The following is a 144,179-nucleotide window of genomic DNA, read 5'->3' as shown; positions in this document are numbered from 1 at the left end:
ATATGATGTTCATAATGACCTGTAGGAAAGAAAAATCATAAATGAGATCTGTTTAACGTCTCATTTGTTTCTCCTAGACAGAAATGAGATTAGCAAATTGAGACTTTTAATGGAATAAAGGGATATTTCACCCTATATACTACTTTTTTAAGCAAGGAAGCATTAAACTGATAAAAAGTGACAGTAAAAATTACATTGTTAGAAAAAAATGCTGTTTTTTTTAAGAATCTTGAAAATATTAAGCAGCACCTGTTTTCAACATTTAACCAAACTGTTTTCAACATTCATAATAATAAATGATTTTTGAGCACAAAAATAGTATATTAGAATGATTTCTGAAGGATCATGTGACACTGAAGACTAAAATAATGATGTGGAAAATTCAGCTTTGCTGTCACAGGAATAAATTATATTTAAAAAAATATTAAAATATAAAATAGTTATTTTAAATTATAAAAATATTTCACAATTTTATTGTATTAAAAAAAGTGAGCATTTTAAAAGTATAAAAATCTTACTGACCCTATATTTCTGAACAGTGTATGCTCTCCACATTCATTTTAGCTCTAAACTATTAATTTATGTTGACAATTCACTTAATAATGTTTATTTTTTTAATATCTGAGAGCTGACACAACTGTTTTCAACATTCATAATAATAAAAGATTTTTGACCACAAAAATAGCATATTAGAATGATTTCTGAAGGATCATGTGACACCGAAGACTGAAATAATGATGCTGAAAATTCAGCTTTGCTATCACAGGAATAAATTACATTTTAAAAAATATTAAAATATAAAATAGTTATTTTAAATTGTAAAAATATTTCACAATTTTACTGTATTAAAAAAGTGAGCATTTCTGAAAATAAAAATCTTACTGACCCTAAATTTTCGAACAGTGTATGCTCTCCACATTCAACTCCAAACTATTAATTTATGTTGACAATTGACTCAATAATGTCTATTTTTTAATATCTGAGAGCTGACACTTCAGTGAAACCAAACTGTTTTCAACACTGATAATAATACATGAATTCTGAGCACAAAAATAGCACATTAGAATGATTTCTGAAGGATCATGTGACACTGAAGACTGAAATAATAATGCTGAAAATTCAGCTTTGCTATCACAGGAATAAATTACATTTAAAAAATATTAAAATATAATATAGTTATTTTAAATTGTAAAAATATTTCATAATTTTACTGTATTAAAAAAGTGAGCATTTTTAAAAATAAAAATCTTACTGACCCTACATTTTTGGACAGTGTATGCTCTGCACATTCATTATAGCTATAAACTACTAATTTATGTTGACAATTGACTTAATAATGTCTATTTTTTAATATCTGAGAGCTGATACTTATGTGCAATCAAACTGTTTTTAACATTAATAATATTAAATGATTTTTAAGCACAAAAATAGCATATTAGAATGATTTCTGAAGGATCATGTGACACTGAAGACTAAAATTATGATGCTGAAAATTCAGCTTTGCTGTCACAGGAATAAATTACATTTATAATATAAAAATATTAAATTTAAAAATATTAAAATATGAAATAGTTATTTTAAAAACTGTAAAAATATTTCACAATTTTACTGTATTTAAAAAAGTGAGCCTTTTAAAAAATAAAAATCTTACTGACCCTAAATCTTTGAACAGGGTATGCTAGCTCTATTAATTTATGTCGACAATTGACTCAATAATGTCTATTTTTTCATATCTGAGAGCTGAAACCAAACTGTTTTCAACATTCATAATAATAAATGATTTTTGAGCACAAAAATAGCATATTAGAATGATTTCTGAAGGATCATGTGACACTGAAGGCTGAAATAATGATGCTGAAAATTCAGCTTTGCAGTCACAGAAAAAAATAAAATTTTAAAAGGCATTAAAATATAAAATAGTTATTTTAAACTGTAAAAATATTTCAAAATTTTACTGTATAAAAAAGTCATCATTTAAAAAAAAATCTTACTGACCCTACATTTTTTAACAGTGTATGCTCTCCACAGTCATAATAAATTAATAAATGATTTTTGAGAACAAAAATAGCTTATTAGAATGATTTCTGAAGGATCATGTGACACTGAAGACTGAATTAATGCTGCTGAATATTCAGCCTTGCTGTCACAGGAATAAATTACATTAAAAAAAACTATTTCACAAATTTACTGTATTAAAAAAGTAAGCATTTTTGAAAATAAAAATCTTACTGACCCTAAATTTTGAACATTTCATTATTTCTCTAAACTATTCATTTATGTCAACAATTCTTAATAATGTCTATTTTTTAATATCTGAGAGCTGACACTTCAGTGAAACCAAACTGAGAACTAAAAAGGCAGTGAAATGTTCCTCTGGGAGGAATAAACTTGCTCTCGAAGACACAACTATGAGGAAAAAACAAGGTAAGCGGATGAGCATTTTCCTTATCGTTGCAAACACAGTCTCGAAACTGTAGTCAAATTATTTATGTGGCTCTTTTATTTTCGCCTGATTTCCGTCAGCTCCCTGAGAACTGCTTATTTCCTTTATAATCAGATGCAGGATGTTGATTTGAAGGACAAGAACAGGAATACAAGAATTATCAAATCAAAATATGCCTGATGAATGCCATAATCTATTGCGGAGCGTGCACAAGGCTCTTGTTGCAGCCAAAGCAGCGTTACATTGACGTGTCTCATGTAAACGTATCTTATAATTACAGCGCTGTAGTGAAAACAATGCAAATGCTGTGAAAGGAGAGACGTAGGAATGGCAAATCCGTGATCAGAGCTTTTCACATTAATGAACATGCACTGCTGCTGATGTCACTGCCGTGAGCTTTTAGAGAGTCATTACACATTAACTTTCTCTTTCATTAATCAGACACTTTTCGGTTTTCTTCACCACACTCTCGCTTTCTGTTACTCATTTCTATCTTTCTCTGTCTTTCATTTACATGATTCCCTGTACCCCTGTCCCACCGTCTCTCTCTTTTTCTCTCTCTCTCTCTCTCTGCAGTGTTTAATGTGCCGGCAGTGTTTACACCCCAGACAGCGGGTGCAGCACTTTAATCTTGGTAGTGTCTACATGACATCAGCACTCTCGCTGAAGCATAAACCATAGTGGAAAGAACACACACACACACACACACACACGCGCACTCATATATACATTATATTCACACATACATCACCTGCTTTCTTCCTCTCTTGTCTGTCTTTCCCTTTCTTCCCTCCTCCTTTCCTCCCCAATTTCTTTCTTCCTGTCCATCCATCCCTTTTTCCTTTCTTCTCGTTTTATTCTTCCTTTCTCCAAATTCTTATTTTTTTCTTTCCTTTTCACCTTTTTCAACTCATGTCCTTTTCTTTTCCTCCTTTTTCCTTTTTTCGCTTTCCACCTTTTCCTTCATTCCTAAATTTCCTTTTTTCTTTGTTTTCTTCTTCCTTCCTTCCTTCCTTGTCTTCATTCCATTGTCTATCTTTCTCCTCATTTCCTTTCAGTTTTCTTTCTTTCAACCCTTACCTTTGTTTGTTTCCTTACTTTTTTCTGTCTTTCCATCCATTCTTCCTTCTTTTGCCCTCACTCTAAAAAATGCTGGGTTAAAAACAACCCAGCGCTTTGTAAAATGTAGACCAACCCAGCGATGGAGTTGTTTTGACCCAGCAGTTGAGTTAAATGTTTAATCCAACCTTCTGGATTATTTTTATTTAACTTAACTATTGCTTAAAAATTACTATATGTGACCCTGGACCAAAAAAACTGTTGTAAATAGCATGGGTATATTTGTAGCAATAGCCAAAAAAACATTGTATGGGTAAAAATGATCGATTATTTGGTAAATTTCCTACCGTAAATATATAAAAATTTAATTTTTGATTAGCAATATGCATTGCTAAGAACTTCATTTGGACAACTTTAAAGGCGATTTTCTCAGTATTTTCATTTTTTTGCACCCTCAAATTACAGATTTTCAAATAGTTGTCCTATACACTGAAAAAAAAAATGATTCATTGAATGTACTGAATTTTTTTAAGTTAAGTGGTTGCACTCAATTTATTTTAGCTACATTTAAATAAAAAAAAATTGTTGACTAATTTTCAACTTTTTTTTACTTAAAAGCAGCTAAAATAAATTGATTGCAACCACTTATCGTAAAAAATGTAGTGAATTCAATTAATCATTTTTTTCATTGTACTAACAAAAGTATTGTCAATGGAAAGCTTATAAATCTGTATAAATCTCGATTTAAAAGCCCTTATTGACTGGTTATGTGGTCCAGGTTCACATATTTCTTGCTTAAAATGAACCTAAAATAGTTAATCTTAAAAAAATGTAGGAAATGATTAATTTATGTTCAATTGCTGCACTGTAAAAACCACAACCACAATTTGTTGAGTCAACTTAAAACAATGTGTTACCCTGCTGCCTTAGATATATGAGTTGATTCAACTTAAAATTTGAAGTTGTCACTTTGTGCAACTTAACATTTTAAGTTGAATAAACTTTTTTGAGTTAACTAAACTTAAACTTTTAAGGCAGCCAGGTAACAAATTATTTTAAGTTGACTCAACAAATTGTTTTTACAGTGTGGGTGGTACTTAACCCAGCATTTTTTAGATTGCACCTTTCTTAATTATTTTCTTTTATCTTTCCTGTTTTCTTTTTTACCATCCTTTCTTGCTTTCACCAACTTTTTTACATTTTGTTTTCCTTTCCTAACTTTCCCTTTTCCTTTCCATTTTTTACCTTCTCATTTTTCTTCCAATTTGTCCTCCTTTCCTTCTTACCTTCCTTAGTTTCATTTTTTAGTTTCTTTTCTTTCTACTCTTCTTCCCTTCTTACTTTCCTTTCATCATTTTCCTTCATTTATTAGCCTTCCCCTGTTCCCCAGTATTGTCTTTTTCTTCCCACCTTTCTGATTTTTTCCCTTCTTCCCTATCTTCTCCTTTCCTTTTCCTTTCTCCATCTTCTCACCCTGATCCACACCTCTATTCTGGGGTCCAGTGAATGATGAAGTCCTCTAATCCCCCTCTAACCAACCAGTATCAGTGTGAAAGCGGGCTCAGAAACTTCTTCCCAGAGAGGGATTACCAGCGGCCCCGAGTCTCATTCTACTGCCCTGCAATACTCTGACTCAGGAGAGACTTCTAACAGCACACACTCTCATGTGCGCCAACCACATAAGCCGCATCATCTTTAAAAAATTAACGTATTACACAAAGCAACTTGGTGTATAATTGCCTGCTTGTCAATAAGCAGACGCTTTCATTCAAAGCTTGTTTACAGTACATTAATTACAGGGACGATTCCCTTGGAGCAAGCTCAGGTTAACCGCCCTGCCCAAGGGCACCACCATTCTCAGTAACGCGGGTCACCCCTATCTGGGATCACACCTGTTTGGGTCGCCAGCCCAGAGCTATTATCAACAGGCTACCCATGTATACGAGTGTGAGTGTGTGGGTCTGAATGTGCATAAGTAATTAAACAAACAAGTTTACTGACGTTAGCCCATACGTTTTCAAAGCTAAAGATCTGTTTATGGGGAAAGAGCGATAATAAGGGTAGGCTCATATAGACTTTCACACACACTGACACACCACTTTCTCTTGTCAACAGCCCCTCTGTATGTAGTCATGCATTCCTCTTCAATCCAAATCACAGTCATTATGTTGCCATGCTGATAGCCGCGGAGCATGTTTGTGTCATAATTGAGCCGACTGTGACTGCACAGTACACCTGACCGGAGATCAGCTGCACAAGCTGGACAGAACAAAGCAGACACATACTGCATCCACTTAAGCAGTTCTGTGTTAAATCAATGCATTTTAGAAGGAGGACTCAGTTCAGGTTCAGATTATTGGAATGAGACCCGCATGTTTTGACATGTTGTTCGCTTTGCAGAATTTGACTTGTGGGAGGAGAGAAGCTGAGAATTCGTGTGGTCAAATAAGGCTTTGTTTTTCTGTGCATTCTGGGTAAAAATGGCAAGGCCGGAGTCTAGAAATAGAACAGGGGCTATTATGGGATGCATGGAAGGCTGGCTCCGTGTTCAGGCATGACTGTGTGGTCACGGTGGTCACGGCACTGTCTTCCCCCACAGCTAGCCAACCTCCTGCTGAGTCTGAGAAACGCTAATCAGAACCAGAGAGAGAGACAGACAGAAAGAGAGAGAAAAAACAAGCAAGTTCTTGCCTACAAAAAAAATAAGAATAATAATAAAAATGCAAACAAAAAGATTCAGGAAGACGATTAGGCAGGGATGAAAGTGAGCAAGGAAAACTCAACAAGCAATCAAAGCACGGGCCAAAGACAAAGGCGACGCGTCAACCGGAGTTTTGTTTTAATCAGAGAACATGAAAATATTCAAACATGCGGCTCGAAAGCAACAAGTCCCTCTCGAATTAAAGCCTTCGCTATAACGAGAGAGAGAAGAAGGAGAGGAAAACAGAAAGAGAGAGAGAGAGAAAGAGAGTCCCTCGAGACTGATTAATATTGAATTCCTGATGCTAATCTTTGTTTTGTGCTTTTTTTCCTTTACTGGTGTGGAAGCCGACGTGTCCTTAAAAAGCATGCTTTATGTATATTTAATGAAGGCTCTGCATATATTTGGAGCGCTCGTCTTGCTGTGTGGTATCCCACCCTCGCATGATCACATACTGCCACATACTGCTCAAGATACCCAAATATCGAAATATAGAACGTGCCTTTTGTAAGCTGTAAGATAAAATGTGTTTAATAATGCAAAATAGTGACAAGTGTAGAAAAAGCTGGATCTAGAATGGAAATAGCTTGTTTTTTGTGTGTGCACCTGGTACATACAGGTGTCAGATGCCTTTGCAGCATAAAATCCTTGATGATATTGCCTGATATCATCTAAGTATCTGATGGTGATGAGCTCAGCACAACTGTGAAATTACATGCGCCAAGGCGGGACGATCTGACCTTGTCGAAGACACACAGACTGATCGATTATTTATCACTGTGTGCACAAACACACAGAATTTACACATGCATGATTCAGAACACACGCACAATCCAAAAAAAAAAAAAAAAAACGGGAAGTGGATTTCCCAGTTCCTCCTATAGCGTACACAGTCAGGCCTGTCACTGGTTTCCTCGTTCCAATCACACATCCTCACCACAGAATGGAAGCACTTTCAAGGTTTTGTTTTTGCAGCCTATTTAAAATGTCATTTCTCTCTTACTATCAGACATCAAAGCCAGTATGGAGGGCTTTTATTTTCTAAGCCAAATCCCAAAATTGTTTCTCATTTACAAAAGCTGGCTGCAGGCCGAGTCAAAGTTTGGACTTAATAATGACAGCGGTGCAAGAGACAGTGCGAGGGGAAGAGTGCGGGAGGAGAGAGAGAGAGATTCCCCACATGGTTATAATATGCTGTGGTGGTTGAGTCCATCAGTCGAGGTGTCACAATGAAAAGTAGCTCACAGGATGTAGCGAGCAGCGTGCAAGCGCACACACGTACACATGAAAGGAAGAACGTATTCTGCTCAAACCCCAGACAAAACTGGTGAGTTTACAGGGCTCAAGAAAAAAGATAGTCGCTGGCCTGGGTCAGTGTGTGAAATATCTGAATTTTTTTTTAAATACTTGAATAAAATAACCTAATACATTTTAAAAATAGTATATAAAAATATTAGTGCTTTCAAACGATTAATTACAAATTAATTGCATCAAGAATAAAAGCTTTGTGTATACTAAATGTATATTTATTTTGCATATATAAATGTACACACATATAGTATATATTTTAAATAACTGATATTATATTATATATAAATATATGCATGTGTGTGTGTTTATAAATACATAAAAAAACAAAAACGTTTTTGGATGCGATTAATTATTTGACAGCGCTAAAAAAATATATAAAAATGATCTTGAAAAATATATTAATAAAAAAGAAAAAATAAATATAATAAGGCCTTGATTTAGATCAGTTTGAAGATCTCTATCATTTCCAACTATTCACACAAATGTAAAACACTTAAGCATGGCTGTTTTAAAGCACAATTAGCAAGAACGTAGTGTATTTTAATCTGCAGTAAAAACTAATTTCCAACGCGCTAAAGAAAGCCCTGACAAATTTCATAGAGGAAACGTGTAGCACCCTGAAGGAAATGTGTCAAAATGAGTGAGATAGCTGAAAGAATCACATATACATGCTAAACAAAACAATAATGAAATGAAAAAAAGAAAAAAAGAAATTTCCTGGGTGTTAAACTGATGAAATCCAAACAGCAATGTTGACGAGTCAGGAGGGCTGTTTTCTTGTGAAAATGCGAGCCAGTAGGAAACAGAGAAGGAAGAGGGGGAGGAGGAGATTGAGAAAGGGAGGGAGAGAGAGAGCGAGAGAAAGAGAAAGGAAGAAAGAAAGAAAGAAAGAGGGAGTCTGACAGCTGTATAAATGAGCTCTGTAGCTCATGGCGCCCCAGAGTACTGCCTCATTGTTGTGCTGATCCAATGCACAGCAGATGAACCCAGGGTTTAAAAGTTGAACTGTGTGTATGTGTGTGTGCGGCAGTGTCTATTGACCCTCATTTGCTTGCATCCGTTATTAAGTTTAGCTTATGTGTGTTTGTGTGCGATTGTGTCTGTGTGCATATTACAAGCCCTCCCATTGAGCTTTTTTTTTTTTTTAACCCAGTCAGTTCTCAAGTATCAGTTGCACAAATCCAAGTCGGAAGGGTGACAATTTTCAGATTTGGTGTGAAAACACTATATCATATGTCAGGTGTGTGATAGGGGAATATGCATGTATGGGTTGCCATGCATGCACTCACACTTCCACATTTAAACCCTCCTGCTTTGCATTAAACCTATTGCAAACAGTAATAAAAAATCATTTAAGTAGGCCTACACCAAAACAAAATTTTAAATAATATATCCAGTGCTTTAAGATTATAATTCTATCATCAATTCTTCACTTGGGTGTCTTCTAAATCTGTATGACTTTCTTCTTCTGTAAAAGACAAAAGATTTAAAAACTGCTTCTGAATGCAGAATTGATGCTTTACATTTCCGTTCTCTGGTGTTTCCAGTCAAATTAATATATTTTCCGAGGATAATATTACGTTCAACATGCGCACATTTTGATATTTAGTCATACTTAAAAAGTTAAATTCGGTAGATCTTTTTTACCCCGTTTTAACATGGATTTCTATGGAGACCTGAACACAAAAGCACCCAAATGGAAGTTAGAATATCGCTGCTCATCGGTTAGGAAAAAGGTGAATATGTGAACAAAAAAAGTCATAAATGGAATAACATAAAGGTGATTAAATTATCACGACCGAACTATTTCTAGATGCATGCAGGTGAGCCGCTTCAGCGTCTTTTGGAAAGCACCATGCGGGCCTGATCTCATGACTTTAACGGCACAGCTGTGCTTTGGGAGACGCGGCCCTGATCAATAGTCACAGGCATCGAAAGTGATGATATTCCGGGCGCTGAAGCAGGTAATACATATTTTATAGGTGCACATAAGAAGGTGTACGTATCAAATATTAATAAATGATTTTCTGCCGGCATTGATGACGTGCAGATGCATTGTTTGAGGGGGCAGCGGTGATGGGTGCAGTCGGGCCAGGGCGTTGGGACTCTCTCAGCCTACTGAGGCACATCAAACAGTGAAAGAAGAGACCGTTGGGTGGAGGGGAGGGGGAACGATGTCGCTTCTGCCAACGAGGCTCTGCTGAATCACACACACACATACACAGAGCGTCGTACACTTGCGCACAGCACTCAGCTGGCAGGCATAGTGAGTGGCGATGGAACACGCCAGGCTCTGTGCTACCAAGCAGAGGTAATTGGGCCAGATTACCAACCAGGTGGAAACATTCAGCCGCTCTTTTTCCTCTTCTCCCTCTCTCTCTTTTAGTCACTTTCACTCTTTAACTCTATTTTGGAGCAGCGAAGGAATCGCATGCCATTTCGGAAGTTTTCGGACCGAGGTGGAATCAAACACAAACGTTCGAGCCAAATCAAAATCACGTCCAAAGACGCTGTAATTAATTCAGCATTTATGTATTACAACTGATCCGTTACAAGTCAGCGATGGTGCACAGGTGAAAACAGAGAGAGATACTAACTAGACTCATGCGAACGCACTAATTTAAACTACAAGCCCTATCAAAGGCGAATGGCCTGGGGGCAGCAGTACCTCAGTGCGGAGCAGGGCTGCGCCGCAGAGGAACGAGTGGACGGGGAGGGTGAGACAGGTTAGGATCAACAGCAGCGCAGACACAGCATTGTTAAATCAGGACTCAAGGCACACAGAAGCGAGAGAGGAAGAAGTGATATGAAAGAAGGCCGACCAAAGCTTGACAGGGCAGACCACTGCTTTTGCAGAAACATGACTGCTATGGCACAAAGCTACAAAATCACTCTGTAACGCCGAGGGTGAGGGCAAACGACCACGTGGATGACTGTGACAGACGGGGTGCCACCTAATTGAACTTCGGGTTACTGTGGTTGTATTCGAGAAAATCTCAAATCATTCTGTGTCTCTATCTGTCTTCCAATCTATTTGTATTTTTGTGACTGGACATGCATTTACGCATTTTCAAAAACTTTAAATAACTTTTTCATATCCCTCTCATCCTTGTCTGCATAGGGATACGGTTTATATGTAAGTGCGAGTGTCTGAAATAATACAAATTAATTAAGATGAACATATATGTGACCCTGGACCACAAAACAGTCTTAGGTAGCACAGGTATATTTGTAGCAATAGCCAACAATACATTGTATGGGTCAAAATGATCGATTCTTCTTTTATGCCAAAAATCATTAGGATATTAAGATATTTTGTACATTTCGCTAAATATATCAAAACTTACATTTTGATTAATAATATGCATTGCTAAGAGCTTAAGTTGGACAACTTTAAAGGCCTTTTTTCTCAATATTTAGATTTTTTTTGCACCCTCATTCCAGATTTTCAAATAGTTGTATCTTGGCCAAATCATCCAATTGAAAGCTTATTTATTCAGCTTTCAGATGATGTATAAATCTCAATTTAAAAAAAAAATATTGGTTTGTGGTCCAGGGTCACATGTTAAATACTTAATAAACTAAGCATAAATAAAGAGCAAAGTTATACACAGAAAAAGAGAGAAATATATACTAAACATGCTTATATAAATGCATATCTCCCATGCAAACAAAAAAGGGGAAGATCTAAAACTTAGATATAAATTACTTTTGTCCCAGTATATGATGTAAAATAATACACACGGTATCACCTTAAACTACCTATTCTGTTTGAGCAGAAAAGACACCTGTGTTGATTAAAAAAGCCACAGCGGAAGAACAAGAAATTGATACGCGCACACACATACACACACAGAAGTAATGATGCACCTGTATGGCATGAGCTGGCGTCCGCCTTGAGGCAGACGTTACAGACATCTGCTGAGGATATGGAGGAAAGAAAAGAAAGAGAGAGGGGGGGGTGAAAAAGAAAGAAGAAAAGGAGATCCTACTGTACACATTATCCGAGCGCACTGCCAGAGCAGCATTTGATGTGCACACGAGACCTGAGCAGCACAACAAAATCCATCAATCCACCGGCGGTGCGGCTTTTAAAATGTATTCAGCTCGACGACAGTCGTCGAAGAAAGAGACAATGAAGCAATTCAATACATTAGAGATGAAAAATAACGACAGGAAGATGTACATTCACTCGAGAGCAGCTATCGTAAAAAAGCACGCAAGGCTGTATGTTTTATAGAGTTATTTTTCGGACCTTCGTAGTTTGTCTCCGTGTGAGGTATCGGGACGGAGTTATTTGTGTAAGGAACAAATAAAAATTACTTTAAGAAGCCAGTGGGTGAGGTTATAGCAGCGGGAGGCCGGAGAGAAAGACAGCCGCTAACGACCCCATCAGTACCCGCGCGTATTCACCGTGCGCCGGGGACCATCAGGGTCAGCGAGCGCTATGATAGATCTCGCTTCTGAAATTTCAGTTGAGTCTACGACACAGCAAACGTTATGCAACAAATACGAATTCGACTGAAAATACTTAAGCTGAATCTAAAGCACAGGGAATGTAATGTCTCAAATTCGAATTAAAATTGAAATAATTAATTATGCCTAAATTCGAAACACTTTACGTTTTAAATGAAGATGAATATGTATGTACGTACACACACACACACATGCATATATATATATATATATATATATATATATATACACACACACACACACACACACACACACACACACACACACACACACGCAGAGCTACTGACCCTAATCTTGGAGACTTCTCGAACCACAGCTCAGACACACACACACACACACACACACACACACACACACACACACACACACACCAAAGCTTGTGTTATTAACTTAAAGCAGCTGTGGCAGCAAACCGCTCAAATATGCACCCTAATAATTAACAGAAAATCATGGGGCTTTACTAGAATGGATACTACCAAACAATTTATTTTGTCAAAGAAGACTAGATGTCTGAATGAGCGCGAAACAAAGAGGGCAATCCGGCTATGAAGTAACTGTTAATTATTAACAAAACAGTATATTCATTTAATCATCAGAAACAAATTAAAAGACTAAATATAAATTACGGTGCCCAACTGTAATATTCCCAGTTAAGGTTGAAGGTATAGCTTATATTTCATTCCGCTCTCTTGTGATACGCACTGCTCCTAAACTAGAAACGACCAGCCTTTCGCAGCACATGTCAGATATTATTCAAGTAAACCGTTCGATAAAACGCTATAATTCAGTCAGATTAATCTAGACTATATGGAGTGCGAAGCAACTGCTTTATTTCCCAATAAAAAGTATGTATATGTAAGTACACGTCAAAGCGCTATTGTGAAGTTAAGCAATTTTAATTTGCTGATCGTACGTTTTAAAGACATTCACTTATCGACAGGGGAAAATAAACACAACCTTTACCTGAGTGTGGAGGCATCGGTATGTGTGAGGGGTAATATTTCCCAGGCTGAAAGTGACCGGGATGCTGCACAGCCGTGTGCCCGGCAGGAGTGATCCTCGAGGCGCCTCTGGGAACCAGCGCGCCTCGCTCTGCCAGAAGGTGCGGCGGAGGAGCGAAATCCCGACCTTCCATCCCGATAAAAAAACGATAAATCCGAAATCCACAAGAACCGAACCGAACGCCGCCCAGATGTTATAATCCCGTTAAGAGTTTCGCTTAGGTCTTGCATTCAGCACAGTTTTGGCTCTGACGGCCAAAAAAGTATGTCCCAGTCATGTTTTCTGCAACACAAAAATCATAAAATGTAGTTTAAATTACAAACCAGTTACACGAGTGAGTGATGCAAATCCACAAGATCGTATCATGTTAGTATCCTTCAGATGTGTAATGGTAATCCTTCATTGAAAACACCAAGAGTGTACGTCCATTGCTGCGACTGCTGCCTAAACACAAATTCTCCGCTCGTCTCTCTCATCTCACCACAATTGAGCGAGCTTGCAGCACACCTCCACTTTTACACAGAAGACTCACTGCAGGCTATACACCATTCACAGAGAGATGCCAGGATCAATACATTTTTACAGTATCCTTAAGCCTATATGGAAAACCAAGGACATTTTAAGCAAAAAACGAGGGAAAATCAGTCTTTCTGACGAGATGAAAAACATTAAGAAAATCTATCATCGCTGGCGTTTGGCATGACTGCTTTTATTACAAACACTAATTTATTTAACGCATCCAACTATAGCCTAAATGTAATTTCTTCGGTGCATTTTGTTAGTCATTTCTGTTAATTAAACTGCTTTGTTCATCTGAACTAGGTTTTCCATAACATAGTATCCGGGGTAACAGCACACGGATGATGTCGTCTATATTTCACCTTTGGCCTCTAGTCCTTAAGTTTCCCAAATCACGGGTACAAGCAATATAGTATGATCTTACGCTGTTGCAGATGGAGTTTTGTCATGGCAAAATGGTGCATTGAGAGAACTGTCATGCGGTGTTACTAATGGACGACATTTGTTTCAAAACATGCTTGCAAAAACGTACTTTTGCCAGACAATTGAAATACAAAATACAAAGCTCATGCGAATGGTCGCAAGTGTTCTCCTTATCACACCGAATCAAAGATAAGGAAACAAAGACATTTTGATCAAGTTTGAATATCCAGCTGTGCTGTCCATTTATTACAAATTACAAACTATAAAAGAAAGACATAGGTCTTGTCTCCGGATATTTGACGTTCAGAACGCTGAACGTTGGTTGGATGATTTAACGTATTGCTGATCGAGGCCTTAAAATGTTGGAAGTTCCCAGTTTGGACTGTAAGGATGGTTGCAGTGCCAAATTGTCCTACTGCCTTCATTAAAAACGAAAACTGAAAAGAGAGACAGGTTATAGAATAATAAGTAAACTGACGTGCACAAAATGACATTTTTTCTAAATGAACTGAAAATTCCTGAAGAATGAGCTCTCTGAAGCACAGAATTAAATGTAGTGCACCATTTTTGCGCTGACAAAGGACATTTCCAGCAAACATGTATATTCTGTGTGACATCATTAAAAGAAATTGGGCACAAATTTTAAAACATGGGGTATTTGAACGTAGTAACCTCCCACTATTAACCAAAGCCGAACTTTTATTGGGATCTGAGATCTATTAGATTTGGCTCGGAGGACGGATGGGAGGTGAGGAGGCGCGCATGAAAGAACAGGTTTCCTAAAGAAGGATTTGAGTGGTAGGAAATGTCCTTTCAAGCTCTGATAAAAGCCAGACAATTTTATGAATCATGGTATGTCAATGTAAAACATGTATGTATAATAAAAGCCTAAAAAACTAAAAATGTAGTTAAAAAGCTTATGGTCAGTTAAATTTCATAAACAACTGCTTAATATTCATTCTACATGTAAACTGTAGAAAGGTAAAAGCGCTTATTTCTGCCATTACGTCCATTGCACATAGCAATTTGCGAATGAATGTCTTTCAAAGAATGTCATTATTTACACTTGTATTTTATCCATTATTAGTCAGTAAGACACTAAGGTCCTCGCTCTAAATTAAATTCCCTTTTTATTCAAAAACAATGCAGGAAGCAATTCAGTATTGCGCAAATCTCTTATTATTATACTGATTGTGAGTAGGTTATTAATATTACAATATTTATTGTTTTTGTTGTTGATGTCATTACTATTGTTGTGATTATTATTGCTCAAAGAAAGCAAATATAGTCGGATGAAAATTAATGGACAGCTATGTTTCTTTCACCCCCCTGCAACACGAACGCCATAATTTTGTATAACGCCAGATGTTCTTAAAAAAAAGTAAGAGCAGCTCTTGAAGGCAAATGTTTATTATTGCACGCATATAAATGTATACAATATAAACGAATTACTTACTGGTAAGTTATTCCTTGCAAAACAATAAATGGGTTTAAAAAAACATGATACAAAAAAATACGTAAAAGAGCAGAAGCAGAATAAAAACATATGGAAATGGTTACATCCTAGAGTCTGCTGATTGCAGTGCGTGTGCAGTGCAGAAGTTCGGAGATGCACCGTAGTAGTAAGAGCTTCTGCTGAATCGAGCCCCGTACAAGCAGTCAGAGGCTCTTTCCTGAATCTGCTAGTGCCACTCAAGAAGAAGAGGGGGAGGTGACTGGCGGAGCAGTCGCGCCCATTGGTCTAATACCTACATGTCAATAAGCTCGTGCAGCGCGCCCCAGGATAAACAGTGGCTCCGATTGGATGGCGCTCTGAGCCAATGGCGTGTCAGCTGGATCAACTAAACAAAACGGCGGGCGCTTTATTTGAGCTTTCCTGTCTCGCGTCGAGTTCAGTGTGAGGCACAGCCACATGGTTACTTATGCAGTCTAGAGTGCCATTATTTAAATGACTCGAAACAAAGGAAGAAACGCATTTCACAACATTTGTGTTTTCAACCCTGCTTTAAGATGAGGAAAAGTAAGCCTTCATGCAGACATGACAGAGCCATCGTATATTTATTATTTTTAAATCAGCCGTCTTCTAGAGTATAAAAAGTGAACAAACCTAAAACAAGCAATTGCGCATCTCACGGCCAAACGTAAAAAAAAAAAAAAAAACTATCTATTTCTTCTTTTAACTAATTTGTGAATTATACAATATCACTGAACTTTAAGCACGTTAAGTGTAAGGAGTTAAGAATTAGATCACCAAATCAGATCGGCAAAGGTAGGGTTAAAAGCCTGGGCCTCGTTCTGAAAATTGTTTGATTGGTTGGCGTGTTGCCAGAGCGCTGTCAATCATAGAATGTAAACAAGGCTCTGATTGGCTGCTGTCCAGTCCGCACTGGGCTGCCTGAAAAAAGCAATTACTGGCCTTGCGGTTTCAAGGCGGCCCAGAGCTGGATGATGAAAGGAGATAAGGAGGGGCGGTTTCAAGGCCTCCCCTAGGCGAACCTCGTTGGCCCCAAAGCTAAAGGAGAGTCAAGAGTGACTTAATCAAAGGGAATGCGTTAAAAAGGGGGAAATTACATGTTGTATTAAATTTAAAGTATAGATTCTCGGATTAATATCGCTTAATTCAACAGCAACGTGATAATTCTAATACATGGAATCTAATAGACTAAAACAGGAGCAGGCTGGAAATTAAGGCAAAAGCGACCCAAAACGAGCGTGCGTATTGAGGATTGTTTTTTTTACGACGAAATGTAAAAACTTCACACTGACTGCGACTTCTAACTTTGACTGGATATTTAATAACAGTAAGTAGTAAGTGGTCGTAAAATATAAACTAACAATTACACGCTAATACGGAAAGTGTTTTACGCCGTTCTTTTTTCCCGGTAGTTTACAAACCTTGGTGAGTGAAAAACTGGACGATGATTATTAACAGAATGTATTTAATTATTCAATTAGCCGTTTATATAATAATGTTTGTATCAAATGCATTGTTGTTAAATTATAAAATATACAAAGTAGTTTGTCTGTCAAACGATTTTAAGCCTATTGTTTTTTCTCCCTTTTAATCATTAAACATGAAAAATATACTGCAATGTTTTGGCTTTGTTCTTCTGTGGGTTTCTATACTCTGTTAATTTCCTTTCTTTATTATCCCTTTAACTTCAACCCATGAAACCTCATCCAGGAAAACGTTCTGCGCACCACCATCATGCAAACATTAAGGCAACTTCAGCAAGGCCACTGGAAGAACTGTAATTTCATGAAAATGTACTATACGAGTTTTTTGTTATCACCGTCCCATTGTAGGCTAACAACAAGGAATTAACTAAAAAATAATAATAAATAAAAAAATAAAAAAATATCTTTATAGTGGATATTTAGGATACTAACTCAGTAATATTAGCTCATGCTTGAAGAAAACACATGTAGAATGACTAACTATAATACAGAGAACAGATGTGCTGCTATATAAGATACAATAAACTGAAGAAGGCTTCTCTTTATGAATATTTTACATTTAGATCTATATAGTTTAATCTACATATGCATATACCTTTTAGATAAAAATTGGGCTGAACTTTTTTTTTTTTTAACTACAGAATTGCAAAGACTTTTTCAATGAAGTGATAAGACATTCCACAAGGTGGAATCAATTAATAATCAACAGTTCAATAAATCATTCCATTAATGTATAAATTGTTTATGATCCTATAGGCGTGGGGCTTGTTGTAAAGAAAATAAAAAGACAGATAAAGAGAGAAATAAGGCCAGTTCTAAAGAAAAAAAAATGCCACTGTTAATCAGTCTCAACCAAAATTTTTGGCCTCATAAGTGTGAAATGAGAGCAGAAGCTCTTAATATGACAAAGTACCAAGTCATTGTGTTAACCAACTTTACAGTAATTGTTACAGAGAGTGTGCTATGCCCTACCACCGACCCTCCTATCAAAAAAAAAGCTGAAAAAAAAAGCAATAACACTAGGGCAATAAAGAATTCTGTTCTGCAATATACAAAGAGGTGCAGCGCTTTAAGCAGATATCGGCACTTAATTTATTTAGTGACAAGAAAGACCCTTTTATTGTTGGGTTTTTATTGGCTCCTTTTCGCAACTTGAAAGGTGGGGGTGGGGTGCATTTTTAGTGGTGTACGGATAACACACACACACAAGAAGCCCATGCAAACACACATTTACACACAAGCAAAGGCACTCTCTTGCATACAGACTCGTCTAAATGTACATATACACATTTACCTGAACACAAACTTAGCGACTTTTTCTTTCTGTCATACACACACACACACACACACACACACACACACACACACACACACACAATCTCTCTCCACGCGCGCACTTACACACATTCTTTCTTTTTTTCTTTCACTCACGCACACACAAACAGACACACACTGTCCATGTGCCAGCGCGAGCTGCCCTACTGTGGGACGCGGGGATAATTAATGCGGAGTGACTGATTGCTCTCGAAACAGACCAGTCCCGCGAACGGCATTGTCCATGATCAATGAAGCGTCTCTGATTGACACTTTCCCTCCATCTTCCAGCCACATTCAAACTACCGGAACGGGGCGTTTGTCACCAGCGTATAGGCCAAGGGTGCGCAGAGACCCAGTTATTGTCAGGCCTAAGTTGCACACCAGTTTTAGATAGTGCGAGATCGCCCTGGTCTGCCATTGGCAGCAGAATAATCCAGACAGGACGCCTGAATTTAGAGCCCACTCTGATGCGAATGTATAAACGGTGCTTACATGCGCCTACACGTCCATGTAGGTTAGGGGATTTTAAGTACGCGTCCATTGGATGAATCATTGTGACAATGCACTCCATAGCTGGTGATGAGGATGAAGCATGTTCAGTCAAGACGTTCATTTCGCTCACGGCCCAGTAAAACGGCCAGAGGTGTCTGCTCGAAAAACAATTTTAAAATACAATCAACTGTATTTTATTGAAAACCTACTGAAAACCACAATTTATGAATTATTGTGGTAGTTATTAATAATATTGTATAATTTAGCATGAACGCGAAGTGTAAAACTGCACTGTTAAATGAAACAATAACATTAAATTATTTTATTATTCAGCAGGACTTGACTGAAAGCATAACTTACACAACGCGTTTTAAACCCACTACATGATGAAATCAGGAAATCAGGTTGATTGACCAGTATTTGGTGACCTCTCCTCTCTTTTTGATTATTAAGTTAGGCTACTGCATTTGATATCCAAGTGAAATCTTTGGATCTACATTTGAACATTTTGCAACTATTAGAATTGCAAAATTCTTGTGAAATGACTTGGCCTCTGGTAAGTGTCAGGCAATTGGGACGCGTACACACACGGCTTGGACAAACGGTTTAGAAGACCCGATGTTTGCAGCACTGGTGTATGTATCTGAAATATGGACTTGTGTGTAAAACACTGACATTATAAATAAGCATACAAATATTTAAATTGATTTTATGTGTATTTGGGTCAGTTGTCGCTGACCGAAGCTTATGCTTGTATCGACGACCAGAACTTTATAAGCAAAAGTAGCGAGATCCAATGAAATCCTAACGCTGCAGAAATATATTGCACAGATCCTTTTTGGGGAGATATAATAGACACACAGCTGACACCTAAGTCAAAATTTTACCTGAAACGATGAAAATACGGTAAATGTAGTCAGAGGTTAAAACCCCCAACCTTAGCCTTATAAACCGAAGTATACTTTAGGTTTAGGGTGGTACAGGCCTAGGGGTAGATTGTGAATGATAGAAAAACAACTCCCAATAAGGGTGGATACCGACTAGCTGCCCTTTATAAATTCCAGGGAATGGTGTTATCGATAGAAAAAGTCCATCTGTGTCCAATTAAGGGAAGTACTGGTTCACCCCCATAAATGGCACAAACCTACCTCATTACGACCTGTTTTATTGTAAAAGCTAGAAGTCAAACTATAGAGAGGTAAATAGGCTACATGTAACAAAATACAAAAATAAAAATAAAAACACTGCATTAAACCAAAAACCACTCAAAAAACTTTCTGCTATAACCGTCTTAGGACAACAGAAGCGCAAAACATCGCTGATGAACATGAAATGAATATGTGCCATTGTTATGCACCAATTCTTGACTGACCCATTTATAATGAACAAGAAACTGACGACTGCCCCCCCATAGTGCTTCGTTAATAAGACTGTCTTATAAATATCTCAGTTTAAATTCTGTGGCAATTCGTAAAATATCTCCTTAAAGCTTATCTCCCAAATTTAACGTGACTAAAGAAATTGAATAATAATCGGATGAGTGGTCTAATTAGTAGGAAATTAGTGAATAATATTATTAATACCCATTTCAAGTAATCTTCTTCGCACTGTACCGTTGTTCAACACACAAGTTAGAAAACTGTAATAGGCATCCACATGCAGGGGAATGACTGTGAGCTGGTATATTGTTCACTGCTGCCATAAATCTAAAGTAGCACAACCGTAATTAAATACATTATATGAAATCTTGTGAGAGCTGTAGTCACATGGCGCAGTGTTATATATCTACACTGCTTGCATTATCCTTAGATAATGAGTCTATATGTAAAGATTCAAATAAATCCTTAGAGGGATGGCTCAGCCACATGCTTTTAAAAGATTGTCAGTGGCCCACTCGGTTTGACATGGGACACGGTCCTGTCTTGATCCGAGTGTAGCCTACCGTGTATGTAGAGTATATGCTTGTACCACAGCCTGGTCGGTGTCAGATCTTCACAGTTCCTCTCACAGGTATGTATTCAATGTGTTACACGTTGTTATCAATCAGCGACACAAGCACATCGACGTCTCAGTGTCCCTCCGTGAAAGCCCAGACCCTTGATACATGCTGATTTATTATGAGAACAAAAATAAGTCATTCCGAGTTTAATTTGGTTGTGTAATATTACATTTTACGAATGGTTCAATCCAAACAGACTGAAATAATATAAAACCATCCAGCATCATTACATGTTTCGTTCAGCAGCAACAATGTTTTGACCTTGTGACCCAGTAACATTGGTGAGTAAAGCAATAATACAAATGACTAAATTCGAGTGAATGATTGAATTACTTAGGCCTAATGAATGACTGAACAATCATTTCGTATACGAAGTATACGTTGCTTTTAAAAGTATACATTATTTGGCATACATACGAAAACAACAAGGGGAAAAGTTAAAATAAAACATATTTAATTGAATATAATTTCTATCTGTTAGAAAAATCTATATATTTTATTAAGTAAAGGATTTGAGCGTGCAGCACAAACAATGAAAAAGTCAGAACAATCAAATATCCGGTCAAAAGGCCCTCTCCCACATTACACAGAACGGCGTGTCTTTTGTATCCCAAAAAACAGTGATAAACTCTTCCGAGATATAACACATTGGTATCTTTGTAAAATTCGTATATTAAATGTACATGTAAAAATATTGTTCAAGCTTTTAATCCTTAAATTCAAAGACAGTGTAAAACGGGTTTTAGAAATAGGCTTCACTTCTCAAAAATGCTATAAAAGTCACTTTTTACTGACCGCTAAATAGTTCTTGTTCGAACGGTGCATCTGACATGAAAAGTGTATTTTTTTATGTCAGGAAAAACCTTGTATAAAGCCGTTATTCATTTTGACAACCAATATACCTTCTGCATAATGGACACAAACAAACATGTATAACACGATCTTCTAAATACTTCTGCAAAAGTCCTGATGCCTGCGATTAATCACAATCAGAGTAGAAATCACCTACCTATTAAACATGGAGGTCCATCCAAACAGAAAATATTTTGGAACAAGGGTTGACTATTGATTTAGCAAAAATTGGGAAAATGCGCCAGTGATCTGGATTCAAATCTTTGATTAAAAAGCCGTCTGAAGTGTCCCTTCCCCGTGCAGAGCCTCCTAACAAATCTTAACAGCCTTTGAAAAACAAATAGAGACTATTTAATTTATCATGACTACTTAATCATAGTCTAGTCCGGTAAAACTCTTTAAAGCTTAAATGGTATATAAAAGAGCACTTGAATGGTTTCTGGTTGTTGAAGATCTATCTGAAGGTACGGAGCAAATCCGTCCGAATAGAGCCAACTGCCTCCTCGAGCCTCTATAATCACAAATTTATGGCTGGATGACGCGTCCTCTTCTCCCACAATGGAGCTCAGTGACATTAAACAGAAAATTGATGGAGAGGCGAACGAAATTTAATCTGCTGTCATATCCAGACCATTGCATTTTGCCTCATTTAATTAGGGGAGAGGGCACGTGTCTCTTGAGCATAGCCCAACTCCTTAACACACCTTGAACTATTCTACTTTTTTGTATGTTTGCACTGAACGGGACCTTGAAAAAGATTGGGGGAAAGCGACCCGTTTCCTCCGCTTCGTATAGACCTTGGATACACTTAATCAGATCTTCTCCACCATTTTGGACTTTCCACATGGTCTGCAAAAAGAACCTACGTTAACCGAAATAAAGTAGCCGATTTCGTGTGCTAAACTTAAGGAGATTTAAAGATATCGCACGCGAACCACGACGAGCCGATCGCGACCGTGCGAAATTCTAAGACGAAAGCACAACTGCACAAAACATTGTTATTTCAAACCATTGTTTCTCAAAGTACATTTGTGATTTGTAAAATGACACGCTGTGCGTCGATACAACGCATTCGATAAATCCAATGTCTCTGCGAACAGAAGATATGTAGAGGTGGTAAGATCAGTACTAGAAACACCACAAACACACACATTCGCTTCAATATGTCGTTTACTTAAAGAACTACAGATTTACCTTAAGGAAACACAGGCAATCCATTACAAAATACATATGTTGTCCTGAAAGAAAAGCAATGCCCGACTCTTACAAACAAGTTATGTTTTTACATCCAAAACAGGCTATTTGCCTTGAAAGCGAGGCGTATTTCCCACTCATCCCCGGAGCAAAAATTTGCCCCCACCCCTACCTTTAAGGTCACCGCCCCGGGAATGATGACGTCAGAAAATTAACGCTTTCCGTTCCGAGCATTAATGGAGTGAGACCTTTGTAGCGATGCAGCCAAAGCTTTAGCTTTTCACATGTATTTTGACATGATGAACTTACACCTTAAGAGACAAACTTTTAGACCTATGGTTTAAAGGTGCATTTAAAACGAAGTTTTACACAAACACTTTTGAGAATATCTTTAAGTGCTGAATAAAATTAAAGCTAATAAAATGTATTAGAAGTTAATTTAACAGCAAAAGTGATAAAGATAACTTTATCCATAACAAGCATATACAAAATATTTTCATCCTTGCAATAATATTAAAGAAGGCTGCTAGAATAAAGATGAATCGGAAAAGGCACAAGAGAGGTTAAATGAAATTTGTGATTGGAGAGATTATAATCTGTCAGACTAATATCAAGCCTATTTTTAACATTCAAAGAGTAGATCAAATGTATAGGAGAGCAACTGTCAGCACATATGAAATAAATAAACACCTTGATGCAATCTTTAATTGGTTTAAATATCAGCTAAACGCCACCGTTTATAAATAGCCAAGGCGTTTTAAAAAATGATAGACACCCAAACAAACTTGCTCATGAACTTATTAAATTTGTGGAAGAGCAGAAAGGTGCTGAACATAATATTTTTACTCATTACAGTTGTCATATCATATTTATCAGACATTGACATTCAGTGAGCAGGCCTACCCCAAATGACAAACAAATCAGAGACTATCTGCTAGCATGCTTACGTGTGCACACCCATAATTAGCAGTCAAAGTGTATTTAAACAGTTATGCATCTAGGCTGTGCACAACAGCAAGCTGACAGAACAGACACCACAGCACATCTACATATACTGCATATACAATAGATGCGTGTATGCATTTATAAATACAATTTCAAAAGGGATCAATCAAGGGAAGACAAGAAAAGTCAGTTGCCCAGTGCTTTTTCAAAGACACAAACTCATTACCCCCAAATGACCCTGACTGTGCCATAAAAAACAATGTCATTGGTATGACTGCAGTGGCAGAAATTATAACCATCATTTGCTTGTGTGTTGAATATTCTTAATAACTGTGTGTTTTGGGCACGTTCTTGTTTGTTGCATAAACATATGTGAATGCTAAGTGTTTGAAGGAGAGAAGCATGGAATAATTAACACTATTGTCTGTGCTAAGCAAGCTTCGGGGCAGCTAACGGAAGATTAAAGTGGTGGAGCTCAACCTCTCCATATTCATGAAAGCATGAATGATAGTATCCTGCTACAAACTCCTAACCTTTCTGTTTCTTGTATGTACGCGTTAATTAAAATTACAGTGTGACAAAACTTAAGATCCATGCTCCCTATTTGTTCCACAGTGCTACAAGAAGAGAAGTGTCAGAAGATGCAAATATGTGACTGATACCGGAATGCTTTAATGCACAGGTTCCATTTATTTCAATTGGAATGTAATCTAATCAGTCCCTCTGTACAAAGATTTCTCTTCCCTCCCCTCATATATTACACATTTGAAACAAAATGTATAAATCTATTTAAAAATGTCATTTAATATAGTAATTTTTTCATAGAAGAACAAATCCTCATTGGTCTTTCAATCATCATTCAGCCCCTCCAGACCAGTTTTGAGATGATGAGATTAACAGATTAATCAGAATGTTGGATTAAGGAAAACACAGGCAAATATCATGGGATGACATAATATTGTTTTGGACCTTTAAAAAACAGTTACATGGATTTATGCAAATTCAATTTTAGGTAAGGGTTCAGTAGCCTTAATACGTAAAAATGGTCCTGGTTTTAAGAGGTAAAAAAAATCTACAGGTTATAAATTCATATACAGAAATACTTTCCTTCCTTAGGCCCACAATTTTGCCTTTAGACAGACTTTATCACATGTTGAGGGCGTTGTATCTCTTTCCCCACTGGAGAAATCACAGCAAACCTGTCTGTGCTTAGTCCAGTGTGATCACAGCTGTCATATGTTAGAAAAATAAGACTCTAAATTCCTCCCTGTTTTCAATCTAAAGCTGTGGATTTTCCAATAAATGGAAAACTTTTTAAAGGAGCCACGAATTTCAAAACATTTTAGATTTTCTTGATAGTAGGCTATAGGTGCGATTCCATTCCATGCTTCAGTGGACAAAGGAGCAGGAACTTCCATGAAATCAACAATTGAAAGCAACTCACGGGCCACGTATAGACTGCTCTTAAAGTTACAGTCATATTTAAACATAAGTGAATCGTCCCGTCTGTGTACGGAATAGATGATTGACACAGGCCTAGTGATAACCATAGCAACATTTCGACTTCTCACAGCCAAACTGAAAACACAGATGACACCAATTTAATCCATATGGTGGAGTTGTTTATGAGCGAATATAAGAATATTAATAGAAGAAGCATTGTCATATGCAAAACCGTCAAAAGAGGCCACGTGTTTTATGTTTGTTAGTTCTTAATCTGTTTTTCAAAAGACATACAGGCCTCCCTGAGACTGTGTGGTAGTGGAGAAAAACAAAATCAAAATTTGTGATGAGTAAAGACAAGTACCATGTTTTGGGGTTTCCATGCACCACAAACCCAGACAAGCTATCAGCTATCAACTAGAGTGATGTGACTGTGATGGTTGCCAGATAGGACGTGACCAGGGGATTCTGGGGGTTTCGCAGCCATTTGTAAATTTTATGGGTCTGGCTTCCAATCTTATCCGCATCCAACTATTTTTAGCTGTACAAAACAGCTCGTTTTCCTGCTAGATATTGAAAATTGGGTTGACAGATTTGACGTGACTGGGGGTTTCTGGGATGCGCGGAACAATTTGCAGGCAATTCAGTACGCTATGCGAATTTTCTATCCACCTTATTTTTCATGTAAGAGCAGGCATAAACATTTGTAAATTTTATGGGTCTAGCGTCCGGTCTCATCTGCTTCCAGATATTTTTAGCTGTATAAAACATCTAGTTTTGCTGCTTGATATTAAAAATTTGGTTGCCAGATTTTACGCAACTGGAGGTTTCTGGGATTCGCGGTTAAGTCAGTATGCTATGCTGATTTTATGTCCACCTTATTTTTCTCGTAAGAGCAGGCGCATCCATTTGTAAATTTTATGGGTCTGGCTTCCAGTCTCATATTTTTAGCTGTAAAAAAACAGCTTAATATTGAAAATCAGGTTGACAGATTTGACGCAACCGGGGGTTTCTGGGATGCGCAGAACTATTTGCGCATCCCAGAATTTGTAAATTTTATGGGTCTAGTTTCCGGTCTCATCCGTGTCCAGCTATTTTTAGCTGTATAAAACAGCTTGTTTTGTTGTTTGATATTGAAAATTGGGTTGCCAGATTTGACATAACCAGGGGTTTCTGGGATGCGCAGAACTATTTGCAGGCAATTCAGTGCGCTATGCAGATTTTCTATCCACCTTATTTTTCCGGTAAGAGCGGGCACAGACATTTGTAAATTTTATGTGTCTGGCTTTCAGTCTCATCCAGGTCTAGCTATTTTTAGCTGTACAAAACATCATGTTTTGCTGCTTGAAATTGCAAATTTGTGTCGCTTACCATATTATTTCAACATATTATCTTAATTATGAACACACTGGTTTGTAGTGCAAACTGTTTTATGTTTACTGTACATTGTTACTCTTCTCTTTGTTTCTCTATGGCAGCTAATAAACCAGAAGTCTTTCCTATAGGCTTACCCCAATTGGCAAATAATGTAAAAAAAAATTTTTTAAAACAAATTACAGTAAAAACACTGAGGGAGTAACTCAAGTTTTGGAAAAGTTTAGCTAACATAAATAAAAGAATAACGAGAAATATTTAGTGCCAAATTCACACCACCAAACCAGTTCCAAATTCACAGCAGTATGACTTGGGCAAAGGTTGATAGATGTGAACAGGGTTGAGCAGTGCTCATTCTTTTATCTTCAGATCAGAGCTAGAGTTCTGATTTAAAGACTAGCATACATATGCATGAGGCATTAGATGTTGTAGTACAGAGAGAACGACAAACAGAGCCATCCCTTAAAAAGTCTGAGGCATTCAATTTCTTCTTTTTCAGGTTTTTCAAATAAGCTCTTTATTGCAGCTGTTAAATACAGCAGCTGGGAGAGAGATACAAGGACAGTATTGTGACCCTCGCTTTGTGTCTGACGCATTTGCTTTTTGCCCTGGCTGTTAAAGAAGTTCCCTCACCACATCTGTAGCGCCATCACGTGGCAGGGCAGGCATCTTCCGTGACCCCCCGAAGCCATGGTTGTTGTTGGGAAGAAGAAAGACAGTTTGTAAGGGCATCAGAACCCAGCTGCAGGGTTGAGGAGTGCCACAGTCATCAAGTGATGGGACTGCCCACCTAACAATGAACCATCTCTTTTCCTCCCTCTCCCCACTATCCCTCGTTCCTTTCTTTCTCACATTCTGCTGCCTTTTATCAGTCTCTATCTTCAGGCCTTGGGCATCGCTTTCTTTTTAAAGATGAGCAAAGAGAACGAGACGACCCTGTGTTCACCCTCTGATACACACCAAGGTCCCAAGACCACTGCTGATTTGATTTTATGAGAAGAATGAACAACCGTCTCCATCAGCCGGAAAATGGATGGGAACAGAGTTAAGGAAGAGAATGAGAGAAGCAGAAAGAGAGAGAAAAAATAAGCGAGGGGGCGAAGGAAAGGATGAAACAAGTTTGTGGGCCTGCAGACCTCCTGATCTGTTTGTTATTTTTCACATCACATTTGCACGTTTAATTATCTATTACTTATTTAATTATCTTGAAAACAGTACTAAAAGTTTTAGGATTTTCCTATAAAGGTCACTCAGAAGGAACAGCTCACCAAAGGAAGAAAAAAGTCTTACAGGTTTGGAACGACATGAGGGTGAATAAATAATGTTAACATGCATTAAGGAGTATGGCTTAATAACAAAAAGAGGACTTACGCAATGTATAATATTATCTACTGTTGTATCTCTCTTGTCCTCTGCAACAGGTGGCCTCTTCTGTAGATCAATTCCAAATCCTGTTGGCTCTTTTATCACTGGACAGCAAGAACACGAGTGATATTTCATAGGGAAGGCTTAAAGGGTGCCCAGACATTGAGTTTTACAAGCTACATGAGCAAACGCCCCCCTTGGCAAAAAGCAATAGTGCTGTTATACACATATTCTCTCACACACTCAAGCACACACACTCTGTATCCTGACAATGTTAGCTGGAAATAAAATTTTAGTACCCCTGGTAATAATGTGCAAGTCGTGCTGAAGACCAGGGCACAACTGAACACACATACTTACACACTGATATGTATTGCACACACATTCTCTTTCTAGACCTTTCTATTTTTTACTTTATTATCAATAAATGCTCAACCCTGGTGATTCAAGTTTCAACATGTATGCAATCAAAAGCATTACAGAAAATACAAAACACACACAAAGAAAATTAACAAAGTGAATTATTCTATTTGTTAAATTGTGCCAATAAAAGTCGAACGATAATTGACAAATAAGGTTTCAGCATTTTTAAAGCAGGTTTAGAAGTCTCTAAAAAACCCACTGCAGTCAAAAACAGATCTACTGTCTGATCCTAAAACTTCAAATCAAATCCAAAATGCCTCCCCATTCCCCTCTCTGCACGCGCTGCTGTGTTCTTTATAGCTTTTAAATGGGGCTCCTTACAGACCACCACAGGGGGTCTGCAGCTAGCTCAGGGGTAAATGACAGCCATGTTATGTTTATCAGAGTTAAAGTTGGAGATTGCATCCAAAATTCCAAATATTATTGGCTACTTATTGCACCATAATGCTGACATGCAGAACTCTTTAAAAAAACACCAGCAAAATAAATGTAAATGAAAATATAGAATGGCTTTGGGAAAAGAACTGTAACACAGTATCTCCATTTAGTTTATTTATTCATTCATTCATTTTATCTATCCATCCATCCATCCATCCATCCAAGCATTAACAGTGGACATGTTTTGTTTACAACAAAAATAAAATTAGATATTCAAAGTGGTCCAGCTGATTAATAAACCAGTGCAAGAGGGACACTGTCAATTCAACTCGACCGTCTAGAGTGGTAGTAATTCGCACATTTAGGGGGTTCACCAAATGTGCGTCAAATGATCAATTGTCATGTAGCTGGTGACAGACGGACTACGAGAAAGGCAGATCAACCCGAAAGTCGAGTAATCACCCCTCTACGGAGTTATCCATTAATTCAGGGTTAAAGTCTATTTGCATTTAGACAAAGAAAGATCGTCCATCCATCACCGAGTCGAGGGTAAGAAGGAGGGGTAAAATAGTTCTCTTGCAAATAAATCTGTTGCCCTCCGGGGTGCGTTTACATAGGTGTGAACTGCGACTGTTGGAAAGCCGAGAGTAATTCATTTGAAATGCGAAACCCCAACTCACAATACGTTCCAAATAGCCATGCATCGACTTTTTTGGTAACGCTGTACGAAAATTCTCATTTATAGCATTAACAAGTGTTTTTACATTAACTGATGTTTAACGGATCACTGCACAGATGTGTTGAAAATCTTTTTTTAGCCTACTCATATATTCACACACACACACACACACACACACACACACACACACGCAGATCATATAAATAGTACCAATAGATTGCAAGTGATCTGTTAAGGACTTAATCACTTAATTCGTAATAAAGTAATTTTCCAAAATCACATTGCCTTCGTTTATCGTTTTTTTTTTTTTTTTACAAATCTATAAGCTAGTAAACGGTCTTAGCTTTCCAAAAAGTGGCCAAGCAGAATATCTGACCAGGGCATTAACCACCATCATGAGCTCTCTCCATTTGAAACTGTGTGTGCACATGTTTTAAGGTGGACACGATGTTATTCAACATAGCGTCAGTTTTCTTTAAAACACAAAAATATGCTCCAGTCGTATTTAAATTCTGCTATTTCACTCGGTTCTCCCTGGGAATGCAACGTATGATCGCCCTGATCTATTTGTGGACAGATTGCATTCATTTACAAATTGTATCTGTAAACGTCCCACACACCTTTCCCTGTAATTTAGAACAACCTCTCCAACGCTGTTTTATGAGGTCTAAATAAAATTGTGGCACGACCGGAATGCACGTATAACATGGCAGTTGTTTGTGTCTATCGAGTCTACGGATCCCCCTTAAATCTGGGCTACGTTTGGTGGGAATTCCTTTTTGCGCGGCTGGCCAAGGGCTCCCTCCCGTAGATCCAGCGGGTTTCCCCTCCCCCTCTCCACCTCAGCGGCTGGGTTGGGGAGGGGAGATCCCCTTGCACGACTCCTCTCCAACCCTGCTACCTAAAGACGCCTGTGAATTTGCGTTAAGAAGAATGGCGCGCCTCCGGTGCTTCAAACAATGCTGTGGAAATGGACGACGGTGCACCTACAGCGGAAGATATGCAACACGCTAAATGTCTTGCGTTTTTCGATACGTCTAGATCGTTGCTGTGGAATACAACAGTGAGGAAGATTGCAGAGCGGACTGTATCGTCTGGAGCAGGGGGAGGGCTAGATAGCTTATTTCACAGTTTTGTCCGAGAGCCCTTTTTTACATGTAGTCTTTAAGAAAGGCAATAAATGGCACTTGGCAAAGCGAGCATGAACGTTCTTCTCCGCGTAGCGCTCTCACGGTGTAATGCGACATGGTCATGGATGTCGACTATTTATGTTTCCAAATAGCACTACTAGACCAGCAAGCGCTGCAGCATTGGTGCGTCATAATGACCAACAAGAGCTGGAGAATTTGGCGCGAGTTTCGAATGTCGCGCTGGCTTGTTTTCTTCTGCTTGAGTTCGGATATTAGTCGCACGCTAATATAATAGTCAAGGTAATCACATCAGTCAACAAGATTCGAAAAAATTATATTTTGTGCGGTCAAACTTATTCGTCGTTTTCACAAAAAGGATGTTTTATATGCAGGAGATGTCTCGGAGGTCGCATTGCATTCAGGTGGGATACAGTGATTTATTTATTTAGCCTATATTTAAATAATATTACAGACTGTTGTCAAAATGACACATATAAATAATTCATTGGATATACACAGATTTATTTAGAGGACAGTTGTTTCAATCATTGGTCATTACACAAGCTTTTGGTTTTATTAATTCAAACAAGCCGATCTACAGCAATCGGGATCTGTTGGTTTTCATAGTCGTCCTATAAAGACTACAGATAAATTAGCTTAGCCAATGTAAAAATGTATTTGAATAATGTAATGAATTATCTGAATTATTTATATTCTGAAATACCGAATACACTCTACATTGTGCTATTTTAGTTTTAAATCCACGCATAGACAATTGCGGTTCGGATTCAGGAATTGAAATTTAATTGCTTAAATGGTTACTGATTATGTTCAGCGTTCTTTTTTTACATCGCGCTTGATTTACATTGTATTGTATTTTATTTATTAATTTATTTAACCATTGCAAAGCATGTTTTCTGGTACAAAATAATGTAATCAGATGAATGGTTTTCCTTCGTGTGAAAAATAAAAGCCATTTCCCTGATCCGTTTGTTACATTATTTCGTCGACGTATTTAAGGTATTTGTATGTATTTATGTAGTGCCTTTCTATCCATATATATATATATATATATATATATATATATATATATATATATATATACACACACACAACACACACACACACACACACACACAGTTTTTTGTTTCTTATTTAAAGGTAAGTTCTTTAAAATCTGACTTCTCATTTTTATGTCGTTATGGATAATAAAATTAAGTAGTTGATTAAGAGTTTGTTAGTGAAATTCAGAACCCCTTTACAGAGTTCAAAAAATAATATTTGCATAGTGGCGAAATGTAGCTACATTTTGTGGGTGACAGAATTGCCTAAAACTAAAAAAGCTTTCTGTGTGTGTGTGTGTGTGTGTGTGTGTGTGTGCCATAATTGAACACTTTTGTATGTGTGTGTGTGTTTGTGTGTTTTATCAACATGCACAAAAGCAAATCCAATTCAACATTGCAGAATAGGCCCCAGATAATTCAGGAAACATATCTTGCCTCGAATTTAAAGGAATCTACAAGCCTTTATTTTTTCCCCGACCTTATCTACTATTTTATTTTGTAGACATATTTATATGTAATTATTTTACCACAGTCCATATTATATATTTAATTATACATGTATTATCTTTTTACATTTGTGAAGATATATATTATGCAGTGTGGATTTTTTTTTTTTATGTGAGGTGGGGTTGTTAATAGTTTGATAACATTTTTACATTAAGCTAATATACTTGTATTTATGTTTTGTAATTTTGAGATAAATCGTTCTTTAGATAATTAATAAACTGGGTATTCCTATGAAGGATATAGATAAACAACATAACCAGTTTACCTCGAGCACTTTACAAAACAAGAATACAGGAACACATAAGGAATATTTAATTTGCCTCGTTTTCTTCTTTCTGTATAACAATAGACTGAGCCTTGCAGCAAGCTAGTGACGAGTTTCTGAAGTTAATTCAAACTGACTTGAGCAGAAGGGTTTTTTATGAATACGATGACGGAGATAGTAGCGGTATATTCTTAGAGGAATAGACTAAATTTATAATAAATCAAGACAGTCAATTTGCGCATTTTTGTGGTATTATGTTTAATGGAACATTGTGTTTTACAATTACTCAATCTTTCTAAAAGATTTTTCACGCCAGACCAACAGCCTGCCTATGACCCAAAGCCTCAACTCCGAAGACGGCCAGTAGAGTATGAAGGCCAAATAACCAGTTTTTCCTCGATTATTTTCAAAAGACCAAAGACACATCTGTGTTTGGTAGATTTTCCAGATTGACGTGGGTACTTGATGTATAAAACATTCATTAATTTATGCAGGCTGCTGGCCAGTATAGGGCCTCTCATATAGTTCGTGTTATCAGTCTTTTCACTTCATTGACAATACATCGCGCTGCCAAATGTATTTGGGATATTTATAGCGTAGACCCTTTAGAAAACCCTCCGAAAAGCTTTTGCTTAATCTTTCTAATAATCTAATCAGCAATGTTTAAAATAAATTCAAATTAGGTGATTTTATAGGCTACGTAAACATGAAGCATAGACTTAGGCCATTTTACAATTAGGCCCACCAACATTTATTTGTTTGGTTGTTTGTATGCTTGTGGACTGCTAACACGCGTAGAAGATAGCAGATGAGTTAATGTGTGACATTTTATATGCTCATATAATAGCTTTGTGTGTTATTATGTAAGCGTGATTTAATGCAGTTTACCAACTATTCAATGCTTAAGGCAAATAAATACGATAAGGAAAAATAATATATACTAAATAATTAATATCTACTCATGCATTTATTTATTTAACTTTTTTTTTTTCTTTAATGAAGTCCGTTTTAAGATTCAGTAGACTGAAAAATATGGCCAGGAATTAGTTCACGAACTTCTTAAAATACCATACATAAATTGGATATGCAGAATTATAGAGCCTGTATGAAGTCGCGAACATTATGATCAGCTGAAATGTTCAAGGCAGTTCGGTTGTACTTTAGAGTTGAAAAACAGCACTGGTAACGCTTTATAATAAACTATACTGTTTTTAATAGCATTAATAGATATTATTGAATACATTATGTAAAGCTCATATAGTTTGTTGATGTACATTCAAATAGCCTAAATACACGTCATAAATCATTGATTTACATATGAAAAGTTCAGATGCAAAAGCCTCTTAAGTGCCGTCTGAAATTTTCTTTTAAAATGATCATTTTTCTCAGCCTCCAATGTTTATGTTGTCATTTCACTTTAATGGCAATGAAAAGAACCTATTTATTGCAATTAAAGTGAAATTACTGAACCTACACATAGGAGTCTGATAAAAATGCTAATTTTAGAAAAAAATTTCGAACTGCAAGTTAAAGGTTTTGCATCTGAACTCTTCATATATTTTTAAATATTGTAAATTTAACGTACACGAAGTACTAATTTGTGTTTGTTGATATACTATAAATACAAGTGGTCTTACCGTGTTACCCATATATTTACAAGTATTTCAGTGGGCCGACCGACCCGTATGAAGACAGAACATCCATAATCGTAAGTGCTCTATGGAAAAACTCTAAACTCCCAGGCAGGAGACTCTCTCGCCCCCCTGAGGCAGCCTCATACCTTTCCCTTTGTGTCTGAGGTGCCCAGCTGAGAACTGAAATATCACTTCAAAATGCCTTCTAAAATTCATTATGGATTTATAAGAAATATTGGAGGCCAGCGGAAGACAAAAAGCTTGCAGCTATTTAAGGTGGAGTCATGACGGAAAATCATCTGAAACTCAAAACGTAATTAAGCAAATGCTTATTTGAAAAGTTCAAAAACAGTCGATGTGTTGATGGAACATTCTAAGCTGTTAAAAAAGAATTCCTTAAATCGTTTGTAAAAACATTCAGCAAGTTTTCAAGGAATACCACCAGTGTAGATCATAATAAGTAGGTCTATTATTATTAACAACAACAATCCAAGTAATTTGTTTAATAATAAAACCATAACATGGTTATATAATTATATATTTAATCCTATGTTAATAATTACTTAATAACAGCTACTGTCATCGCATGTATAACATCAGATTTTTGTATGAGGCCTACTTTAGTATAAATTAGTTGTTTTTTAATTGATAAACGTGTTCTTAAAGCTTACAGACTCGATGTTTTAAATACGTTACCTGAACACTACTGAAAGTTTAGAAAATACAACTGCTATCAGTCGACGGAATCGTGCGTTGTAAAACACAGGAGAGCCCGTTCAACACAAGTCTAAAGCCGGCGTGCTCATTTAACCGGCTATTAAAGTAAATCCAAATACCTTTCTGATCCTTTCTGGAAACGTGCGTCTTTCCTTTGATTATTTTGGCTATGAATTTTAAACAACGTTTTGAAGTAACGTGATTTAAAATCTTAAAAAATAGAATCGCGTTTGCATTCTTTTCTTTTTCTTTCTTTCTTTTTCTTTTTATGACAAATAGAGTGTGATTCCAGATTAAACTGTTAATACATAAAATGGCAAACACATGTTACAAACATTACAAAATGAACCCAAGCATATTCTTTAGGTAATGAAATAAGTCAAACCAGAAGCATTTGTGTTTTTACCCAGTGTTTTTCTCACAACTATTTAATATGTGGTTTTGAATGACCCTGGCTATTCACTGCAAGTTTCTGTTTATTTATTTTTTTTACTTTTTATTGTCTGAGCTCTGCATGTAATGACCAATGAGGATGTGAACAGACTAACTGCAGATTCTAATGGTGCAGTGGCCATGATGAATGTCTATTCACTAGCCTTTTACATTCTTCCACTGTATTGATATATTGACTGATGATCAGAGACTGACCTGGGGAATATTTCATGCAATGTTATATTCTTTCTTTTCTGTTTTTCATTCTGTTTGTCTTTAAAAAAAAACACACTTTTAAGCCCTTTACAAATGTTTTGACAGCAATAAAAATATACACAAAAGATAAACACAAACTCTTCCTTCTTGAAATGCTGGTCGGAAAAAAATATATTCAGGCTATCCAAGAACATTTCATTTCAAGACTTTAAAAATAAAAATTATCTTCTGCTCCTGCCATGCTTATCATATCATAAAAAAGTGCTGGGGTCAATCAGTTTCTCCAGCCTTGCAGGTGTTCTGACCAATGACTAGGCCTTTTTTTTTTTTTTAGCTGAATCTTCCCTGTGCTGAAACCCCACCGAAAACAGCCCACAGGCTTGTAAGGTACCGAACATATCCAAGGACTCAATGGCCTTTCTCTGCTCTTTGGTCTATCTGCTTTACCTCCAAGGCCCATGGCTATGACTGACAGACAGTGATGACAATAGAGATCTCTCTTTCTCTCTGTCTCTCACTCCCTTAGTCTCTCGCTCTCGCTTTTTCTCTGTCTGCCTCTCTGAGTGAGGAATGAGTGTTGAATAGGAGGTGCAGGGGGTCTTGGAGCGAAGGGTGGGTGGGGGTAGGGTGGAGCTGGATTGGTGCTTATTTAATTGGCTGTCAGACCTCCTGGAGTTTCAGCATTTCCACAAAATGGGATGAGCCTCCCTCTCCACCCCTACCACCCCCCCCCCCACCCCCCCCCCCAACACACACATGCACACCCCTGACATCTTTTCAAACTAATGTAATTATGATTCCGGGGGATGTATTACGATACACTGACTCAACATGCATGTACAGAACAGAGAGCAGCACAACAGAGAATAAAAGCAAACCAGAGTTTGAACCTCTCCATTTAAACTGATATGACTTTTATGGTAAATGACAATACAATTTTTACCCAAAGAATCCCCATGTAGTCTCACTGGATGATTCCTGAGGGAAGACAGACATCAACTGTGTGTCAAAGAATGCTAACATGAAATCCATTTCTTTCTGACTCCCTAAAACGTCCTAATATATGGATTGATTTCTCATTTAAATCTTTCATTTATTTATTCATTTCTTTTATAACACAGTATCTAATTTCCTTAAGTCTTAGATCACTTTCGAAAATGTTTACCTTACATTGTTTACCTTACAGGTGTCATATCATGAGAAATCAAAGTTTTACTTTATTTATTCAAATAGTTAATTGTATCAAAACATACTGTAACTGTAGGAACCAATAACTAACAAGACCAAAAAATTACTGGTTCTTAAAATTTCTGATATCATAAGCACAAATTCATTAATAGAAACTCCACCCACATGTCCACGTCGATAACCCTTGTTCTGTGTTCAGAAACTTGGCTTGACAAGTCTTTATGGCCGTGTTCATACAACAGCAGAATACGGTTGTCAGTCTTGTATTAGAGTGATTAATACTTAATGTGGCTACCTTCATACACTGCTGGTTATTTATGAGTGACAACAGCATTCTATAACTGAATTCACAGGCTTCACAATGGCATTCTGTAATCGAATTTACAGGAATCATAACCGCATTTTTTTAGTTAACAGGTTTATGCTGTGTGAACGAAACAGTGCTGGACAAATACCTGTCTATTAAGTCATACAGAACTTCCCACCAAACACACGTGTATTTTACGGTGTGGTTTCAGTAACTTACAAAGACGGAGATAAGTCTGTAAAAATCCGTGTTTCTTCTACAAGAGTTTTCTTCTACGGTTTTGTGGTTTTCGCGCGCAACTCTCCACTCGGGTATAAAACTGCTGACCGTTAGGCTAATTTAAATTTGACTGACGAACGCGCGGTTCTTTCGGACTCATTTGAGGTCAGTTGTGATAAAACAGTGTTCAGTAACTTACAATGACGGAGACAGGTCAGTAAAATGTGTTTCTTCTACCGGAGTTCTCCTCTCTGGTTTTGTGGTTTTCGCGCTCAACTCTCCCTCAGGTATAAAAACTGCTTACCCTTAGGCTAATTTAAATTTGACTGACCAACGCGCGCTTCTTTTAAAGGAAACACACACACACATACATACTATCAAAGATGACTACGATACTAAAAGGGCCAGAATTTATATTTATTTATTTATTTATTGGAGTGAAACAAAAACTTGACCAACACTATGAACCAAAGGCAAGAAAATAAATACATAATTTACATCTTATGTAAGTGAGGATAGCAAAATAAAGTAAACTGTCACATATTATACCCAAAAAGTCGTCTTCATACAGTGGACTAGTAAAACTTATAAAAATCTGGGAACAAAAATTATTCAGCTATTTTTGACCTGACCATGTTTTGCTTAAGTGTTTTTTCTCTAATTGCTAATGCAACCTTTTTACACCACAGAATGAAAAAAAACATTGTTTGGTAATTGGTCAACAAAGCATAGATAGAATTATTGTCATACTAACAGCTGTCTGAATCGTTGGTTGGTTGATTGTATTCCATTACATACCTTTCTATTAAAGTTATCTGACATTTTCAAGATGAATTTGTTTGAGTCTATACACACACACACACACACACACACACACACATATATGGACTATTGTGTTGTATTGCATTAGTGGTGCATCAGCTTCAGCTTCATCTCAACTTCCATTCAGTGATTGTGTACTGTTCTTAATTATTTCTGTGAGGTTCAAAGGACAGAATTACGGTTCAGTGAGATGATCATTGTTCTATGGCAAAAGCTGTGGCAGCGCGTGGTGTGTTTAGGCTGAGAAATAACAGTTTGATTGCTGACGACAAGATGGCTGAAAATGAACCCCACATTGTCTTTCGAGACAACAGTTAGTTGATGTTTTTATTATTCACAATGACAGCGCAATGCTCTCATTCCGCCGAATCATTACAATCCACTGCACTACTGAAAAAAAATCTAATGACAAAATGCATCATCTTGAGACTTTTTTTCCTACCGTGCAACAAAAGCAGTGTAGCGTTTATCATAATGGGCCTCAAATTCTCAAAAATTAACTGCATTTACTGTAAGACGCTGTTTTCGGAAGGCGGTAATGGCCTTCCGCAGGTCTCTAACAAGCTTCGGCTCAGATGCTTCCAATAAAAAGCTGAAAAACTCTTGCCTGTAAACCGTTGTGACATATAAGAAGGACAGGTGTGTCTTGCCTATTGGGAGAAAAGGTTTTCTGGGAGAAGAGTGGGGTCCTTCGAAGGGGGAGAGAGCGGCACAGCGGGGTCCGGCTGAGGTTGAGGTTCTGCTCGACTGTCGTTTCCGTAGCAGAGCAGCTCATACATCATTTTCACGTCTTGGGTTTACTTTACCAATCACAGCGAAAGCAGAGGGCATGATGTGGCTGATACGATTAATGGACGGAGGGCAAGAGGTGTTGTGCATGTGTGTGCATGTGTGTTTTGTTGAGGTGTGTGTGTATGAGCGGGATCACCGGCAGGGATAGGGATAACCAAACCAGATGTTGAGGCAGAGGGAAAAAGGGGTTGGGGAAGGTCATGTGCGCTGTCTTCCTTACGTCCTTTGAGCCTTAAGTCCCATCTCAGCCTCTCAGAACTGCACAGACCTGGCGTGTGGAGGACCTCAAAGGACACCGGTGTATGTGTGTGGTGTGTCCAGGTTTGCTTGCCTGCGAATGCCTTACAGGGGAGAAGGAATAAGGCAGTGTATGTGTGTTTAAAGATGTGTGCGTCAATCTCAAGGCGGACCTGTCAGCGGGGGTAACCTATGACTGATGAGATCTGAAAGGCTAAGTTTCAGTAAGAGAGATGTTCTAGAGGAGGCCACAGGGGAATTGTATAATGAGTCGAACGGTGAGGCCTGCAACATTCAGTCCCTCTTCTTAAAATTCGCAGTCACATTACTATTAAGCCTCCGCAAGAACGAAATAATTGCACTTTCAGCTTACATTACTCTATAATGCAATAACGTTAAGTGTTCATGTTATGCAAGGTAATGTGCAAATGCTCACAAAAAAGCATGTTCATGTCTACAGTTCTATCATTTGTAATATTTACCTCAGTCAAAAAGTCGAATTGATTTTACCCATCAATATCCATCATTAGATATTTGAATGTGGACGTTGCTAGCGGGTGAAAAATACGAGACCTGGAATGTCTCAAACATTGTTTGATTCCATGTTGATTTGGAAAGTCTTAAATCTAAAACCATTTTGTAAAACATTATTTCCAAAAATCATACCAAAAATCATTTAAAAGTAAGAAAGACAGAAAGCCACAGTGACCACTCCACCTATTGGTGTACAAGTATACTGCAGGCTGAAACATCACATCCACCATAAAATGGATTGGCTTGTGTGCTATTTACCTGTTTAAATATGCAAGTGAATAAATAAGGAGTTAATAAAAAGGAGCAATAATAGTGTATAACGTGAAATACAATGTGATTTCTTAGTTAGAATTCTTGAGGCCATTATTGTGATTTTGTTTAGTAAACTTCAGCAGATCTAGTTGTTTTTTTCGATTTTGGAGGGGGGAGGTTTTGGGGGTGGGTCAGACTGTAAATGTATTTTCGTCCGTGCCTGAACTGAGATGATATTGCCACGCCTGTGATGTATAACCCAGGCTCAAGGCTTAGTGGTAAACAGTAACACCTGCTGTATGTATAATTCATACAAGACCCTCTCTCTCTAACGCACACACGTACACATACACATACACAAGCCTATGTATGTGGAAGAGGATTGCAGTGACAAAAACATCTGCAAGGGATTTGTAGAGTGAATTGATACCTAATCATAAATAACATGAACATTTGAAACTCATTTGGTAGGCCGGCTGTGACCTCAGACGAGTTGAAGGGAACAGGAGGGTTTGTGTATGGTGCAGAGAAGTTTTAGGCATGGAGTTAAATGACTCTAAATGAGATGGGAGATGAGCGCTATATGGCTGCTGATTGGTGCGGGATGCCCCACCTTACATTGATGAGAGAATCACAGAGATCAGTCGTGCACGCAGCCAGACCCGGATGCAATGCAAGCTTCCCTTGTGCCCCCCAATTAAGTTGAGTTTAAGATTACACAAATTGTAGACAGAAAAAAATGCAGAAACTACTCCAGTTTTAATATGGTTAAATGAGACACTCTGTGATTGCACAAAGTGATTGTAGAGATCAGATTACATTCTTGGTTTTGCTTGTTTCCACACAGTAAAACAAATATAATCTACAATTGTGAAATATATTCACATTTTGAGATATAAAGTCACAATTAAAAGAACTGAATTTACACTGTAAAGCATAAATGTACAAATTTGAAATATAAAGTGAGCTAAAGTTATTGTGCACTGTATGTAAATTACAGTCACAATTACTGTTAAGCTGCAGTTATGAGAAATAATTTCACAATAAGTAACGTTTTGAGATATAAAGTCACAATTGCAAGAAACAAATTTACAATTTGAATGTATAACGTTACAATTGTAAGATCATTCTATGTGGTAAAGTTTAATAAAGTCGCAACTGTGAGGTGTAACGTCACATTTTAAAGTATAGTTGCAATTACAGTTTTGAAAAATCACAATTGAAATTTCACAACTGTGAAATATAACAGCATCTTGAGATGTAAAGTCATAACTGCGAGAAACAAATGTATAATTTTAAAGTAAAAAGTTAGAATTTGATACATAAAATCATATTGGGAGTTATAGTAAAATAAAGTCGCAAATGTGAGATGTAAGGTCTAATATATAGCCACAGAGTTACAATAAAGTTGCAGTTATGAGATATTACTATGAGAAATAAACTCACACTTTAAAATATAGTCACAATTACAATTAAGCTGCTGTTGTGAGAAGTCACAATTTCACAACTGTGAAATATAGTAACATTTAGAGATATAAAGTCATTACTGCGAGAAACGTATAATTAAAAAAATTATAATTTTGATATATAAAATCATATTAGGAGTCAAAAGTATAATAAAGTTGCAACTGTGAGATGTAAGGTCTAAAATGTAGCCACAATTACAATTAAGCTGCAATTATGAGAAATAATTTCACAATTAGTAACATTTTGAGATATAAAGTCACAATTACAAGAAACAAATTTAAAATTTTAAAGTATAAAGTTACAATTTTGAGATATAAAACCATTCAATAAGGTCAAATTAAATATAGTCGCAGATGTAAGTTCTAAGGTTGCAATTAAAAGTATAATCGCAATCACAATTAAGTTGCAGTTATGAGATGTACATCTCAAAATGTTACTATATTTCACAGTTGAGAAATTAAATGTATCATTTTAAAGTAAAAAGTTACAATTTTGATATATACAATCACACTGTGAGTTAAAGTATAATAAAGTGGAAACTGAGATGTAAGGTCTAATATATAGCCACATTTACAATGAAGTTGCAGTTATGAGATATAAAGTTAAAAAAGGAGATGTAAACTTACATTTTACAATATAGTCACAATTACAGTAGTTACAGTCATGAGAAATAGAGTTAAAATTCTAGTAACTGTGAGATATAGAGTAAAAAATATATGAAATAGAGGTGTAATTGTGAGAAATTAAGTCACTATTACAATTAAGCTGCAGTTATGAGAAATAATTTCATACTAAGTAACATTTTGACTTTAAAAAAGTCACAATTACAAGAAACAAATTTACAAATGTAAAGTATAAAGATACAATTATAAGATCATTCTATGTGGTAAAGTTTAATAAAGTCGCAACTGTGTAACATAGACGTCACATTTTAAAGTGTAATAGTTTATAGTTGCAATTACAGTCTTGAGAAATCACAATTTTAAACTGTGAAATACAACATCTTGAGATATAAAGTCATAAACAGCAAGAAACAAATGTTAAAATTTTAAAGTAAAAAGTTATCATTTTGATATATTAAAATCATATTGAGAGTTAAAGTATAATAAAGTCATAAGTGTGAGATTTAAGGTCTAAAATATAGCCACAATTACAATAAAGTTGCAATTGTAAGAGGATGAAAAGTCATGAGTGCAGTTATGAGAAATAATTTCACAATTAGTAACATTTTGAGATATAAAGTCAATTACAAGAAACAAAGCTACAATTTTAAAGTATAACGTTATAATTATAAGATATAAAATCCTTTTATGAGGTAAAGTTTAATAAAGTTGCAACTGTGAGGTGTAACAAAACATTTGAATCTATAGTCGCAATTACAATTAATTTGCAGTTAGGAGAAATCACAATCATACACAAATCATAACTGCGAGAAACAAATGTATAATTTTTAAGTAAAAAGTTAGAATTTTGATATATAAAATTATATTGGGAGTTAAAATAAAATAAAGTCGCAATTGTGACAATTACAATGAAGCTGCAGGTATGAAGAATGAAGTTGCAATTGTAAGATGTAAAGTCACATTCTAAAATAGTCACAATTATAATTAAGCTGCAGTTATGAGAAATAATTTCACAATTAGTAACATTTTCAGATATAAAGTCACAATTACAAGAAACTAATTTACAATTATAAGATATAAAAATGAGGTCAAATTTAATAAAGTCGCAACTGTGAGATGTAAGGTCACATTTTAAAGTATAGCTACAATTACAATTAGGTTGCTGTTATGAGAAATCACAATTTCACAACTGTGATATGTAGTAGTCATATCTGTCAGAAACAAATGTATCATTTTAAACTAAACAGCTACCATTTTGATATAGAAAATCATATTGGGAGATGCAACTGTGGGATGTAAGGTCTAATATATAGCCACAATTACAATAAAGTTGCAACAGTGATAAATAAACTCACATTTTAAAATATAGTCACAATTACAGCAGTTACAGTCATGAGAAATAGAGCTGAAATTGTAATATCTGAGATATAAAGTAAAAATGATGTGAAATAAAGGTGCAACTGTGAGAAATAAAGTCACAATTACTGTACTCTGTCACAGTGGTAAAATAACAGGCATAGCAAACACAGTTTACAAGCCTGTCTCGGAAAGATACATTAAAAATTGTATTTGTAGCACTTAAGCATGTTGTATGTCAGTGTGCGGAATACACTTTATGTGACAGACTTGGAAAAAGTATGCGCATTCCAATTTCCAAAAAGCTTCCAAGAACTTTTCAAATCTGTGGCTTGTAAAAGGTTGCTTGTTCATACAGATAGTCAAAGCCAGCATGAATGAAACTTGTCAGCAAACACACATTTTTCCTGCAGACACTATTTTTAGTAGTAAAAACACTTCAACCTCACACATGATAGCTGTCTGCCTCTATAAGCAGTAACACAAGACAAGATGTCCCTCGTATGAAAAAAGCATGCATTATGCGTGGAGAGTCGAAATGCCGGTGACCTTTAAACAGCAAAGGTTCAAAGTGTAAAGTATGAAATGCAGGTATCATTCTCTATACCTGTCTACATGAAATGCAGTGCATAGTTTGAACTGCACATCAAGGTCATTCGAACACATTTCTGATAGCTGATGGAAATCTGTCATTTTTTCTCACTCTTTGTAATCACTTCTCTGTTTTATCTCACCGTAAAACAGTTTTCATCACTTGCTTCTGTTGGCAGATCAAAGAGTCTTTTTTTGTCGAGCATCTACGCCGGTATCTCAGAAGGCAGCGGCCTTGTTTCTGTTGAAATCGGTTGAGCCCAGGTTGGGTGGGTTTAAATATTTTGACACTGGCTTCTTTAATTTGAATCGGCTTAAATATTTTGACACCGGCTTCTTTAATTTGAATCGGCTTGTTTATGTTCTCACCTCAGCAGAGGGAATCATACAAGAGGAGTCTCTTTGTCCGAATTGCATGTGTTTCTTATCAAGGCAGCCAGGCATAGGCATATTTCCAAACTGCACACAAGGATCCTGTGTGGCCAGACCCTACAGCGCCCCCTACCTGCAGCAACCTGTCGGCTTGCACTTCATTAGTCTTGAAGCCTTAATTGTTCTCCTTCACCTTTTAAAGATTATTTGCCTTTCGGATCCATCATTAATTATTCACTGCACGCCCTCTATCAACTCGCTATCATTTTTTTCTCTCTCTCTTTCAGTGCCTCCCTTCCTCTTGTCAGTGTGATTTGCTGTGTTTCTGTCAGTAGCTGACTCAAGGCAGGTGGAGGGGTTTCCATGTGCTTTCCATTTGCCCTGGACTGAAACGGCCGCAATTAAAACCAAATGTGCAACCTGTGGCTCACGCATGCAGCGCCGCTCTGACACACAGACGTGTACTCGCTAGCAAATAGTAGGCCGAACAATAACAATTCAGATTTATTGCCTTGATACAAAACGATTGGCTGAACTCTGGAAGTCTGCGTTGTACTGGAGTCTCTGAGCAAGAGAGAACTTAACGTTGTTTTGGTCGGGCGCTAGACGTGCGGAGGCCGGGTGAGCGAGAGGCCAGGCCGGGGTCACCGGCGAGATTCAGTTAAAAAAGGAGAAAATTATGCGGGCAGCTGAAGTTTCTCTACTGCAGCCAGAATGTCTGCTGACCACATCGTGTAGCTTGAGGACATGGAGACTATGATTAGAGCCCTGGTAGGCAGGGCTGGGGTGACTCTGGTAAGGTCACATATAAGTACACCCACATGTTGTAGGAGTGCAGGTCCATATACCTTGTGGGCATATGCGCCCCACCTCTGACACCTCAAGGCCTCTTTTTTTCTGTTGCATGACCTCAGCAAGCTGATAATCATAGTTATTGACAGAACAGGCTCCAACTGCGCTAAACAGTCCCCGTGGACAAACCAAAGTCTGATTTTCCTTTTGTCCAGATATAAGCTATGGTAGTAGTTATGTATAACATTGCTTTAGGGTGCGGTTGAATCAATTTTGGAATGTTTAGGGCACCAATGTTCACTACATACTGCTGGTTTTTATAAAAACCCTTTGATCGATTTGCATTTTACATTTATTAGTAGTGCTAGCGCTCATAGTAAACCTCTAACCTCGAATATTAAACTTCGGCATGATTAATTAATTGCTGTGTGTTTCAAATGGTAAAGCTTCTCAAAATAGAGATTCAAGTAAAGACTTAACAGTTTGTGTTATAGACAAGAGTGGTAGCTCAATTTATGTGGCTTGTTGAGAAGAGTGTTATTGTTTTTAAAAAATAATTAGACTTGCGATTTCTATCTGACAGATGATTACATGGATGGAACATTCCCATAGCCTTTAGAAATACCCTAGCAAAATTCTAGAACAGGGATCTACAACAAATTCCGTGAGAGTTACCATCCTGCAGACCTCGGTTCCAACCCTGCATGTGATTATCAAGTAACCCTGAAGACCTTGATTATCTGATTCAAGGTAAGTTTGATTGGAGTTGGAGCTGAAATCTGAAAGATAATACCTCTCCAGGGTTGGAGACCCCTGATCTAGAACATCCTAGCAACCAAATGGAAATGCTCTTGCAACCACTGAGAACCCTTTAGAAACCACCTAAAAATGACCTAGTAACCATCCAGAACAGACAGGAATTTATGAATGAACCTCCACAGCAGACACCTGACATCAATATGACAATGACTTAACATTGCAACCGAAATTTAACCAAATATCAAAGTCTGGCACTTCACTGGCTAATTACTCCTCAACAGCGATGCTTTATATAGAAATATAAAGATCTATCAAAAAATGGAGATTCAAACACAAATTATAAAGATGTCTCAAAACTTGTTCCTCTGACAAGGTCTACAGCAACAAATGTTTATTTTGATAATTTATTAATACGATTATTGTAATGATTAATCAACTAATCAGCAGTTATTTCACTGATTAATCAGTAGGCTTTGATTGATTGTTCAGCTTTTGCAATTTGTTCAAATAATGAGTGACACATATTTTATACACATTCCTATACATATAGAGCTGCTTTATAGCAGAAAATCAAGTTTTAGTTCTAACTAAAAGTAACACTAGGTGCGTTTCCATTTCCGATTTGTACAAAACTTTTGCGATATTTTATAAAATGTCGACAAAAAAACTGTTGCAAAATGACGGTGTTTCCATTAACCGATGTTATGTGACTAAAACTTAATTTTTTCCTCTCGTGATAAGTCATGAAGATAGATGTTGGTAGGTTTATGTATATCGCAGCTACTGCATTAGCTATTAATTTTAATTGTAGGAGATGTAGGCGTTTATTGTGAAAAACCATCTCATATGAGCGTAACTGTTTTGCAATATATGGCAGTTTCTGCAAAATTAATGTGTTTCCATTAGGCGTATTTTCAAATCGCAATTTCAATTTGCACAATTTGAAGAGTAATGGAAACGCAGATACTCACACTGTTGTTTTTTTTTGCAAACATATCCTCATCCGTATGATCAAATGCTTTCTTAACTGCTGTTTTCTCACCACTGTCATTTTTGCTGTGTGTTTAATCTGTTATTGAGAGGAAAGTGCACAGATTACATTAACACATTCATCTGAATGCCACTCTCAGCAGTGTCGGGGTGTTCATTAACAAATTACCACAGCTTGTATATACTTTACTTTTCATTACCCCAACCAAAGAACGGAAGATAACTTTGCCGCAACTATATCACGGCCTTTGCGCATGACAGCTTTTTTACACTCTACACTTTTCTTTTATTAGATTGCAGCTGAGAGGGATGAATGCAGTCTTGTGCTACAGCGCCACATTGGTCAAACCAAGGCAGGCCCTTACTTACATTAGTTCATGAGATTAAATGACTATTCGAAAGTAAAATATTTGTCGACTAATCATTTCAGCCCTTCCAACAATCATGTAGATATGCCTTATCACTCTAGCAACCACATAGAAATGCCCTAGCAGCCACCCAGAACACTGAAGTGTTGGCGAGTTGTGCAAATGTAAAAATCTAGTTTCATTCTGCCTGACCAGAGCACCTGTTTGTAGCATCTTCAAATACAGACAATAGACTTGATCAGCATATTGAGTCACCGCAATGAGACCCAGAGCGCTAGTTATTCCCCTTTCGGTCTATCTGCGGGCTTCATCTAATTTCATAAGAGCTAATTAAGCAGCGAAGGAGAGCTGGGTAAAGGGTTAGTTCCTGTGCTGGAGCACAGAGGGGAACGGTTTTATCTCTGTGTGTCCAAGGGCAATGCCACTCCTCTCTCGTGAACACAAAGTGCCACCCACTATGTGTTCCGTGCCCAAATATTTACACTCACTGCAGGAATGACCCCCACCCCACCCCTCCTTTGATGCGGTTTACAGCTCAAAACTCGCTGGAAAATGTGGCTTTGGCACAAAGTCAATGACTCACAGCAAATAAGCAGCACCATTACAGAAAATAAAGAGGCGCGCTGTTGTTTCAGGACACTTGAAAAAGAAAACAAATGGGGAGGAGGATGTAATGACAAAGGGAAGACACGGCTTTATCCCTCAACCACTTTCCTCTGTCCACACCGCCACGTTCCCCTACAACCGCCAAACACATCAATCGCGTGGCCCTCTTTTTTCATTTACCTGGAAAAAGGCAAGAATTACGGAGCTAAATTTCAGAGAGAGAAGAAAGCAAAGGAGTAGACGTGGAAGAGAAATATCCCCTTGAAAGTGCACGCAGACAGGGCACAGGGAGCTCACAAAGACTGCCCTTGATCAGACCCGTGTAAGAACAAAGGCGAGATTGTGGGGACAGTGAAGGCTTTCATGTGGATAGCCACTGTCTGTGTGCAGGCCGCTCACTCATGGGCAGGCAAACACAAAACCAGGGCCATTTACAACTCATAAGCGGCAAACGAAAAATACACAAGCTACGCTTAAAATTGCATGAAAAATGTCTTTTGACAAAACCAAGTGGCATTTATTTTAAGTCAGCATGAAATCAAAATTTACCCTATCTATTTTAAAAATGTTGCAGATCTTATTGTGAACGATTCATCCATTTTTATTTTTGACTTTGCAATGTTTAAACAAAATGTCAGAACTGGATCTTCTGATTTTTTTTTTTTTTTTTTTTTTGATAAATCAATTACACTCGTATTTACAACATAATGCCTAAAGATCACTGTTGCTACTAGTTAAAAAAGTATTAGCATAAATTAAAAAAATTATTTGTGAGGATCTACGTAAGTATACTGTCTGGTAAAATATTACATTATAATATAACATATTATTATTATTTAAAAATATTCTATACATTTATATTGGTATTATATACAGTTGAGGTCAAAAGTTTACATACACCTGCAGAATCTGCAAAATGTTTTTTTACCAAAATAATAGGAATCATACAAAATGCATGCTTTGGTTTTTCAGCATTTTTGTCTATTTGAACCCTTCCAACAATGACTGTATGATTTCAAGATCCATCTTTTCACACTGAGGTCAACTGAGGGACTTATATGCAACTATTACAAATGTTCAAACACTCACTGATGCTTCAGAAGGAAAAACAATGCATTAAGAGCGGGGGGCGAAAACTTTTGAACAGAATGAAGATGTGCACATTTTTCTTTTTTTGCCTAAATATATATATATATTTCCATTTAGTACTGCCCTTCAGAAGCTGCAAAAGATACTTACATCTTTTCCAGAAGACAAAATAAGTTAAATGTACCCTGGTCTTCAAATTCAAAAGGTTTTCTTAAAGGCTCTTAATGCATTATGTTTCCTCCCCTCAGTTGTTTTCTGAAGAACAGCGGGCTATATAACTGTTCAGGACAAACAAGGAACTCATGAACAACTATCACTAAACAAAAAACCATTCAGGTAACAACACAGTATTAGAATCAAGTGTATGTAAACTTTTGAACGGGGTCATTTTTATAAATTCAACTATTATTTTCTCTTGTAAACTGCATGTAAACCTCTTTCATCTAAACTTTCTTAGTCAAGTCAGTACTAAATAAAAAATAACATGCATTTTGTATAATCCCACTTATTTTGGTAAAATAATTAACATTGTATGTAAACCTTTGACTTCAATTATTTTATTTGTTTTATATTTATAATTAAAGTTAAGTTAAAAAATGACATGTCATACATTTCAAAAGTTTAAAGGTGTCCAAATATTTTTAGGGACCACTGTATATATACATAATGCATCAATATAGATATCTTTCACAGCATTTCCAGGTCACAAATGTTCTCTGTGCTATGAGGACATATAAAAGGCAGACTGTGAACTAATAACTGTTTAGATTTATGTGTGATTATGTTTACATATGCCGGCTTTTGACATGAAATAAAAAATAGTGTGTTTCCAGGGCCCAACTGTGCAGTGAAGCCTTTACTTATGGCTATTTAAGAAGACATTTCCTGTTTAGAACAGGATAATGTGTTTCTCTTTGGCCTGAACCTGCAGCTCTTGCCAGCAGCTGCTCTGTGGCAATCCTCACACATTTCTGCGCCACGGAACGAGGGAGGAGGAGGAGGAAACGGGGCAATAAAAAGTGAGAGCGCGAGAGAGTGAGGAGGGGGCCTGAGATTCCAGAGGACCCGGAGCAAGTGTGAAACACTTTCTCTAGATAAGTGTGTACCTGTCTGTATTTGCTTGGGTTTGAGTGTATGTACTCGTGCGTGTTGAGTGTGTGTGTGTGTGTGTGTGTGTGTGTGTGTGTGTGTGTGTGTGTGTGTGTGTGTTCCCGAGCATGTGTTCGTGAAGGCTGAGTTAGAAGCAGATGCAGAGATAATGGATGGATGTTGATTCTACACTGTCACCACTGTATGGCCATTTGGAGCCATTAAAAATCCCCAATGTCTCTTTGATTCCTGCTCACTTCAGCTGCTGTGCTCCTTCTGAATTGTATGTGTGTGCGTGTGTTAGTGCATGTGCCTATTAGATCTGACAAAACAATCAAAAATGAAAACCATGCTGAAAAGCAGAGAAACACTGAATGCACGAAATCCATACAGATGCTTCTGGATAAAAAGAGAATGTGATAAGCTGAAAAAACTAGCTATAGGAAGCACTAGGACTTTTTACATGGGGCTAAAGGAATTATTTTATGAATCTAATTTAATTACACAAACATTTTATATAAGGGAGAAAAAAATAAATCCTCATATAGAGTTATATAGAGGTCAATTACCCGGATGCGGGCCATATAGGAGATACTCAGATGTAAACAACAGCATGGATTGCATGGTAAATGTACTACTGAATATGTTGTTCTGCTAATTTATGTGGTATAAACCACAGAAAAAGCATCTGTAAGCTGCTTAATAATATAGAGAAGGACTTAACAAACAGAAAAGGGCACAATATTTTGACAAGCTAAAGTTAATAGTTGATAAAGATACATACAAACAGTATTAAGATATTAGCCTAATATTTCACCTACCTGACTGGAAATGATAAGAACAAACATGAATGTTATCAAGATTCTTACCCTGGAAATCCTGGTTCATTTTGGCCCAGCACAAACACCTTCTTTTCCTCAGTTTATCCACCTCATTTTTTTACGCGGAAGTAAGCAGGTTTTTGTGAATGTGCGAGACTTCCGGTATATTAGCCGCTGTAAGGAAATAACGAGAAGAGTTACAAAGTGCAGTAAACGGTAAAACTGTTTGCACTACAAACCAGTGTGTTCATAATTAAGATATTACATTAAAATGATATGGTTAAACACAAGGGTTAGCAATATCAAGCAGCAAAGTCAGTTGTTTTGTACAGCTAAAAATAGCTGGAGGCAGAAGAGACCGGAAGCCAGACATTACATTTAACGTACAAATATCCACGCTGGCTCTTACGAAAAAATAAGGTGAATATTATAGGTTACTTCCAAATGTTTTTCCCGGTTCGACCGATTAGTATGGCCAAAACATGACAATAACTGACCATTTTTAGCAATTAATCAGCAAAATATGCAAGTTTCGTTTGGTTCAGTGGCATTGTTTACATGAAAACACTATATTTAGTCCATTTCTGAGAAAGAGCCTATAAGCAGCAAGATTGTGTGGTATTGCTTTTATACAACAGTTAAATAAACATGAAGTTAGTATTGAGTAACTTACTGTTCAGGCACAATATTTCCAGATACTTTGTCTTTAAAATCCACCGAAGAGCAACACAGCGTTGTTTCCTTCCTGAATGGTTCAGTGTTTGCGAATCAATTTGAATGAATGATTCAATGAATCACTCGTGAAGACCGTTGATTCTTGAACCGCATTTTACCACACTATTTTTACTACTATCTGCCATAGAAAGATATGGTCAAAAATTGTAATAGTAATTTGCTAGTATGCGGTTCCGAATTCATCACATCATTTGTGCCGTTTTTGAAACAATCAGTGTTTTTAAAGGAATCGTTTAAATAATGGTTTAAAAACTCAATCATAAAGACACCTGCTGCCACCTAAAGGCGTATCGATGTAACCTAGCGTTATGATAAACATGTTAAAGACATGTAAAGAAGACAAATTACATAATAAATGTCCCTATTCATTCTACCAGACCAGTTTTACAATGTATTGTGCTGTGTGTAATATTTCAATATGTATTGTGTAATCTAAAACATGCTGAACAATACAGTGAATAATATGATATCATGACTGAAAATCTTCTCTGAATGACAGCATGAAACAAAGCTCTCCAGTATCGATCAGACTATTTTAATTTTGCTATGACGTCAACAAAGACTTTCCTTCGATTTGCAAAAAGATTCTTTATATTATACAGCACACACTCACTTCTCTAACAGAGGAGCCTAATAAAGATGCACTGTTGATGGAGAAGAGAGAGATTAGGGGTCATAGTCCATAAAAAAGGGGGGTAGGGGGTTATATGGTTATTTGATGGAGGGATAGAAAGACTGAAAAACGGGCGAGGAAAGGGGGGTATTCCTGTACCCCATCTGTTCCCCTCAGTCACTACTAAGAAGATACGTGGCCAGGGATGGGGTCAATCAGAGGGCAGGGGCTGGGTAGCTCACTTGCTGCATGTGAAGCCATGAAAGTCACCTAAAAGAGATTCATTAGTAATGTTAGGGGAGCACTGGCTGTACCCCACTAATTCCTCAGCAGCTGTGAGCCACGCATCTGGTCTGAGCAATGTCTCTGTGATTGGCCGGGTTTCAGTGGGTGGGGCTGAAGTGGGATGGGCCACTGAAATGATCTGTGATCTATGCTTTTCTCTTTTAAGGCACTGAGCTCCCACTGTCTCCTCTCTTTTTACAGCGAGGGTTATAATTAGTGAGAAACGGCTGACGCAAATTTCTCAAAGAATTATTGAGAGGCCCGAAAGCGACACAGAAAGATTTCCAGAAGCATGCGGTGACTGTTGCTTGTGTAAACTGAGGGCAAATCAAAGCATTTATGGCGTAATATATTATATTTAGAATACACTTTCATCAAGCAAGCCCTAAATGATCCGTTAGTTTTACAGAAACCCAAAACCGCCCCAATCACTCCCCACTGCCACACAGGAATGAGGTGCCTTCTTTCTCCACACAGTCCCCCCTACTAAGACTGTATATCAAAAAATCAGTCAAGTGTCGGCATTCGCACATAACCATGTCTCAAAAAAGGATTTTAATTGAAGGAACTCGGCGGGAGCCGACACAGGAGCCTTTTCTGTGCGGGTCGCATGTAACAGGCCCCGCCATTGACCGGACCCTCCAGCCCCCGTGGCTGATATACGGCAGGCTTGTGTGAGGATGGCTGTGCGTAACTTTGAGAGGAGAGGCTGCATAGATCAGCCCATCAGCGCAACTCTTGTCACCCTCCTTTTTTTACAAGTCTGAGGTTTTTTTTTCCTGTGTAAAGATTTATGACGAGTTTTTTCTCTGCTATTTCATGGGTGTTTGAGTGGGGTTAGTTAAGCCCAATTCAACATGAAGACCTGATTGAGATGTACTAACAGACGCTACTGTAGTTGGCAGTCAAGGGGGGAGGGATAGGTCGGGTACAGCAAAAGACGTAAGGAAAGAGGCAGGAATGTTTTAGGCCTGTAAAATAGCTGCCTGTCAAGCCGAGATGCTTGCCATGTTTGGGTGGAGAGCAGCTTTTAATGGGCAAAGACAATTTGGCGCTCTTTCTGAAAGACTGACTTTCAGTGAGTGCTTCGCAGGCATCCAGCGTCTGTACACATGTGGTCGGACAACTGATAAATGGACAGGACAACTAATCTGAAAGGAAAACATTCTCACTTTAATTACCCCCTATCTTTAAGCTGTGTGAAAACTGAAATTATAGCTGTCAGGCCAAGTAAATACTGAATGCACAGCTTTTCCCTTCACAATTGGCATCTTGTGTGTTTGAGTGTGTGTGTGTGTGTGTGTGTGTGTGTGTGTGTGTGTGTGTGAGAGAGAGAGAGAGAGAGAGATTCGTCTGAAGCGTAATAGCAGTATCTGTAACATAGAGAGATTTAGTCGTTCTAATGGTGTAAATGTCATTCTGACACTTTTACTGTCCACATGCACATGCCAAGGAGCTGCGCTATGCCTGTGCATGTGTTACTGCGGGAAAAATTCCTAACAATGTTGCTGACCCCCACGCAGTGACGTGTCGATGTGTCTGAGGCCGTGTTCTGCTTATTTAACAAGAAATATCCATGAAACAATGAACACTGTTTTCAAGCACCAGTTAATATTATGTGTCATCTCCCAAATGTTCTCCCTATAGAGCTGTAACCACCATATACATTGGGAGGGACACATTTTCTCTGATATTTTATACTTCAATCTTTGCCATTTGTTTAATATATGGGGCATTCTACAGAACTGGTGAAAACTGCTGTCCCACAAAACACACACACGCACATTTAAAAAGCATTTAGGTATTCAAATCTTATTTGTTTACTAAAATCCTTCTATTATTTATTAAAACCCACATCAATTTTCAAAATATTAGTAAGCTAAATATGTTTAAAATCATAATTTATCAGGTACTTTTAATTGGGAGGTGGCTCAAACCTTAACCCCTAAATTTCAATTTATGAAAATGACATTGAAATATTTTTTTGTATTGTTTCCATTATTGTTTTTTAAGGTATGTTTTTGATTCTCTTAAAAAGTGCTGTCAAAAAATATTTATTTATATTTTCTTTGCAGAAAAAAATGTGTCCCACCTTTTCATGTCATTACTGAAACAGTGTCTGAAAAATCTGTGTGTAACATTAAGGAACATCACTACCAAACTTCTTTTTTCTGCAATTAAGCACACTTTTTTGGGAGTTATTCCATAACCTTTAGTTTTTATATGTGTGAAACTGTTCAGAACTGTGCTAGCTAACCATGTGCTGAGGTTCAAAAGTATCTAAAATTGAGTTTCGATAGTGACATCTTTGTTTTCTATGTACTTTTACTACAGTAATGCATTTTTTTTTTGTATTTTAGTATGTTTTAGCCATGTTTTAGTATACAAAATCTATAATGTAATGTGGTCGCTAACAAAGCATTACTGTCACTAACGAAAATGTGCTGTCACTACCGAAACATGGGTATACTGAATTATAAACTAAGATGTTATGATTTTTTTTGTTTCAATGTATATTCAAAACAATTTTACAAAGACAAATTGGATTAAAAACACAACAAAACATTATTAATTGCAAAATTTAACAGTTACTGATTTACTTATGAAAAAAGCAAAGACAAATATTTACAATGTAAATGTAAGCAAAATCTTATTAGGTAATATAATCCTTCTAATTAAATTATTATTGCTGTGTATTGGTAGTGACACATTTGGAAAGAGGGCAAATATTTAAAAAAATGTCAGAAAATACAAAATGAGATCTATCTACCTATATCTATCTATCTGTCTATCTATCTATCTATCTATCTATCTATCTATCTATCTATCTATCTATCTATCTATCTATCTATCTATCAGCAATTTAATTTGAAAAACATTCTTAATTCAATTCTCAGTCACACACAAACTTGCATATTCAGAACAGTCTATAGGTTTTTCTTCTAAATTGATTTTCTTATCTTTATCACTGAGCCTGTTGTATATAAAACACACCACCATGAATTTGCAATAGATTTGATCATCCAAAGATTTGATTTAGTAAATCACATTAAAACAGGTGACACTGGAATGAACAAATACCAAAAGAACTGTTCAGAATACTTAAGTAATCGATTAGCGACTGAGCGTTGACATATTAGTGGCACAGGATCAGGTATTTGTTTCTTTCATTGAATTCGGCCGTCAGTTTCAACCAGGCTCCTGTTATAAATAGGCCGACCTTTGGTTGAACGGTTGATTGAGGCGTTGCACAAAAAAACATCTATTGTTCCTTTTATTCACAATTATCAACATAATAGCTGTTATCTGCGGTCTTTAGCGATGCTGATGGTTAATAGAGAGGGCTTTAATAGATTTTAGGAGGACAAAGGTAGGCAATGTTTAGCTGCACATGTCAGTCTTTTTGTGTGTAGGGAGAGTCTGCATTAAAAACCTCATTCACAAGCCTGGTTGATGTGTAATTAAATGTGATTACTGCCGCAGTCTGTGTGTGTCCTTTCTGAGGTCACTCGCGCACGCACACACACAAGCGCCGCAACTCTCCGTCGCCAGGTTTCATCCCCCTTCCTTGGCTTCCTGAGGAGCCTGTGACTTTGGTGGCTGATGGGAAATTTTGTGCATGCCTGAGCTCACAAAGGCTCTCTTTGAGCCGCATGCATGCTTGACCTCTCGCAGTTCATCGCCCCGCTTTGTGCTCCCGTGACCTCGCGCTGACCAGGGGTTTCCCCTGGAGGTCAGCGGTTCAATCGGGTGCCTGTGTCTAATTTCTTCCTGGCTACAGAATCTCTCCCCCCCGCCACCAAATCTGCCTAGCAATCTGCCCACCGTCTCCCCTTCTGCTGCTCGGGCCTAATTCCAATCTTCAGGGATTAGGTGTGGAGTGACAAGACCCTCCGGCCAATGGGCTGACTTGTCAGTTAGGTTCGAAGGCCAGTGGTACACAATAGCCAGACTTTTCCTGTCTCCTACCTAAAACCAGCCCCCCTAAAACAACACACTAAAATCCCCTCCCGGGAGAGCGCATGCCTGACTGGGGCACGCTGGTCCCAACCTCTCTCCTCCAAACACACCAGTAACAGAACAGAAGCCTCTGTTGCCTTGATTCCGCGAGGCTCCTGTTGCAGATCAACATCCCATGTTCCTGTTTCCCTTTCCTGCTTAAATCTCTTTCCAAATGAAACTACACCGTGTTTGGTCTGTGTAGGTGCTGTTGACAGACCAAGCTATTGATATGATCTCTGCATGCATAAATTCTCCACCGTGTGTCAAAGTAAAGCATCGCGGGACTCAAAAGATATTGCAGGTGTTAGTTACTTAGAAAACAAAACGAACAAACCGTCAACTTCCAAATTCAGCTATATTTGTCAAACGAAAGTGAACTTGACTAAGCGTGACAGGCTGAGGCAGCTCGTAATTCCACTCCTGGCCACTGGAGGCAGCAAGGCGCACTAGTGTCTTCGGTAACGCCACACTGGCAGCGCTGCGCATACTTCCTGGTTGCAGATTGAGGGATACAAGGAAATTTCTGCGTAATTCGGGAAATTTCTTTCTAAATATTTGTTGAATCTCATGTAACTTTATACAGACTGCACAAATATAACAGGAAGTTTATTTATGAGCGTTTTAGAACAGTCATGAACCGATGGTCACTTAGAAATGAATGACTGATGGGAAAAAGTGTGGACGTGGTATGTAAACAAACTTTTTTATAACCTCCTCAGTCGTGATATAGGAAACTTAAGTAACGGACAGTGTTTACTTATGAAAAATATTAATTGCTGTATTAAATAGACTGTTACATTTGCAAATGTAAAATTATTACACAATAATTATTTGTTCTGGTGTGTATAAACTGTACAATATACACGGAGTCATGTATGCGGTCACTGATATTACTCTGATAAATATATTTTGTTTGTTTTCAACAGTGTTTCAAAAAAACAAAAACAAAAAAGCAAACACAGCATGCTGTCTGTGTCTGCTGCTTGTAAACACATGCTGCCATTTCTGATTTTATTTTAACTGAGCCCTTCAAAAAAACATCTTCCCACAAATGACCAATCAATTTGTTCTATGAGTTGTGTGAAAGTACTCAAAAGTGCTCCTGACAACACAACTGTTGCCATATGGCAGGAAAACCTGAAACACATTTGACAACTACACTGAATGTTTGTAATCAGTGCGGCAATTACATACATGTCGTTTTTATGTTTTAAGGAAATCTAGTTGAACATGTATGTAGACCAACAATAGATAAATGTGACGAATTAGTTCCAGATGTCATGTAATGATTTGCTTTTCTTTAGCATGAAAGGACATCTTCTATATCACTCTAGCATCTTTTGTTTATTTCAGAGTCTGTTTGGTATAGAGTTTACTAGTATAAATGTTTGTTTTGATTGTATGATTTTTATATGCTTTGATTGCTTTCCAGAAGCTGTATGCATATTATTTAGATAGTAGCATACAAAATAAATAAGATATTTAATTTTTTGTTAATAGTTTATATGTTGCTGTTTTGTATTAGGCTGTATATTCCTCTTCATATACAGTTAAAGTCAGAAGTTTAAACACACCTTGCAGAATCTGTTAAATGTGAATTATTTTACCAAAAATAAGAGGGATCATACAAAATTCTTGTTATTTTTTTTATTTAGTACTGACCTAAATAAGATATTTCACATAGAAGACATTTACATATAGTCCACGGGAGAAAATAATAGTTGAATTTATAAAAATGACCCTGTTCAAAAGTTTACATCCCCTTGATTTTTAATACTGTGTTGTTACCTGAATGATCCACAGCTGTTTTTTGTTTAGTGATAGTTGTTCATGAGTTCATGAGTTGTTCATGTTCATGAGAACTTTTCATGAGTGAAAAGTTAAACTGCCCGCTGTTCTTCAGGTTCCACAGATTCTTTAGTTTTTCAGCATTTTTGTGTATTCAAACCCTTTTTAACAATGACTGTATGATTTTAAGATTTATTTTTTCACACAGAGGACTCATGTGCAACTATTACATAAGGTTAAAACGCTCGCTGATGCACTAGAAGGAAACACAATGCATTAAAACTTTTTGAATTTGAAGATTAGGGTAAATTTAACTTATTTTGTCTTTGGGAAACAGTAAGCATCTTTTATAGCTTCTGAAGGGCAGTACTAAAATTTATTTTGATATTTTTGCAAAATTAGAAAAAAATCTTCATTCTGTTCAAAAGTTTACAACCCTGGCTCTTAACGCATTGTTTTTTTCCGTCTGAAGCAACAGTGAGGGTCTGAACTTTCTGTGATAGTTGCATATGAGTCCCTCAGTTATCCTCAGTGTAAAAAGATGGATCTCAAAATCATACAGTCATTGTTGGAAAGGGTTTAAATACACAAAAATACTGAAAAACCAAATAATCTGTGGGACCTGAAGGATTTTTTTCTGAAGAACAGTGGGCAGTTTAACTGTCCAGGACAAACAAGGCACTCATGAACAACTATCACTAAAAAAACAAAACAAAAAAAAAACACAGGTGCGGATCATTCAGGTAACAACACTGTATTAAGAATCAAGTGTATGTAAACTTTTGAACAGCATCGTTTGTATAAATTCAACTATTACTTTTTCTTGTGGACTATATATGTAAATGTCTTTAGTGAAATATCTTATTCAAGTCAATACTAAATAAAAATTGCATGCATTTTGTATGATCCCTCCTTTTTTAGTAAAATAATTTAAATTTGGCAGATTCTGCAAAGTGTATGTAAACAATAGCAAATGAGTACATTTAAAAAAAAACTAAAATCGCTCAGTAGGGTTGAATGTGATGCTAGCATTTTCACTTTCTTCTGCGTCTCCACAGCATCATAGCGACCAGTTGAAGCACAGCTGCATCAACCCACTTATCTCAATTAAACTGTAGGCCATTGTGGAAGCACCACACATACCCGTCTGGACATTAGAGATCTCAGCTGTCAGAGAGCCAAAATGACTGCGTCAAACTGGGGTCTGATCATGAATGTTGTAAACAGCATCGTGGGTGTGAGTGTCTTGACGATGCCCTTCTGCTTCAAACAGGTAAACACTGGATAGAGCTTATGGGAATGTGTGCTGTGTTGGTTTGTATGTGTATAGGAGGATTCCACATGTTGAAATCTGCCATATGAACTTGGAGTTGTTTACACATTGCTTTTCTGGTTAACAATCTGTTAACTAAGTGAACAAAGTGAATCAGAAATTGATAAGCTACCATTTTACTTGTCCACTCAATTTAAATGATAGGACATCTGTATTTGTCTTTTCATTCTTTCGGCAGTGTGGAATTGTGTTGGGCACATTGTTGTTGTTCTTCTGTTCGTGGATGACCCACCAGTCCTGCATGTTTCTAGTCCACTCGGCTAGTAACACCAAACGCAGGACTTACGCTGGACTAGGTGAGAGTGATTGAAACAAAACACACACACACTCAGAAATTTCATTAATTTGCATCATTGTGATAATGTTTAAAGCATCCTCAGTGTGGATTACAGTGGAAAAAATTATTATATTGTTAATTAAATTATATGACCAGATTGCAACATCTGTATTTTTCTCATTACAAGTAAGCCAATAACCTACAACATACTGAAGCTGGTAAAAAGACAAATATGCAAGAAGCTTCCTTTTTTGGTTTAGGTGTTGAAATTTATCAGCCTTTTTTCCTCTCTCTCTCCTTTCCAGCTTTTCATGCTTATGGAAAACCAGGCAAGGCACTCGTGGAATTAAGGTAAGATGACTTGTGGAGATTCAGTACAACCTCATGAGTAAGTTCTTATTGCTTATGTTATCTACTTATAGTCAAAGACACCTTCAGAAATTCTCAATTATCTTGGTTTATTCGATATAGTTTAGAAAATGGTAATGAAATATGACAATAACTCAAGTTAAATTGTATCAGAACAAATTCATCTTGATAATGGCAGATAACTTTGATAGAAAGGTATGTAACAAATCATGGTCAGGTCAAAGTGTCAAATAAAAATTTTGGTCCCAAGTTTTTATAAATTTTACTGGTAGTCCACTGTATGAAGTATTTTATTCTAGTATAAGAATTAATAATTTTTGGTTTGACTGTGTATTATCTCTCTGTTTTCAGCATGATCGGCCTCATGTTGGGGACCTGTATTGCTTTCTATGTTGTCATCGCAGATCTGGGGTCCAACTTCTTTGCTCAGCTGCTTGGGTTGGAGGTAAGAAATAAGCTTTTAGGTTGTCCCGTGACTAAAATTATGTTGTTAACTCCTGTTGTTACTCCAACACATTTGTTCCAAATCAATTAATGATAAGCAGTTCTCAGAATCGGTCATTGCCCTTGTTCATAAACCTCCTGAAATGATAAAATCAAAGGCCACTATCTTTAAAAAAGTGCTGAGCTGTATGCCATGGAACCATAAAAAAACACTTCATAGACTTTTTATAACTTTACTGTAGATGAGATCACATTTTCAGTGTGAAAATGAACTTTTTATCACACCTGCCAGTGACGTTGAGAAATTCTACCAGCTGTAAATATTTCTTACTGGCCACAAATCTGTATTTTACATTTTTTTAAATAATAGACATACATTTTTTGAACAGTAAGATTTTTTTTTTTTAAAGAAGTCTCTGCTGCTCACAAAGCCTGCATTTATTTGATCCAAAGTACAGCAAAAACAGTCAAATTTTGCTTTCTATGTATATATATTTTAAAATGTAATTTATTCCTGTGATTTTAAAGATTTTTTTAGCATCATTAAAAAAAAAAAAAAAACATTTAGCAGCATCCAGTCACATGACCCTTTATAAATCATATTCTGATTTGCTGCTCAAAAAACATGTAGTATTATTATTATTATTGTTGAAAACAGTAATCAGGTTTCTTTGATGAATAGAAAACTTGAAATTACAGCATTTATCTGAAATAGAAATCTTTTGTAACATTATAAATGTCTTTATCATTGCTTTTTCAATTTAAGACATCTTGCTAAATAAAGGAATCATTTCTATAATTCCCCCTCCTCAAAAAACATGACTCCAAGCTTTTGATTTGTATAGTGTATAATGTTACAAAAGCTTTTTATTTCAGATCTTAAATCTTTCGATCTTTCTATTCATCAGTGAATCCTAAAAGAAATGTACTCAACTGTTTTAAATAACATGTCAGCCTGAAATATACAACTCATATTAACACTTTTTATTATTTTCTGAGTCATGAAAAAGTCTGCCTTTCCTTGCTGCAAAGCGTTTTCTCTGTCTAGATGCGCTTAAATATGCACTAACGGTGCGTTCTTGTCACGCATCACACATGTAGTAAAAATATTTCAGAATTTTACTGTTTTTGCTTTATTCTGAATCAAATAGATGCAGGCTTGGGGAGCAGAAGAGACCTTTTTAAAAAACATTCAAAACCTTACTGTTCAAAAACCTTTGACTGGCAATGCACAACAGGGATTATTTAGCTGTATTTTCTTAATTTTTTCTATATACACTGTTTTGTTGCCTTGAATTGGCCAACACCTGCTTTTCCTTTTGCTCCTTCAGGTGACGCGTAGCTTCCGTATCGTGTTACTGATCGCTGTATCGCTGTTCATTGTACTGCCACTCAGCTTGCAAAGAAACATGATGTCATCAATCCAGTCATTTTCAGCCATGGCGCTTATTTTCTACACACTCTTCATGTTTACGGTGAGTCGTTCCCCTGTCCACAGTTTCAAACACCAACCCTGTAAAATGTAATATTAGATCGCATCAGCACACCCTCATTCTGGTGTAGGCAGTTATAATATACATATATAAACTATAATTGCCATTGGTATGAGAAAGTAATTTGATCTCTTAGCATTTCAAGCATATTAAATGATATAAAAATTTTAAGAGTGCACTTCAACACGACTTTCAAACACTTCAGATTGCAGCTGTCCACTACGGTTGCTTTAAGGTCATGTTTTTCACTTCATTTCAAGTCATTTCAGTGATGAAGTGTATTAAGTATGTGTGGAATTCATTTATAGCTTTTAATGAAATTTGCCAATTTTGTCCTTTTGAAGAGTGTAATGTTGCGATTGCCTGTTTTTTTGTGACTACAATGTGAATAGGCATCACCATGGCAGCAGAATTTCAATGCTTCCTGTTTCAAATCTGTAAAAGCATAAAAGTGAAGCGCAAGTTCCAGAAGAACTGAAGAGAACCATAACAAAAACATTCGATTTTTCCCAACCCATTTCTTAGTGTAGCATTTTACCATCTAATTATGTTTTCCCTCTGCCCCCATCTGAACCGCTGCCCCGCCCCCATCCCTGATGCTGACTTCCGACCAACCATCTGACGCTCGGCCTATAGATAGTGTTGTCTTCTCTGCGTTACGGAATAATCAGTGGCTCCTGGGTGGAGCAAGTACATCTGTGGCGCTTCAAGGGTGTCATACAGTGTCTGCCAATTATCGCCACCACCTTCTGCTGCCACCCGTAAGTAATCCGCTCCAGAGAACGGACCATAAAACTGCCATGGATTCAACTACATTACCCAAAATCCCCTTCCTCCTCTGTCCACCTTCATTCAATCCAAAGCTCTGTTTGTCGGTGCCATCCGGTTTAGGGGATTTCCGTGTGTGTGAATGTGAGGCTAGTGCCTTGGTGGCAGAATTTATGTGTGTTGTCTTGACTCTATGGCTCATACCAAGCATCCTGCTGGAATTAAACCCTGCGACTGGGTAAGCAGATCTGATAGGGTTGGGATTGGAGGTGATTCTGGTGGAGCTGACGCTCTTTGATTTTGACGGGAAAGTGACGAGCTCCCGCAAGTGTTTTCTGCAAACGTGTGCAGCAATCACATTTTACCCTTTAAGATTTTTTTTGCATGCAACAGGAACATTTTGCTGTCCTGTAGAGATTACGTGTGGAAGCTGATCAGTATGATTTGTTTCTCCTCCATTAGTCCATCACTGCCCTTCTCGTCGCCTTCTTTCTCCCTCCGCTCTGTCTTTATGGGATGATCTGTAACCCTCCTGCTCTCCCCTCCACCACAGATGGTGCTCTCCTCCTTCAAACACGGCCTCCTCACTGGCCAGTGGCTGAACAAGGTCATTTACGTTCGGTGGGACGGCGTCTTTCGCTGCATCCCTATCTGTGGCATGGCATTTGCCTGTCAGTCGTAAGTACGCCGCAATCCTTGCACCGCCTCTCTCTTCCTTACTGTCGCCTGAATAAGGCCAGTTAGGCTTAACGTTGGGCTCCATTTTTCCATGGTGCAAAAGGACATCATGGCAATCCTTGAATTTAAGAGCTGAGGTGTTTGCCCTGAGAAAATGGACCCTTGTTGGTAGACTGACACGTTTTGAATATTTGTAAAGGTGCTTAGCTTATGTCTTATCTATATTCTTTATCCAGTCGAGTGTGGCACTAACCTGCGTGGAACGTCTAACTTTTTGCCTTCTGTGTACTGTTTTACCCTATTCTTAACACTAACTCTTTTCCTTAAAGGCATGGTTGCCCCGCAAATGAAAAATCTGTGATCATTTAATCACAGTCATGTCATTCCAAACCTGTATGGCATTCTTTCTTTTATGGAGGAAATGACTGACATTTAAGTTTTTATTCACTGTTTGTCTTACCTTAAAATCTCTTTTGCACATGTGCGTGTTGAAAACTTGCCATGTCAAAATGTTTTTTTGAAGAGAGTCGTACAGGTTTGCGGTGAAAAATGACAAAATGAGTTTCTTTTATGAGTAAACTATTCCAAACCATGAAAGGCCTCTTTCCCTTTTTAACATGTTTGAATGGCTTGGGATTTCTTAGCAATAATAGACTGACCCACAAGGTCATCTTGATTTATTTCGTCAGTTGGCAGCTTGTCAGATTCGTATACAGTTGAAATATTAGCGCATTCTGATACAAGCATTAATGATTCATAAACATGGAATGATGAGTTTTTGCAGCTTATCATAGTTCATCCATAAAGAGCTCACCGTCACCGGATGTTCCCCTGATGAATTCAACCACAGTCTTTATTTGTATTATGTTGAAACTATGTTGTGGGAGTACCATAAACTCATGTTGAGCTTATAGTTAACATTATTACATGTCTTTGATACTGCTGGGAGACATTTTTTCCAGTATTTATCCACTTTGATAAGAATTCACATTCTTTTTCCCATCTTGACCTAATTTCTTGTCTCTTTTCTTTCCTTTTCGCTAGCTCAAATATACTAACCAAGCAGGGGGTTGGTAATCTAAGTGCTTACCTGGTTACGTAATCTTGAGTTTGGCCAGGGAGAGTCGTTGACTCACTTCTTTCTGTTTCTTATCTTTCACATTAACACCGTTCACCAATGTTCATTGATCTTCCACTCCTAGTTCCTTCAGCTGTTCTTTTTTCTTTCTAAGTTTAATTTCTTATTGTGCAAATCATTTCCACTATAGTTTTGCTATATCCACGATAGTTTTACATAGTTGACATGTCCAATATTACTGTACATGTAAAATTTATGTTTTTTGTAAACAATTAAACTAAATATATCCAGGTAAATTAAGCATATTCCTATAATCATAAACACATTCACATACACTACAAGTCAAAAGTTTTTGAACAATAAGATGTTTTATTTTTTTAAAGTACAGCAAAGATTTAGACATTTTTTACTATTTAAAAGAACTGTTTTCTATTTGAATATTTTTTTAAATGTAATTTATTCCTGTGATTTCAAAGCTGAATTTTTAGCATCATTACTCCAGTCACATGATCCTTCAGAAATCATTCTAATATTCTGATTTGCTGTTCAAAAAACATTTATTATTATTATTATTATTATTATTATGCTGAAAACAATGTCTTTATCGTCACTTTTGATTCATTTAAAGCATCCTTGTTAAATAAAAGTATTAATTTCTATACCCCCCCCCCCCCCCAAAAAAAAAAAAATTATACTGGCTTTTTTGGATCTTTCTATTCATCAAAGAATCCTGAAAAACATGTTTTAAATATTGATAATAATAGAAAAAGTTTCTTTAATAGCAAATCAGCATATTGGAATGATTTCTGCAGGATCGTGTGAAACTAAAGACTGGAGTAATGATGCTAAAAATGTAGCTTTGATCACAGGAATAAATTACATTTTAAAATATACTCAAATAGAAAGCTGTTATTTTAAATAGTACAAATATTTTAAATATTACTGCTTTTGCTGTATTTTGGATCAAATAAATGCAGGCTTGGTGAGCAGATGAGACTAAAAAAGCATTAAAAATCTTTCTGTTCAAAAACTTTTGACTGGTAGTGTATTCCTACATATCATTTTCTGTTTTAATATATTTTCGTTTTCCTTTTTTTTTTGTCATTTATACCTGACAACAAAGCTGAATTTTCAGCAGCTACAACTGAAGTCTTCCAGTGTCACATGGTCGTTTAGCCATATTAATATGCTGAATTGATTTTTGTAAAATATTCTCAGACAAAACCATCAATTTGTGCCAAAAAACAGTAACTTTTATCCATACAATTAATAAATAAATATACATAGTAGGTTCCTTCTGTTATCCTTAACATGGTGCTTGTGTTTGTGTCTGTATATTAATGTGTTTGGAAGTGAATAGAATTGAGGTGTCTGAGTGTGCAGATGCCAGCACAAATGTGTGTGTGTTGGAGAGTGATGGTGTTGGGGTGGAGGAGGTGTCAGTGTTGGATTCTGGTGTGGATGAGGTAATGCGGCTCTTGAAGCTTACTGTGACTCCCCTTTACACACAAACACACACACACACACACACACACACACACACACACACACACACACACTCTCTTTCTCTGAAGGGTGATGAGTGATATTTGGCTGAGGCTTCTTGGCCGGCATTGACATACAATGCCACTTACACCCGATCATTAGAAGAGCGAGACGGCGCGACATGACCTCTGATCCGACCACAAACAGTTCCTGTCAGCGCCTACGTTTACCCATCCATTTACATTTATTATTTTAGTACATTAAGTACGCACTCTATTTAATGCCAATTTGAATCTTTAGAGAAAAGTTGACCTGTTTGGTCTTTTGACTCAAAGAGCAGATACTGTTTATTGAAGAGCAGCATTCTGCGACCGTTGGCGCCCTTATATGGCTCCCGCTTAATGTGTAAATTCCACTGTAATGTGTAAACACCATAATGGTGTTATTCCTATCGTAAAATTGTCATGTCAGCTTACACAGCTCAAGTCACAGGTTCACAGCTTTAGGTGTTATGACGGGATCATTTTAGCAGTATTACAAAATAATTATTGTGTCAACACTTGGTGGAGGTGTAGAGAAAGTGCAGTGGGACTGGAGCATCACTGATTTTCCCCCTTCACACACACTGTAATTTCATTAGGAATAGCTTTTTGGGGTCTTTTCTCTCCATTCATCAGGAATGGCTTTTCTCTACATCTCATGACAATGGATTCTATGTACAGCACTGCGCAACAGTTATAGGCCACTAGTATTTTCACCAACAAAAAATGATTTTAAGTCAGGTATTTCTATCGTTTGCCGTAGTGTGTCAGTAGGAAATGTCAGTTTACATTTCCATTTGCCATTAATTGTAATAATCCAGTGAGATTTTTGTTGGCACAAAGAGTCTGACAACAGCCAGTGCTCCACACAGAGATCTGATCTCATCATCATCTAGTCTGGAATGACATGAAGAAACAACAAACTTGAGACAGAATAAATCCAGAAGAACTGTGGCAACGTCTCCAAGATGCTTCAAGAAATCTACCTGCAAAGCTACAGTACTGTTAAAAGTTTTAGGCACTTGTGTAAAAAAGCTGTAAAATGAGGATGCTGTCAAAAAATAATGTCATAAATAGATTTTATTTATCTATTAACTAAATTAAATCAACATTTGGTGTGACCATCCTTTGCGCTTAATGTAGCTTTTGCCCTAGGTGAACTTGCACATAGTTTTTCAGGCAGCTTTGCAGGTAGGTTTCTTGAAGCATCTTGGAGATGTTGCCACAGTTCTTCTGGATTTCAGATAGAAATAACTGACTTAAAACCATGTTTTTTCTTAGTGAAAATTCTAGTGGCCTAAAACTTTTGCACAGTACTTTAATTCTAGTAATATGTCGGAATTCTATTTTGCATTCATGTCATGGCTGTAAACATTTTTGATTGGCTGTGCAGCTTCCATCTGGCCACCTCTTACTTCTCTCTCCTAAATACTGAAAACATTAAAGGTATTGTCAAAATCTTTTGGAAGGACTTGAAAGATTAAAACTAAACAGAATGAAATCAAGATTTGCAGTTTGTGAGGGAAATTCCAGGACTTGCAAGGAAAGTAAACTTGCCATGAGACTCAACAAATGACTTTTGTCTATAAAAAAACCAACCAATGGGTGGCAAGTGGTGTCAGTAAATAAGTGTTTCGCTGGAGAAACAAAGGTAGCATTTATTGGCCTTGAAAGTCAAGTCCAACATTATGCCACATTGATATCATAGACATTTTTGTCTTCATGGAGACATTTGTAGAGATTTGTACAGTATGGTGCACAAATAGATGGTAGAATTCTAACTTCCATAACATTTTAAATGGCAAACATTCTATTAAAATGCACTACTGTTCAAAAGTGTGGAGTCTGTAAGATTATTTAAATGTTTTAGAATCAAAAAGTTGGATTCAAATACAGTAAAACAGTAATTTTGTCAAATATTTTCTTCTAAGTTACTATATTTTAAATGTAATTTATTAATGTGATTGAAAAGCTGAATTTTCAGAAGCCTGAAACTCTTTAGTGTCAACATGATCCTTCAGAAATGATTTTAAGATGCTTATTTGGTGCACAAGAAGTATTTTAGTAGTACTGCTTCATGTTTTTGTGGAAACCATGATAGAGTTTTTATTCTCTGATGACTAGAAAATTTATATTTATTAAAAAGTGGCATTTAAATATTTTGTAACGCTATAAATGTCTGTCACTTTTAAACTATTTAATGCATACTTGCTAAATAAAAGTATTAATTTGTCTTTTAAACATTTTACTGACCCTGAACTTTGTAATGGTAGTCAGTGGGAGATTTTTAAACATCTAAGTTTGAATGGAAAATGAATGCTTGAGCAATATCAAAACTGTGCTGTGTTGCTGTGTTTTAATGAATAAGTAAAAAAATGAAAAAATAAATAGACATAAAATGTAGCAGTCTACATAGACGTCTCTCTCTCTTTCTCTCTCCTACTGCTCTGGTTTTTATTGCGAGTGAGTTCCAGCTATGAGACAGACTGGCCTTTGGTGTGAGATCAGGCGTTGGCTTAAAAAGCCCAGAACGTGGTACTGTATATCCTAATAAAAGCAGGAATGGGCTCCGACTGTGTCTACGAGAGCTGTGAGTGGGCTGAGAGCAAGAGAGCCCGAACAAAAGCCCATACTGCCAGGAAATTTTATAACATGCTAAAGTCTGACTAGCACTTGTCGCTAATATATAGCCGTTGTAAATTCCCCATTTAATGTTTTGCTGGCGTCTGGTTTTATTGGTTGTCCTGATGACAGACATAGATTTTTAGGCTGCTCTTTTTGTAGCTGTTTTTTGTTTCTCAGTGATACTGAACCCTTTATCAGCGCTCGCTTCATCCAATTCGACTCTCCCTCCTTCCCACCCTCCCTCCATTTTGTCTTTTGTATGTCTGGAATGAGTGATGGCCTTTCTATATTAAATTCCTGCTTCTCTTGCTCTCTTGCATGTTTATGTCTCTAGAGCTCAAACGCACAGTTCAGTATGTCCTTATGCTAAATAATGATTATACTGTGACTGGTCAGTTTGAGTTAACCCATAAATAAGCATTTATGTGATTTCACATAATGTTATATTTGTTATATTTTGTCATAACGTTACTATAAATCTGACATTGCACGAATTGTGCATCTGTTATAGTAATGTGTCTTTTGGTATTGTGATACTTTAAAGGAATGCTTTGGGTTTGATGCAAGTCTATGGTCTTTATCTGTGACATGCTGTCGATTGTAAAATGTTGCCTCTTTTTGTAATATGTTTGTTAAGTTTACTTTAAACATATTGGATCAGACCCGATATGCACAAGGACACAAGACTGTTTACAAAATCAAAAATTCACTTACAAGAATTACATTGGTTATGTACAAGTACAGTTGGGGTCAAAAGTTTACATGCACTTTGCAGATTCTTATTTACCAAAATAAGAGAAATCATACAAAAAGTATGTTATTTTTTTATTTAGTACTGGCCTGAATATAATATTTCACATAAAAGACATTTACATAAAATCCACAAAAGAAAATAATAGTTGAATTTTAAAAATGAGTTGTTGTATTGTTACCTGACCCATAGCGGTGTGTTTTTTTTAAGTAATAGTTGTTCATAAGTCCCTTGTTCGTCGTGAACAGTTTAACTGTTGTTCCTCAGAAAAATCTTTCAGGTCCCACAATCTTTTGTGGTTTTTCAGCATCTTTGTGTATTTGAACCCTTTCCCAAAATGACTATGATTTTAAGATGCATCTTTTCACACTGAGGACAACTGAGGGACTCATATGCAACTATTACAGAAGGTTCAAATGCTCACTTATGCTCCAGATGGAAGAAAAGAAACATTAAGATTCAGGGGTGTAAACCTTTGAACAGAATGAAGATTTTTTTTTTGCCTAAATATCATATTTTTTTCAATTAGTAATGCCCTTCAGAATCTACAGATGATACTTGCATGTTTCCCGGAGGACAAAATAAGTTAAATTTACCTTGATTTTTTTTAGTCTGACTCTTAATGCATTGCGTTTTCTTCTGAAGCATCAGTGAGCATTTGAACCTTGTGTAATAGTTGCATATGAGTCCCTCAGTATGAAAAGATAGATCTCAAAACCACACAGTCATTGTTGGAAACGGTTCAAATACCAAAGAATCTGTGCTGTTCTGAAGAACAGCAGGCAGTTTAACTGTTCAGGACTCATGAACAACTGTCATTAAACAGAAAAAACACAGCTGTGGATCATTCGAGTAACAACACAGTGAAGAACCAAGCGTTTGTAAACTTTTGAACAGGGTGATTTTTATAAACTCAATTATAACTTCCTCTTGTGGACTATATGTAAACGTCTTTTATGTCAAATATTTTATTCAGGTCAGTACTAAATTAAAAATGACATGCATGATGCCTCTTATTTTGGTGAAATACTTGCCATTTTGCAGATTCTGCAAGGTGTATGTAAACTTTTGACCTCTACTGTAAATGTTCATCCACCCCCCTGTTAATTATAATTATGACATCTTTACAGTCCAATAACGGACACAAGTGCAACCGAACATTACATTTTTAGCTGTAGTAATCGACAGTATGTCATAGTTTTAACTTTTATTGTTAACTTTAATATTTGCATCTTGAGCCTGATGTATAAAAAGCTTTTTCTTCCATAGGCAAGTGTTGCCCACTTATGACAGCCTGGATGAGCCCTCAGTGAAGAGGATGAGCACAATATTCACCTCCTCGCTCAACGTGGTCACAACCTTCTACATCACAGTAAGTGTGTGAGACTGTTCATCAACTGCTAACTGATAACCGAAACAATTACCATTTTGTTTATTCTTGTGTTTTAACCTTTTCAGCTGGAGTGACCAGTCAAAAAGCTAATTGTTTAGGCATGGTTGTGATCTAAAGGCTTAAAATCTGACCTATGCATATGGAGAGTCTGACGATTTCTTATCTTTTTAATTTGCTGACAAATGAGAAGTGCTCTTTTATAATTATGGTACATTGTATCTTCATGTCATATGATGTTGAAATGGTTTTAGCTATTATATATACTACCGTTAAAAATGTTGGGGTCAGTTAGATATTTTTGGTAACAGTTTACAATGAAGTATCATTTGTTAACAGTAGTTAAAGGAACACTCCACTTTTTTTGGAAATAGGCTCATTCTCCAACTCCCCCCGAGTTAATAAGTGGATTTTTACCGTTTTGAAATCCATTCAGCTGTTCTCCTGTTCTGGCGATATCACTTTTAGCATAGCTTAGCATAGATCATTGAATCCTATTAGACCAGTAGCATCGCGTTCAAAAATGACCAACGAGTTTCCATATTTGTTGTATTTAAAACTTGACTCTTCTGTAGTTATATCGTGTACTAAGACCGGTGGAAATGCAAAGCTGCGAGTTTCTAGGCTGATAAGATTAGGAACTACACTCCCATTCCGACGTAATAGTCAAGGAAGTTTGCTGCCGTAATATGGCCGAAGCAGGCGGAGTATTATCAGAAATGAGTTCCCAGCTAGTTTAGCATTTGCACATGTGCTGCGTGATATTACTGCTCCTGCTTCGGCCATATTACGGCAGCAAACTTCCTTGACTATTACGCCGGAATGGGAGTGTAGTTCCTAATCTTATCAGCCTAGAAAATTGAAGCTTTGCATTTCCACCGGTCTTAGTACACGATATAACTACAGAAGAGTCAAGTTTTAAATAGGACAAATATTGAAACTCATTGGTCATTTTTGAACGTGATGCTATTGGTCTAATAGGATTCAATGATCTATGCTAAGCTATGCTAAAAGTGATATCGCCAGAACAGGAGAACGGCTGAATGGATTTCAAAATGGTAAAACTCAACTTATTAACTCGGGGGGGAGTTGGAGAATGAGCCTATTTCCAAAAAAAGTGGAGTGTTCCTTTAATGTATTAACTAACATGAATGAACAATGAACAATACATTTATTACACATTTTTTTTAATATTAGTTAAAGCAAAAAACAGTCATTGATTGTTTGTTGTTAACAAACTTTTTTTAATTATGCATTAGTAAATGCTAAAATTAACATTACCTAAGATTAATAAATTCTGTAGGAGTGTTGTTAATTCTTAACTAATGTTAACTTATGAACCTTATTGTAAAGTGATACCATTTTTTTGTTCAGCAAGAATGCGTTAAATTGATCAGAAGTGACAATTGAGACATTTATAATGTTACAAAACATTTCTATTTTAAATAAACGCTGCTGTTTTGAACATTCTGGAAAAAGGTATAAAGATTTCCACAAGGATATTAAGCTGTTTTCATTAATTATAAATTATTAAACTTTTTTAACGTTGATAATAATAAGACATTTTTCTAAAGCACCAAATCACCATATTAGAATGATTTCTGAATGATTATGTGACACTAAAGACTTTAAGTTCCATCAATTCCATCATAGGAATAAATTACATTTTAAAATAAGTTTTAGTAATTTTTTAAAATAAGTTACTAGTTTACTGTACACATGATCAAATACATGCAGTTTTGGTGAGATTTCTTCAAAAACATTAAAAAATCTTACTGACCCCATAGTGTAAAGTGTAGTGTTTTTTGTTTATACAAACTGTAGTGAGTATAAAAACTTAAAGCACTTGTAGCTGTTCTGTCCTTATTGGCTCCTGGGAGCATGTGCCCTCGGTAAAGAAATGAGGATTCAAGGATGGTAGAGTTGCTGTCTGCTCACGTTCTCACTCTTAGATCCATATCTGGCCCCACAGGTGATCGCCCTGCCCCTGTTGTGGGTGGTGGGTGCACTGCACACTGATACCCTGGAATGTCCTCCCGATTCTCTTTCTGAGCTCGGAGGAACAGGGAGAACTCAGACGGTGGGGTCAGACTCACTGGCACGTTCTTCTGTGACCCACGTGCACTGACACGCTCCATCAACATCAAATGCCGTGTCTCTTTTATTCCTTCATAAATATTTTCAGGGCCACTTTGTGTGGAATGTGTTTTAAGACATCGTCAGAATGTTTCTGGTCCCCATTCTCTTCTCTGAAAGCTGGAGTAAAAACGTTACCTTGAGAGATAATATTGCTCGTGATTTTTTTTCTCCCTGTGTTCTTTGTATTCTACTTTTATATTTCATCATCTTTTTGCTTTTTTCTCTTTGAACAAAAGCTGAATTGAATCAGGGGAGGGTTTGCAGAATAGAATAGAGAGGGGAGTTTTGTGGCAGGCTCAAGGACTTCTGCCTGGTGTTGCTACTGAAGGGAACCTTTTCCTCTGCGGATAGATCAAGGCCAGCAAGGTCGGAGAGGGAAGGCACTGCTTTGTTTCTCTGTAGAGAGGGCCTTCAGGGGGCCGACAGGCTTTAAAGACCTTTGAAAAGCAGCTTGCTATTTTTCATCACATAAAAACAATATCATTGCACAGTCAGGAGGTGTTGTGAGGTCATCAAAGAGACAAGGAAAGACACATGGATCTCTGTTGGGCTGCTTCTGTACAATGCCATAAGAAGTATTAGTCCTGATCATTTCAAGCAGGATCAAGTGACCCTGTATGAAATTATATGTTTGCTTAGACATACCACATACTGAAGTGGAAAGGCAATGTAATATTTTTCCTTGTTTGCATCCAAACAAGCATTACTTTAGAACTGAGTTGTGATCAAACTTTTTGAATTAAAAAAACTTAAAGTAAAAAGCGTGCCGAAACAAAAAAATGTTTTGATGGTTTTTAATTTAACATAAAAAACTTCTTAAAACAATGTTTGTACTCAAAAAACAATACTGTAACACAACTTTTCATGATCGTTTCCAAACCAAGCCTTGCCTTTCATTATTTCTTATCTAATTTTTAGGGATTATCTGAAAATGAATGACATTACAAAAAGTTATGAATGCTGTTTCATTTTGTCTCAAGTGTTATGCCGATTTGTCCTTCACAAGTCTCAAAGACTCAAATGCTCTGTGCTGTATTCCTCCAGGTGGGCTTCTTCGGTTATGTCAGCTTCACAGATAACATTGCCGGGAACGTACTGATGAACTTTCCATCTAACCTGGTAACGGAAATGATCCGTGTGGGCTTCATGATGTCTGTGGCTGTGGGCTTTCCCATGATGATCCTGCCCTGCAGACAGGCCATCAACACCATGCTATTCGAGCAGCAGGTAACAGTTTTACAAAAACAGGTTTTCAAACCTTTTGGTGCCAGGGACCCCCAAATATGAAGTTTTCCTTGCAACTGGCCCCCTTTTTAAAATATATATAGATAGCAATATGTGACCCTGGACCACAAAACCAGTCATAAGGTTAAATTTGACAAAACTGAGATTTATACATCATATGAAAGCTCAATGAATAAGCTTTCTATTGATGTATGGTTTGTTAGGATAGGACAATATTTGACTGAGATACATCTATTTGAAATCAGAAATCTGAGGATGCAAAAAAATCAAAAATACTGAGAAAATCACCTTTAAAGTTGTCCAAATTAGGTTCTTAACAATGCATATTACAAATCAAAAATTACATTTTAACATGTTTACAGTAGGAATTTTACAAAAAATCTTCATGGAACATGATCTTCACTTAATTTCTTAATGATTTTTGGCATAAAAGAAAAATCTAAAATTTTGACCCATGCAATGTATTTTTGGCTATTGCTACAAATATACCCCAGCGACTTAAGACTGGTTTTGTGGTCCAGGGTCACATATATTTTTATCTATAATAGCTATTTATACTGTAATATATACACTACCAGTCAAATGTTTTTAAACTGTAAGATTTTTAAAGAAGCCTGCATTTATTTCACCAAAAGTAAAGCAAAAACAGTAATATTGTAAAATATTTTTACTATTTAAAATAACTTCTTTCTATTTGAATATATTTTAAAATGTAATTTATTCCTGTGATCAAAGCTAAATTTTCAGCATCATTACTCTAGTCTTCAGTGTCACACGATCCTTAAGAAATCATTCTAATATGATGATTTTCTGTTCATGAAACCTTTTTTTTTTTATCATTATTTAAAACAGTTTTAAATATTACAAATACTACAGTACATTTTTATTCAGGATTCTTTAACTAATAGAAAGATCCAAAGATCAGCATTTATCTGAAATAAAAAGCTTTTGTAACATTATGCCCTCAATTCAATTATACACCATTCAAAAGCTTGTCAGTATAATGTTTTTTAATTATAGAAATGAATCATTTTATTTAGCAAGGATGCTTTAAATTGACCAAAAATTATGTTAAAGACAAATATAATGTTACAATAGATTTCTATTTCAGATAAATGCTATTTGTTTGAACTTTCTGTTTATCAGAGAAACATGAAAACAATTCTACTCAGGTGTTTTCAATAAATTACTTTTGAAAATATATTCAAATAGAAAACAGTTTAAAAAAAAAAAAGAAATAAATGCAGGCTTGCTGAGCACTTTCATTCAAAAACTTAAAAAATCTAAAGCCTTTGACTGGTAGTGTGTGATATATATATATATATATATAATTAATATTATTATTATTATTTATTTTTTTTTTTTTACATTTTTCTACACTACTTTTGTCACTAGACTTACACTAAACCCCCTTGTGGTCCCTTTTGGGTCCTTGGGTGACTGCTTTTCTAACCCCAACACTTCTTTTTTTATTGCATTTACTATTTACATTTGTGATCCTGAACAGTGTATATTTTTTTTGAAGTTGAATTAAGACAGGACTGTGACTTCTGACTGGTTAGAACTGGTTGTACATAAAAACAACGACATCTATTTTGTCCACCAAATTAACCCATAATATATACCCGTCTTTTTTAAACATACCAAAACTCTTGGCCCATGTTTAAAATTATTTACTTGGCACCATCTGGACATTGTCTGGATAAACTCAGGTGTCTCCTCCTTCCTGATGCACATAAACTGCACCAGCTGCAGAAGTATTTTGCTAAATTTAATGGACTCAATAAAGACTTCATTGAGCCTAACAGATTTACACGGGGCTGATGTCAGACCCAAAGTCTGGTCTCAGTCAGCATGCATTTGCCTGCTCTGTCCCTCAATATGGATCCCTTGAGATCCAAAGTCCACCGCTCAGACACCAGTGATCCAGCCTCCACGGACAGCAAACTGCTAGGGCACTGAGAGATTCAGGAGGAAATAAAAGGAGCTGGATTGATGAGAACAGGTCCAGATCTCCTCCATAAACCAGCCAAGACATTGGCTCGCCGTCTCACCACCGCTGCCACGCTGAATCAGCTCAAATCACGGCTGGATTCGCGGTCGGGCAAAGGGTTTTATGCTGTCGTTAAATCTGGCATTTTGACAACAGAGCGGAGGGGGGTTTATGAAGCTTGCATGCCAAACCCAATATCCTACATGCATTTCACTTGTTCAGCCATAACAGAAGCTTGGAGAGCTACATGTGTGCCTGGAATCTAGTAACAGGTTTGTGCTCTGTTTGTCTCTGTTTTTCAGCAAAAGGATGGCACCTTTGCTGCCGGTGGGTATATGCCACCTCTTCGCTTCAAGAGCATCACTCTTTGCATCGTTTTTGGCACCATGTTGGGCGGCATCCTCATTCCTAACGGTAAATCTGTTTATGTGTGCGCATAAGTTTCACTCTCCCTAATACCCCCATGACGTCACACCCCACTTCATCTACTCTTTTAAAATATCTCTCCGTCAATCACTCCTTATCCTTCCTCTCTATACCGTCCATTCATTATCAGCGGAACAGGATGATAAAGATGTGTGTTTTAGGCAATGGTGGGGTGGGCCATGTTTTATTCATTCTTCATGGAGATTGGCTGTCGCTGGCTTGGGCTCCATTTGGCTCAGCGGGCCCAATTAGACTAATAGAGAAGGGAAGGTGAGACTCGCGGAGACGATTGAATGGGGGAAAGGCATAGCTCTGTCCTCCATGACGGCTTCGTTGGCCACCGGCGTGTCCTCGCGGCCACAAATCCAACCATAGGGAAGCAGACACTGCAGGGCATAAATTTGAGTAAAACAATATGGCTGCTCTCAGGATGAAAAACACCCCCTGGGCCCACTGCCCAGCCTTGCAACACAAGGGCAGCGTGGAGGAAGGATGGTAAGAGGCAGATAGAAGGATGAGGGGGGAGCGTGTGATGGAGCGGTCTGGGGAGAAAGACTGATGGAGGATGGATGTGGTGATTCAGGAGATGAGATGGTGTAGATTGCCTGTGCCATTTTTTCCGGTTTAAACTGCCTCCTCATGCTGGGGCTGAATATAGTGCAGGTTGGAATAGATTTGTACACTTACTTGCTTTTTTAGTTTTGATTTATATCTTAGAGAAATTAGCCACCTAAGGCTGTGCATTACAGTCATTTTTACAACTGTTAAAATTGTACGTTACAGTAAGCGTCAAAGTTAGTAAGTTTAAATATGTTATTACATTAGTTCAGACTTGGGTTTAATAGGAAATGTTTCTTGAGCACCAAATCAACTTATTAGAATGATTTCTGAAGGATCATGTGTCACTGAAAACTAAAGTATTTCTTCCTAGAAATTTAGATTTGCCTTCACAAAAGTAAATTACAAGTATTTTAAATAGAAAACAGAAAAAATTTCACATTAATGCATTTGACTCTTTTTTTATATCAAATAAATGCTGCCTAGGTGAGCATAAAAAACTTTTTTCAAATACATTTTTTGAAGTTTTAAAAACTGCTTTTTTCTTTTAAAAAAATGTGATCCTACACCATAAAACCAGTCATAAGGGCCAGTTTTCTGAAGATTTATGCATCATCTGAAAGCTGAATAAATAACTTTCTATTGGTTTGTTAGGATAGGACAATATTTGGCTGAGATACAGCTATTTAAAAATCTGAGGGTGCAAAAAATTCTGAATATTGAGAAAGTCGCCTTTAAAGTTGTCCAAATGAAGTTCTTAGTAATGCATATTACTAATCAAAAATAAAGTTTTGATGTATTTATGGTAGGAAATTTACAAAATGTGTTCATGGAACATGATCTTTACTTAATATCCTAATGATTTTTGACTTTGAAAAATTTTATATAAATAATTTTGACCCATACTATGTATCGTTGGCCATTGATATAAATATACCTGTGCTACTTGCGACAGGTTTTGTAGTCCACGGTCACAAATACTCTTCAAAAGTTATTTGTTTTTGCCTAATAATTACACCACCAGACATTTTACAAGTCATTTAGAAACTTACATTTAGAGAAGGTGTTATGAGCAATTAACAATGAGTACAAGTAGAATTCTGATAGCATTATTGGGTGATTTAATAATTACAGTTTTTAATTGCAAAGTGCTTACACAAATCTATTCTTTCAAGTAATATAGATCATTAACCTTACCTTTGTTTTGTTCTTGTAATGTAGCAACTTAATACATTAATATAGAATTCAAATATGTATGGGCTATTTTACAGCTTCAGATATGATTTGTCGAATACTAACACAAATATGATTTGTCTAATACTTACAAAATACTATTTTTCCAAGTAATGTAGTTCATTAGCCTTACATTTGTTTTGGTTTTGTAACATTGCAACTTAACACATTAATATTGTATTTGTGGGATATTTTACAGCTTCAAATATGACTTGAAGTCCTATGTCCAATCATATTTTATACCTGGATCTACTGGTTGTATACTGTGATTTTTAGATGCTTTATTAATGCATGCGAAGGTGAGTGTCATTGCTACTATTGCTTTAAATTAGGATTAGGGGTTTGTTGAATCAAATACATTTGTAATCATTAAACGTATATATTAGTTATAACTAATATCATCTATTTTTTTATTCATCATATTTAGAGACCAGGATACCACTCGAATCATTTAGCAATGCGCTAGCAAACACTAATCAACGGCCTCAAGACCTTAGTGGCATGTAGTTCACATACAGTTTTGTACAAATCTTTGGTTGCAGAATGGTTCTATAAAATAATTGTATATTTGTGTGTTTGCCATAGTGGAGACCATCCTGGGTCTGACTGGAGCCACCATGGGCAGTCTGATCTGCTTCATCTGCCCAGCTCTCATCTACAAGAAGATCATGAAGAACGCCTGGACTGCACAGGTACAGCACACTAAGAGACTTCATCCAAAAATTGACCTCAAATGACCCCAAAAGGGAAAAGAATCTAAAGAGAGTGCATAAATTTAGTCCGTTTGAAATCTGATGTGATCTGAAATAAGAAGCATACACTGGAATTGTGTGTGAGGGGGAAAAGGCAGCTGCTCCTCTCTCTTTGTAATGGAGTTTGTCATTAATTTTGATATCCTGCGAGTGCATTGACTTGCTGTGTGGAGTCATTCCCACAGTGTGTGTGCTGGCACTGTGCCTCAGGCTGTGCCCCCTCTGTCTCCTGCCCAAATTACAGATGCCTTTACTCTTTCACAATAGAGTGAAAGCAACTGAGGTCTCATCTTCGATGATGTGTAACCACAATGCTGATGTCTTCCTCACCTCTTTTACATTTTGTGGTTTGGGAGCAGCCAACACACTGATGTTCATTGTTCTTCAGTGCCAACCATGCCACACTTCCATGCCCATGAGTCTCTGCCCACAGGATTACTTCCCAAACACTGGAGTCCACCCAAATGGGTGGCCTTCCTGATATTGGGGTGAGGACCATTCCAAAAGAGCTTCTTGTCATAACGAGCGCAGCAGATGTTTGTGTTGGCATGAGCGGATGATGCCACTCTGCCTTGTCTCATGCCAAGCAGCCTGACATGTCCAGGTCCACCACTGCACAAAGAATACCCACAGATCAGGGGCAGTGGAACTGGGAGGGACCCGCTTTAATAGATTTCATCAGCGTTTGGGGCACCGTTAATGTGACTGTAGGACATTATTGTAGATTGGATGCCAGCGACACCCTTGCCAGCTTTGTATATTGAATTTTAAACCGCTAAAATTAAATGTGCACTGATTCTATTGGAATTTAAACAGTTTTATTAGGAATGGCGGGAAATTGATTCTATCGTTTACAGATTTGAATCAAATCACAGATTTGTTTTGCATACAAAAAGGCAGAAGTCTACTGTGAGAGTATTGTAACACTGAGGCAGTTTAGAGAGAGCACACTTTACTGCTTGAGCAGTGGAGGATCTATATGGAAGCCCGTTTCCACCACTAAATGAAAAAAAAATTATAAAGTTATTGCAAAAATTAAGTTATTGCAACTTTTTATCTTACAATTCAAACTCGGAATTCTGACTTTTTTTCATAATTGAGATATAAACTTACAATTGCGAGTTATAAAGTCAGAATTGCGAGATATAAACAATTCTGACTTTTTTTCTCAAAATTGTGAGATATAAACAGGGAATTCTGAGGAAAAAAGTGCAATTGCAAGATATAAAAAAAGTCATAATTGCGAGTTTATATTTCAAAAATCTGACTTTATTTCTTAGAACAGCGACTTTATTTCTCAGAATTGCAAGTTTATATCTCACAATTCTAAAAACAAAAAGTCATAATTGCGAGCTTATATTTCACAATTCTGACTATTTCTCAGAACTGCAACTTTATTTCCCAGAATTGTGAGTTTATATCTCACAATTCTAAAAAAAGAATTGTGACAATTCTAAAAAAAAGAATTGTGACAATTCTAAAAAAAAGAATTCTGACAATTCTGACTTTATTTCAGCGACTTTATTTTCCGAATTGCAAGTTTATATCTCACAATTCTAAAAAAAGAATTGTGAGAATTCTGACTTTATTTCAGCGACTTCATTTCTCAGAATTGCGAGTTTATACCTCGCAATTCTAAAAAAAAAAGTCAGAATTGCGAGTTGGTGTTATGCAGTAGTAAGAAAAAGTTATGTTTGCAAAAATAACCATTTTATTTAGCAGTTTTATCTTTTCAGAAGTTTTATTTTAGTATTAGGACTTTTTGTTTTTGTACTGAGTAATTTTACTTTGTCTCAGGGCTGCATAATATTCATAATATTGAGTTGACAAAACTGGGAAGAAAAAAAACATATTTCATGGTTTACATTTGATTGACTGTTTATCACAGTCATTAATACCTGTGAGTTATACACGTTAATAATTAATTGTGATGTCTTTAATCTAATAAACATGGTCTTATTAACATGAAAAGATTAAATTCTCTTTTTATATATGCAATATTTAACAGATATTCAGTGTTGGGCAATAACTAGTTACAGCGTTGTTAATTTAATTACAAAATATAAATAAATGAAATGGTTATAGTTACTGAGAAAAAAATGTGTAATTAAATTACAGTTACTTATAAAAATGTTAACAATTACAAAGGGGGTTTGAATACTTTTTGTATTAATATTTACTATTTCTTATGATTTTAAATCTGTATTTAACCTCAGAATGATCTCAAAGTAAAAAGAGGTGATAAAGTCTGATTTTGTGCCTGAAATTGAATTATTATAATCTTATTTCAAGAGATGAAGGATTTTAAAAGTTGGTTTGATTGCTACTGTTGTTCTTATTTGTAAGTTGCTTTGGATGAAAGCATCTGCTAAATGACAAAAAGTAATCAAATGTAATCAGTTACATTAATAAAGTAATTGATATAGATACACTCCTTACTACATTTTAAATAGGGTAACTTGTAATCTGTAACCTATTACATTTCCAAAGTAACCTTTCCAAAAACTGAATATTTATATATTTAACCTTCTGATGCTGTGATATAATTTCCAGCCTTTTTTTAGACTTGTTCATTATAATCTATGGAGTTACGCCACCTTTTTGATGTTATGTCCCACAAATATATTAAAATGAATTTTAATGCAGAAATTGATTACATATTATTTATAGATGTGGTGCATTTAAGTCTTCATCTGTTTAAATTGCAGCTTTGCAAATGCATTTCATAAAGCCACACAAAATCTTTTACTGAAATATGTTCTTTTCTCTTAATTTCTCCCTTCATCTCTTTTTAAGCTGGTTCTGTGGGTCGGCCTCGGCATCCTGCTCATCAGTACCTTCACCACGCTATCCATTTCCTCCAACGAGCCACAGAAAGTAAACCCCCTTCCGGATATCCCTGCAAAAACCGAGGACAAGCCTCCCATCCTCGTCGTCCCTGATTTGCCTAAAGTCGCAGGTACATCTATGCTTTATATTTCTGAAGAGAAAGTTATCACTTGACAAATGACACAAAATAGAAAAGGAAAGTTCAGAAAGGACAAGTCATAATGAGAAAAAGAGAAAGAACAGTAAAGGAGCACAAATGATGAGCTCCAGTAGCAGGCTTCTCTTTGAGTCGGTGACCTGAATGACGCCCTTCAAACCTGAGCGCTCGCTGTCCCAGAGCAGCAGTGAAACGGCCGGTGGCGTTTTCCCGTTATGGCTCCGGTCAGGGGAGGGGAGATGGGAGGGCATCCAAATCTGAGAGAGGGCAGAAAAGACAGTGTTCGCCTCCAACACGAGCCGATACAGGACGGAGGCTCATAAAAAGGCAGATACCGGGAGCGTCCCAACAACTTCATCCACCATTACCTCTCCTTTTCTGTTCTGCCACTCCTCCTTCCTCTCCCTCTCACTCCCTCCTGCTGACTGACACTGGCATTTATCATTGAGCAGACACCCACTTCCACACCTGTTTCCTGTTTACGGCGTGCTGGTGAGGGCAGCTGTGTGAAAACGCGGGGCTCAGTGAGCGAGTGAGTGGAACATGGGGCCCGCGGGCATGTAGAGGTGTGCGTTTGCAGTTGTATGAGTGCGCACATGCACCCCACCCCCTTTTCTGTACACTCTTTCTTACTTTACAACTCCCTGTTTCTCTTCGCTCGCTCTCATAGATAATGTTTATCAAAACTGCTATCCGTTCTCATTTGCAATGTGTAACTCCTTTTTGCGTATGCATAAATGCTGTCTTACAGATTATCTGTTACGCTAGTACACTACAGGCTCAGGTTAAAGGAAGGTGTGGACATTGTAAATATTCAAAGGCTGTTTTGCACAGGACGAGTGGCAAGGTTATATGGAAAGCACTGGAGCATCCATCTCATACCCTTATTAGAAATCTCCTCTACGGTTCGGCTCGTGTCTTGTTGGTCTTTCATACTCTGCTGCCCTCTACTGGTGTTTGTGTGACACTCTCAAGGGATATTTGAGCACTGGGTTGTAGCGGAAAAGGAATATTGTATAACCATGGCTAGTTCAAGAGATAAGTTCATTGGTTTGAGACTCACATTTTAAAAACGCCCTCTGAATATGCATATGTGACCTTGAACCACAAAACCAGTCTAAGTAGCACAGGTATATTTGTAGCAATAGCCAACCACTATCTTGGTCAAAATTATACGTTTTTCTTTTATGCCAAAAATCATTAGGATATTTTGTATAGATCATGTTCCATGAAGATATTTTGTAAATTTCTTACTGTAAACATATAAAAACTTTTTGATTAGTAATATGCTTTGCTGAGAAGTTCATTGGAACAACTTTGAAGGCGATTTTCTTGCACCCTCAGATTCCAGAGATTTCCAAATAGTTGTATCTCGGCCAAATATTGTCCTATCCTAACAAACCATACATCAATGGAAAGCTTATTTATTCATTTATCTTATACAATTTCAAAGAATTGACGATTATGACTGGTTTTGTGGTCCAGGGTCACATATATCAAAATGGAACCTGTTTGCTTTTAATACACATTCCTGGTCTTATTTTGATGTGCTATTTCAAAGAAGAATATTTTTCATTATTGTAGTTTATTCAAATGTATTAATCTGTTTCTGAAACAACTTTACTTTTTGAATAATGCCAAACCCTCTTATTTGTCAACTCTAACCACCAGTAGCATTCAGAAATGTAGGGTTAGGAAGATTTTGTAATGTTTTTGTAAGAATTCTCCTTTTCTCATTATGGCTGCATTTATTTAAAAGAAAATAACTTTTCTTTTTTAATATATTTAAAAGTGTGATTTATTCCTGTGACGTCAGCTGAATTTTTAGTATTCGTTATTGCAGTTCACATGATCCTTCAGAAATGAATCAAAGATGCTGATTCGGTTCTCAAGAAATGTTTCTTATTAATACCAGTGCTGAAAACAATTGTGATGCTTAATGTTCTTTATGGAAATGTTGATACATTTTTCAGTATTCTTTGATATATAGAAAGTTCAAGTTACTTAAAATATAAATATTTTGTAATACTATAAAAGTCTTTACTCTCACTTTTGAATAATTTCATATACAGCTGAAGTCAAAAGTTTACATACACCTTGCAGAATCTGCAAAATGTTAATCATTTTACCAAAATAAGAGTAATCATTCAAAATGCATGTTATTTCTTTTTATTTAGTATTGATTTGAATGATATATTTCACTTAAAGGTTGTATCAGCGATTTCTAGCCTGAAACATAAAGTGTCAAATTCAGCTGACCTTTCATCACGATCCGCTCACTGCCTGCCCCATAAATTGTCTGTGAAAAAAACGCGTCTCTCTGGTCAGCCTAGGGTCCGAGATATGCCAAAAAAAACAATCGGCACTACCAACCTTTCCACAGATAAACAAACAGTGTTCCAACCAATCAGCGTCAGGGGTTTGGTGTTGTGGACTTTCGCTCCGCCTCCCTCACATCCCTGCACCAGTAGGAAAGTCCACAACGCCAAACCCCTGACACTGATTGGTTGGAACACTGTTTGTTTATCTGTGGAAAGGTTGGTAGTGACGATTGTTTTTTTGGCATATCTCGGACCCTAGGCTGACCAGAGAGACGCGGTTTTTTCACAGACAATTTATGGGGCAAGCAGCGAGCGGATCGTGAAGACAGGTCAGCTGAAATTGACACTTTATGTTTTAGGCTAGAAATCGCTGATACCACTTTTTAAAAGATGTTTACATATAGTCCACCAAAAAATAAGCATTGAGTTGAAAAAAAAAAATGACCCCGTTCAAAAGTTACATACACTTCATTTAGAATATGTTTAGTCATAGTTGTTCATGAGTCCCTTGTTTTTCCTGAACAGTTAAACTGCCCTGTGTTCTTTAGAAAAATCCTTCAGGTCCCACTAATTCTTTGTTTTTTCAGCATTTCTGTGTATTTGAACCCTCTCCAACAATAAGTGTATGATTTTGAGATCCATCTTTTCTCACTATGGACAACTGAAGGACTCATATGCAACTATTACAGAAGGTTCAAACACTCACTGATGCTTCAGAAGGAAACATGATGCATTAGGAGCCAGGGGTGTAAACTTTTGAACGGAATGAAGATGTGTACATTTTTCTTATTTTGCCTAAATATCATATTCTTTTCTAAAATCATATTTAGTACTGCTACTTACATGTTTCATTTCAGTTAAATTTACTCTAATCTTTAAATTCAAAAAGTTTTCACCCCTGGCTCTTAATGGATCATGTTTCCAAACTTTGGACTGGTAGTTAAAAAAAACACCAACTAACTGTAGTGATCCATACTGTTATAGGATGCTAATTTTTAACAGTTCTGCCTTCCGTTTTTTTTCTTGTTTCACTCAAAAAAGTCAGATTAAAAAACTAAAATAGCTTGTGTGTGCTGTTTCATGTTGACTTCATCTTTACACAGCCATAATGAAGACCTATGCAGTGTTAACATAATTTACCTTGATTCTGGTTTGTCTGGTCCCAAAGTAGGGTCTTCATCAAAGTAACTTGAGTTACACTGCAAACTACATCTGACAAGCCTCAGGCAAAAACTAATTAAAGAACAAAAAATGAAACTTTGAGACTGCCATTAAAAAGCCACATGAAGCCTGAGAGCCATGGGTGTGGGATAAATTTGACTAGTCTTTCACCCTGCACAGAAACTTGACATTATTTTTTTTGTACATTGTGACATATCTAATCTGTATGTTTCTAGTGCAAGAGAATAGAGTGGAACCTGATCCAGGAGAGAAGCCAGATAGGCCACCAATTGAAGTTGAAAAGCCAGCAGAAAAGGCAGAAGCAGAGCCCCCTCAAATTAAAGTACCTGTGGAAGTGGTTGAGCAAAAGAATAAGGAGGAAAAGGTTCAGCTGGACCGCCCTGAAGCAGGTAATGCTGAATAATTTAGATGGTTTTGTGACATATGAGAACATGTGTGACGTATGAGAACAGGCTTCTTTTCTTCTACAGGTGTTGCGGTCCCAGAAGGGGAAGCTCATCGCCATGAGCCGCCCATCCCTCATGACAGAGTTCAGATAGATGAGATCAAAAACCAGGAGGAGCTAGAGGAAGAAAAGAAGCAACCTATAGTTGTGGAGGAAGAAAATAAACGACCTGCCAAAGAGGAGGAGGAGCTTCTTGCTGAGCAGGGGGCGGGCCAAGCACAAGAGGTGGATGCTGTAAAAGAAGAGGAGTCAAAACAAGAAAAAGAAGATACAGTGAAAAGAGCTGTTGATCATGCAGTTAATGAAGTGTTGGACAAGCCAAAAAATCCAGAGGATCTGAAGAAGGTTGAGGCCTTGGTGGTCCATAAGGAACCAGAAAACCTGCCGGAAGTGAGAGAACAGCATGATGAGAATGAAGCACCCCGAGAGAAGAAGCCAGAGGAGATGGACAAAGCCCCTGAACTCCACGGTGAGAAATGTAAGCGAGCACATTAGCATCTTCATAAAATGTAAACATTTAGTTTCTGTTCAACGTACATGACTGATAAACTCTTAAGTGGCTTGTAAACAGCGTCTTTGACCTTTTGTTTTTATTAATATTCTTTTGATATGACATGGCACATCATAAGGTCCACGCATATGACCTTTTCCACTCTGTAATGATTTGTTCATTCATTGACTGCTTTCTGCAGCGAAGGAGAAGTTTGTTGTGCAGGAGCACAAGGAACAGAAGGTTCCAGATGGGAAGGATGGAGGGGTGGACAAGGATGGAGATGGGGACAAGATGGAAGGTGAGTGCTTTATCAATCACAAAACTGACAAAACATTGTCCAGAATCTATAGGAAATGTGATTTGAAATATAGTGTTTTCAGTTCAGTCATTCACTGAGATGTTTGAGCTCCCAGGTGCGATCTTTGCTTCTCTTTGCCTAATTCTGTTCTAATTCACTCCTTGCTGGATGGTTTTGAACTGGCTTTATTTTCATATTTTTAATTTTTAATTTTAATTTAAGTTAAACATTTCTATTTAGCTTTGCTTTTGTTAGTTTTAATTCATCATAAACTTTAGTTAATTGCGAAGACAACATGCTTAATTTTCATTACGTTTTTTTTAATGTAATATTTATATTTTATTTTATTTCATTTCAGCTTTATTTCAATTGCCGAAAATTATTTTTAATAGTTTTAGTTTTAGGGATAGTTCACTCAAAAATAATGAAAATTCTGTCATTAATTACTTACCCTCAACCCGTAAGACCTTCGTTCATCTTCGGAACACAAATTAAGATATTTTTGATGAAATCCGAGAGCTTTCTGACCCTGCATAGACAGCAATGCAACTGACACATTTAAGGTACAGAAAGGTAGTAAGGACATCCTTAAAATAGTCCATGTGACATCAGTGGTTCAACTGTAATGTTATGAAGCTACAAGAATACTTTTTGTGCGCAAAGAAAACAAAAATATGACTTTATTCAATAAATTCTTCTCTTCCATGTCAGTCTTCACCCCACATTCAGGAGAGTACGAAGACTGACACAGAAGAGAAGAAATTGTTGAATAAAGTTATTTTTTTTGCAATACAATAAGTATTCTCAAAGCTTCATCACATTACGGTTGAACCACTGATGTCACATGGACTATTTTAAGGATGTCCTTACTACCTTTCTGGGCCTTGAATGTGTCAGTTGCATTTCTGTCTGTGCATAGTCAGAAAGCTTTTGGATTTCATCAAAAATATCTTAATTTGTGCTCTGAAGAAGAATCAAGGTCTTGTCTTACAGGTTTGAAGTAACATGAAGGTGAGAAATTAATGACAGAATTTTAATTTTTGGGTGAACTTTCACTTTAACCATAACAACACTGATAATAAGCAATGCAATGCTGTGCTGTCATAACTCTTATTATATTGTTAATTTTAGCATGACTAGAACACAGTATTGACCAATATGATAATACATATACTACGCTTTTTTAAAACTTTCAGTATTTTTGCTTTGTACAATTTACCATTTTTCTTTTCCAAATGCTTGTTTTACTTTCTCTCAGCAAACTGGCCAACATCTGAAATGTCACATTGCATTGCTGCACTCAGATATACTGCAAAGATGCACCGAATCCTAAATCTCTGTCTCTTCCACGTGGCTTGTTTTTTATTAAGGCACTTTGCCCTCTTTCTGCTGTCTTTTTCTCTTTTGTTCTTCTTCGATTTCTTATCTTCCTCCGCCATTCTGTTGTGCCATGGACTCCTGCCTCCTACAGTGATTAAAAAGATTGTTGCAGGTATGAGATGATGTGTGTCTTATGTCTGCTTTTCTCACTCCACTCAGTCTGTCTTCTTTGCTGTTATTTTTAACAGTCATCCTCTCACACTTCATCCCTTATAGCTGTTAATAACCAATAGTCTGTTAACTCACATTGACCATTATTTTAGTTTACAGATGTGTGTACTGTAGTATAGCTCTGGAAAAATAACTAAACAGTCATCTAGTATCAATTGGGATCTTTTGTCTTTCTCTTGTTTGATGATAAAAGTGATTTCTTTGGTAAAATTCCATATTGATGTTGTTAGGGTTTCATATTGGATAGCAACCACGTAGCAATGCATTCTAGCAACCATCTAGCAACTGTTGAGCAGTGCACTACAAATTACACAGAATAATATAGTAATCACCTTGCTAGCAATGCCCTACTAACCGCATAGAATCTTCCTAGAAACCACCTAAAAACGTAACAGTGCTCTAGAAACTCAAAACAGTTCTGAACATAGCTTAAAAAATAGACAAAGTTTTTAAGCCAACTTCAACATCATGGTTGCAGGTTTTGTATAGGCAGGCACCACTAACATTTTCTTAAGAAAAACTAAAAATCTATTTTTTTGCCTTGTCATTTTTAATGATGCTTCTTAATTTAATAAACAATCACACTGATGAGTATGTTTGACCACAGTTAAAGGGATAGTTCACCCAAAAATGAAAATTCTGTCATTAATTTCTCACTCTCATGTCGTTCCAAATCCGTAAGACCTTTGTTCATCTTCAGAACACAAATTAAGATATTTTTGTTAAAATCCGAGAGCTTCCTGACCCTCCATAGACAGCAATGCAACTGACACATTCAAGCCCCAGTTATTAAGAACATCATTAAAATAGTCCATGTGACATCAGTGGTTCAACTGTAATTTTGTAAAGCTACCAGAATACTTTTGTACGAAGAAAACAAATATAAAAAATGGTTGAACCACTAGACTATTATATTATAGTTACATAGACTATTTTATTGATATCCTTAGTACCTTTATAGGCATTGAATACGATAATTGTGTTGCTGTCTATGCAGGGTCAGAAAGCTTTTGAATTTAATCAGAAATATCTTAATTTATGTTCCAAAGATGAACAAAGATCTTACAGGTTTGAAATGATGTAAGGTTAAGTAATTACTGAGAGAACTTTATTTTTGCATGAACTATCCCTTACATTATAAGCTTATAAGCATCCTGCAATGTATTGATTGTAACTTCTCTTTTTCCTTTCTGCTTGGCTGATCCTCAGAGGGTCAGTTGGACCATGCTGTCCTGCTCCAGGTAATTAAGGAGCAGCAGGAACAGCAGAAAAGGCTTCTGGACCAACAGGAAAAACTCCTGGCTGTGATTGAGGAGCAACACAAGGAGATCCACCAAATTAAGGAGGGAGATGAAGAACCAAAAGACCAGCAGAAAAGACATGTGGACCATGAGGAAAAACACTTAGATGTGAATGAGGAGGTCCATCAAGTAATGGAAGGAGAAGCTGAACCAAAGGCGCAAGAAGGTGAGTCTAAAAAGTCACCGAACTTGTCTAGATGTAAATGTGGTGAAAAATAAAAAAAGAGAATTCAATTAACCTTTAGTATTACCAGTGTTGATGCTTCCTGCTGAAGTGATCTTGCATGCAGTGCAGTAATGAAACACATGTCTTTTTCAGGAGAGGGTGCAGGTAAGGAGGAGAATGTCGTGCAGAGGCAGGTCGAAGGTATGGAAGGGGCAGTGATGCCTAAAGTTGCTGCTGTTGCTCCAGACCAATTCCAGCAGCCCCAGGCAGAGCCGGTGCATGTAGTTGAAGCTGTCGCAGCGCATGAAAACCCAGAAGCAAAAGATGCTCACGTCGCAGTCGATCTTCACAACAATGCCCTTGAAGCAGTGCAAGATGGAGATGTTAAAGTTCCCAAGAAGGAGGAGGTGGAGCTGAAAAACCAAGCAGGCCACGACGGAGCACTACCTCTAGAAGTCGGTGCCCGAGGTGTTCCTCTACGTCAACGAGAACCAGAACCAGCCAAAATCAATCCCGACGCTCTTGCAGAAGAAGAGGAGAGAGTGAGGCAGAAACTGGCCGAACTGGAAGCAGAGAAGGAGAGAATAGAGAAAGAAAAGTTGGAGAAGGAAAGAATCGAGAAGGAGGTGCAGGCCCGTGTCGAGAAGGAGCGGAAGGAACGAGAAAGACGAGAGGAAGAGGCACGTGAGCAGGAGCTAGAACGTGTGCGGCAGCAAAAGGATCAGCTAGAGAAGGAAAGGCTCGAAGCGGAGAAGTTGAGACTTGAAAGAGAGAAGATGGATAAAGAGATCATAGAGCGTGCCGAGAAGGAGAAACGATTGTTGGAGCACAAGGAGCGGCTAGACCAGCTGCAGCAGGTCATCGATGCGCGACATGTGCAGCAGGGCAAGGAAAGTCTTGAAGATGAGAGTTTGAAACGGGAACGAGAGAAGACTGATAAAGAGATCATGGAGCGTGCCGAGAAAGAGAAAAGGATACTCGAGCATAAAGAACGACTAGACAAACTACAGCAGGCCATTGACGCAAAGAAGGATGCCGATGCCCCCAAAGAGGAAATCCTGCCACTGCCTAAACAAAAAGGAGGCAGGGACTTGAAGGAGAATGTAGTTCCAGAAGAAGAGGAGAAGAAAGAGGAAAAGAGGAGCAGAGAGAATGGAGGATTGGACCTTAAGAGAAGACGCAGAGCTGTGGACCCTGAGGGTGGAGGAGGCCCTGACCTGGATCTTCTGTGGGACGTAGGAGGTTTAGACTTACAGGGACAGCTCCTGGCGGGATCTCTGATTCACACACGCCAGCTTAAACAAACGTTTCAATACAAGGAGAATGAAGAGTAGAGTTACAACCTCTGCAACCTTTTAAATGGACCTCTCAAAAACTACATGATCTATCCTCCTTGTTTTAAAAGTAGATGCCTTTGTCTAAGACACAACATTCCTTTTGGGTTCATGATGACAGTGGGCACTTTGATTTGATCCTTTAGTTCTCCACCAGGAACACTGAATCCACGGTCCCTTATGAGCTTCCATTATTGTTTTGTGTGAGATTTTGCTGAATCTGGTGCAATAAACGAAATGTCTCCTGTAATAAACTGAGCGGGCATCACATTAAAAACAAGCCTTGATGGGCACACAGGGCATTTCAGAATATTGTGTTTTGGACCATCACATAGGAAAACGGCACAAGTATACCCCCTTGTGGCTGCTATGCTAAATTGTATGGCACGTTCTAAAATGTAATGTCACTATTGCATACTTCCTTATTGAGGTTTTATCTTCTGTGAATGAAAATAGAAGCCGGGTTAATATGAGATGCGGTTTTAAAAATGCAGCTTTTATCTTCCTCTAGAAGCTTTATTTTTCTTCTCTAGGAACTGGTGGACCATTTATTGCACAAAGTGTTTTCAATCAGCTATTGTGTTTAATGAAAATGGAGTGTTAATGTTACCTTGGCCAACATGTTCAATGGTCCGTCTGGTTTCTAGAGTAGTGACATGTTCTTATTTGAAACTACGGTCACTCTGTTATAACATATTTGTTTTTTCAGCACACTGTAGTGGAATTGAAAACTCTTGGGAGTCCAGAGACTTCCTTAATGGTTTTGATGAAACTTTTTGTTTTCTTTTTAAATGCAATCAAATTTAGGTCTTTTGAACAAGTGTCTTTTTTTTCGATGTGTGTCTTCAAGATCAGACTTTCCTTCCAAATAGTATATTTAAAAGTTAGCTATTATATAAATATTTGAATCATGTTCCAGGTTTTACTTTTTTTGATCAGTTGCTAGCTGAGTTTTCTTTTCTGTTTGTTTCAGTCTGTTTAAATTGTTTATAACTAAAGTATTCAGCTCTCATCTTTTGAGGTTGATCTGAAATTGGACCTTACAGTTGAGGTCAAATGTTTACATCCCCCTTTTCAGAATCTGCAAAATGTGAATTATTTTACCAAAATATGAGGGATCATACAAAGTGCATGTTATTGTTTATTTAGTACTGACCTAAATAAGGTCAGTAAGGGTGAAAACCTTTTGAATTTGAAGATCAGGGTAAACTTAACTTATTTTGTCTTCTGGGAAACATGTAACTATCTTCTATAGCCTCTGAAGGGCAGTACTAAATTAAAAAATATGATATTTAGGCAAAATAAGAAAAATGTACACATCTCCATTCTGTTCAAAAGTTTTCACCCCCGGCTCTTAATGCATAATTTTTCCTTCTGGAGCATCAGTGAGTGTTTGAACCTTCTCTAATAGTTGTATATGAGTCCCTCAGTTGTCCCAGTTGATCTTAAAATCATACAGTCATTGTTGGAAAGGGTTCAAATACACAAAAATGCTGGAAAACCAAAGAATTGGTGGGACCTGAAGCATTTTTAACTGTTCAGGACAAAAGGGACTGATGAACAATTATCACTAAACAACACCAAAAAAACAGCTGTGGATCATTCATGTAACAGCACAGTATTAAGAATCAAGTGTATGTAAACTTTTGAACGGGGTCATTTTTATAAATTCAACTATTATTTTCTCTTGTGGACTATATGTAAACATCTGTTATGTGAAATATTTTATTCAGGTTAGTGCTAAATAAACACTAACATGCATTTTGTATGATCCCTCTTATTTTGGTAAAATAATTAACATTTTGCAGATTCTGAAAGGGGGGTGTAAACTTTTGACCTCAACTGTAACACTTTTTGAAAGTACTCGGCTTTTATCTTTTGTGGTTGATCTGAAATGGGACCTTACATATATTCCAGATTTAGTGTTGAACATAACTTTATTGTTTCCCAGTCAGTTCCTTGTTTCCACTGTGCAGTGGTTTTCTTTTCAGGGTTGCATTGCTTTTTCTCTTGTACATTCCACATTTTTGCCTATGAAGATGATTCTGGTCAGTGCCTTATGGGGTTTGTGTTCTGCAGTGATGTGTATGTGAAGTCTGTTACACCCACACTGTGTGTGGATTGCCTCTTTTTGTCCCCCCTCTGCATTTTCTATACCTTGCTGGTTAAACTAGTCAGGGTAATAGACTGTATTCTCTTGAATTTGCTTTTGTGGATGTTTTTAAAATTGCTATTTTAAAAGAACATATGGTTTGAAGTCATAAGAGATTGATGGAATGCTGTTTGCCTTAGTGGGCAGTAACACTGCTCACTTGTCCATATACAGTTACCAGATGATGTGTAGATCTCTAAAAATAGCCCAAGTTACATGTTTGGAGATTTCAAAGGGTTGATGACTCTTTGAGCAAACCATTATATTTTGTTCTTTAATTGGGGTAAATTAATAAACTTATTTATGTAACAGCAGCTCTTTGTGAAATGTTTTGTGTTGCTTGCATCATACTTCTTCTGTTCGTCTTTTAAATTGTATGTTTATTAGGGGTGTGTGATAATGACAAAAGATATCTCGATAACGATTGTGCTTGTACCTTGCCAGGTTTAGGACTGCCGTGGACAGCTGACTTCCAAAGCGTTTGATTTGCTTCGACTTCACTGTAAAAAAAATTTCACCAGATTTAACTTAAAAACCTAAGTTCAGCAGCTGCCTTAAGTTTTTAAGTTAAATCTGCTTAAAACTACGTCATTAACTTATTACAATTAAAATTAGTTGATTTAACTTATTTAAATGACTTAAGTTGATTTAACTTAACATTTTAAGGCAGCTGCTAAACTTAAGTTTTTTTGGTGAAAACAGTGTTCCAAAGGTTAGTTCGCAGGAGAAACAGAAATTAACTTTCAAGTTTAAATAGATTTGTACCTTTTTAATGGGCATTTTTACCTTTACAAGGTCATTTTTTCTAACCTAATGAAATGTATGCATGACCTTTTGTGTCAAATTCTTATATTGGATCGATAAATTTAGATTACTGATATTTGGGGGCGAAAATACTGGGTAAATTATCTACTTTATTCTTTAACGCAGATGTAAGCCTAAGAATATAGTCTCTCAAGTAATATGAAGTCATTAATACAGCATGTATGATAACTATACAGGAGTTTGAAATGTTTAAAACATTTACAAATCACTGGTTGACTTGTATTGGCATAATGAAAGGCATTGAGGCACTATTTGCTAATTTAATGCTCACTGTGCACAGAACTGATCGTCTGCGTAACCCTTTTTAACGTCAAGACAAGTTCCCCTAAACCATTAGATTTTATAGCCAATTTGGACCAAACACAGTCATTTCCACAAGACCATTCTTTTTCAATTAACACCTTGTAGTGCACTGAAAAAAGTGTGAATCAAGCACATATGAAGAACGGCCACAAACAATGGTTGTGACTAAGCTGAAGCATAACCTGTAGCATGTCTTTTCGTATAGAAATACAGGTTATTGCTTTGCTGGAAATGTTTATACTGCCATTCTTCGTTCCTCTAATTGGCTGGTTGAGTTGTTTGTTGATCCCCACTCATTAGTGGCTGCCTTTACGGCCCTTTTATCAATTAGCATGTGGCTAATGAGGGTGCAGGTTGTGCAGGAAGGGTGTATTTAACAGTGGCACGGCTTTACATTCCATACGAGATGACTAAGAGCCCATAATTTTTGTGGTGCCGGTGACATACGCCCCACGGATACACATTAATCAGCTGGCCTTTCATGTTTCACCCCGGTTTTGTTTGATTGGAAACAAAACCTCTAAAACTGCCATCCTAGATTTTAGGAGCGAAGCCAAATTTGGAGTCTGACTCGAGTGCTGATCTGCAATCGGCGGTCAAGGGTGTGATAATGACCACCCATCACGTAACACCTCATATCTCACTTCCCATTTTGCCGTTCCCTCATCAATTACACACTCCGAACAACGCACAATGTCTGGTTATCATTAGCCCGTCTCTTTTATCCCAATTCTGATATATCGATATGTGGAAACAGCAAAGTAATGATGCAGATGGTCATATAATTCAGTCCAAACTGCCTCTATATATTATATTGTAATGTTATGTCTGAACAAAGGAAGAGAGTTATGATTTCACTTTTTATAAAAAGACACTTTGTGGTTTTCTGCACATAATTATTAAACACATTATTATATATTTATGTATATTTACAGAGAGAAAAAGAGAGAAAAGCCACTATTAAAAAAACATGGAAGTTATTCATCTCCAGAGATGTTTCACTAGCTAATTATAATGATTTCCAACACTGTCAAGATGAACATATTTATTCATGATGTTCTTCACTTTACTCCCTTTTTCGCCTGCAAATATAAAACAATTAGTTAGGAAAGGCCAGTAAAATACATTACTAGTCAAAAGTTTTCAAACATTAAGATTTGTAATGTTTTTTGTCTAAATTTTAAGTCACCAAGCCTGCATTTATTTGATCCAAAGTACAAGAAAAACAGTAAAATTCTGAAATATTTGTACTATTTAAAAGAACTGTTTTCTATTTGCATATACTTTAAAATTTAATTTATTTTTATGATTTTAAAGCTGAATTTTTAGCATTATTACTCCAGTTACATGATCCTTCAGAAATCATTCGAATATTCTGATTTGCTGCTCAAAAACATTTGTTATTATTATTATGCTGAAAACAGCCGAGTAGAATTTATTCAGGTTTCTTTGATAAATGTAAAGTTTAGAGAAACAGCTTTTTTCTGAAATAGAAATCTTTCGTAACATTATACATGTCTTGGTCGTCACTTTTGATTAATTTAAAGCATCAATTTTGAATACTTTTATCCAAAAAATGTGTACTGACTCCAAGCTTACAAAAGTTTTTATTTCAGATAAATGTGATCTTTGGATCTTTCTATTCATCTAATAATCCTGACAAAGTTTACTCAACTGTTTTAAATATTAATAATAATATTAAAAATATTTCCTGAACAGCAAATCAGCATATTAGAATGATTTCTAAAGGATCATGTGACACTGAAGACTGGAGTAATGATGCTGAAAATGTAGATTTCATCACAGAAATAAATTACATTTTAAAATATATTCAAATAGAAAGCAGTTACTTTAAATAGATAAAAAAAATATTTCACAATATTACTGCTTTTACAGTATTTTCGATCAAATAAATGCAGGCTTGGTGAGCAGAAAAGACTTACAGACATTAAAAATCTTACTGTTCAAAACATTTGACTCGCAGTGTATATACATAATGTAATTTTACAAAATTCTCCCCAAAAGATATTTATAAACATTAATATTAACTGATTCATAATTAAACTACACAATAATTTATGTAGAAAATTTATAATATTTTGTATAAATGGGTTACTTTTTAAGAAATACTTGTCTATGTGCTGCATAATTGCAAAAAAAAAAAAAAAACACTCACAGCTGATTGAAAGCAGTTTTTCAGTGCTTCAAATTCTTTGACACACATGTTTTTGGTCAGCTCCTGTTTGCCAGTGGTTGTGGAGGCCACACATTTACCATAAGCGGCTGCCTAATGATATAATAACAGAAAAACAGACAAACACACAACAACAAAAGGATAAATGCATAATATAGTGCATGATATATAAGCAATACTGAGGAAGGAATACTGAATAAACGTGTACCTCTCCTGAACATTGAGCTAAAAGCTCTGGGAAGAGTCTCATTCTCGCTCTGCTCCGAGTCCAAACATTTGAACTAGACATAGTTAAAACACTTCAAAATATACTAGAGTAATTCTTATTTAGCAGCAAAATCTGTTAATAATCCCAAGTTCATTTAAAAATCACTGAGCCGGCTCATAATGTGTATATTCAACACGGACAGCGCCATGTTTTTGACCTCTGTGATAACGTGTGTAAACCTCCCATTGAAAATTAACTGACCAATCAAAGCGTTCACCTGGAACCAGAAGCATAAGCAGTTCTTTACGATTGGATGTTTTCTTTCTGTTGTAGTTTCCTAGTTGTGGTGGAGAGCCAGTCGTAACATGGAGATGTTTTCAAAGACATTCAGGATTTCGAGAATGCACTCTACGTTAACTTCCGCATTCGATCACGTGTTCTTTAGACCCACTACTACGCGTTTGCGAATCGATTCTTTTGAACCGATCATTCCAGAGTAGTTCGTGAAGGAATTGGTTCAAATGATTCATCGAAAAGATTCGACTCTCAAAGCGGGCATCGCTACGTCAAACTGAGGTGGTCGAGCTAAACAGAGGTCCGTATGTGGTTTGTGAAGACATTCTTGGGCAGGCAGGACCTGCACTGTCACCCGCCCTGTGAGCAATGGTACATAGACAGGCGAAAAAACATAAATTTCCTCACCATGGCTTCATTATTGGAACGGTTGGTTTTCCTACAAAAAGTACGTATCTGTGGAACTGGGGAAATAACGTCCATTTCGGCTATCTTTGACGCAAAACCTGGTTTTCTACGTTGTTTGTTGGATATCTGGCGTTAGCAGGGGTTAAATACATAAATAGGCAGTTTATCTCTGCATATAATTGATATTTCTGTTTACAGACAGTGGAGAAACACAACCGAAACTACCATGGTACTACCTTGTTGTTTTAAAAAAAATATACCATTGTCTTTTTCACATGTACCTAACATGAGTACCTATGGTCTACCTATAGTAATACTACTGCTGTTTTTAAGTTCCTTGGAGTGCAATATAAATACCATGGTACACTCAGTGACATAATATAGAAATGTACCATGGTATTACTCTAATTGTGCAATGGTACTGACTTTGTAAGTGGATTTAGATGGTAATAGCACTGTACTGTGATCTTGGACCACAAAATAATAAGGGTAAATTTTGTTTTAATTTGAGATATCTGAAAGCTGACTAAATAAGCTTTTCATTGATGTATGGTTTGTTAGATTAGGACAATAATTGGCAGAGATACAACTATTTTAATAGGATATCTGTAAAAAAAAAATCTAAATATTGAGAAAATCGCTTTTATAGTTGTCCAAATGACGTTCTTTGCCATGCATATTACTAATCAAAAGTTAAGTTTTGATATATGTGACCCTGGACCACAAAACCAGTCATAAGTGTAAATTTGTCGAAATTGAGATTCTTACGTCATCTGAAAGCTGAGTAAATAAGCTTTCCATTGATATATTGTTTGTTAAAATAGGGTAATGTTTGTCTGAGATACAACTATTTGAAATCCTGGAATCTGAGGGTGCAAAAAAATCTAAATATTGAGAAAATCGCCTTAAAAATTGTCCAATTGAAGTTCTTAGCAATGCATATTACTAATCAAAAATCAAGTTTTTATATATTTATGGTAGAAAATTTACAAAATATCTTCATGGAGCATGATCTTCACTTAATATGCAAATGATTTTTGGCATAAAAGAAAAATCGATAATTTTGACCCATACAATGTATTTTTGGCTATTGCTACAAATATACCCGTGCTACTTAAGACTGGTTTTGTGGTCCAGGGTCACATATTTACGGTAGAAAATTAACAAAATATCTTCATGGAACATGATCTTTACTTAATACCGTAATGATTTTTAGCATAAAATAGAAATTGATCATTTTGACCCATACAATGTATTTTTGGTTATTGCTACAACTATATCCATGCTACTTAAGTTTTGTGGTCCAGGGTCACATATAATGATTCTTTGGAAGACAAATTTGCTCATCTCTTTTTTTGTGCCTTAGGTGCCAACGCTTATGCGAGCAACATCAGATGACGAATCGCCTTGTCCCGGCTATCTCTTTGAAGAAATCGGCAGTATCCTTTTTTGCCATTACATGAGAGAATAGAACAGAATAATGAATGCTCTGTTATCATTGGACCTTAACTGTCATGATGTTTAAGAAATTTCCCATGAGTCAGTGGGCTGCTGCCAGTGTCTTCTTGAGTACCTCTTGGAGAGATTACAGGTGGAGTCCTGCCACGTCAAACTTAAGGTGAGATTGGGTGGGTTGCCTCTGGGATAAAAATCAAAGGGCGGTAGGTTCAAACCCTGACAAGGGTAATTCATGAACTTTTTTTTCAGCTCAGTGTTTTTGAATGTTTTGAAATCTTGGCTTTTGTTGTAACCCTGTCCAAGGTCCTGAAGATTCTCCTGCATTTATGTGGCAATGGACCACCTCACCTTCTCACAGAGCTACGGCGGAATGCTACATTTATACAAGAAGTAATTGGTAAGCAGATCTGTTCAGTTCAAGATAAAAGCTGTAGCACTTTTTAAAGGATGTCATATTGAAGGGATAGCTTACCCAACCCATGAAAATTCTGTTATTAATTACTCACCCTTATGTTCTTCCAAACCTGTAACTTTTGTTCATCTTTGAAACACAAATTAAGATATTTTTCATGAAATCTGAGAGCTCTCTGATCCTCCATAAGGGTCTTACCACGTTCAAGGCCCAGAAAGGTACCAAGAACATTGACAAAATAGTCCCTCAGTGGTTCAACCGTAATTTTATGACGCTACGAGTGCGCAAAGAAAACACAGAAGAGGAATTGTTGAATAAAGTAATTATTTTGGTTTTCTTTGCACACAAAAAGTATTCTCATAGCTTCATAAAATTAAGGTTGAACCACTGATGTCACATGGATTATTTTAACAATGTCCTTATCACCTTGCTGGGCCTTCAACCTGTCAGTTGCGTTGCTGTCTACGCAGGTCAGAAAGCACATGTATTTGATCAAAAATCTCTTAATTTGTGTTCCAAAGATGAACAAAGGTCTTATGGGTTTGGAACAAAATAAGGGTGAGTAATTTTTCTGTGAACTATCCCTTTAACTGATTCTGAAAAGTGGGTGTACACATAAAACCATAATGTTTCAAAAACAACTCTTACAGTCAAGATGCAGTGATTTCTGAAACCCATTTTACTTGATGAAACGGTATATTCAGTAAGATAAAAATGTAGGGTGTGACTTAGTTTTAGCCACTGGGAATTGATTGGATTGTTAATTGGATTGGAAAGTGGTCTCTGTATGACGTGAAAAATGGGATGGACTGGTGACGCCAGCCAAACTGGGAAGTCATTTAAAGGCAATGCAATAATTTATACTGTGACTAAAGTTTGCAAAGACCTATGTGTCTTGAGTACAAAGTCGGCATATTAGAATGATTTCTAAAGGATCATGTGACACTGAAGACTGGAATAATGATGCTAAAAACACAGAAATGAACCATCACAGGAATAAATTACATTTTAAAATATATTAAAACGGAATTGTAATATTATTGTGCATTACTGTTTTTACTCTATTTTTTTAGCAAATAAATGCTGCCTTGGTGAGCATAAGAGGCTCCACTAATAAAAACAATAAAAAATGTCTTCCTTTTTTTTAAGCCTACAGTGGTCCCCCAGACCCCATCCATGGAAATGCTCTCTTTCAGAAAGTCAGAAGCTCAGCTCAGGTAAAACTGTCTCTCTGTTCAGAAAAATGGATATCATTGATCAATTAAAGGGATAGTTCACCCAAAAATGAAATTAATTACTCACTCTCACGCTCCAAACCCATAAGACCTTCATTCATCTTCTGAACACAAATTAAGATATTTTTGATGAAATCCAAGAGCTTTGCATAGACAGCCATGTAATTATCACATTCACAGTCATTATTTTTGTTTTCTATGTGCACAAAAAGTATTCTGTTAGTGTCATAACATTAGGTTGAACCACTGATGCCACATGGACTATTTTAACGATCTTCTGTTCTTACTATCTATGAATGTGGTAATTACATTGCTGTCTAGGTAGGGTCAGAAAGCATTTGGATTTCATCAAACATATCTTAATTTGTTTTCCAAAGATAAACGAAGGTATGGAACTACATGAGGGTGAGAAATTAATGACTTTAATTAATGACTTTAAACAGTACAACCATTCCTATGACCAATACTTTTTTGTAGTCAAGATTCTATTTATATAAAATGTGCAAAACATAATACAGAAAGCAGTCACTTGTCTGTATATTATCTGTGTATGTTTCCTGTTATGTATTAATACCTGAATTGAGCCAGTGTTTGTTTCTATGCAGGAGTTGGCTAGCCTGCTCTTTAACGATACCATGTCCCCAGATTCTGGATTGTCTCCAAACAAAACAGTGACACAATCTGTGGGTGAGTGAACCAGGATTTGTGTTTTTGAATGCTTCTATTTAGCTTGTTTTATGTTAAAAGTATTACAGTATTAACACAAAAGCGTTACAGTATGTGCATGATATATGTGACCCTGGACCACAAAACCAGTCATAAGGGTCAATTTTCTGAAATTGAGAGTTATACATCATCTGAAAGCTGAATAAATAAGCTTTTCATCAATGTATGGTTAGGATATATATGTTAGGATAGGACAGTATTTGGCCGAGACGCAACTATTTGAAAATCTGGAATGAGTGAGAGTGCAAAAATCAAAATATTGAGAAAATCGCCTGGAAGTTGTTCAAATTAAGTTCTTAGCAATGCATAGTATTAATTAAAAATTAGGTTTTGATATATTTACGATACAAAATATCCTCATGGAACATGATCTTTACTTAATATTCTAATGATTTTTGGCATAAAAGAAAAATCGCTAAATTTTACCCATACAATGTATTTTTGGCTATTGCTACAAATATATCCATGCTGCCTAAGACTGGTTTTGTGGTGCAGGGTCACATGCTCTAAGATTTTTGTTCACAGGAATGGGTTCAGAGTCGCTTCGGTCTGGCATGCAAGGGTTCGGATACAGCCCAGGAAGAAAAGAGTCCAGTAAGTTAGACATTTAATATCATTCATCCTACTCCTGAACTCAACTAATATTTATAACTGAAAGGCATCCTGTCTTATGTTTACCTCACTTGTTCAGGTGGAGGGACTCTATTGGACAAGATTCAAAAAGCTGCCGAAGTGGTTGCCAGCGCTGTCCTTCCTCCAACAGAGCATCCTGGCATCCGTCTCCATGACAACCACTACCACGCTGTGGTGGCGCCCTCTGCTACTGTGGAGATGGCAGTGCCAGCATGTGCCTACAACATCCAGTCCCACGGCCACAGAAGTGAGCCATGCACTTATTTTAAAAGCTGGTCAAGTGGATGTTAAGAATGTCAAAGAAATGACTGTTTCTCCTCCTCTCAGCGTCTCACAGGTGCCCAGGGCAGGCTGGTGGAGGCTGGGAGGAAACGGACAGTGGGCACAGCTCCTCCCACAACTCATCTCAGGAGACTGCGGAAGCCAGCCAGACCTCATTGGGAGGAAGCAGTAAGTCAGGCGGCTCGGGCAGTCACTCCGGGGCGAGTCGGGAAAGCGGTGACCTATCGGAGCGGTAAGGAACAGAATGCTACAGGGCTTTTGTCCTTGATGGAGGGCAGCGTACAATGCTTTCTCAAGTGTTTGAGATCATTACATCAGTTCATTGCATAGCTAAGAGGAAATTTAATGCTGGCATCTAATTTCTAGTATTTAAAAAACAGCATCCAGTGTAATTTATCATAATTTGCAACAAAATCACACACAAGAAATAAAATGTATCCACCTTTTTCCTCAATGTGGAAGTAAACCTATGGGTGAGACTTTAAGTTCATTAGCCGCTATAGGAAAATAACGAGAAGAATAACAACTTAAAGGGATAGTTCATCCAAAAATGAAAATTTGATGTTTATCTGCTTACTCCCAGGACATCCAAGATGTAGGTGAAATCGATTCTTCAGTAGAACACAAATGAGGATTTTAAACTCAAACCGTTGCGGTCTGTCAATCATATAATGACAATCACTGGGACCCACAGCTTTGAAAGTCAAAAAAACGTACACAGACAAAACCAAATTAAACCCTGTGGCGATACATTGAGGTTTTAACACATGAAACAATTGGTTTGTGCAAGAAACTGAACAGTATATATACAATTTTTTTACTTGTTTGAACTTGTTCACAACAGCCAGCGCAGAGTGTTGACTTTTCACTGACTCCCAACTTTTGAGCCTGATCAACTTGCTTGCTCTTTGTCACACGACGGCTGTTGTGAACGCACTTAGGACAGTTGGACATTGGACTGATTATTTCGTGTCTTAAGACCTCAGTGTATCATCACGAGCCGCAGGGTTTAATTTGGTTTTGTCTGTGTATGTTTTTTAAAGCCATGCAGACTGCAATGGTTTGAGTTTGTGTTCTAATGAAGAAACAAAGTCACCTACATCTTGGATGCCCTGGGGGTAAACAGATCACCAAACTTAATTTTTTGGGTGAACTATCCCTTTAAGCAGTAAACAGTAAAACTGTTTGCACTACAAACCAGTGTGCTCATATTTAAGATAATGGTAAGCCACACCAATTTGCAATATCATGTTTTTTACAGCTAAAAAAGTCACAAAACATTATTATTTTATTAAAAACGGGATTCTTTTTAGGTTTCACATTATTTTGTGATATTTGTGTTCACTTGATTCAGTGTGGAGGCCATTCAGTTGGGGGACTGTGGTCAGGAGATGGCACTTATCAACCGACTGACCGGCGGTTCCAAAGTCTTCCTGTCCAGAGATGAGAGCCAGCACTTTATCAAAGAGTAAATGATTCATTATGAAACTTATGCATGATTTTGGCATCAGTGTAGCCAAATTTCGATCTCCAGTATACCCTTAGGTTGTAATGTCAGTGTCATAGCTAAAATTGGTTAAGTCTTTAAGATTCTATATTTTCTTTTAGATGCTCCACTCTCAACTGTGAGGTCGTCGTTGAACTTCTGTCTCGCAAACTCCAAGACCACACACAAATCATCCAAATGGTAAAGTCTTAGGTCAAGAATATTATTTCAAATAAACATATCCTAAATGTGTTATTTAAAGAGATAGTTCACCCAAAAATGAAAATTCACATATTTTTGATAATATCTGAGAGCTTTCTGACCCTGCATAGAAAGCAACATAACTGAGACGTTCAAGGCCTAGAAAGGTAGTAAAGACATCATTAAAATAGTCCATGTGGCATCAGTGGTTCACAAAGCTCTTGGATTTCATCAAAAACATCATAACCAATTTGTATTTCCTTCCTGCAGAGGGCGTTGTGTGCTCTGGCCTGCCTGATGTCTTCAGATTTCCTCTCTCTAGACCATATTTACAATATTACACACAAACGCCTGGCACAACTTAGCGAAGGAACCACAGGCCCTGTCGCCAACAAGGCAACCAAGGTAACACTTGCCCTACACAGTTTTTCTAAATAAAATGAGTCTATTAAAACATAGATTGGACTCATTGGAGTATGTTTTACAAAAAATATTTCATTCTTTCTACTTTTAAATGTCACCTTTAAAAGATTAGTTCACTTCCAGAAAAAACATTTTCTGATAATTTACTCATCCCCATGTCATCCAAGATGTTCATGTCTTTCTTTCTTCAGTTCGAAAAGAAATTAAGGTTTTTGAGGAAAACATTCCAGGATTTTTCTCCATATAATAGACTTCAATGGTGGCCAACGAGTTGAAGGTCCAAATTGCATTTTCAACGCAGCTTTAAATGGCTCCACACGATCCCAGCCGAGGAATACGGCTAGTGAATAATATCTAGTGAAACGATCTGTCATTTTCTAAACCCCCACCCCCCAATTTATATACTTTTTAACCACAAATGCCTGTCTTGCACTAGCTGAACCTCAGGCATTACAAAGGTCACATGTGACATAGACAGAAGTACCGACCCAGTGTTTACAAAGCAAACCTGCAAAGAAACGCCCTTTATAAAAAAAGGTAAAATAACGATGTTGGATGATTTTGAAGTTGGAGGAGAAAATGTGATGGAGTTTTTCACCCTACTCTGCCTTTTTGAACCAAAGTACATAGATGAAGAATTAACCGTGTGTAACCTTTCCAATGTGATTATGTAATGTGTGAGGTCGAGCTAGTCCAAGACGAGAATTTGTGGTTGAAAGTATATACATTTTTATTTATTTTTTAGAAAATTACCAATCGTTTCGCTAGACAAGAAGACCCTTATTTTTCGGCTGGGATCATGTAGAGCCCTTTGAAGCTGCACTAAAACTGCAGTTTGAACCTTCAACCCGTTGATCGCTATCAAAGTCCACTATATGAAAAAAAAAAATCCTGAAAACCCTCATTTTTTCTGGATTTGAGAAAGAAAGACAGGAACATCTTGGATGACATGGGGGTGAGTAAATTATCAGGAAATTATTATTATGGAAATGAACTAATCTTTCTCATTTTGTGACTAATTGTGAAAATTACTAGCAATTTCTGAGCTGTTTCTACACCAGTTTTCAGTGTAGTGTTATTATCTTTGTAATTATGTAGCGCTAACAGATTGCTTTTGTTTAATTAGCTCTTAAGGCAGTTTGAGGCCTTGCTCGGTTGTGTCACAAATTCCAAATGTGACCGTGCTGGGCGTCCAACCTCTGCCAGCTCTTCGCTTTCAGATCAGCCTTCTGATCCGGGACAACTAGGAGAAAACCCATCAGAAGAGACCTCATCTACACAACATCTACATGGTAACGTCACTGCATCTGCATCTCATATGAAAAAACTACAAAAAGGCGGCAAACACAGGAACATGGAAACCTCTAAAATCTCAGAACAGCCCAGACTGTCACTCTTCAGTGGAATGGAGCTAGTCAACAGAAGCAAACCTGTATGTTTGGTTGAGCCTGTTCCTGTCGAGTCAGACACCCAGATAAGTGTAGAAGCCACTACAGGCACAGACTGTGCAATTAAGAAAAGCTGTGAGAGAACTGCAAGCTCACACACATCTAGTGAGCAAGTGTCTGCCTTCTCTTTCCTCAATCTCTGATGCCCACATTCATTTATGGTTATGTAAATAAATTAATTCTATTCTAATTCTGATATAATAATTGCTGCAAGTGACCACATTTACATGCACATGGTACTTTTAGTGGTAACCTGGTTTCCATGACCTGATTAAAGCAATATTCAGACTTGTGCTTGTATTAATCATAACTTTGAGTCACGTAAACACCTTATTAGTAAGATCAACTGTTTATTTATATCTGTGCATGTCTAAAATGTATGTAGTTAGAAGTGAACAATGTTGGAACAAAGAGGAGCCTTTTTTTATTTTTTTTAAGATGAACATTAAAATATCATGTCCCACACTACCCTTCAAAAGTTTGGGATGAATTGCCATTACAGAAAAAAAATATATATTTAAATAGAAAACAGCTATTTTAAATTGTAAAAATATTTCACACTATTATTGTTTTTGCTATATTTTTGTTTAAACAAATGAAGCCTTTGTGAAATCTTACCAACCCCAAACTTTTTGAGAAAGTAGTGTACATTTTGCATGTCATTGTGCTCCGAGTTGTTGCCATTATTTGTTCAGAATTGCTCAAATCTCCAGTATTTCCACCAGAGAATAGCAGGAAAAAAACATGTATATGCTGACTATATGTATACAGGAATATACCAGTTGCTGTGAATTATTTTTTTATCCTAATCATGCAAATGATTTTGCATGTAAATGTGGTCACAGTCTTAACCACTATTTGGTTAACATCTGCATCCTGCTATTGCAAATGCAACATACTCTTTACTCACGGTCTCAATGCTGCTAGTGGTTCACTTTAAAAGTTCAGACTGCGAATAAGTCTAGTCTTGTTGATGAGTAATGGTACAACTCTGCAGATCATTCTGAATTCATTAAGATCCATTTGAGAAAACTCAGGATGCTTTTCTGTTGTGGTGTTAAACACGAGTGTTACTGCAATGGTTGCTACTATTTGCACTACAGTCCTTCCTCTTACTAAAAGCACTTATGTCTTCCTGTGTGTATTATAAAATAAGAACAAACTTTAACACCCACATTGAGTTTAATCCGAATACATCCTGCCAAAACAATGTCTACCTTATGTGCAAATATATAAAGAACTGTCTTGTGTGAACGTGTTCTAGTATTTAAACTTATAAAACTACACTACCAGTCAAAGGTTTTTTGAGATTTTTAGTCTCTTCTGCTCATCAAGCCAGCATTTATTTGATTCAAAGTACAGCAAAAACAGTACAACTTTGAAATATTTTTACTATTTGAATATAATTTAAAATGTAATTTATTCATGGGATCAAATCTACATTTTCAGCATCATTACTCCAGTCTTCAATGATCCTTCAGAAATCATTTGAATAGGTTGATTTGCTGTTCAAGAAACGTTTTAGGGGTTTAAGCACGTAGCTATTGTAATTGTTAGAATTGCTAAGGATTACCAATCTCCACGTAAAACTGATTGTGCAGACCAAACCGTAAATCGTAGAAACTTGAAACTTGGATGGATGGTAGTCCTCACACTGTCTACAATGACACAAGGTTCACCCCAATTGGCCTGACGGGGGCGCTACAGCGATTGCTCATAACTCATGAACCATCAGTCGCAGCAGTGTTGCCAAGTCTGCGGAATTGGGCTACTTTTGTACTATTGCCGCGGGTTGTTTTTCATGTCCGCGGGTTGAAGCGACCCCAATAATGTAATATTTAGCCCCTGGAATGCTAATTTTACCAGAGGAACCCCACCACAAAACGTGTATTTTACCCCCTGGAACGCAATTTTTTACCGGGGGACTCCCCCTCGAAACGTGATTGGGCTACTTTTGGACTAGTTTTGAGTAGCAATTGGGCGGGTTTGTTGTGAAAACCTGGCAACCCTGGTCGCAGGCTCAAGTGTCTTATGTCGTTGGAATCCTTGGCTGGACAAAACACATGCCTCAGATTCGATCGTGAGCCTCGTAAAATTTTCAGGTATTTTGGATTTTTTGAAAAAACTCATTTTTGTGAACTAGTCCTAGGCTACTACTAAACCTACTTTTTCAAACTATGTTTTTCACTCAATCTGGAAAAAAAAACACTGCAGTACAATTCTATGGACTCAATAATTATCAAAACAAATTTTGAAATTCACTGTGAAGCTATGGGGTCGTTTAGACACATGCCTCAGATTCGATCGTGAGCCTGGTGAAATTTTCCGGTATTTTGGATTTTTTTTTTTTTAAACGTACTTTTGCGAACTAGTCCTAGGCTTTTGACCAAACCAAACCAGTGCAGAAAGATTCTCTGGAGAGTGAATATCAATAATTATCAAAAAAGTCGACTCACCGTCGCAAAGGGATGCCAAAACGTTCGAAAGGAGCAGGGCCACTTTTAGTAAAATGCCTATAACTCCTAAACGGAATAAGGTAACTTCACCAAACTCAGAACACTTATGTAAGAGCTCAATCTGAGGTCACATGTAAAAAATAGCAGGGCTTGGTCACTTGGTGGCACTATAAGAGGGAAAAAACATTAAAATGGCTAGAACTAGAACTTTTTGTACTATCAACATTGAAATCGGTGTGCGCGGTCACGGTCCAAAGTGCCACAAGTAGCTATGAGGACATTTGCGTATCTCAAAAAAACATGGCCGGCACTGGCCGATGAAATTTGGAGGCCGAATGGAATGAAACGCAATGGGCCAATTTAACTCACGACACCAAAGGTCTGTGAGAAATGGGAAAGAAATTCTCCACTGGGGGGTGATATCCCATTTTCAAGGGCATAAACAACTGTGCATTGCACGTTTTTTTTTCACATACACATATTCGTATCATGTACCGGACAACTTTGCCTCTAGAACCGCTGCTGTCAATCAAATCGATTGTGAAGATGTAAAAAAGCCTACTTTTGCAAACTAGTCTTAGGTTTTTCACTCAATTTAGGAAGAAAACAGTACAATTAAGAATAATTGCAGTACAATTCTCTGGACTCTCTAGGTAAATAATTATCAAAAAATTAAAAATTCACACTTTGTGAAGTTATAATGGGGTCGTTTAGAAAAGGGGCCTGTCCAAATATACCCAAAAGCCTACGAAGCCTAAAGAAAAAACTCAAAACTTCACAAAACCTGCTGAGCACATGTGACAGGTGATTCTAAACAAGCATGCAAAGTTTTAAGGAGATCGGGCCACAGTTGCCGCTATAACAGTCATAAATGTTAAAAAAAATATCATATTTCTATGGCTTTTTCAATCATTTTTTGTCCTCTGGTAACGAAATTATAGAAGTTAATACTATTATTTAGCTAGATACATCAAATTGATCAAAAGTGATAATAAAGTAATTTATAATGTTACAAAGCATTTCTATTTCAGATAAATGCTGTTCTTCTGAACTTCCCATTTATCAAAGAGACCTGAAAGAAGTATTGATGCTAAAAATTCAGCATTGGAATAGCAGGAGTAAATTACATTTTAAAATATATTTATATATTTGTTTTAAACAACTGTTTTTGCTGTACTTTGGATCAAATATAAATGCAAGCTTGGTGAGCAAAAGATACTTTTAAAAAAACATTAAAAATCCTACTGTTCAAAAACTTTTGACTAGTTTTGTATTATAAAAGCCAGGTTTGAATAAGAAATGCCCTCATGTCCATTCAGAGCCTGAAACAGAAATAAAAATATGTATACATATGTTTAAAAAAAACTTTATTTTTTTTATTTACATCAGCGGAACATTTCATAAAATAACAATGATTTCAAATATTGTAAATATGCTAGCTATATATTATATACAGTCCTACATACAAAACAATGGTGACCGCAGGGACGATTTTCATCATCAAAAGCTAATCTTTCACACAAAGCACAGTGCCTGGGTTGTACAGTATTGTGCACTGAGCAGTTTAAAGTTCATGATTAGAAATGATGTAACTGTCCTCATACAATCTGTTTGGACTAAGCTGAAATTGAACTATACTAAATTTAGAAGAACTACATTCCTGTTTGGTTCACCATTATGAAAAAAAATAAGCCAAACATAGGCATAAGTGGGTTTTATTGATATTTGATGGTAAAATATTTCGTATTTTGCAGTGATGTGATACTGTAGAGTGCTTAGTTAGGTGCAAGCTAATTTTAGGTCATTCCTAGTCTGCCCATAGAAGACGAGTCCTCGTATTACACCAAGCGCAGCGACTGATCTAAACTAGTGTATTTCAAGCTCTGATTATTGTAAAATGAAAGCAGGAAATTATTGTGTGAATATCAGATGGCTCTGCACAATGATTCATTGGTTTGCACTTTAAATTCATAGACAAAGAGTGCTTCGTTATGTACATTAACAGACCTGAGTCCAGCATGCGTTTATAGTATAGTCTCTCTACAGTGTGATGTGCTAATATCTGTTTTTTCTAAGTTAAAGAGAGACTACGCGATATAAAAATTCTAAGGATCTGGCACCAAGTTCCATATTTAAAGTCTGAACCTTCATGGCACACAGGAGAAATCTCTAGACCTGAGTTTTGGATATGTAAGCGATCATCAAGCCCCAAAAACTTCCTGAAAGAGTCTAAATTCCAGAATCCTCTGTGAACACGTCAACAGCATTACTAAACAACCTGGGGGGTGTTCCATAAACCAAGTTTACCAAATAAGTCAGGCTTATTTCAGTTAGTCTGACTTATTGTCACTTGATTTGGCTCAAAATAAGTCAGACTAACTGAAATAAGCCTGACTTATTTGGTAAACTTGGTTTACGGAACACCCCCCTGGAATGACTCCAAAGCAGGACTGCATTATAATCACATGGTTTCTAGAATTTATTTGATTTCTTTTCCTTTTCTAGACTGGCCAAAGAGTATTAAAATTGGCCAAATGCATGTGACCCAGAACTGCAGTAGCACCACGTGTGACTGTCTAGTAAAGGGCAAAAGCTTACATGATCTTGCAAGAAGTTGACAATTTTCAAGATATTTCTTTTATATAGCACCTATGTGAAGTTCATGGTCAACACATCACGTAGAGCCCCACATAAACACTATGAGCATGAAAAAGTGCTAGAAGAAAGAAGACAGGGTCTATATTTGTGCTAGGCTTTTAAGTGGCCCATAACGTCCCTCTTAAAGGTCCCCTGTACATTGTTCCTTAACGTCAATGGGTGCTGGAAGAGTCATTGTGGATCACGTCGGCCCTTGGTGACCACGAGTTTGCAGGCTACTGAAGTGGGCCTCCCTTAGGATACGGTTGATGTGATCGTATGAGATGTTGTGGCTCAAGGAGACGGCCGGATCTTCTGCTGAGATGGTGGGGGCGATGGGGCTGCAGGGAGCCTGGGATACATGGAGTCCTCTTTGGTCGGTCTTCTGGATGCTGGAACTGGCTCCTGCCATCCGCTCCGGACTGCTGATCCCACTGCTGTCACTGCTGGAAGACTGTTAGGTGACAAGGAAGGTGACAACTGTGCTTCAACATTTCTGGTTAAAGTTTTCTTTGGGTTTTAGTTCATAAAAAAAAGATTGACCCCAAACGGTAGTTTAAGAAATTTGGCTTGTAAATGCATGCAATTGTGACTTTATCTCACAATTCTGACTTTTTTTCTTCCAGCTGCAAGTTTATTTCTCACAATTCAGACTTTGTCTCAAAATTGTGTTTATATATCACAATTGCAAGTTATAAATTCGTAATAGTGAGTTTACATCAAATTACATCTCTACATTTGGACTTTTTTTCCTCTGAATTCTGAGTTTACATCTCGCAATTTGGACTTTTCTTCTAATTTTGAGTTTACTTATAATTCTGGCTTTTTGCTCTGAATTCTGAGTTTACAACTTGAAATTTGGACTTTTCTCTGAATTTTGAGTTTACTTCTCATAATATTGGCTTTATTCTTTGAATTCTTAGTTTGCATATCGTCATTTAGACTTTTCTATGAATTTTGAGTTTACATCTCACAATTCTGTTTTTTTTTTTTTTTGTCTTTGAATTTTGAGTTTACATCTTGCAATTTTGACTTTTCTCAGAATTTTGAGTTTACTTACACTTCTGGCTTGTTGCTGAGAATTCTGAGTTTAAATCTTGTAATTCTGGCTTTTTGCTCTGAATTCTGAGTTTACATCTCACAATTTTGACTTCAAATTTTGAGTTCACTTATACTTCTGGCTTTTTGCTAAGAATTGTTTGAGAAGAAGAGTTTGTATCTCGTAATTATGTTTTTTTTTCTCTGAATTCTGAGTTTACATCTTGTAATTCTGTCTTTTTGCTCTGAATTCTGAGTTTAAATTTCATAATTATGGCTTTTTGCTCTAAATTCTAAGTTTACATTTCATAATTTTGGCTTTTTGCTGAGAATTCTGAATTTGTATCTCGTAATTCTGTCTTTTTCCTCTGAATTCTGAGTTTACATCTTGTAATTCTGGCTTTTTGCTCTGAATTCTGATTTTAAATTTCGTAATTTTGTATTTTTTTTTTCTTCTGAATTTACATCTCATAATTCTGGCTTTTTCTGAATTTAGAGTTTACATTTCATAATTCTGGCTTTTTGCTCTAAATTCTGAGTTTACACCTCGTAATTCTGTCTTTTTTCTTTGAATTCTGAGTTTACATCTTGTAATTCTGGCTTTTTGCTCTGAATTCTGAGTTTACATCTTTCAATTTTGACTTTTCTCAGAATTTCGAGTTTACTTATAATTCAGGCTTTTTGCTCTGATTCTGAGTTTAAATCTTGTAATTCTAACTTTTTGCTCTGAATTCTAAATTACATCTCATAAATCTGGCTTTTTTTCTCTAAATTCTGGGTTTAAATCTCGTAATTCTGGCTTTTCTCTGAATTTGGAGTTTACATCTCGCAATTTTGACTCTTCTCCAAATTTTTAGTTTACATCTCACAATTTTGACCTTTCTCTGAATTTGTAGCCTAAATGTAGCCTAGGGGAATAATAAAGACAGTACAAAGTACTAGCTTTCTAAATTTTAAGTATGAACTGACCATAACAGTTTTGAAAGTAGTATGCGAAACTAAAAAGTATGCAATATCTTACATTTATGTCACACGAGCTCATCATACAATGCAATCTAGTACATTACGATGGCTATGATTTTATTTAATATACTGGCCAAAAATGTTTTACAATTTGGTAGTCAGAACAAATAAAGAAAAAAAAATGAATTAAAAATAGCTCTTGAAGTTTCAGTTGATTCATGGAAGGTCGAGCCAACTGTTGGGCCTTCTTACCTCAGAGTCCCAAACATCACGGCCAACCTCAGGGAGAAAGGAATAACCTCCAGACCTCTTTGCCTGTGGCAAGACCTGAAGCTCCTCAGCATCACAATTGCGTCTGCGTTTTCTGTTGACAGAGATCATCGCCTTTGACTACAGTTCAACATGCATGGAATCATTTATAACAATCTTCTTACTACTAAACAACCAGGTATTTCTGGGCTGATTCAGAACATTCTAGACACAAATCTTTCTTAGTATTAGTATCACCGTTTCTTAAGCACTAGGACACTGCAGACTTGATTGCAACCATTAGTCATCAATATGTCCACTGCAGGATTCTGACTCAGATTTAAGAATAAAAAATGTCATCCACACAAGAGCTGTCAAAGCCTGATGCTGAATAACAGCACAGACTCATTTAACCGATATAGTTGCTAGTCAAGAGGATCAGCCTTCTAAAAGAACATCTAAAAATAACCAGCAGGCATGAAGTACTACACTAAATCTGCATACACTGTCAACAGCAGCAACATGGATGTCTACAGAACATGTATGTGTGTTACATAAATGCATCATGGAACATGCATGCAAACACAATTATAAGCAAATGTTGTTACCTGCTTTCTGTCAACATGTCGTATCTGTGCATTTGACAGCCAAATAAGGACACACAACACCTCTCACTCTCAGAGACCACCGGCTTTCAGCAAAATGAAGGAATCTGTCAAGATTTTCCCCTAATGATGAGCGAAATGACAAATGTAATTCACAGTGAGAAGCTGCAGACTCGTTTACAATGCAGTGCAGGTGTGCAGATAGCATAATAATCAATATCTATTCATTCAGCCCTGCTAATACGAGCTTATATTATCTGCTTATATGCATTATGTTCATACTAGAAAAATATCTGCATAGGAGTGACAAAGAACGGAAGGGAAACACATTATATCATTTAAATATAATCGTCTAGTGTTAATTAACATGTATTGTCTAATACGAGTCAAAATTGCTTATACAAATGAGTCCACTGCTGCAAATCGATAGTGATTTTGTAAAAATACTGCGTTCGGAATGTCAAGCTGACAGACAGATAGCACAATGCTATGTGTAGTTCACTTTACTTCCTCCTAGCGATGAACTGTTCCTACTACAGAACAAACGAAGTGATTTAAACGGAAGAAACAGTTTGTGAAGAGACGAATAGGTTGTGATGTACTGTACCTCTGTCTGTTCACAGATGGATCTTGAGTTCAGTCATTTTCTGAAGTTACAACGTATCCATCTCGCCGGATCTCATTCTCTCTCTTTCTCTTTCTCTCTCTCTCTCTCTCTCTCTCTCTCTCTCTCTCTCGCTCACTCACTCAGCCTTCCATCTGTTGCTGTCATAATGACGTAACATGCGTGTGTTTGAGCGAGCGGTGACGTACGATTCGTAACGTTTTGTTTTTAATTATTGTTTTTGGATTTTACATCCACGTTACATAAAACATTTACGGTGATTTGGATTAAGCAAATCGTGTATTAATTCAGATTTTAATTCCCTTTAATATTTTATCTAGTAATGACGTCAATTTGTAGTCCAACCCGCAAGGCTAATTCGCCACTGTTAGGTTTTTAATCCTCAAACCTCAGTATAAGCCGTTTTCATATTATTTTCATATTACATCTATAATTATTTTATTACTCTTCTTGTAAAATTTGACATTTATAAATGTACAATGTATTATATATATTTCAATATATTTCAAACACTAAAAATTCATTGTGTAATTTCGTGTATTTTATCATTTTACATATAAGTTTTTGTTTGTCTTTTTACAATACCAGTCAAAAGTTTTTGAAAAGTAAGATTTGTAATGTTTTTTTTAAGTCTCTTCTGCTCATCAAGCCTGCATTTATTTGATTCAAAGTACAGCAAAAACAGTAACATTTAGAAATATTTTTATCATTTAAAATAACTGCTTTCTATTTTAATATATTTTTAAATGTAATTTATTCTGTGATTTCAAAGCTGAATTTTAGCAGTCACATGATCCTTTAGAAATCATTCTAATATTCTGATTTGCTGCTCAGAAAAACAGCTGAGTAAAAAATTTTTTTTAGGTTTCTTTGATGAATAGAAACTTCAGAAGAACAACATTTATCTGAAATAGAAATCTTTTGTAACATTATACATGTCTTTATCATCACTTTTGATCAATTTAAAGCATCCTTGCTAAATAAAAGTGTTAATTTCTATAATTTCTTAAAAAAAAAGGTATAGTCATGTAAATGTGACACTGAAGATTGGAGTAATGATGCTTACAATTTAGCTGTGATTGCAGGAATAAATTATAATTATATTTCACAATATATTAAAATAGAAAGCAGTTAATTTAAATAGTACAAATATTTCACAATATTACTGCTTTTGCTGTATTTTGAGTCAAATAAATGCAGGCTTGGGGAGCAGAAGAGAATTCTTTAAAAACATTAAAAATATTCCTGTTCAAAAACTTTGACTAGTAGTGTACTAGCAAATGTTTTTATTTTATTTTTATTTTTTTCCTTTTTTAAAAAAAAATTAAAAAATAAATATAGTGGATTTGTATATATTTGAGGTATGACTGTCTAATTGACACTGTAGAACAAAACGCTAAAGTGTTCAAAATCTCCTAAAAACCTTCTACAAAACTGAAAAGTTATTTTTAAATTAGGAATTATATTGTTATGTGAATTTCTCGAAAGATCGAAAGATAAAATCTGTTAATATAATAAATGAATAAATATTTTTTTCAGATGTATAGTAAGTAGTCGCTTCTGGCGTACGAAAAAGATTGTATAATTGCTTTCGCAGCAATGACGCGATCAACTTTGTTATGCATGCATGCAGTAGTTACACACAGGCATTGATAAAGACGGCTAACGGGGTCTTTCGCAACTCAAAATAATCCAGCATGTCCTCTAGCGGTCCGTCACTAACCGCAGAGTCCGTTATTATACTTCATTTGTCCAGTGGTAACATATATTCGCAAACTAAATACTTAAAAACGCTACTGAGTTTCTTATAACTTGTTTACATGTGGCTGCATGAGAAATGCTCCCAATTTAGAGTGTAGTAATGTTTTAAAAGGCACCAGCGACAAGGTGTTTACCTTTTTCATAGAAAGATGGGAGTGAAGTTATAAAGTATGAGTGTAGGTAAGTCTAAATCTAAATATTTGATAGATGTTTTGTCCAATTTAGTAACTCATGTCTCATTTGTTGTTTTTAAAATGCAATAAAATTAGAATTGGCGATTTAAGGTTATCTAGGTGCCATTTTTTATACTGAAATAACACATAATTTCAACAGATAAAAGTCAACACGCAACATTGAAAACAGCTCATAAAGCAATTTCATCAGGTCTTTAAGATAAAAGTGGTATGCGGGGAAAATTTTCAAGTGCTTACTTTCTCCAAGCAATGCACTGACCTCAGTTTCAACCCTCTTGGTCTAGTACTGTAACATCTGACTATTTGATTTTTTCTTCCCCTTTCATTTAGAAGAATGTCCTTATTGTGGAAAGCCCTTCAAGAGGCTGAAAACCCACCTCCCTCACTGTAAAATGGCACCAGTTGCACAACCCAAGAAAAGCATTCAAGCACCCAAAGAACTGAGCGCAATCATTTCCAGACAGAAGATCCATAAAAAGACAGCAGAAACAAAAATAAACAATTCCATTATAGATGAGACACTAACCTTCAAAGGAAGAAGGAAAGAAGATATTCACACTGCAGACAGTCTTCACACAGTCCCATCAGCTGAAACTCTGAACACGGAGAGGCCTAAAAGCAAATGGCTTGCTAAAAGACAGAAGGAACTTGAGAGATTACAGCTGTTAGTGCCAGTCTCAAAGAGTCCAGGCAACCATAGCTCATTACCCGACAACGAAGGAGATAAAAGCTTTTGTGAGATCTCCAAAGGACTAAATCAGGGAACATCTCAAAGTAATGGAAAAAGTACTAAAGGCAAAAAGAAACTATTATCAGAGCAGCTGTCCATCACCAAGAGTAAAATCAATACCCATGGATTTGTTCCAGGCGTTCTGAAAAACTCCAGCCTTCTGTCTGAGTGCAGTGTTCGATGTGAAAATCCAAAACTCAAAGTTAGCTTCTTGGAGGAGCTTGAAAAACTAAACAGTCGGAACAAGGATCTAGTATCGAGTGCAAAAGAGCATAAAGCTCACACTTTCTTTTCATCCAAGACTTCTGTGTGGGATCATTTGTATTACAAAAGGTCTTATAACCTGTTTGTGCCTTATCCTGTTATGGAAACATCTGAGGATTCTTCTGTGAAGACCAAAGAGACTTCTACTGTGCAACAATCAAAAAAACCTGAAACAGCAGTTACCAAGGTTGCTGTTCCACCCTCAACCACTTTATCTGAAACAGGCAGTCATCAACGCACAGATGGCATCCTAAATTCAAGATTGCAAGGTGTCAGAAGTCTATCATGGAGTCCAGAGATAGTGCCTGCTCACAACACAATGCAGTTCTCCACAGAACCTTTAGGCAGCTGTGCTAATGAAAGTATTTGGATTAAGGATCAATCCACCAAAACAGTGCCCCAAAGTGAAGGTAATACATGATTTATGTGATGTTTGGTTATATGGTCTTTTTCCACTAATTTTGTATGCATGCAAATTGTATAATATCCAAGTAGTAATTGTGCGGTTAACTCTTATATTGTATTTTCAGAAAGTTTTGGAACATTTGTCCTCTTGCCAAATTTGTCACTACCGAAACACAGTAATATATCATTTAGCAAGAAGGGTTATATTGACATTAAAATTTTGCTTAAATCTTTCTTGTAAATATAGTTTTTTCTATTTTATTAAAAAAAGTTTTCAGAGGTAAATCAATAACAGTTAAAATTGGGACAATATTTCAAGTGTGATTTATGAGATTTGTTGTATTTTCAATCAAATTTTTCTTTGTAAAAGGTAAAAAGTAAAAAGTTGATCTTACTGGTTTCAAACATACGGATTCAGAATATACATTAAACCAAACACTATCATAACATTTTAGTTGATAATTCAGTATACTTTATTTTTGACAAAACGAATAGAGACCACATCACATTACAGAATTATAACCCACATACTAAAATACTATAAATTTGCATAACTGTACCTAAATAAAGGATTATGTGTTCCCTTTTGTCACTACCGAAACTGTGACATGTTTTGGTAGTGACAATTTTAGCTACTTTTGAACCTAACTAAAAGATGCTAATCAGCATTAATGTTAGCTAGCACAGTTAGCTAAACAGTTGTATACATATAAAAACTAAATTTTATGAAATAACTCCCAGAAACGTGTTTATGTTCATAATTTTGAACATATTTACCTCAAAATGATCCATCTACTCAACATGTAAATGAGTGACATAAATATTTCTTGATCATAAATGTAGGGGTGTAGTTAAAATCAGTCTCAGCCAATGGACTAAACATAAACTGTTTCGGTAGTGACGTGAATTCTTTTTACATAAATTCGTAATTTTCAAAGAATATGTATATTTTCTTAACTTAATTTTTTGATTAAATCAAAAAGATATTTTTTAAAACAGCAATTGAAAAAAATGATTTCAGTATCATTTTAATAATTGAAATTTAGGGGTTAGGGTTTGGGACAGCCACCTCTCGATTGCAAGAACACACTAAATGATGATTTTATATATAAACTTACTTTTGACTTTTTTTGGTTGTGGGACAGCAGTTTGCACCAATTCTGTAGAATGGCCCATATGTGACCCTGGACCACAAAACCAGTCATAAGGTTAAATTTTACAAAACTGAGATGTATACATCATATGAAAGCTCAGTAAACAAGCTTTCTATTGATGTATGGTTTGTTAGGATAGGACAATATTTGGCCGAGATACATCTATTTGAAAATCTGGAATCTGAGGGTGGAAAAAAATCAAAATACTGAGAAAATCACCTTTAAAGTTGTCCAAATTAAGTACTTAACAATGCATATTACTAATCAAAAATTACATTTTGATATGTTTACAGTAGGAATTTTACAAAAAATCTTCATGGAACATGATCTTTACTTAATTTCCTAATGATTTTTGGCATAAAAGAAAAATCAATCATTTTGACCCATGCTATATATTTTTGGCTATTGCTACAAATATACCCCAGCGACTTAAGACTGGTTTTGTGGTCCAGGGTCACATATATGTAATTGTTTTTAAGTAACCAGTCAATGCCTTTGAAATCGAGAAGTCATTTTTGTATCTATTTTTTTGCAAGTTTGATGGGGTTAGTTCACACAAAAATGAAAATTCTTTCATTATTACTCGCCCTCATGTCCTTCTAAACCAGGGGTGTCAAACTCAGTTCCTGGAGGGCCGCAGCCCTGCAGAGTTTTGTTCAAACCCTTCTCCAACACACATACTATGCAGTTTTCAATTAAGCCTGAAGGACTTGATAAGTTGAATCAGGTGTGTTTAATTAAGGTTCCATCTAAACTCTGCAGGGCTGCGGCCATCCAGGACTGGAGTTTGACACCATTGTTCTAAACCCATAAGACCTTTGTTCATCTTCGGAACACAAATTAAGATATTGCTGATGAAATCCGAGAGCTTTCTGACCCTGCATAGACAGCAATGCAACTGGCACGTTTAAGGCCTAGAAAGGTAGCAAGGACATTGTTAAAATAGTCCATGTGACCTCAGTGGTTCAACTGTCATGAATTGACGAAAATATTTTTGTCTGCAAAGAAAACAAAAATAATGCCTTCATTTAACAATTTCTTCTGTTCCGTGTCAGTCTTCACCGCTGATGTCACATGGACTATTTTAACGATGTCCTTACTCCCTTCTAGGTCTTGAACATGTCAGTTGCGTAGTCAGAAAGCTCTCGGATTTCATCAAAGATATCTTAATTTGTGTTCCAAAGATGAACAAAGGTCTTACGTGTTTGGAATGACATGAGGGTGAGTAATTAATGACGGAACATTTTTATTTTTTGGTGAACTGTCCCTTTAAGGTGTAGTCACATTTTGGGGAGATTATTAGACTATTAGCTGATAACTCTACTGTATGCAAACAACATTTCACTCTATCTTATGTTTACATTTGGGTACCATAGAATATTATGCATGGTCTCCAGTGTCTGAGATATCAAGCTGATGTAGTCAATGAGCTACACTTTCATCAGCTTGGCTGGAAAGGACCGCTGGTCCATTGGAGGTATGAAAATATATGTGAAACAGCTTCTCGCCTCATTTCTCGTATTTCATCTTCAAATTCCACATCCATACTGTGCTTGTTTTCATGACATTTACAAGTTAAATAAATAGATTTCTCATACCATTCCAAAAGCAAGAAGAGTCTAAATTCTAAACAGTGCTTTTGTTTATCTAGAGCCTTTAGTGCAGCGGAAACTTGGAGATGTCAGACTAAATGAACTTGGTGTCTGGCTTGGTGCTCGAACTCCTGTGTCACCCAGAGAGACTGTGACCATGTTGAAGCAAGGTTTGTTCCTCAAGCAACATAATACAACCCAACATAACATTTGCTCTAGTGTTTTTGATCTTCTTGGTTGTATGTGAATAGGATGGCAGTGGTACTACAGGAAGTATATTGATGTTCGGAGAGGAGGAATTAGTGGGGTATCAATGCTGTTGACTGGATACTGTGTCCTGTGTTACATATGGAACTACTCACATCTCAGTGAGTCTGAATTAAACTTATCAACACATATTCCATAATCACTGACATGCATAAATAAAATGTCTTATTTTACAGAGAAAGAACGCTGGAGGAAGTACCATTAAGGACATTTGGTGGTCTTCATAATTGTAGCACTATGGCTTTGTGTTCAGGGCAATGAGGGCACAGTGAGATTAATAATTAATAGAGCAAGATTATAACACCAGCAACTAGTAGTTTGTTATAATATGAGGTTTACTGTATTTTTGTTAGAGAACTTAGTTTGAAATAGTACTTGTGAATTATCTGGGAACATTTACAGTTGAAGTCAAAAGTTTACATACACCTTGCAGAATCTCCAAAATAAGAGGGATCATACAAAATGCATGTTATTGTTTTATTTAGTGCTGACCTGAATAAGATATTTCACATAAAATATGTTTACATATAGTCCATGAAATAATAGTTGATTTTTTAAAAAATGACCTTGTTCAAAAGTTTACATACCCTAGATTCTTAATACTGTGTTGTTACCTGAATAATCCACAGCTGTTTTTTTGTTTAGTGATAGTTGTTCATGAGTCCCTTGTTTGTCCTGAACAGTTAAACTGCCTGCTATTTTTAAGAAAAATGTTTCAGGTCCCAAAAATTCTTTGGGCTTTCAGCATTTTTGTGTATTTGAACCCTTTCCAACAATCACTGTATGATTTTGAGATCCATCTTTTCACACTGAGGACAACTAAGAGACTCATATGCAACTATTACAGAAGGTTCAAACGCTCACTGATGCTCCAGAAGGAAAAACGATGCATTAAGAGCCGGGGGTGAAAACTTTTGAACAGAATGAAGATGTGTACATTTTTCTTATTTTGCCTAAATATCTTTTTTTTTCTTTCAGTACTGCCCTTCAGAAGCTACAGAAGATACTTACATGTTTCCAGAAGAGAAAATAAGTTCAATTTACCCTGATCTTTAAATTTAATCTTCAATTTTCTTTCTTCCCTTATTTCTTAATGCCTTGTTTCCTTTTGTAGCATCAGTGAGTTTTTGAACTTTCTGTAATAGTTGCATATAAGTCCCTCAGTTGTCCTCAATGTGAAAATGTGGATTTTATAATCGTACAGTCATTGTTGGAAAGGGTTCAAATATACAAAAATGCTGAAAAAAAACACAAAATTTGTAGGCCCTGAAGAATCAAGTGTATGTAAACTTCTGAATAGGATTATTTTTATAAATTCAACAGTTTATTTCTCTTGTGACTATATGTAAACATATTTTATGTGAAATATCTTATTCAGGTGAGTGCTAAATAAAAAAAAACATGAATTTTGTATGATCCTTCTTATTTTGGTAAAATAATAAACATTCTGCAAGGTGTATGTAAACTTTTGACTTCCAACTGTATTTATCTTAAATATTTTTACATTCGCAAACAAAGAAAATGTTTTTAAGCTAAACTTGTATTTGTATAATTTGAAAAAGTCTACTGAGTTTGCATTTTGTTATTGTGTAACCAAGCAATGAACTTAACTAAGAGCTAATAAATTACACAATATTGTTCTACACTGTAATATTGTAACATATTTATCCATAGTTCATCAAAAAGAAGACATTACAAAATATTGTCTGTATTCAAAATGAATTTAATATTTTTCTTTGCTGTTGTAATGAACACTCACAAAACCAACAAATCATGAACTGACCACATACAGTATGACGTGAACACATACCTAACATAATAAAAATAACTTTTTTGTTTTACATTCTTTTTCTTTACAAAAAGTATAAATATTTTGTGTTTCATGTTTTTATTTCTTGTAATACAAACATTACAAATCAAGTTTCGGGTGATGCAAGAAAATAAAACGATAAAAGCAACTTTTACCATAGGATATTACGATAACTGAAGGCCACACTCGCACAACAAAAAAAAAGCAGTAAAAACAAATGATAGACTATTTAAACTTGTTTTCACTCGCTCTCTCCTAAGGCAAAGAAGCCCTTCGAAGTGAAGGTCTTTCAGAATGCTCTTTAACAATGACCACTAGAGCTCAGATCAGAGAGAAGAATATTTGTACTTTTTTTTTCTCTGTCTGTCTGTCTGTCAGTCATTTTTGGTTGAATTGCTGGGAAAGACAGTGGAGTTTAGTGTTAATGATGATTCAGAAATAATGGGATGACATGTAGAGATGAAAACAAGCAACCTTCCCTTCGGCTCTGGAATGGATGCTAATGGAAACACAGACTTGTGAAAAAAAAAGGTCATTTTTTTGACATTGTCTTGGTCTTATTCCGATCGTTGAAGCTCGCTTGTAATGGCACAGTTAATATATATTCTAACTGAATGCTAACAGTCTTCTCTTCAGAAATGATCTGTATGAAATGTGGGCCTGTCCTACTTCAACCAAACTACATTATGTCAGTTATCAGCATCTCTTAATGCAACTAATTATATATACTCCTAGAGAACGAAAACCTGATATGCTCTGACGGCACTACTGCTGCTTTTACCATTTTATAACCATATGAGAGATTTGATCTGCAAAGGGGCTGTAAGAGCTGTGAGCATGGCTATCTGACCTACAAGATCATGTCCACATGTGCAAATAAAAGCTGCCACTAGGGGCAGAAACTGCAAACCGACCGCCAAGACTACAGCCTGACCAGCAGGGGACTCAATGCACAAGGGAAAATAAAAAGTTTCAAAGAACATGTGGGTGAATCTCAGAAATCTCAAATTAAAAGAAAAAACATTTAAATTATACTTGCTTAGGTAAATCAAACCTAGATTTTGTGGTATTATGACATAATTTCATGACAATTAAGCACATTTACAACCAATTCTCATTACTAAATAGCAAAAAAATAGAAAAAACTATTTGAGATTTAATATTTATACACTACCAGTCAAGTTTAAACACACTTCCCCATTAAAGAGAATTTGACTGGTAGTGTATATATATATATATATATATATATATATATATATATATATATATATATATTTCAAATGTAATAAGAGTTTGATGCCAATAATAAAATTATTTAAAAACATTACTAAAATGCAATAAAAAAGAAAAAACGATTTGAGAATATATATATATATATTCCAAATGGAACAAGAATTTGATGCCAATAATTAAAAAAAATATTAAAATGCAAAAAAGAAAAAACTATTTGAGATTGAATATATATATATATATATTCCAAATGTAATAGGAATTTGATGCCAATAATATAATTAAAAAAAAACTAATTTGAATGTAAAATCCAGGTTACAGCAATTTTATTTGTAAAATGGGCTTAATTGTTGTGAAAAAAAAATCATGGTGCAAAAAAAACATATTGCTGATCCTGTTTGTAATTTATTTTTGCTATTACGTGTTTTTATTCTTATTTAAACCTTTCGTTTTGGGTCAAAATGTGACTGACAAGTTTTAATGAGATTCACCCATACGAGCACATATTGTCTCCTGGGAGCAGCACAGATTTTACAAAAAAATATAATGCATCATTTTTAAAAAATGAATTAAACAAAAAAGATAAACATAATGTAACATTGTACCCTCAATCTGAGGACTTAACTTTCCTCTGCACAAAACCACCATAAAAGTGCGTTTTGTCTCTGTGGAGAGGTCACATACCTGTAAGGTACAAAAAAAAGAGTAAACCAAAAAAGAAAAGAGCACAACCCATGCTCGAAAACAATTAAACGCGGAGGTGTGTTCGTGTGCATCACTTGGTCAAAGTCTACTGCAATGATACAACTAAGTGTCTGATACTTGACTGATAAGCTACAAATATCATTGTCTACTCTTGACATTTCAAACATCACACTTACTTACTGCTTGATTGTGTGTGTACGTGTGCATATATTATGCAAGTGTATTCCATGAAGCACTGTCAAAAAGGCTTTCTTATGTAAACTTCTCTAGGACAACAGGCACAGTATTAGAGTATCGCCATCGCTAGATTCACCTTACTATTTCTCAACGTCGTCAGAGCCGCCGTGTGCGTTTTAACCCGTTCGCACGTGCCGTGGAGTTCAGCTTGCACACGCGTGGCATGAAATGAAATGAGATTAACATGGAACGACTAACAAACATAAATATGGCACTGTCTAACATTCTAAGATGCTATTCACGGCAGCCTCGAGCACAGAGTCAGTGTCAGCCAATGAGGCGTGACTATGATCTGAGGGAAGTTGATGTTCGTGAGCCTGCCCCAGGTTCGAAGGGTAGCCTTGGGTGGAGCTATGCTGTGATTGGCTGGGAGATGTAGAGTAGTGAGCGTGTTGACTGTTGCTGCTGATTAGGTTGTTGCATTTCCTTTTTTTTAGGTCCAGGATGCACTTGATGGGAGTTCGTCTGTGTTCCTCCATTGCTTGTTGTTGCGGTTCTGTCCTATAAGCAGGTTCTGTGTGGCTGTTCACATCCTGCACATCTCTTCCAGAGTGACTTGTGGAATGCCTTGGGGATGTTTCCATTTTGCTGGGATTGCCTTCATGGGTGGCGGGCTTCGAAACTTCTATATTTCGGATCTTCCGTTTAGGGCCACAGCAGAATTCCTCCAGGAAGCCGTCTGAGAGAGCAATGTAGTGAAAGCAATGAAGTGCAAAACATTTTAAAACACTGCATTTAGGTTTAATTACAGTACAATATCTATAAAATTACCAGTCCTGTCTTCACACTTTTGTTATATATTATTTAAAATGAGATTTGCCTCATTAAAGTGCCATTTATTTGGTTAAAAATACAGAAAAAACAGTAATATTGTAAGATATTACTGCAATTTAAAATAACAGTTTTCTATTTTAATATATTTTAAAATATAATTTATTTCTGTGACGAAAAGCTGCATTTTTAGCATCATTACTCCAGTTTTCAGTGCCACACAAACCTTCAGAAATCATTTATTTATTATCAATGTTGGAAACAGTTGTGCTGCTTAATATTTGTTTGGGACCTGTGATATTTCTTTCATTCTTTGATGAATAAAAAGACGATTCTTTGATGAATGAAACATTAAAAAAACAGCATTTATTCAAAATAGAAACCTTTTTTTAACCATATAGGTCTTTCCTATCACTTTTTATTAATTTAACACATCCTTGCTAAATAGAAGTATTAATTTCTTTCAAAGTTGTTTGAACGGTAGTGTATATTGTTACCAAATATTTCTATTTTAAATAAATGCTGTTTTTTAATGTTTTATTCACCAAAGAATCGTGAAAAAAGTATCACAAATAATAATATCAACTGTTTCAACACTGAAGACTGGAGTAATGATGCTGAAAATTCAGCTTTGCATCACAGGAATAAATTATATTTTAAAGTATATTAAAATAGAAAACCACTATTTTAAATTGAAATAATATTTCACAATATTAGTTTTTCTGTATTTTTAATAAAATAAACCCAGCCTTGATGAGCAGAAAAGTCTTCTTTAAAAAACATTTTAAATCTTACTGATCCCAAACTTTTGAACAGCAGTGTGTTTGTTATTTATATACGTTCTCTAAGACTTTGGCAATTGTATAGAATTATGCATGTATGTTACTTTGCAAGTTGATCACAAAAAGTAGTAGTACCAAACTCCAAAAATAAATTTTATTTGCAAATACTATTTAATTGTATTTAAGCAAAATAAAACTAATTGGGAATGCTGTGAAATTACTTTACAATAAACTAGTTTTAAACACAACATTTACTTAAGTTTTAATAACAATGACAGTCAGTGAAAAATAAAGACAACCAGGCTTCCATCTCTTACCTGGATCCACCAACACCAATCGTTTGTCCTGGGTCAAATTGCCCCGTTCCTCTTGATTGAAAGTCCTGTCAATCATCACCATTTCTGACGAAGGGCTGGACCTCTGAAAGAACACGAAGCAGTGATTGGTTTGGCATTAATGGGAATAATATTCAAGTAATTACCAACAAATAATGCTAAGAGGTTTTCTCTAAACCTACCTCTGCCTCCACCATTAGTAAGCGCCTATATTTGTTCACCATGGCCTCGGTTTTGTTTAACACTTGTGTGGCAACTGCCTCAAACTCTTCATCAACTGTAAAGTAAAAAAAAAGCCATCAGAACCTGTCATATTCATTCAATATTTGTCTGCGGTTAAATATTTATTGTTAATGAAATGTCGAAAATGCACCTTTGGTGAAATCTTCATCTCGTGGTGGTGAGCCTTGGAAAACATGATAGGGCAGTAATCTGTCAATGACATCATTAAATGAAGTGAAGGGCATCCGCACTGAAGACATGACTCCACTGTGATCTCGTCTTAACTGCTGGAGGACCCTGTAAAATAAGGCCCAGGGTTACAATCATTATTTTTACTATTTGGTGACACTTGTGGTGTGGACAATGTAGCAAGGTGTAGAATACAGTTTGGACACTTACATTTCTCCTCTAGTAAGTTGTTGAGTTGCAGGTCGCTTCGGTGTGAGAGGCAATTCCTGACAGGCAGGAGTGAGCGTTTTCACAGCTAAGATAAGTAAAATACAGAAAAAAAGAGACAAAAATATTAATCAAGACAACAGTTTTCAACGTTGATAATAATAGGAAATGTTTTGAACACAAAATCAGCATATTAGAATGATTTCTAAGGATCATGTGACAATGAAAACTGCTAAAAATTCAGCTTTGCCATCACAGGAATAAATTACATTTAAAAATATAATAGAATACAATTCATTTAAACTGTAATAGCATTTCACAAAAGTTCAGTTTTTACTGTACTAATAACATTTGTAATCAAATATATGTACAGTGCCTAGCGAAAGTATTCATACCCCTTTTTTCACATTATGTTGCTGCTGCCTTATGTTAAACTGCTTTATTTTATTTTCCCCACATCATTATACACTCCATACACCATAATGGCAAAGCAAAAAACAGGCTTTTAACATCATGCAAATTTATTAAAAATAAACAACTGAAATGATTCCATTGCATTTAAGTATTTATACCCTTATCTGAGAAATTGAGCTCAGGAGCATTCATACTGCTTGTAGATGTTACTACACTTGAGTGGAGTTAACCTGTGGCAAATTCAATTGAATGGGTACGATTTGGAAAGACAAACGTCTTAATAAAAAGGTCTAACAGATAAAACTGCACAGAGCAAAAACCATGCCCTGAGGTAAAAAAAAACTGTCTGTAGAGCTCAAAAACAGGACTGCATCAAGCCACAAATCTTGGTTAGAGTGAAGCATGTAGTCTCCGTTACCCTTAATGGAAGAAGTTTAAAACAACTAGGACTCTTCCTAGAGCTGGCTTTCTTGACAAACTGAGCAATTGATGGAGAAGAGATTTGGTTAGTAAAAACTTAGAATTTGAGGGTCACTCTAGTTGAGCTCTATGATCATATGTGAAGATAGGAGAAACCTACAGAAGGACAAACATCACTGCAACACTCCAATTATCTAGACTTTATGGCAGTGTGGCAAGACTTAATCCTCTCCTTAGTGAAGACACATGAAAACACACTTGGAATTTGCATAAAAGCATCTAAAGGACCCTCAGACATGGAGAAACAAGATTTTCTGGTCTGATGAACCTCAATTCTAAGCATCATGTATGGAGGAAACTAGGCATCATCACCTGCAAGTAGTTTCTCAAAAGTAAAGTGTGCTGGTAGCAGCCTCATGCTGTGGAGCTGTTTTTCAGCGGCAGAGATGAGATGAGCCTTAATAAAAACCCAGTCAAGAGCATTCAGAACCTCAGAATGGGCAGAAGGTTCACCTTCCAACAGGACAATGACCCTAATCACAGCAAGAGCGGTTTAAAGACAACTCTGTGAATGTCCTTGAGTGACCCAGCCAGAGCCTAGGGTTGAACCCAATTAAACATTTCTGGAGAAATCTAAAAAATGTGTCTGTCCCTATCCAACTAAACAGAGCACAAGAGGTGAGGGGAAGAATGGCAGATAATTGCCAAATGCTGATGAGCAAAGCTTGTCGCATCATACCCAAAAAGACTTGAGGCTGTAAAGGTGCTTGAGTTAAGGGTATGAATACTTATGCAATGTAGAATGTACTTATTTCAGTTTTTGATTTTTAATATATTCACAAAGTTCTGATAATTCTGTTTTTGCTTTGTCATAATGGTGTATGAACTGTAGACTGATGTGGAAAAAAAGTCATTTAAAACAGTTTAACATAAGGCTGCAACATAACAAAACGTGAAAATGAAAGGGTTTGAATACTTTTGCAAGGCACTGTATGCGTTATGGGACTGATCACTGATGGAAACACAAAAATGTTTTAAAGGAGTCTTACCTTTGGTACCAAGGAGATTAACTAATTGTGTTTGCCCTCTTTGTGTTGCTGTTGTGGTGTCCTATGAAATTGAAGAAACATTCAAATGTGATGAAACGATAACACTTTGAACAGGCAAACAAGGTTGCAATGAAAAAAGAAAATATGTTTCACCTGGTTTAAAGACACTTGAAACTCCTGAACGCCAGAAGTAGCGGGAACGTTCTGGGCCACGGGCATTAGGAGGTGCTGTCCTGGGGTCACAGATAACTGTTGACAAACCTGTGGACCTTGGAGGCCAGAACTGACCATGGTGAGGTGACCTGAAGCCTGTGACGTCTGTACAGGGGTTGGGCTAGGCGACGCGCTGGCAGTCCAAACTTTGGCTGTGGGACCAGGCCGCTGAGACACCTGCACAACAGGTGTCGGTGAAGCTTGGCCGATTTGGCCTCCAGCAACCAAACCTTGATTGACTATCAGCTGCCCTCCAGTTGAAAAGTTCTGCCCAGCGATAAGCTGTACTGTTGTGTTCTGATTGGTGAGGATGGAGTAGGTGGTAGTGCTCATTGATGATGGGTTGCCCATTTGAGTGTTTGTTTGTAACACCTGCCCATTCACAGCCTGGAAGCCGTGAACAGTCGTACCAGGAGTGAGGGAAATAGAAGTGGGTAGTAAAAACTGCCCTTGAGGGAGATTGGACTGGGACTGTGGTTGCGCTTGTTGCCCCAGAGGTGAATGCATTACAATGCTGCTGGCTGGATTGACCACTTTCACCTGTTGAGCAGGCTGAGGAGAGCCGCTGGCTGCGTAGGGGCTACTGACTAAGTTCGCAGTAGTGGTGATGCTTGGTTGAAGCCCAATGTTGCTGATATTGTATACAGTTTGTCCCCCTGTCTGTAAGGGTTTAGGCTGAATGGGTCTAACCAATGTCTGTTGCATAGGGCCTCTCTGGATGATAATGTTCTGAACTGGTATTGTCCCTTTATTAAAGGACACCTGACCAGGTGCGGAAGGGGCGAACATGGTACCTTGCCCGCTGTTGTTTGTCACTACATTTCCGCTCTGCCTCAACAGGATCTGAGGCTGTTCCAAACTGTTGATAGTCATCATGGAGGAGGCACTGCCATTGAAGGATCCCACTACCTGGATGTGTCCAGCTGGGCCGTTTGGCAAGGGTAGTTGGGGAACCTGCTGGATAAAAGCCTGAGGTTGTGCCAATGGTGCCACCACACCAGAACCTGCGATACCTCCAAACCCTCCAGAGACCAGCTGCTGAGGGAAGGCGGTAGCTGTGGGAATGAGAGATGGTTGGGAGTCCAAAAGGGCTTCTTGAGCCAATGTCTGCTCTGTAATGTCTGCTTCCAACAATGACTTCTGAAGGATGTCGAAGGGTTGGTCCTCGCCCCCAAGATCAACCCCATCTTGTGAGGTTTCACTGTCGAGGTCATCCTCGATGAACGGAAGACTGCTTGAGAGCTGAAGCTCAGCTCCACCAGCCTCCCCAAATTCTCCCAAATGATTGTGGTCATCTTTGAGGTCTTCGTTGGAGCCACCCTGAGTAGAAAACCAAATCAGTTGTTGTTTAAAGGCTTTTTCTAAATCTCATTCTAGATATCCCAGCTGCTTGCAAACTATGCCTATTTGAGCATAAGAAACAACATTTGTGGAATGGTCAGATTTTATGTTACTTAAAAGTAAGTTTAAAAAGAAGTTTTGGGGATTTTAGTATTTTCCGATTCCAGTAGATATGACCTGGTCTTGATGGGGACTATACTCACTGTGTCACTTGTGAAGAACGAACTTGCCGACCCAAACGCTGCATTAGTCACATCGTCTTCTCCAATCTGTTTGAATGTCAAATAAAGTTGTAAAAAACCTTTCAAAATAAAACACATACAGGTAAAAAAAATCCTTCAAGTCCCACAATTTCTTTGGTTTTATTAGCATTTTTGTGTATTTGAACCCTTTCCAACAATGACTGCATGATTTTGAGATCCACCTTTTCACACTGAGGACAACTGAGGGACTCATATCCAACTATTACAGAAGGTTCAAATGCTCACTGATGCTTCAGAAGGAAACACGATGAGCCGGGGGTGAAAACTTTTTGAATTAAAAGATCAGGGTAAATGTAACTTATTTTGTCCTCTGGGAAACATGTAAGTATCTTCTGTAGCTTCTGAAGGACAGTACTAAATGAAAATATATATATGATATTTAGGCAACATTATGTTCAATAGTTTACACCCCTGGCTGTTAATGCATCTTGTTTCTTTCTAAAGCATCAGTGAGCATTTCAACCTTCTGTAATAGTTGCATATGAGTCCCTTAGTTGTCAAAATCATACAGTCATTGTTGGAAAGGGTTCAAATACACAAAAATGCTGAAAAACCAAAGAATTTGTAGGAGTTGAAGGATTTTAACTGTTCGGGACAAACAACTATCACTAAACAAAAAACAAACAAAAAAACACACCTGTGGATCATTCAGGTAACAACACAATTTTTTATAATTTCTCTTGTGAACTATATGTAAACATCTTTTATGTGAAATATCTTATTCAGATCAGTACTAAATAAAAAATAGCATGCATTTTGTATGATCCCTCACATTTTGGTAAAATAATTAACATTTTGCAGATTTTGCAAGGTGTATGTAAACTTTTGACTTTAGCTGTATCACATGTACTCTAAGCATACTTACAGATTTACTATTTGAACCATGAAGATACTCATTCAACGCTTGCACATCTCTGTTGAAAATAAAAACAATTAATGAAAATGCACATTACGTTAATGTGTAAAAAGTCTTTTTTAACCATGCCCATAGCTTTTAAACCATAATCATCAAATTATAAAGCTGCTTACCCTATAAAATCCAGAAGACGGCGGTCGTCTTCATCATCCATGACACCTGTGACATAGTAATTACACATATTGAGATTTTTCAATGGACTCAACAAAGTACAGTTTCCTTGAATCTTAACCCAGCTCTTTAGCTATGCTTAAACATAAATACCATATATGAATTTCTTCCTGAAAACACCTGAAATATCCAATAAATGTAGCATGTGTAATATTACAAACAAAATCAATACTTTGTAATCTGTCAGTGGATATTCTGAGGTAGGCTTTAGATTGTAATTTTAATCATAGGTTGAGACTTAATGAATAATATTAAATTAGATATATTAATAGGCCAAAAATATGGGCAATGTCAGGCTTTTGAAATCTATGTTAGCAATGTAAATACACAAACATGTGGCAAACTCAAATGAATCAATAACTAAAAATGTTTACCTAGTTCATCATGTGGCACCTTCTGACATCAATTTATTTTCAAAGAATGAATATAAAACAAAAAGTAACACATTATATCCTCGTGTATTAAACAATAATACACTTTGACATTGGACCAAACGCACAAACAGTAACGTTTGAACAGTAAATCTGTCTATTGTACATTAAAGGTTTATTTAAACACGAATAGGATGTCTATGTTGAAAAATAAAGAAGTCAATTGTGTGACAGAAAGAATGGCTGTACTCTTTGCTGCAGCCTATAGAGACTTTAAAATGGCGGCTGGTGATTGAAACTGCGCCACTGCTCGCCACAGCCGACAGACAAAAGACATTATGACGTTAGTACTTGTGCAGTGGTATAAAGCTACTCGACTGAAATTTCAGATCATATTTTTGTAAAGTCGCCATAGGAATGTGAACAACTTGATAATTCGTGTGTGGAAACGTGACAAAGGAAGCGACGTGGGGGATGGGTGAAACATGTTTGGCCAGTTTGATTGTTCACTCACACTTCACAAGCTTCTGTTAATGCTTTATAACACATTCAATGGTTAAGGCTAATGAGGGAATGAAATTCGTTGTCTGTGTTTTTCACAAAGTGATTACATGTTTGAACAGCATTCGATGTGTATGTATTTTCGCTTTTGTTTCAAAACAAACTGCAGAAATAGCTAAACGACCTTTTATTTCACAATTGAACATCCTACACACAAGAACAGAAAAGGAAATCATGAATCCAACAATTTAGAGGTTATAAATGTAAGTTAATCGAATGATTTATATATGGCTATTCATATTTAAAACCTTTAACATTTTCAAACGTTAGCACGGCTCATCTTGTGTAACGTTAGTGCAATGAAAAAAAAACAAGTATGACAGATTAATCCGGCCCTTTTACATTTTCTCGATAAACAAGTTAAAAAATTTGTAAAAAATCGTTCATGTACATGCAAATACGAGTTTTATAAACTAAAAGAAGTACTTAATGTGAGAGTTAACACTTATTCGTATTCGTTAAGGCGGTAGTCAACTTAGCAAGCCAAATGAGGGAGGAGATGAATTATTTTTTTTCTTCCTCTCTAACAGAAAAAAAACCTATCTATCCTCTTTGCCTGCTAAGTCAAAGGGGCGGAAAAGAGACACGTAGAAAACCAGCAACCCCTCAAAATACACAGTAAAACCCTGTTGAAGCAAGACGACGCATTTTACTGATTCACTTGTCAAACGGTGGCAGGGAGGACTAAAAAGGCTCTCCATGGCGCAAGGGCAGGACGCACAAAACCCGCCTTAATCTCGCTGAAAGTAACAGCTAGAAACACACAGGGACTTTGTCCATAAATAGACCAAGGCTAGAGAGGCTCGTTTTGTCGCACGGCTCGAAAATGCTCTTCAAAAAGCGTATTTGCGCATCTGTGACAGCCGAGGAGCGCAGGCAGGACGGGCGGCACGGAGAAACGCGTATTCGACATCGGACGACTCGTTTAATACTGCCACGGACGTCTTTGGTTTTGTGAAGGGGCTAAAAGCGGATCATCACACGAGTCGTAAGCATTCTTCGTGCTCCGAGTTGTTGATGGCCTTCTTGACGTTGTGGACGTTCCCCCCACCTATTAAGAAACGGCTGAAATCGTCGAGCAAAAACCGAACGGAGAACAAATCGTTGGCGAAGCATAAATATTTATTTGAATTTGCATCACATAAAGACGACTTGAATAAGAGGCAAACCCTTACTCCTGTCTCACTCCTCTTGAAACCCAATATCTCCATTTGGCAACTTTTAATTTGCTCCCCCTCCTCCTCCTCCTCCTCCTTCTTCTTCTTTCTCCCTCTCCCACTCATATATTTTTCCCTCACTGTCCTTGCTGCTCAGTCTCAGATAGATTTTTCTCTCTCCACGCTTGCTCTTCCCTCCCCGAAGGAAGGGGAGGAAGGAGGTTGTGTGTGTTTTTTCCTTGAAATTTTTATCACAAAATTATAATACACTCAAAGGGGAAACTCACCGTCATGAAAAAGCAGTGCCGTGTCCACGGGGTTTCCTCGCCATCTCTGCACGGGCCGGTGGAGCAGTGCGGCTCCAGCAGAAGGCAGCATCACTACATAGTACACTACACACCATAGGGTTCTGTACTTGACAGAAAAGGCTTCCCTTAAACTCTTTGTTTACTTTAGAGAAGCTTTATTTTGTCTCTTCTACGTAAAACAAGTTTAAGCTGCTGTTTTGATTAATCACTCCAAATGCCTGACATGAATAAATGAATAAAAATTGTGTTTGTAACAAGCGACAGGGGGCGGGGAATCCACAACGACCACACCTTTGTGTCCTGAGATCACACATCACCCACAAGTGTGAACCCTAAGCAAATATAACAAACAATACATCATTGGATCCTTTTGATCGCTTTATTTGCATAAACTATACGAGATGAGGTCAAAATAATTATGAATCCTGCCCGAGAGAGCCTTTCAGTGTTTTCAGTAACAAAAACTAAATGAAAACTAAAATAAAAATCGACTATAATGTATTGACAAACATTTTAATCACTTCAAAACGAACTAAAATTAATATAAATTCACTTTTAGTGACTAAAAAAACACTGATAAACTGCTGGTCGGAGTTTTATTTACAGTACACACCATGTAAAAAAAAAAAAAAAAAAATCAATATAAACCACAAGGGATGTAATAATAATAATGCTGTCAAATCGATTAATTGTGATCAATCGCATCCAAAACAAAGTTTGTTTACTTAATATGTGTGTGTGTGCACACATTTAAGAAATATTTACACACTATATGATTTATATTATATATAAATATTACATTTTTAGTTGTATATATTTTAGAAATAATTACATGCATACATATATATGGTTTATATTATATATAATATATATTACATTCATCTGTGTGTGTGTATATATATATATATATATATATATATATATATATATATATATAAAATAAATACATGTATAATAATAATAATTCACAGCATGCACATATGTTATGTAAACAAACGAAAATGCGATTAATCGTTTTCTCTAAAAGAATTAATCAACACTTGTTTTTTAAACATGCAAATAATACATTTCACATGAATGAGAAACTAAATATTACTTCAATATAAATATTACAGAAGAAATGTCTAAACAAAGTAACAAATTACTTTCATCCATTATCTAAATTATGTATGGGAAAAACACTCATCAGTTATTATGAACGTGAACATTTAATGCGCCAATAGAACGCCGCGTTACTAACGGCACAGATTCTTACTCCAATCATCGATAAGCACACTTGGACGAGTCGTCACATGACCAACGTGCGCTCACCACTGCTGTTTTGAGAGGCAACATGGCAGCACTGGGAGTGGAAGTTAATGTGGGCAATGATGACGGAGAAACAAACACATCTGTCAAAGTTCCCGAACGCATGTTACGAAGGGATCAAGCGAGGCTGGAGGAGGTAGATCGCCGGAAAAACGTCAAGGAGAGCCGAACCGTGGCTGAAGAAAAAAGCGATTTCTTCACGTCCACCTTTAATGCAGAGAAGACAGTCGTCGAGGAGATGCTTTCCAGCTGTAACGATAATGACCGCGACAAAGCCGGAAAAACACTAGAAGAGGCCACTTTGAAATTTCAACAGCTGCAGAAGTTTCTCAACGACAGCATTATGTTTCTAACCCAGTACGAGATAAGACAAGCGCAAGCATCCCTGCAGAAAATCCAGAGCTCTCTAGGTGAGAAAAGAGACGAGGTGTTGCCTAAAAAGAAATTCGCCTTCAGAGCCAGGAACACTGGAGCAAGTAAGCCGCCTGCATCAAGCCAACAAACAACAGATAAGTCTGCATCTGATGTGGCTGCTACTGTAGTGGTGGATGCTGCTGTCTTTGTAGATCAGTGTGGATTCTCTAATGCGGACAACCAAGTCTTAATCAAGCAAGCTGAGGAGATCCAGCAAGGAGATGTTCTGTTAACTCATCTGACAAACTGTAAAGTCCGGCTTTATGGCTGTCCGAGCACCTTGCACATCAAAAACATCCGTAACTGCGAGATCCTCTGCGGGCCGGTGTCCAGCTCTGTTTTTGTGGACCAGTGCACTGACAGCACTTTAGTATTCCCCTGTCAGCAACTGCGCACCCATAACACCACTGCCACTCAGATATATCTGCATGTCACCAGCCGGGCAATCATAGAGGATTGTAATGGGGTCCGGTTTGCCCCGTTCACGTGGACCTATCCAGGGATTCATGATCATTTCAAAATAGCTGGACTTGATCCAAACAGGAATAATTGGACAGATGTTGATGATTTTAATTGGCTTGCGGCTGGCACACATTCACCCAACTGGACTGTCATTCCTGAGACTGAGAGAGTTTGTAGTTGGGAGGCTGTGGGAGAAGCATCCTAAAAATAATAAAGAAATTCAGTCAATATGACTATAAAATTGACATGCTATAAACATCGAATGTTCTAGAAGTCCTCACTTACAAAGCTCATAAATTAATGTAAAGCTGTATTAGAAAATAATAAAGTCTGAGTTTTATCGCATTTGTGCTTACTTGTGTTGCACAAAGTCTATGTATCTATAATCACTGAATGAAATAATCATTAAAGAGATAGTTCACCCAAAAATGAAAATTCTGTCATTGTTTGCTCACCCTCATGTCATTCCAAACCTGCAGACTTGCTTTTTCTGTGGAACATTAAAGATAATTACTTGTGATAAATGTCTCATTTGTTTTTTGTCCACGCAATTGATTACTATTGAAACTATTTGGTTACCGATATTCTTCAAAATATCTGAGGCGTTTTGTGTAAGTCATTCAGGTTTGAAACAAATGGAGGGTGAATAAATCATTTAGACTTATTTGGTATCAAACATTTGAGTTGTTTTCTATCTTTCGACATAGAAGCATTATGGAAAAATGCTATGCAGATACACTTAATTTTGGTGCTTCTTGTGTATTATATGCAAAACATATGCATTCTACATCGGTGGGGGTTTACATTTTTTTAGTTATAGCTGTTAATATTTAAATACACATTACCAGTAAAAAGTTTTTGAAGAGTAAGATTTTGAATGTTTTTAAAGAAGTATCTACTGCACACCATGCCTGCATTTATTTGATCCAAAGTACAGCAGTATCATTTTGAATTTTTTTAGTATTTAAAATAACTTTTTTTATTTTAGTGTAGTTTAAATTGTACTTTATTCCTGTGATCTCAAAGCTGAATTTTTAGCATCATTACTCCAGTCACATGATCCTTCAGAAAAAATTCTAAAAACATTTAATACTGTTATTATGTTGAAAACAGCTGAGTAGAATTTGTTCAAGTTTCTTTGATGAATAGAAAATGTAGAAGAACGTAATTTGTCTGAAATAGAAATCATAGTAACATTATAAATATCTTTACCATCACTTTTAATCAATTTAAAGCATGCTTGCTATATAAAAGTATTAATTTCCAAAAAAGAAAGAAAATACTATACTGACTCCAAGCTTTTTAATAGTATAACTTGTAATGTTACAAAAGCCTTTTATTTCAGATAAGTCTGAAATATTTTTTTCTTTGATTACATGAATAAATAAAATTTTAATACATATTGAAATAGAAAGCAGTTATTTTAAGTAGTTAAAATATTTTACAATTTTAGCTGTATTTTGGATCAAATAAATGCAGGCTTGGTGAGCAGAAGATAATTCTTTAAAAACATTACAAATCTCACTGTTCAAATACTTTTGACTGGTAGTGTAATTGCAAAAAAAGTGGATTGTTATATTCAGGTACCGTATTATAGTGCATAATGTAGGCTATATTATTATACTACATTAGTGCTTACATTGGTTATCAATACTTTTAGATTTCTAAAATGTATTAATCTTAGTAAATGTTAGTTTGTTCTCTATGAACTAACATGAATAATAGTGTTTTCTTAACTAATATTAACAAATGTTAATAAACACTGTAAAACTGTAAAGTGTTAGGGTTTTTGAGGGTCATCAGTTCCATTCATATTCTAACTTTCAGAACTGTAGAGATCCTCTCAAAAAGTAGCGTGTTTGTCATGAACTCAAAGACCCTGGAAGTAGAAGGTAGTGGTTTTAAGTCTTTGGTTTTTGGTGTCTCTGTAGTTATGCCAGTCATACCATGTGACCAATCAAGCCAATCACAGGCCACGGCAGCAGCTTACGGATTGGCTCATCTACTGGCCAAGGATTTCTGTAAAAGGGATGAGGGTGATTAGCTGGGTTTAGGATGACGTACGGTAACTTTATGTTTAATCATTTGGATCCTTGGCTTTTGTCCTCCCTTTGCAGATAGAGGGACACCACTATTTGCGTCAGTACCTGAGGGCACTGCTGTTTTAATTATTGAGATGAAAATCCATTTTTAACACATCACAAGATAATGTGTTAACACTGGCGTTTACCTTTGGAAGAACCTCTATTATGGGTGTGAAGATCATCATGAAAGTACCTAACAAGTTCTCGCTTTACTGGAATGGATTACACATTGCGCCTTGAACATACTTTCAACGTTCAACTTCTGTAAGCTACATCCACCAGAGTTTTATTTTGGACTTTAACTAGTTGTTCATCATGGCTCTTATGAAGGTAAAGTTTGACCTGAAGAAACGGGTGAAGCTGGCCCAGATGCTATGGCTCATGTACTGGTTTTCTATTATGGCGGGCGTGCTGGTCTTCAGCATGGGCCTTTTCTTTAAAATTGAACTGCGCAAGAGAAGTGAACTTATGGACAACAATGAGAGTCATTTTGTACCCAACATTCTAATCGGGGTGGGTCTTTTAGCATGTTGCCTCAATGCCTGTGGGGGCAAAATCTGCTACGACTCGCTCGACTCCACCAAGTTTGTAAAATGGAAGGCCATTTTGAAGCCCTTTCTCATTTGTTGTTTGTTCTTCAACGCCTTCCTCGTTGTCTCAGCGGCTATGTGTTTTGCCATGCGCATTCCTCTAGAATTCACACTTGCTGAGGGCCTGAAAAATGGAATGAAGTACTACAAGGACACTGATACACCCGGACGCTGCTACATGAAGAGAACTCTGGATCTCATGCAGATTGAGTTCCGCTGCTGTGGCAATAACAACTACAAAGATTGGTTTGAGATCCAGTGGGTGAGCAACCGTTACCTGGACTTCAGCTCCAAGGAAGTCAAAGAGTGAGTGTCTTTTTGCTTCTTAATGGTTGGATAATCTCACCCTTAAATGTAAACATTGGGCTTAGCACTTTGGAGTGGAAGTTTTTGGAATCTGTTTTTTTTTTTTTTTTACAAAATTATTTAGCAAATTTCAAGTCATGGTAGGCAGTGGGTGATTTCCAGAGGTTAATTTGTAGTGTAAGTGGTATCAGGCATGTTAGCCAGTTTAGATTTAGTCACTAATCTTCTTGGATCACATTTTCTTGCCCTCAGAGCTTACTGTCCCTTTCAATCAGTTGAATACCTGGTGGATTGGCTTGGAATAGACATTGAAGTTACTAGCCGAGCACTTGTGCCTTAATATCAAAGAGATTTTCAATGGTTTTTAATGTTTGCCACCTGGCGTCAATTAAAAATGTAATTTATAACAACAAGTAACAATGAAGTAATAATGTATATGTATATTTTTTATGTTGCTTAGTTTTTGCAAGCATTCACAGTTTTCTGCCATTTTTACAAAAATTCTGACTGAGAAATGCACAGAGGCTATAATTTATTTTATTTTGAAAAAAAATTGAAGTCAAATGAAACATTCACCATGCTTTTGATAATCTTCTAAATGTTGTTTTAAATTTACTGTACATTCTACTTCTGTCATATGCATTCTTAAATCTAATGCAAGTAATACCGAAGTGATCTAAAGAATATTTGTGAAACATTTTGTCTTCAGCCGAATCAGCAGCAATGTTGATGGAAAATACCTAATGGATGGAGTTCCTTTTAGCTGCTGCAACCCTAGCTCTCCACGGCCCTGCATCCAACAGCAAATAACCAACAACTCGGCTCACTACAGCTACGACCACTACACCGAAGAGCTAAACATCTGGAAACGTGGCTGCCGAGACGCTCTAGTGTCCTACTATGGTGGAATGATGAACACTATTGGGATACTTGTGCTGATGGTCACCTTCTTGCAAGTAAGATGTTCATTTTTACAATATCGTGTGCTGATCCAGGATCAGACTGTAATCACTTACATTAGGTTCCTCTAATCTCAATGGATTGCACTATAAAGGTCAGAGATCAGTACTTAAGGTTCAGAAACGTAATCCTGTAAACTGTTCAAATCCTGACATTTAAAGTGTTTTGTTGTCTGCCCTAATAAGGTAAAATATAACTACAGATTGTTTTGGCTACAGGTGAGGTGTGATTTAAACCCTGCGCATCATACTATTCCAAAAGTGTGCTAAAATGAAGGTCATACCACGTTGACAGCAGCTTTGTTCCCTCAATCAGTCACCTAACATGGCACTGATCATGGAAAACATCTTACTTGGGTATTATTAAATGTAATACAGTTTGACTACTTTGTAGTAATACTTCTGGGATAAATTTGCCTACATGACTCAAAAATAGAAATTAATAATTAAACTTTAAATGATACATGAAGGAATTTTTTGGGTTACCCATTAAAACATTTTGCAGTGTTTGCGTATAAATTTGAGTATTGATGGAAATCATTTAAAACACTGATTTGAACAAAATCTGCCAGGCTTAAGACATGCAGTCGCAGCAACAAGACCTTGAACTAGATGTGGTGGAGATTAGGAGTGTGAGATGGTGAAGATTCACAGGGATCAAAGGTTCTAAATCTGTAGGGTGGAGCTAAATCTTGCTTTCTTGGAAAAGGTGATTTCAATTCACCAGTTGGAGATGTAGAGCATTATATACAGTTAACACCATCCAGTCAAAAGTTTTTGCACAGTGAAATTTTTAATGTTTTTTAAAGATGTTTCTTTTGGAAACTTTTTTTTACTGTTTTCTATTTAAATATATTTTAAAATGTATTTTATTCATGTGATAAACCTGAATTTTAACATCATTACTTAACAATTTTTTTGAATAGCTGTTCAAAAACATTTGTTATTATTAATATGTTAAAAACAGATGAGTAGATTTTTTTCAGGTGTCTTTAACAAATAAGAAGTTCAGATGAACAGCATTTATCTGAAATAGAAATCTTTTGTAACATTATGAATGTCTTTATCATCACTTTTGATCAATTTAAAGCATCCTTGCTAAATAAAAGTATTAATTTCTATAATTTCTTTCCCCAAAATTATACTTACTCCAAGCTTTTAAATGGTATAATGTGTAATGTTACAAAAGCTTTTTATTTCAGATAAATGCTGATCTTTGGATCTTTCTATTCATCAAAGAATCCTGAAAAAATGCACTCAACTGTTTTAAATATTCAGAATAATAATGTTTCATAAAACAGCAAATCAGCATATTAGAATAATCTCTGAAGGATCACGTGACACTGAAGACTGGAATAATGATGCTGAAATTTTTGCTTTGTCACAAGAATAAATTACATTTTAAAATAAATTCAAATAGAAAGCAGTTATTTAAATAGTAAAAATATTTCACAATATTTTTGCTGTTTTTTCGCAAATAAATGCAAGCTTGGTGAGCAGAACATTACAAATCTTACTGTTTAAAAACGTTTGACTAGTAATGTACATGTATATGAAAGTTAGCTAACAAAGCACATTATAGCAATGATAATGATGTATTTACACATCTAACTCTTCTTGCTTTAGACTGCTGTAATGATTGGACTTCAGTACGTAAACACCTCTCTGTCCACGCTGGTCAACCCCGAAGACCCTGAGAGTGAGAGCGAGGGCTGGATCCTGGAGAAAACGGTCAAAGAGACCTTCACTGACATCATGGCTAAAATGAAGGCCATGGGCAAAGGCAATCAAGTGGACGAGGGGGCAAATGAAGAGGGAGTTGCCACTGTAAGCTGAGCAAGCTCTGTTCACCAAACTTTGGCCACACCTACCTGAGGTAGAGCGCTGTGGGACACAGCCTACAACTGTAACTATATCACTCACACTACACAAAGTGTAAACAAAGCCAATTAAAGGAAGAACCAGTGAAGAAAAATCTAAACACAAACATTTGTCTGTCAGTTACATTCCTTTAAATAAATTAGTAGGCTCTATAATAAAAAAAAGACTTGACATATTAATAATCAAATGATTGGCTTGTAAAGAGTGAAAAATGTAATCAATCAAAATGTAATTTTGCCAGCTTTGCTTTTCCCTTTGACTTTGTACTTTGCTACACAAACAAACATTTTATAGTCTTGTTTTAATTCATATTTGAGTTGATATTCAACCTAAGAATGGCTAGTCAGGGATTTGAAATAGTGTGAAAGATATAAATATGGAAACTAGCCTCAATGCAGCGAGTACTTCTGTTTATTAGGTATAAACATCACTGTTTGTCATGTGACAGGTATGACAAATGAAGAGAAAACACTTTTGAATCACCTTTTAATTTCCACGAGAAGCTAGACAGATGTAAAATGTGTACAAGTGAGAGTGCACAAACTTTTGACAGCAAGTTAGATCTTTTGATTTATTTTAAAATAATGTTTTATAAAAAAATATAAAAGTTATATTTTTGAGGTACTGGGATTGTAATTTGGAAAAGGATATAAAAAACATTATGATATATTTTTGTGACACGTCTGATGATGAGTGCACTGGAGATGCTGATTTTGAAGATTTAGGAGACTAACATTTGAGCCTCCAATATGTGCTATGGTACAGAGGGATAACCAGGTACAGGGTGAGGGGATGCTTGAGAAGGCCCCTGGAGTTAAGGAGACGGCTTAAGACTGGCAGCTAAACCCTGACCTGTGACTTTTGCATCCCACTGCTGGGAGCTCCTGTGCTTTTACATCTGCACGACTACTCCACGAAATGTCCCAGGCCAGAGACTGAAACTCTATGCTCAAAGCTGTAATTTTTTGTAATTATTTTATTTTAATTCTAAGCGTGTGTCTATGTAAATGGTGTAGAATTATTTAAAAATATATTTTTCTTTTTTGTAAAAATACAGTTTACATGAAAATACAATTACTTGCAAGAAAAGTCGACTCTGTTAGAATGGTGTTTGGTGCATAGTGTTTGTTATTGCGAATAAAACTTGTTTAATTGTAAAGTTTCTCTTGTCCAGTCATTTGCTGAGATCAAAAAGCAGGGCATTCTGGGAGCTCTATGGGAGGTTTACCTTATCCAATAAGATCAGCGGAGAATTATGTGATTATTGCTTTCACATTGTATTTGTCATGAGTTTCACCATATGGACAAGTTTTTGTTTTGTATTCAAAACGTGATGTACGTGAAATACCTCACAGTGATCAATAACATGGTATGTTAACAAAATCAAGAAGGTCTTTTCATATAGATAAGCCATATATCTTGGTTTAGTTGCTGGCTAAGCCTGAGAAGTTTTCAACACTAAACATTATAATGTTACGCTTTTACAAACAAAACAGCATATAAGGCTAGAATACTATGGAAAATATGAAGACCGTAAAGAGGGCGACTTTCTCTGGGTATTTTGGTTTGTCGACAAGCACATAAACACAGATGATCTGATAAAGACAGTAAGCTGCTTTTGAGTTTGCTCAGCTTAACTTCTTGGCAGGTGACCTGGACTGCTGCTGCATATCCGGTGAAGAGTATCAAGCAGTGTAGAATACAG

At 36.6% G+C, this 144,179-nt stretch overlaps 9 protein-coding genes across 16 annotated transcripts in view; 5 read left to right on the top strand and 4 right to left on the bottom strand.

Annotated features, from left to right (window-relative positions):
* The window catches only part of bahcc1b (BAH domain and coiled-coil containing 1b), a 128,191-nt gene extending 114,923 nt beyond the window's left edge, over positions 1–13,268 (bottom strand). The window contains exon 1 of the mRNA XM_073828301.1: positions 12,954–13,268. Coding sequence (XP_073684402.1) covers positions 12,954–13,125 — 172 coding nt within the window. The 5' untranslated portion in view covers positions 13,126–13,268. The remainder of the gene's footprint in view (positions 1–12,953) is intronic.
* A 43,446-nt stretch (positions 13,269–56,714) lies between these two features.
* On the top strand, positions 56,715–93,636 carry slc38a10 (solute carrier family 38 member 10). Of its 5 annotated transcripts, none has more exons than XM_073828288.1 (18): positions 56,715–56,913; positions 59,074–59,288; positions 59,527–59,644; positions 59,931–59,976; positions 60,346–60,439; positions 61,770–61,913; positions 63,253–63,377; positions 70,627–70,729; positions 73,931–74,113; positions 76,427–76,538; positions 78,927–79,033; positions 81,890–82,052; positions 85,798–85,971; positions 86,053–86,505; positions 86,720–86,818; positions 88,290–88,310; positions 89,579–89,836; positions 89,990–93,636. In XM_073828288.1, exons 2-18 carry the CDS (start codon positions 59,199–59,201, stop codon positions 91,168–91,170), a joined length of 3,471 nt encoding a protein of 1,156 aa, XP_073684389.1. In that variant the 5' UTR covers positions 56,715–56,913; positions 59,074–59,198; the 3' UTR covers positions 91,171–93,636. The 5 variants fall into 5 exon arrangements, with proteins under 5 accessions (XP_073684389.1, XP_073684390.1, XP_073684388.1 ...); XM_073828289.1 differs by lacking the exon at positions 63,253–63,377 and adding an exon at positions 62,568–62,692 and having other exon boundaries at positions 86,053–86,496; XM_073828287.1 differs by lacking the exon at positions 63,253–63,377 and adding an exon at positions 62,568–62,692.
* A 1,655-nt stretch (positions 93,637–95,291) lies between these two features.
* On the bottom strand, positions 95,292–97,188 carry ndufaf8 (NADH:ubiquinone oxidoreductase complex assembly factor 8). The gene is made up of 3 exons (XM_073828980.1): positions 96,853–97,188; positions 96,627–96,737; positions 95,292–95,532 (listed from the first exon to the last, which is right to left on the bottom strand). The coding sequence occupies exons 1-3, from the start codon at positions 96,931–96,933 to the stop codon at positions 95,512–95,514; spliced, it is 213 nt and encodes a 70-aa protein (XP_073685081.1). The 5' UTR covers positions 96,934–97,188; the 3' UTR covers positions 95,292–95,511.
* Positions 97,189–97,469: 281 nt separating this feature from the next.
* On the top strand, positions 97,470–107,108 carry tepsin (TEPSIN adaptor related protein complex 4 accessory protein). The gene is made up of 13 exons (XM_073828380.1): positions 97,470–97,594; positions 98,921–98,993; positions 99,081–99,172; positions 99,316–99,409; positions 100,574–100,641; positions 101,265–101,346; positions 101,911–101,979; positions 102,077–102,265; positions 102,346–102,532; positions 103,655–103,768; positions 103,909–103,987; positions 104,258–104,392; positions 105,537–107,108. Exons 1-13 carry the CDS (start codon positions 97,556–97,558, stop codon positions 105,999–106,001), a joined length of 1,686 nt encoding a protein of 561 aa, XP_073684481.1. The 5' UTR covers positions 97,470–97,555; the 3' UTR covers positions 106,002–107,108.
* Positions 107,109–109,664: 2,556 nt separating this feature from the next.
* LOC141297915 (protein VCF1) lies at positions 109,665–114,535 on the bottom strand. Its single transcript, XM_073828383.1, has 4 exons — positions 114,414–114,535; positions 113,810–113,929; positions 113,205–113,316; positions 109,665–111,405 (listed from the first exon to the last, which is right to left on the bottom strand). The coding sequence occupies exons 2-4, from the start codon at positions 113,839–113,841 to the stop codon at positions 111,154–111,156; spliced, it is 396 nt and encodes a 131-aa protein (XP_073684484.1). The 5' UTR covers positions 113,842–113,929; positions 114,414–114,535; the 3' UTR covers positions 109,665–111,153.
* A 1,601-nt stretch (positions 114,536–116,136) lies between these two features.
* On the top strand, positions 116,137–123,818 carry LOC141297914 (uncharacterized). 4 transcript variants are annotated; one of them, XM_073828381.1, is made up of 5 exons: positions 116,137–116,372; positions 116,717–117,790; positions 120,591–120,701; positions 120,783–120,899; positions 121,777–123,818. In XM_073828381.1, exons 1-5 carry the CDS (start codon positions 116,363–116,365, stop codon positions 121,845–121,847), a joined length of 1,383 nt encoding a protein of 460 aa, XP_073684482.1. In that variant the 5' UTR covers positions 116,137–116,362; the 3' UTR covers positions 121,848–123,818. The 4 variants fall into 4 exon arrangements, 2 of the variants coding, with proteins under 2 accessions (XP_073684482.1, XP_073684483.1); XM_073828382.1 differs by having other exon boundaries at positions 120,975–123,818; XR_012341487.1 differs by lacking the exon at positions 121,777–123,818 and having other exon boundaries at positions 120,316–120,701; positions 120,783–120,820.
* Positions 123,819–124,017: 199 nt separating this feature from the next.
* On the bottom strand, positions 124,018–135,101 carry bicral (BICRA like chromatin remodeling complex associated protein). Its single transcript, XM_073828379.1, has 11 exons — positions 134,450–135,101; positions 132,016–132,061; positions 131,852–131,900; positions 130,927–130,992; positions 129,323–130,702; positions 129,170–129,230; positions 127,290–127,374; positions 127,042–127,187; positions 126,851–126,945; positions 126,651–126,753; positions 124,018–125,459 (listed from the first exon to the last, which is right to left on the bottom strand). Exons 1-11 carry the CDS (start codon positions 134,538–134,540, stop codon positions 124,999–125,001), a joined length of 2,583 nt encoding a protein of 860 aa, XP_073684480.1. The 5' UTR covers positions 134,541–135,101; the 3' UTR covers positions 124,018–124,998.
* A 431-nt stretch (positions 135,102–135,532) lies between these two features.
* tbcc (tubulin folding cofactor C) lies at positions 135,533–136,999 on the top strand. The gene has a single exon (XM_073828734.1). The coding sequence runs from the start codon at positions 135,804–135,806 to the stop codon at positions 136,857–136,859; it is 1,056 nt and encodes a 351-aa protein (XP_073684835.1). The 5' UTR covers positions 135,533–135,803; the 3' UTR covers positions 136,860–136,999.
* A 1,713-nt stretch (positions 137,000–138,712) lies between these two features.
* On the top strand, positions 138,713–143,633 carry prph2a (peripherin 2a (retinal degeneration, slow)). Its single transcript, XM_073828341.1, has 3 exons — positions 138,713–139,634; positions 140,344–140,590; positions 142,220–143,633. Exons 1-3 carry the CDS (start codon positions 139,054–139,056, stop codon positions 142,427–142,429), a joined length of 1,038 nt encoding a protein of 345 aa, XP_073684442.1. The 5' UTR covers positions 138,713–139,053; the 3' UTR covers positions 142,430–143,633.
* Positions 143,634–144,179: the final 546 nt, after the last annotated feature.

This window comes from Garra rufa, chromosome 22 (assembly GCF_049309525.1).
Source record: "Garra rufa chromosome 22, GarRuf1.0, whole genome shotgun sequence".
NCBI lineage: Eukaryota > Metazoa > Chordata > Actinopteri > Cypriniformes > Cyprinidae > Garra > Garra rufa.
This window is presented reverse-complemented; position numbering and strand designations above follow the sequence as displayed.

Excerpts from the sequence above, each read along its gene's own strand:
- slc38a10 (XM_073828288.1), top strand. The coding sequence starts at position 59,199 with ATGACTGCGTCAAACTGGGGTCTGATCATGAATGTTGTAAACAGCATC. Across the intron at positions 59,645-59,930 it reads CAGGACTTACGCTGGACTAG|CTTTTCATGCTTATGGAAAA; the intron begins GTGAGAGTGATT and ends TCTCCTTTCCAG. Across the intron at positions 86,506-86,719 it reads TGAACTCCACGGTGAGAAAT|CGAAGGAGAAGTTTGTTGTG; the intron begins GTAAGCGAGCAC and ends TGCTTTCTGCAG.
- ndufaf8 (XM_073828980.1), bottom strand. The coding sequence starts at position 96,933 with ATGTCTAGTTCAAATGTTTGGACTCGGAGCAGAGCGAGAATGAGACTC. Across the intron at positions 96,738-96,852 it reads TAGCTCAATGTTCAGGAGAG|GCAGCCGCTTATGGTAAATG; the intron begins GTACACGTTTAT and ends TTATATCATTAG. Across the intron at positions 95,533-96,626 it reads AAAACTGCTTTCAATCAGCT|GCGAAAAAGGGAGTAAAGTG; the intron begins GTGAGTGTTTTT and ends TTATATTTGCAG.
- tepsin (XM_073828380.1), top strand. The coding sequence starts at position 97,556 with ATGGCTTCATTATTGGAACGGTTGGTTTTCCTACAAAAA. Across the intron at positions 98,994-99,080 it reads TCTCTTTGAAGAAATCGGCA|AAATTTCCCATGAGTCAGTG; the intron begins GTATCCTTTTTT and ends ATGATGTTTAAG. Across the intron at positions 100,642-101,264 it reads AAGTCAGAAGCTCAGCTCAG|GAGTTGGCTAGCCTGCTCTT; the intron begins GTAAAACTGTCT and ends GTTTCTATGCAG.
- LOC141297915 (XM_073828383.1), bottom strand. The coding sequence starts at position 113,841 with ATGCACAGATACGACATGTTGACAGAAAGCAG. Across the intron at positions 113,317-113,809 it reads GACATGTTGACAGAAAGCAG|AAAACGCAGACGCAATTGTG; the intron begins GTAACAACATTT and ends CTCTGTCAACAG. Across the intron at positions 111,406-113,204 it reads GTGATGTTTGGGACTCTGAG|TCTTCCAGCAGTGACAGCAG; the intron begins GTAAGAAGGCCC and ends GTCACCTAACAG.
- LOC141297914 (XM_073828381.1), top strand. Across the intron at positions 117,791-120,590 it reads AACAGTGCCCCAAAGTGAAG|AGCCTTTAGTGCAGCGGAAA; the intron begins GTAATACATGAT and ends TTGTTTATCTAG. Across the intron at positions 120,702-120,782 it reads TGTGACCATGTTGAAGCAAG|GATGGCAGTGGTACTACAGG; the intron begins GTTTGTTCCTCA and ends GTATGTGAATAG.
- bicral (XM_073828379.1), bottom strand. The coding sequence starts at position 134,540 with ATGCTGCCTTCTGCTGGAGCCGCACTGCTCCACCGGCCCGTGCAGAGA. Across the intron at positions 132,062-134,449 it reads GGCACTGCTTTTTCATGACG|GTGTCATGGATGATGAAGAC; the intron begins GTGAGTTTCCCC and ends ACTATGTCACAG. Across the intron at positions 126,754-126,850 it reads TACTAATGGTGGAGGCAGAG|AGGTCCAGCCCTTCGTCAGA; the intron begins GTAGGTTTAGAG and ends GTGTTCTTTCAG.
- tbcc (XM_073828734.1), top strand. The coding sequence starts at position 135,804 with ATGGCAGCACTGGGAGTGGAAGTTAATGTGGGCAATGATGACGGAGAA.
- prph2a (XM_073828341.1), top strand. The coding sequence starts at position 139,054 with ATGGCTCTTATGAAGGTAAAGTTTGACCTGAAGAAACGGGTGAAGCTG. Across the intron at positions 139,635-140,343 it reads AGCTCCAAGGAAGTCAAAGA|CCGAATCAGCAGCAATGTTG; the intron begins GTGAGTGTCTTT and ends TTTTGTCTTCAG. Across the intron at positions 140,591-142,219 it reads TGATGGTCACCTTCTTGCAA|ACTGCTGTAATGATTGGACT; the intron begins GTAAGATGTTCA and ends TTCTTGCTTTAG.